Source organism: Ylistrum balloti, unplaced genomic scaffold (genome assembly GCF_031769215.1).
Source record: "Ylistrum balloti isolate Yb309-2 unplaced genomic scaffold, AGI_CSIRO_Ybal_v1 Utg371274, whole genome shotgun sequence".
Taxonomy (NCBI): domain Eukaryota; kingdom Metazoa; phylum Mollusca; class Bivalvia; order Pectinida; family Pectinidae; genus Ylistrum; species Ylistrum balloti.
In genome coordinates, this window is record NW_026782685.1 from 284028 (window position 1) to 410935 (window position 126908).

General features: G+C 34.4%; 3 protein-coding genes across 3 annotated transcripts; 1 reads left to right on the plus strand and 2 right to left on the minus strand.

Annotated features, from left to right (window-relative positions):
* Positions 1-3123: 3123 nt before the first annotated feature.
* LOC132561752 (protein SFI1 homolog) lies at positions 3124-24095 on the minus strand. The gene is made up of 29 exons (XM_060226453.1): positions 23729-24095; positions 22370-22576; positions 21849-21920; positions 21625-21735; positions 20871-20965; positions 20488-20605; positions 19958-20060; positions 18312-18468; positions 17733-17894; positions 17444-17514; positions 16959-17051; positions 15494-15591; positions 14889-14955; positions 13887-14017; positions 12798-12879; positions 12406-12498; positions 11956-12041; positions 11683-11758; positions 11340-11512; positions 10639-10741; positions 10224-10320; positions 8598-8758; positions 8202-8351; positions 6862-7038; positions 6281-6573; positions 5813-5902; positions 4896-5489; positions 4440-4545; positions 3124-4012 (listed from the first exon to the last, which is right to left on the minus strand). The coding sequence occupies exons 1-29, from the start codon at positions 24031-24033 to the stop codon at positions 3899-3901; spliced, it is 4185 nt and encodes a 1394-aa protein (XP_060082436.1). The 5' UTR covers positions 24034-24095; the 3' UTR covers positions 3124-3898.
* Positions 24096-33450: 9355 nt separating this feature from the next.
* On the plus strand, positions 33451-65146 carry LOC132561757 (BCL2/adenovirus E1B 19 kDa protein-interacting protein 3-like). Its single transcript, XM_060226458.1, has 6 exons — positions 33451-33554; positions 44804-44957; positions 51345-51387; positions 54454-54524; positions 57735-57884; positions 59568-65146. The coding sequence occupies exons 1-6, from the start codon at positions 33512-33514 to the stop codon at positions 59629-59631; spliced, it is 525 nt and encodes a 174-aa protein (XP_060082441.1). The 5' UTR covers positions 33451-33511; the 3' UTR covers positions 59632-65146.
* A 4942-nt stretch (positions 65147-70088) lies between these two features.
* LOC132561744 (uncharacterized) lies at positions 70089-105549 on the minus strand. Its single transcript, XM_060226445.1, has 24 exons — positions 105134-105549; positions 103008-103161; positions 100286-100394; positions 98669-98741; positions 96683-96950; positions 96323-96423; positions 95848-96013; positions 93957-94148; positions 92322-92667; positions 91462-91631; positions 89216-89373; positions 87635-87817; positions 85499-85595; positions 84052-84282; positions 83524-83670; positions 82387-82576; positions 81557-81619; positions 79385-79633; positions 78746-78844; positions 78289-78467; positions 74981-75090; positions 74116-74278; positions 73428-73570; positions 70089-72697 (listed from the first exon to the last, which is right to left on the minus strand). The coding sequence occupies exons 1-24, from the start codon at positions 105547-105549 to the stop codon at positions 72460-72462; spliced, it is 4245 nt and encodes a 1414-aa protein (XP_060082428.1). The 3' UTR covers positions 70089-72459.
* Positions 105550-126908: the final 21359 nt, after the last annotated feature.

Sequence of the window (126908 nt, forward strand, 5' to 3'; positions counted from 1 at the left end):
GAGACATTGATGATAGATCTAAAACAAATATAGCCTACCGACTAGGAAGTGTAATTAGGGATTAACTTTCCATTTTCGTGAGGTTATTGGGGGATAACTAATGGCCTTGCCTATACAAAATACAAAGTGAAAGCTAATATTTACAATTTCTTTTCTGCATTGAAACACAGTTATGTTTTTATCGATTCCAAACTTTACAGACAAAAAAAAAAAAAACAATATCAAACGTAATCAGTCTAACATCCTAACGTCAGTCTTTCTGAAACCATAGCAACAAAAAGAACATTTTTTTATATTTCAAATATGATGTATATTCATATATCATTTGCTAAAAACAAGATTTCAACATTTTTCTATTGAGTTTCCGTAAAAGGAAACATAAAAATTTGAAAAAGTTTGGTTAATGGAGCATATTTAAAACAGACTGCATTTCGCGAAGGTCCTTTTAGAACGGACGGAATTCAAGCCCAGAATGTGATACGCTGACCTTACCCGGGAGTTTTTATTCATCATATCGCATTACAGAAACAGAATAGAATTACAAAAGTTATGGACTTTATTACAATGGTTACTGTGAAGATTTTGTTTTAAAAAGCAACACACAGAATTGGTTCACAAGTATATGTCCGTCGTGTCAATTAAAACAAAAAACCAAAACTTTGATACAATGCCCCGTGTATATCTACTACAACAATTACACACGATTATAGTGTCTCATGTCTACATCTACATACAACAAAATACAATACCCAGGGTCTCAGGTTTACATCAAGCAAAATACAATACCCAGTGTCCCAGGTCTACATACTGTAAAATACAATACCCAAGGTCCCAAGTCTATATACAACAAAACATTGATACAATACCCAGGGTCTCAGGTCTACATACAGTAAAATAAAATACCCAGGGTCTCAGGTCTACATACAGTAAAATACAATACCCAGGGTCTCAGGTCTACATACAGTAAAATACAATACCCAGGGTCTCAGGTCTACATACAGTAAAATACAATACCCAGGGTCTCAGGTTTACATACAGTAAAATACAATACCAAGGGTCTCAGGTCTATATACAGTAAAACACAATACCCACGGTCCCAGGTCCACATACAGTAAAATAGTATACCCAGGGTCTCAGTTCTACATACAGTAAAACACAATACCAGGGTCTCAGGTCTACATACAGTAAAATACAATACCCAGGGTCTGAGGTCCGCATACAGTAAAATACAATACCCAGGGTCTCAAGTCTATATACAACAAAACCTTGATACAATACCCAGGGTATCAGGTATATATACAACAAAACCTTGATACAATACCCAGGGTCTCAGGTCTAGATACAGTTAAATACAATACCCATGGTCTCAGGTCCACATACAGTAAAATACAATACCCAGGATCTCAGGTCCACATACAGTAAAATACAATACCCAGGGTCTCAGGTCTATATACAACAAAATACAATGCCCAGGGTCCCAGGTCTGTATAGAGTAAAATACAATACTCAGGGTCTCAGGTCTACATACAGTAAAATACAATACCCAGGGTCTCGGGTCTATATACAACAAAATCTTGATACAATACCCATGGTCTCAGGTCTATATACAACAAAACCTTGTATAGTAACATACAATTCATTAGTTTAATATTTGTTCTGATTTAACAGCAACAGTGTACAGCAACACATAGGACAGTTCACTATGATTCAAAGTAATGAATGAAATATCTTCAAGTGGAGAGTGTTCAAAATATGACTGAATTTCAGGGACTACTGCAAAAACTTATAAAGCTACTGTTACATAAAGGGTGAAACAATTTCCAGGCAGAAGGTACAGGGCTGTTTTATTCTAAATAAAATTTCTAAGTGTCCTCTATCTTCCTGTATCAAACAATTAACTTGTAATTATCATCATTCAGATTTTTTATATATACTTTCAGTTCCCTACTCTTTAGAAATGGCTACATGTCACCTTAAAGCAAGATGTAGCCTTAAATAAGTATCCCCTGGAAATGAATGTACATACCTGATTAATAAAAAACTATCATGTATAATTACCCTGTTGAAATATGGGCTTGATTTTTCTAAATTACATAGAGAACTCATTATTCTAAATCATTAAAAACATATCTATGATAATTATCCTTTGAAAAACTTTCTGGTATAATAAGCTATATGCAGGGTTTTAGTACAATACCAATGAAATGCTGAGATTTTATCATAATATTTCTACTATATAAACAAATAAGCATGAACTTTGCTGAAATAAATAAGTTAGTTCTATCAATATTATTTGTAAATACATATGTTTAAGATCTGTTACTCATGAAATCTTGCATTCCTAAACATATATAAATGGTTTGTATCAGGTTATTAAAACACTTCAGGACACTGAACCAAAGTTGTATTTTCAACCCTAACATACAAGAGATGCAAACAATGGACAAGGAACCAACCATAGTATGATCTTTAGGTTTTTTTTTTTTTTTTAATTTTATTCTCAAAATACAGAAGACATTGTTGAAGACCATCAGGAATCAGTTTGACAGGCTCCAAATAATGCTGAAATAGTCCAAGAGATTCTGAATTCTTTACAGGGAGGTCTGGGGGAGATCAAAAATAACAAACACGATAAGGTTTTCTTCTCAAGTTTATTTTACATATAAAAGTAATAAATATAATTCTATACATAATAAATAGTTTACAATATCAGGGACTTTCTACCTATAACACTAACTACTTGATGTAACTCGTGTACATTTAATGTTTCATAATATTCTTCCTAATAATAATCATTCTGACTTCTTTCAATAACAAACAGGTGTGGCCTGATAATAACATGAGTTTACAATCAAATGAAAATCTCTCTCCTGCCTAGCTCTTCAGCCTACTTTTCTTTTAAAAGAGAACAATGATGGAAATCTCGATAAACAATACAATCTGCATAACTGATGCACATGCACAACAATATCATTTTTCTATTATCCTCCTAGCCTCCTAAATATGTTTCTGTTGTCCACATCATTGATGTCATATCATAGCTATAAAAGTGGAATCCCCTAACCTCATCCCTAAAGTGAGACAAGGAATTATCACACCACTCAGAGTGTTTGATCTATACCATCATATCACTAATTAAATTGATGAAATGTTGTAACACCAAATCTTACTTATTGTAGAATGTCTGTTACCTTTTAACCTTCTTGTCATACATCAAAATCTCCCTTCAATTGATCTTAAGTATTTGATATTCCAAACTTTTCACCTTAAGTCCTTCCAAAACAATTTTTCTTTGTGTCTGTTGTTTTTACAAATTTTTTGCAGTCAGCAGCTTTAACACAAATTTGCACAGCTGCATCTGGTCAATATATGCGTGTTGATAATATTCAATTTCTTAGTTTTAGGTACAAAATGAGACAAATTTCATTCCTCTTTGTTCTTTCCTCAATAAATATGTATATAAATATATATTTATTTTGTTTTATTTTTCAATTTCAAATGCAAAAGTCAGTACACAGTAAACTGATGAAACTTTTACCAAATACCAACTTCATTTCTTGTAAGTTTTTTTTTCTGATCGGTCATGTTCCAATTTTTGAGGGGAAAAAAACATTGATTGTTTTTTAAATGTAAGTAGTGTGATATGCACATTTTGCTGGGATCTCACAAATTTTATGGAATCAAGAGGTTCTGATGAGGATTTTGCATGGAAGGTTTAAAATAGAACTTGTGGAGATAAAAAGGTATATTTCCATAAAAATCTGGATCAGAGATTCTTAGGTGAACATCTTACAATGAATTGTACTAGATAAGTATGAAGGAAAGTTAAAATCAATCAGTAGTACTGTATGTTTCTCAAACATTTATCTCTAACATATTATAACAATGGTTTCATTCTTTAGTCTATGTTATGGAGATCCTGCACAAGACGGGTGACAATTTTGACAAGCTTGGCACAATGTGGTTTCTCTTCTTCTACAGAGTTCCGCAATGTCTGAAGTTCAACTTCCATCTGTAACATATTAAAACATATATGTAAGATCTTAACTGGAAATCAAAATCTATCATGGAAAAGGTGTTTAAGCTGAAAAATTAGATCACAGTGACCTGCATTCAAAGTAATAGTAATCCACAGACAGAAAACTTTGTGTGAAGTTTTCTGCTTTTCTTTGAAACATGGCTATAGCAATGAGGCTAAATGAAAACTAAACCTGTCAGTAAAGCTAGACAAAGAGGTCTAATGATGCCTAATAATGGATCTGCAAACTTGCTTGAAATACAAGATCAATGACAACTTGGTAAGTGCTTGAGAGTAATCCTCTGTATCTGTCAGAAGAGGTGACCTTTGACAAATACATAAAGCAATGTTCTTTAATGTAAAATTTCAGGATTTTTTCATCATTTTATCAACTTTATTATTTACAGAAATGTTACCCTACCTGTTCAACCTCAATCCTGACCTGGTCGACTTCAATATCTGGTTGACTTTTACCCTCTTCAAGCTGCATCCAATCTTTCAAATGCTGATGTTGTTTCTGTAATTTTCTGTAAAATAAAATAAACTAGACAAATGAATGCAATTTAAAAAAAAATTATCTATAATTGATCTGATTATTTCTTGAATGTTTACAATAAAATTAAGTAAACTTGATCTAATTAATGATCATGGAACTTTGTGGAAATTTGAATTTTTGATTCAAGAGTGCTCAAGAAATCAATAGAGAGATCCTCCTCAGATCCTCCTCAGAAAATTAATAATTTTACAGTAGTCTCTTCAGCTCAATGGAAGAATAAACATGTGGTTCATTAAACAAAGTTAAAAAATGAGCTGAAATATGCCAATTAATATAACATGTAAATACAGGATTGCTTTCATGTTTAATGTGAAATTGTACCTGAGTTTTTTCTTCTTTCTCTCAAACTCTTTGAGGTGGTTTCTGATCTCAATAATTTGTTTATCTGCAGATTCATTTGAATATGGCCTTTCTGTGTTACTCCAATCAGAACTGACAGACCGTGGTGTTGTTAAGTGTGAAGCGTTTGTGTCACCATCACAACTTCCCTGAGTCATGAAATCCGCAGGGGTAAGAAGTCGAAGTTCTGACTTCAGAACATGAGGTTCTACTGTTCTGTCTTCATTGCTTTTCTCTAAAACCTCCAGTTTTGGCATATGCTTCAAGACTTTATTTGAAGTTGTTTGATCACTCATAGAGAAAGGCATAAAAACTTGAGTCTCTTCAGTGTTTGGTTGCCTGGATACTAGCTTTGGCGTTTGTAATAATAATTCATTCTTATTCATTGGCATAGAATCTTTATCTAAATCCCCAACAAAATAAACATTAGTCTTCAAAGGTGATATAATATCAGATTCTGGCATATGAGGAGATGGCATGCTTTCACAAAGAAGTTTTTCTGTTTGTGTTGCCTCCTTACTATGCGTGTCTTCAGTCCGTAAAGGAGATGTAGGATAACTAGGAAGTGTGTCACTTCTGAAACAAATCCATGTAAATAATCTATTAATTATTTATCTGTTGAAACAGTGGCCAATACATTTAATAACATGTACTGAATCATGGACAACAGACCAATGTAACATTTAAGATTTCAAAGTTCAACATTTCAAAGTTGGAATTCATCTCTTCAACAATTTCTTGTAATGTAATGAACTCTTGTTTACAACAACAGGTATATACAATTGATCAATTTCCAGCACTTTTCTCTGTAGTTTATCTAATGTTTTTCTAATACTTCTTGTAAGAAATTTCATGTTAAAAAAGCCTAATAGTTATTTCTAATATGTCTGAACTCTTACGTTATATTCTGCTCTTCAACATTCAGTCCTGCTCTTTTTAAAGAGTCCACCAAAAATGCTGGATGACGGGGCTTTCTCCGGGCTTGTAACCTGTCGGGAGGGCAGACAAGAACAAAATATATAATCATTGAAAAAAGAAGTTTTAATCACCATTTTATTTAGGATATTGAATAAGAAGGTGAAATGAACATGAGTGAACAATTGAACATCTACAGGTACTGGCCGATACTTTGACAAATGGATATAATCAAAAGATCTCAGATCTAGAAATGACTCATTTCATAAACCTGTCTGACAAAGTTTAGATTGAGTTGTGTAAACAGCAAAGAAAATCTGATGACTATATTATCACCAATGACATTTACAGAATTATTTTCAGATACAATGGAAATTCCTTCCTTTCCATTAGAAGACCCATAAAGTCATGTATAAGTATATCAATATAGCAGTGTTAACTTGAACACTTACCTCAGGTCTGGTATTGGTAATTCCAGCCCAGATGTAGTACTACTTGTTCCTCCTTTAGAAGGCGATGCAGAAAAAACAGGCTGAGGTATTCTTACCTCTGAAGCTGCTGTTTGCTTCCTGCCCGGAAGATCTGAGACCTTAAGATAGAAAACATTGCTGTGCGAGGACAGAGGAGCTATAGGCTGTTTGACAGAAACTTTACAGTTATCTCCCCTTTGTAACTTCCTCTTTGCTGTCCAGTGTCGCCAGTGCAGTGCACATCTCTGGACAAGCTGATGTTTCACAAAAGCATTCTGCAAGATCAATATCATTCCATCAGGATTTAATGTATATCAAGAGGGTTTCTCAAACACCTGACGTCCTAATTAGAAATTTTTTTTCCTTAAACTAATTGCTTTCACTTCATACATGTATCAATTGAAAAGATTTTTCCAACAATCATCAATTTACCCCAGTCAAAATGAGATTTCCCTTCCACTCTGAAATTACTAGATTGTTAATATATTTACATAATTATTCAAATATTCATGATTAACTGTCTCTAAATACTCCTTTTGTAAAAACAATGTGATAAATCTAACCTTTGCATGTTGTTGTGCAGCAAACTTGGCTCTCATCTCAGTTAGATCAGAAGACATGGTCAGCCACTGAACAACTCCTTGTCGCAGTAAACGATTCCTTCTTCTCTCCAGTGCCTCTAAGAGTCGCTGTTTCTTCCGCTTCTTATTCTGAGTTTCCATATACCAAGTTACCAATGCCTACCAACATGTATACCAAGTTATCAGTGCCTACTAACATGTATACCAAATTAACAGAGTCTACCAACATGTATACCAAGTTATCAGTGTCTACCAACATGTATACCAAGTTATCAGTGTCTACCAACATGTATACCAAGTTATCAGTCCTACCAACATGTATACCAAGTTACCAGTGTCTACTAACATGTATACCAAATTAACAGAGTCTACCAACATGTATACCAAGTTATCAGTGTCTACCAACATGTATACCAAGTTATCAGTCCTACCAACATGTATACCAAGTTACTAGTGCCTACCAACATGTATACCAAGTTACCAGTGTCTACCAACATGTATACCAAGTTACTAGTGCCTACTGACATGTATACCAAGTTATCAGTGTCTACCAACAAGTATACCAAGTTATCAGTCCTACCAACATGTATACCAAGTTACTAGTGCCTACCAACATGTATACAAAGTTACTAGAGCCTACCAACATGTATACCCAGTTACCAGTGTCTACCAACATGTATACCAAGTTATCAGTGTCTACCAACATGTATACCACGTTACCAGTGCCTACCAACATGTATACAAAGTTACTAGTGCCTACCAACATGTATACAAAGTTATCAGTGTCTTCCAACAAGTATACCAAGTTACCAGTGTCTACCAACAAGTATACCAAGTTATCAGTGTCTACCAACATGTATACCAAGTTATCAGTGCCTACCGACATGTATACAAAGTTACTAGTGCCTACCGACATGTATACCCAGTTACCAGTGTCTACCAACATGTATACAAAGTTACTAATGCCTACCGACATGTATACCCAGTTACCAGTGTCTACCAACATGTATACAAAGTTACTAGTGCCTACCAACATGTATACCCAGTTACCAGTGTCTACCAACATGTACACCAAGTTACCAGTTGTAAGTCTCTCAAGAATTCTTTTATCAAGTTTACTCCCTTCAGTAATACAGACCTAGCCATCTACTCTGCTATTATATGTATTATCTATCTACTTGGTGTAACTGAAGTCTAGTGCCACATCTGTTATAGCCCATCAGCCCTGTAATGTTGATGATAAATAAATATGTAGTTGAAGCTTATATTCCTTCTTTGTTTTTTGTTTGTAGAATGTGATTTGGTGATGAATTATTTCCTACCTTTCTCTGTACCACGAGGCTCCAATGCCATAATGCTAATCCAGACTTCCTGTGTTCCTCCTCAGCCAGGTAATACTGGGACTTCCATTTAGCAAAGAAGCAGATCATCAGTCGCTTGTTGTTGAACCATGTACACTGCTTCATCAGCAACTGAAATCAAGTGAGAAATTATAAAAAAAAATGTTAGAATGAGTACCAAGAATAGCCTGATACATCACATGATCCAAAAGACACTGAGTTTGACTCCTCAATATATATCTTTATTTCATACCATATGTTATTATTTGTAATCATTATACTTAAAAGAAAAATCTACTTCTCCAAAAATATTATATTTGGTTCTTTCTTTATAATATCATATATATTATATAAACACCATAGACATTGTTCTTGTACCTTTTTCGAGCGAGACTGCTCTGTGAATGTTTCCCAGGCTTTAAACATCTGCTGTAGTATGTAACGTTTGTGATGTTGTTCAGCTTGGGCCTGTCGTAGCTGGTAAAGAAGTGACCTCTCCCTGGCAAGTCGCCATTGGCCAAAGTATCGCTGAAGTTTATCTGTACAGATATACAAATGAAGTCCTAATCAATTTTTATACATAGTCATTCTTTTCTATACATTTACAAGAGGCCCATGGGCCTTAACGGTCATCTGACAAAAAGCAAGCCAAACCTAGAAAGTGGGTTGAGGTCATTCATTTGAACAAACTTGGTAGCCTCTCCTCCAAGCATCTTACAGGCCCAATATCAGCACTCATGGACTTTTGCTGGTTGAGAAGAAGTCGTTTGTATATTTTAACATATTTGACCCCTGTGACCTTGAAAGTGGGTCGAGGTCATTCATTTGAATAAACTTGGTAGCCTTTCCTCCCAGCATGCTACAGACCCAATATCGGCACTCATAGACTTTTGCTTATTGAGATGAAGTCCTTTGTATATTTTAACATATTTGACCCCTGTGACCTTGAAAGTGGGCCAAGGTCATTCATTTGAACAAACTTTGCAGGGCTCCATGCCAGCATGCTATGGGCCAAGTATTGGCCCCCTAGGCCTTCCAGTATTTGAGAAGAAGTTATTTAAAGATTTTAACATATTTGACCCCTGTGACCTTGAAAGTTGTTCAAGGTCATTCATTTGAACAAACTTGATAGCCTTTCATCCCAGTATGCCACAGGCACAATATCAGCAATCTGAGCCTTTTGGTTATTGAGGAGAAGTCGTTTAAAGATTTTAACATATTTGGCCCCTGTGACCTTGAACGTGGGTCAAGTCGTTCACTTGAACAAACTTAGTAGCACTTCATCCCAGCATGTCACAGGCCCAATATCTACACTCTGAGCCTTTTGGTTAATGAGAAGAAGTTGTTTAAAGATTTTAACATATTTGACCCCTGTGACCTTTAAAATGGGTTGAGGTCATTCATTTGAACAAACTTGGTAGAGCTCCATGCCAGTATCCTCTGTGCCAAGTATTAGCCCCCTAGACCTTCTAGTATTTGAGAAGAAGTTGTTTGAATGAAAAGTTTATGCACGGCGGACGGGCACGGCAGACGACGACGGACGAAGCACGATGGCTATAGGTCATCTGACCCAAAGGGTCAAGATCAGTTAACAATATTTTCCTCTAACAAATGACACATACCATTAGGCAGTTTTCACTGTCCATTGGTTTAACTTTCATTTTATTTTTCAACTGAACTAACTTTAATAAAAAAAATTAATTATTCAAAGCAGGGTTAGAAAGAAATCTTTGGTAATTCAGAACAATTTTGACAAGCAGAATAATGATGAAATTAGATTAGTTAAGTGTAAGTGCTTTCATATCAAATTTCATACAAAGTTGGACGTGTCACAAATTAAATTAGATTTCTGCATATGTACTGGACACTCAGAATTTAAACATTCTGATATATATATGTAATTAACAAATTCATATTGGGATGAAAATTTCAAAAGGCATAAAGGATCTGCTGAATATAAGACAGAATAAGTATACAGTGGATATAATGCGACAGAATACTGACTCCTATTCAGCACCTCCTGTGTTGCCTCCACCCAATGTCTGGTCTCCGACTTCTTGTAAGCATGTATTGCAGCATATCTATGCCAAGTAGTCAGCACCTAACGATAAATATGTCATCATTCAATACTACAAAACAGAATTATCTTTCCTTGATTACACACTTTTTAAGTACACTAACTTAGCCACTTTGTGCAGCAATGTCACTGTCCGAGCTCAAGATTTCTCTGGGTCTTAACAAAAGAAAGGAAAAAGAAATTTCTGCAAAAGCAATGCAGGTGTTATTCAATTTGGGAGTGCTGAAAAATAAATTTACTCACAATTCCCTTTAGTAAATGAAAGAAATATTACTCATTAATGCTAAAATCACTTCTATATTTCTATGGCTGATGAAATAAACAGAACTGGTGTATATTTACCTTTCCCAGAAGTCGTCTGTTGCGGTGTAAATCTGCAGTCTGGTTTATAATCTTATCTAGAATTTGAGTCTCAACATTCTCATGCCAAGTCTTCAGTGCATTTCTGTAAAATAGGCCCAACTGGTTTCATTTAGGAAATCCAAATAGTGAAAACAATTGAAATATTGACTTGTTTTAATGAAACACAACCAACTTATAAAGACATTGATATTGCAGTCTTTGTAATGTATTGGAATGGTCAAAGGCAGATAATGTCCATAACATTAATTGTTATTGCCCTTGTCTGGAAGTGGACAAGACATAAATGTCTGTATCAGCTCCTGAATCTTTTGTCTCCATTTATTGGTATAAGTTTATCTATTCATTCAGAACAGAACTGAGATTTTATATAACATTCAAAGTGTACATTTACATATATCTGAATATTTCATCTTCAAAAATGACAAAATCTCTTTTCTAATTTTGCCAATATATAAAATGAATTAGCAACACATCATATACTATTTGGTGATAATGTACCTGACAGGAAAACAACACAAATCTTTAAATCATCTATAGATTGTCATTGGTTCACAAAAAGCTGACGTTCTCATCTACCTTATTATTCCTTCTTAAGATTCAATAAAAACAACATACATAAAAACATCACAGATTTGAAGTAAGTTCTAAATGTATTTTAACCCCCAATAATGTCACTCTACCTGAGAAGTGATGTAGATTTTTCCTGGTACATTTGATCAGCTTTGTATCTGAATTGTCTCCCCTGAGCGACCATGCCTTTCCATGAAGCCATGACTTTTTGACAAACTTGTTTTTTTCTGAAGTCTTCGGCGAGACATGTTTTCCTATACTTCTCTCTCTGGTATACTGCATACTGAAATAATCAAGTCAGCTTTAATTCAACAGTTTACTGTGACATTTTCTGATAAAGAGTAATTTTACTTATTTTCCATATTTTCTGTAAAACAATTATTAAATATTCTTCATTTTTATGAATTTTTATGAAGTTCCGTGCAAATACCAACAAAAAAAAAATCAACTCACCTTTCTAATGGCTGAAAAAACTTTGGACACAAGTTTGATATAATGGTGTTTGGCAGCATGTATTTCATTGTTCTTGCTGAAACAATAACAAATACCATCATAAATAGGAGTGACTTTATCTGATTCAGATAAACCATGGTGTTGATGATCAATAATTACAAAATATTAAAGGACAAAATTCACACTTACTAAAGAATAATAACATCAAATATTTTGTGCACAATTTGGCTTCAGTCTGATGTAAGTGGACTTAGACAAATATGGCAGTCTTACATGTGTTTGCAGTCGTTGATGTGTGCTCTCCATCCCCTGAAACATTTCTCTCTCAAGTTGGTACTGTAATGATCATAGGCAAATTCCTGAAAAAATCAAATATCTGAGTCAGGACTGGAAATTATTCAGTTTTCTTGTCTATGGTACTGCTTAAATTGAAGGACTTCCTCTGATAGTCACTGTTAAACAAATCCTCCCTTGATTATCATATTGGTACACCTGTTATTTAATTATCATTTTCAAAACTAACCTGAACTAGATAGTACCTTTTTTGTTTCTATAAAATACTCCATCAAAAACAATAAGCACAGGGTGTAAAAACAAGACTTTGATAATAAAACCTTTAACAGGTGTCAAATATTAAAAGCATAAAAAAAATATATAAATATCAAAATCTTTTATTTATACATTTTTTCATCAAAGTGCAGATATCAGAATTTCAGATCTCACCAGTTTTTCATTTTCTTGTTGAGCTTCAACCAGTTTCACTCTCCAACAAGCCAGGAAGCGTTTCTTGACACATTCATCGTAATGCAGAATAGCCTAAAGATATGTCATATTTAGTTATACAGCAAAGTTTAAACTCTGTATTTTATCAAAACTGAAATATTCATACAGTATAGAACAAAACTTTTTTTATGTTATCAAGAAAGACTGAAGACTAGAAGAGGAATCTCAACATACATAAAAACTTAACAGGATGTTAGTTACTTGGGAATTTCTCCAAATGGAGATTTTTCTTTCCTGGTTGATTATTACTTGAGAAATATTTATCTTTTTATTGTTTTAAGATATTAACTATTATAATAAAGTTTGATAACAACTGAGGTATTCATATTTACCATTCTTTGGTTCATTCTGTTGTCAGAACTCTGGAGATACGACTTGTGCCACTGGTAGAAAAATCGCGCCTGAAGATTTTCTCTAACAGAAGTAAAATAGAAAACACATGAAGGTATTGAGATTTAGGATATGTAACAGCAATATCACAGGAGACAGACAACAAAAGGAACTGATAAAACTGATAAACTATATACATACTTATTTTGGTATAATCAAATTTAAGCACATCAACACTTTTTGTGAAGTAGTCAAAATTCTACAATAATTGTAAGATAAAAAACAAACAGAAACTGCAGTTAGTAGAATCTTAATCTAACACAACAATTTTATGACTAAAATATGTACATTTACAACATTAACACAGACAGTTATAGCAGGTTAGTTACTAATTGATATTGTTTATACTCATTATATTTCAACTCATTGGGAACATTATAATTAGCACAAACAATATCAATAACACTAAATTAAGTAACTCTAAGCTAGTAAACTATTGCAGAACATCTTTCCTAGAAATAAAAACAGTTTTCCATCTTGGGTCAGAGGTAACAGTAACCTTGTTTTCATCTGACATTCTAAAATGTACATGCCAAATTTGGTAAGATAATTAAAGTTGAAACAAATATCTGTTTAAGAGAAACTGATGGAGGAAATTAAGGCGATGAAGATAAAAAATAAAGATTTTGACTTTTTCTTTCGGGTCCAATGCCATGTCAAGTAAAAATTTAACAGGACTTCTATAAATAGTTCTTTCCAGTTGTCATTTTGGACAATTTTAAAACAAAATAATGCTTGATAACATAAAGAACAGTTGTTCCATTATCAAAATAATGTGTTTGAAATACAATTATTAAGAATTTTCTTTATTGTTCAAAACTTAAAACAGCCAAAAATGCATATTTTTAACATTCAATATAAAAGCTTTCAACCAAGATGATTATATTTTTATTGAAGATACAGTACTATGCATGATTGAAGAAAGTTAACAGATACAGATGAAACTATAAACACTATGGTAAATTACATACACTGTAGACTATAAAACAAAAATACACTGCACAACACCAACATCCTTCTGCAGACAGTACCTGCGAAATTCTACTGCATATTGTCGGTTCTCTCTCTGGAGTTTCACTATTTTCACAAAGAGCACCATCCTGTTTAAACATTTAGGGATGACTTGACAGTAGAAGTGTGCATCTGCTTGTGCATACTGGGCCTGAAAGGACAAAACATGTCTTAACATAATATTTACAAATGACGGAGTAACACTGCAGAATTGTGCATCTATACTGTCAACAGAGATATGGTTTTGTCACCATTTAACGTCTGGTGTTTTTCTCTTCTATCATGAGTTAATTCATCATCAGATCGATTTTAGATACACGTAGCAGATTCCTGGAATATTCATTACCTCTGTGTATGGCGAGTATTTTCAATAACAAAAAGTTCTCAATTGTGAGAACATATTAATGCTCATTTCATAATAATTGACTTTCCGTCCAATAGACTTAAAGGGTGGTTTTGAACTTGAGAAATTTTAGAAGCAATTACTGTAGAAAAGAATATGTATTGTATTTATTTTGTTTCTCAATTTTCTGTTCCAATCAGTGACTTCTTCATGATTCAGAAAGTAACCAGTAAATCAATACTGAAACCCCAAACTTATCCTTGTTTTATCCTTAACTACCTAAACCCCGAACTTATCCTTGTTTTATCCTTAACTACCTAAACCCCGAACTTATCCTTGTTTTATCCTTAACTACCTAAACCCCGAACTTATCCTTGTTTTATCCTTAACTACCTAAACCCCGAACTTATCCTTGTTTTATCCTTAACTACCTAAACCCCGAACTTATCCTTGCTTTATCCTTAACTACCTAAACCCCGAACTTATCCTTGTTTTATCCTTAACTACCTAAACCCCAAACTTATCCTTGTTTTATCCTCAACTACCTAAACCCCGAACTTATCCTTGTTTTATCCTTAACTACCTAAACCCCGAACTTATCCTTGTTTTACCCTTAAGTACCGACTTCTACATGAGAAGGTGATTATTATTTTTTTACAGTCCTCCTACATAACCATACCTTCCTGTGGAGCCTCCAGTGTACATACATCTCCAGGCCCTGCCAGACTTTAGACAGCAACACTTGTCTAAATAATATACAGGTTAACAAATGTAATTTTACTGAAATATTGTTAGAACACTAATACGTTACTTAAAGAGGTTTATGAGACAGTTTTAAGAAAACTCACTTTGGGCAAGATTGGGAGCATTGAATTAAAGAAAAGATGAGGACTTTGTTTTTTCATTTAAAATGTTCCCAAATCTGATGTTGATTATGTTACATATTACGTTTATCATACTGAAGCCTGAAGCTTAAACCTTCTGGTTTTCACATGGGTCAATTCTAATGAAGAAATCTCAAGTTATTTGATGGAAATCCTAAAATTAATAATCACGTCAAATGGTCAAGGGTCAAGGTCATCAAAATAGTTTCGGTTGACCTTATCACTGAACATTGCAAAGATATCAGTCAAACTTGAGTGCAGACAAATTGACACACATATAAACTGACAGTCAGACCAAAAACAATATGCCAAGATCTTCAATCTCAGGGCAATAAAAAAGTTCAATACACAGCAAAATGTCTTAAGCTTCTGTGTGACACAGATTTACACTAAGACTTACCTGTAGTGGTAGATAGCTTTCCTAGTTAGAGGAATTAGTTCTAGTTCTTCATTGTTCTCACACTGAGTCATCCACCTTTCCCAATGTGTTTTGAGTAGCTGTAAATAGTGAAAGTAGCTTACATCATTTCTATAAACTATCTATTTTACAACAATTGCAAAACAAGCTACTAGTTTATAATATTTATCCCTCTTGTTTGCCCAGACATAAGAGTTGGAAGGGTCTATCTGTGGAAGAAAACTGGAGTATTGAGAGAAAATCTGTGTCATTTACATCATTTCATTAACAATGAGCTTCAACAAGAAGCCCATGGGCCCTAAGGGTCACCTGATGTCTTCAGGTCTTTCAATAGTTTCAGAACCTGTCCAGTAGTCCCAAAATTAGGCAGACAGAACAGAACTGATACATACATACTTTCAAAGTTTTTATTGTTTCTAAGTTTAAGTTTTAAAGGCTTAATTTTCTATTAAACAGAACTGATAGCACTGTCTGTTGTTGTAGTTTAGAATATTTGACCCCTGTGACTTTGTGAATAAAGGTCAATGTCATTCATTTGAACAAACATGATAGCCCTTCATCCCAGCATGCTACTGACCCAATACCATGACCCTGGTCCTTTTGGCTATTGAGAGGAAATCGAAAAATGTAAATTGTTTATGATGGACAATGCATAATGCCAGACAAAAGACAATCGTAATAGGTCACTTAAAACTTCATCTCAGGTGACCTAAAATTCTAAAACAGGACTGAGATATCTTAAACCTTTAATCATAAATGATAAAGAGGTGCTATTCAAAATCAGTTCTGTCAAATCCTTCATAAATTGTTAGTAAACAGTCAGAGAATGCCCTCTACAAAGAAACCAAACAAGCTTTAAGACCACAAATAACAGGTAACATATTTTTCTGATAACCCCTATAGTTTTCCTGGTGTCTTTTAACAGTGACCATGCACAGGTAAACTATCATGGAGTTGTTTTCTCATAAAAATTAAAACACTGAAATTTTTTGTCATATATGTAATGATACCCAATAACAGGAAGAAGAATTTCACTGCTGAATAAACACAATGACTCTAAGGAGCAAATATTACTATTAGAATACTGCTAAAATAACTAAACATTGACTCAATGGGGCAAATACTACTATTAAAATACTGCTAAAATAAATACACATTGACTCAAAGGAGCAAATATTACTACTAGAATAATGCTAAAATAAGTACACATAAGTACACATTGACTCGAAGAAGCAAAAATTATCATTGAATACTGCTAAAATAAATACATAGACAGTAACATAGCCATCCATAGATATATAGTTATGCCAGTTACATTCAGTACATTTTGTATACAGTAATTCTGAGTAAGTTTTTTGTGAACCAGATCACAGATAAAGGGAGATAATAAAATAACAGTGTCCTATTGTAACAACAGATTTTGAATGATGCTTGCGTATAAACAAACCATTTTATCTCGCTGCTGAAGAGCCACTTCATTTCTGGTCCGCTTCACCCTCTGTTGGATAACATTCAGTTTAAGAGAGGAGAGACCAAAATTCTGTGAAACAAAAAAGGCAACATATGATTTTTTTGTCTGATGTTTAAAATATTATGTTAGAAATACACCAATGGTGCCCTAAATGGTTTCTCTGAATCACTGAAGGCACACACATAACATCAATCATTTACTTAATGATACTTAGGTTTCTTTTTGAAATCTTAATTCATTTTGCTAAACATAAATTCTCTATAATTTGCTGTTATTATTACTATGACATGATAAAACCACCATGAAAATCTTTATCATTCTTCATCAAATCACACCACAGACAGGTGTAATATTCTAAACAGGTAAATATACAGGTAATATATATAGTTTTGGTTTTAAATCTCTCCTATATCAAGATAAAACAGAAAAACATAATATGGTCAGACAAGAGGAAAACTTACCAGTAATCTCTGAATATAATGCTGTGCTGCCATCTGGTGAGCATGTCTTTCTCTGTGAATCCCATCAACATCTTTTTATCAAATTAAGGATAAACAAATCATATTCCCATCATATCATGCAGATATCTGCACAACTTTCTATGTTTATGAAGAATTCAAGAATGCTTTTAAAGAAATACACTGTAAAATTGAATGACAGTATTTACCTTCTTGCAATTTTGACAGAAGATTTATGATCCAAAAATATTTCAAATCTGATCTACCTGAATGAATAAGCTTTAAAGGATACATGATTTCCAGCGTACAAATGCCCTGCGGACCTGAAACTGTTGTCCAAGTATAACCATATACTCTTGGTGTGCCTTGATTGACTGGCTCATATTGTAGCGTCGAACCCACATATTGAACATCCAGCGTTTCAGATGTCGCTGGTACAGCAAAACAGCATACCCTTAAAGAAAGTATTACCAAAGTTATTGGTATCTAAATGTATCAGTTTTGTGGCAACATTAGTTTTTTTTGTATTCAAGGTCACATAAAGGCTCTACCTACTATGACGAAACGTCTTTAAAATGTCCTTCTTACTAAACATTTTATATCCCGTACAAAGAAACCATCCACCTTGTCAAATAAGATGTATCTTTGTAACAAAGTCTAAATCAGTTACTATCACAAGTATATGTATTTTGAGCCATTTCTAAAACAAAATGCAGTTATTAAAAATATCACAATGTTCAAATATTTCAAAATATTTCTTTATAAAGAAACTTGCAAGGTACTTGCAAACATTTCACAGAGATCAAACAATGAAAACCTTTATCATGGAAAAACAAAAATTACATTAATAAAATGATAAAATCAAGGTTACCTTTTTCTTTCCCTGTCTCTTTCCTGCTAAGCCAGTACTTCACCCAACCCATGAGTAATTTCTTTTTCAGGGTGTATCTGTGAAATCTCACAGCTAGATTAAATTTTGCCTCTCTTTCCTGTAGTGCTTCTAACTTTCTTCGCCAGATCTGCCAAAACTGCCAAGAGTAAATATTGCCAACAATTAAAAAGTGGTAAATCAGAGAAAGCAGTGACTGAATATAATTCACTACAATACAGCTTGTACCTATAGTCGAGTTCTAAAGTTCACTTAAAATTGAAAATTGGGGGGAAAAAATGAAATTATAATCAAAATCATGATTTCCATCGAGAATGAATTCTATACTTTTTCTCTAACTGAAAGAATTTCAGAAAAATATTAAATAAACTGTGAAATTATGTAATAAAATATTATTTTTTCAAATCTCAATTCCTGGTCAAATCAGAATATATATGCCCAAACACAAGACACATTATGTCTGTGTATAACAAAAAACTCACGACCTTGACCCACAGTGATCATTATAAGTTTGTACTACGTTTTCCTGGTTATAAGCCACGCCAGTATATAAAGAGCTAGTTTTCAGCAACTTGTTCCCAAATTGATCCACATATAAGCTGCACCCTTCTTACCACATGGTGACCACTATTGCTAACGTTTGATAAACCAATAACAGATAACGGAAGGCAGTTTTTTTATGAAATGGCAACCATTACATTGACCAAAGTTCATTGATACAACAGACAAGGGAGGGCATTTTATCCAGATTGTCAGTGAAACATTTAATATAGTTTGCAAATGAATTATACACAGATAATCGTTAACTTTATTGAGGTTTTTCAAAAAATACAAACTAGCAAATATTGCAATCATTTGGCTTTGGTACCTTCACAGATTGTCTAGCACAGATATAGGGCCTGACATTACGTACAGTTAACTAAACAATCTCTTCATCAGTGTCTGTATTGTTAAATATTAACAAAGGCCATTGCATGCTCACCAAATTCTTAATAGTCCTATATTATTTCTTCTTGAAAATAACATGAAGCCATTCATATTGTTAACAAGCATGGTGGTTGTTCTAGAATTTGATCAGGATGCAAAAAGCTATTGTTATTTTTCTCAATGGCTTTGCAATAACCACAAAAGTTCAGATGATATTATTGTGATTTATATTGAAATGTATGATTAATTAAATCCACCAGAATGTTATTTTAATTTCACTCTTCAAATCATCCTGTATGTGATTGCAAACAACAGTTCTAGACAATCTGTTTCAGTTGCAAACATGAGCAGCAGGTACTTGTAAATAAAACCAAGTACTGTCTAGTACTGTTGCACTGGTACGTTTCCTGCTTTTTTTGTGTTTTTTCCAGCCGATTTCTATTTCCATCCACATATAAGCCACAACTGTATATAAGCTGCCCATCCGACTCACTAGGAAAAATGGTGCAGCTTTTAATTCGGAAAATACTTTGTGGGATAGCATGCTGGGAGGGGAGTAAATGCAATTGCCAAGGTGGTTATAAGGCAAATTTCTCGTGTAGAAGCTGGCTGTTCCCTTACTGAACAAGGTACAAGAGGCCCATTTTATGCCATCCAGATGAAGTTTCTTGTCCAAAGATATTAGATATTAGTATAAATACCTGTGCTTGGAGGCGATAAGCCCAGAATTGCAGTGCTGTAGTTTCCATGTCAGCTCTTTCCTGTACAAGTAAGAGCTGATTCTTCCATTGAAGCCAGGCCTGTCTGTTATTGTAAAAGAATCGGGACTGTCACAAAACTAACTCACAAGAACCTATTATTCTGAGCACCATAAAAGCTAAAATACATGAATCTAATAGTAAAAGTATGATACTGGTTTACAGGAAAACAAGAGTTACAATTTGATTTCTTAAGGAATAAAAGACTTTTGGAATAGCATTTTACCAGGCATATTGTCCAACTATTAACAGTAATAATATACATCTATGCATAGTTATGATAGTTATTCCTGCTAAGTTTGGAAGAGATTTTGTTGAAACTTGAGAGGAGCTGGATTCCCATATCTATATGACTCTCCACCAGCTGTGAACTTTTTGTGTAATAATCTGATGCCTGTCTCTGTGAAATTACTGATATATATACAATTAGAGAATATTTATAACAGTTTCTGAACTGTAACCAAAATATTTACCCTAAACAACGAGTGTTGTGATAGTTGACAGCAGTTCTGGTTCTTCTTCTCTCCTCTCTCCGCTGTGCTGTAAACCGTATCCAGGCTAACAGGACTTTATGGCTTAGTTTCTCTGTATCTTAATAGATTAACATAGATTTGGTTATATATATATTACCAGAATTTGAATATTCAATATATAATGACCGCTTAAATCTTTGTATCAATTAAACTGGAACATTTACTACAATCTATCAAATTCTTTCAATTACTGCTGCTTTTAGTTAGGGGAGAATAAACTTTTCCTTGTGTAAACCTGGGTATTTAAACCAATGAGAAAATACATTCACCATAAAACAGTGCACAGACAGTTTGTTAATAGAACAAAAACACTTAACACTTACAGTGTCTGTGAGACATTGCTAGTCGACCTGATTTGACTTTCTGCAAGATGACAAAGCGTTTCCATGCCTGAACAGTTCTTGAGTATAATGTGTATCTGGAAAGAAAAAAAAAATGTTATCTTGTATAACATATTGATACAAGTGTTTTGATAGGCTTCAGTATTTTTCCTCTCATGCTTCAAAAATGTATTCTACTTTTGTTAGGGAAAGATCAAAATCTGTTTTCCCTTATACAAAGACAGCTTCAATATACCACTATATCTTACTGGCCTTTTATGGCGAGGTCAAGAACTTCACAACATTTACGAAATATTGCAACTGGAAAGTATGAAAGAAAATAATAGTATTTTTTCAAATTTAACAAGTGGCAAAGCCCTGTGCTAAACCTATAAAACATTAATTTTGTTTGGTGTTACTCTGTCTTTATTACATGGAGATGAAACATTCCACTGATCTCTGTACCAGGGCTATCAGACTTCTGAGCATGGATACAGGAACACTTATAAAATATAGGTGGAAGATGTTTTGACCATGCCTTAGCTAGAGCAGATAAATCAATACCTTCTACCTAATCAATAGGGTACTGTGAAATGTTTTGGTTTCAAGATTTATTCATACATCAGACTTCATTTTTCAGTTTGTAAATAACCATCATTAGGCATTTCTTTTTTATATTTGTTGTGAAATATGTATGAACATTATATTTTTGCACAGATGGTAAATATCTGTTGCAGTCTCAGACCACATGACTTACCTATAATGGCATTCAGCCCGGACAAGAAGACGCCACTCCTTACGGACAACCCACCACATGTCGTACCAGTCCTTAAAGGCTGCCAGTATCAGCTTTCTATGATAGTGTGCTCTAGAAAGATACAAATCATTTTAACTTATAGTAAGTGATCCTGAATAAAACTTAGAGATTTTTATTTTACAAAATGTGTGTTTAATTTCAAGAATTTTTTTTCTGATACTAACCTTGCAACTGATGGCATGATTCTTCCAAAGGTGTTCTTCTTCCAAATAGATGAAAATTTTCTAGCTAAGCATCTGAAAAAACTCAACAAAATATAATGTGTGATAAAATTAATACCATGTTTACATTTTGTATCTAAAAGATTAACTAATGTAGAAACTGACAGCAATAAATCTTCAACTGTTGAATTTTCTTTGTGTTAAATTTACATTTCAATGTATTGCACTCAAATATAAATAACAAAGTAAACATGTTAGTCTTTACCATATAAATCATGAAAATATTTCCAAAATTCTTCATTTTTATAACAGTTTAAAATGCAAATTACACTTTGTTATTTACATTTGTAACTATCACCCATACATTAAACTGACTCAAAATTATTTAGGGACCAATGGACTGATTACAAGGCATTGAATATCCAAGCAGTTCTAGTAATTCTACTAAACTGTTATAGATATGGGTGGGCTTATTTCTAGACATGGACTTATTGCAAGATAAATAAACAAAATAACAAATTCACCTTATCCTGATTTCTTTTAATCTCCCACCTCTATCCCAGGTGTAGCCTGGTCGATAGGACTTGACCTTTGACCTCACAGCAGCTGCTGGTTTTGCAAAGTTTGACATTTTATCCCGTCTACGTTGTCTAGCACCAGATACAGGTATTTTGGAAGATTGTTTTGGTGGGCTATCCTTTGTTTTATTTTCACTTGGCCAGACATCACCTCTGTTGGAGAAAAACAACACTTAATAAATCAAGATAGCTATACCTCATTTTTCCACAATGTAAATCTTACATACATGTACATACAGAATACATGGTCAGTGTCTTAAAAGTAGCTCACCACATATGGCTTTCTTCACCCTTGCCAAAATATGGATTATAAGACATTGACAATATATTCTATTTATCCTGCAACATTGATTGAAAATCAGAATATTGGAAGTTGACCATTTTGTCATTCAATCTGAGTTAACCTAATGTTGATATTACACTAAATTGTGCCTGATTAGGGATGCCAAAGCAATTGCTCCATACAGAAATACAATTTCAAATTTCATCTGATATAACAGTGATTTTATGAATTTTCATACATCAACATGTTTATGACAACATGTATATGTAATATTCCTTATTTCAACAACTATTTATATTTCTAAATGCAATATTTAAGTAAATTCAGGAAGTAATTCTGTGAAATTACCGCACATGCATCTGTTTTCCTTAACCGCTGAATACAGCAAAAATATATGTGGCTGGTGTATTCTGATAATGATAGTACCACTTGCTGGATAAATATATATTTATGTATAGCCACAAAATGAAATTCAAAAAAGTGTTACTAACTAGAGAAATATAGGAAACCAGATCTAAAGATCACAAATTTCTTGTATGATGATATCACTTTTGGAGTTTTCATCAATCAGAGCACTGAAGTTGTTTTTCACTAAACACCTTTATTATTCACAATTTCAAAAACCTTATTAATCTCAGGTGAGAAATATACAAAAAAATGTCAACAGAGATCTGTGGATGCACTTGCACAATTTTAAATTTCTAGTACAACGTAATCATTAAAAAAAAGCTTAATTAGTAATATGCACATGTGGGTGATGACAATATTTTTTTTTATTTCAACCTAACAACACTTTGATCAAATGTACCTTGTACATCAGCTTGAAAATGCTGTTGACTTGAAATCAAACAGTAATTTATGTCCTTATTACAGAATATCTTAACCAACTATCTCAAGTAATAATCTTAGAAATTAAGAAAGAAGTTATCTACACATGAAATTCTGCAGATTTAATGATGAACTGGTAAGTGCATGCGAAGTACGGGATTTTGTAAAGATAAAAACGTGTTTGGGCACATTACCTTTTATCGTCTGCAGTAATTCCGGTTTTTGGAAGGATAGTTTTCGTGGAGTTTGGGTTAAAACTTTCGGATGCTTGTACTAGCCCCTCTTCTGCTCGAGCAAGAAGTCTCATACGTCCAGCACGTATGGATAACTCTGCATTTAGTTCTTTTAACACTGAATGTTTTGGTGCGGTACCCGGAGTCGGAGACCTGCCAGTTGGTCCGAGTCGGTCGTTTTTTTCAACAATCATTTTCTTATTTGCGGACTGCAACACAAAACTCCCTTTGCACCCTCCGGCTCGGTCTATGTTCTTTTTATCCATTGCCTCTATCCTTGGTATGATTGCTGTATTTGAGCATCATGTTACCGTTTGATAACAACACAACCATGATTTCTAAATACCGCCGCCATATGTAAACAAACTTCCGGTTATTTGTAAAAAATATTTTAAAGGATCCGGAAACGAAGAAATGATCCGGATGGAGTCCGAGGGGCATAAAGCAACGTCAGATTTTCTTTAAATTTTGGTTTGCTTGGTACTACCCGATTGACACTTACATTGTATAGGGTTTATGTTGCCTTTACTCTTGACATACACTGGGCTATAGCAGATATGAATAACCATATTCTTCCAGTTGCAGATAAAACTTGGATTTTATATGACACTGGTATGACGCTTACATCATGTTTGGAAACTTCTTTTCGTTAACAGTAACACGTATAGTACAAATTGTCGAGTGCTTTTCAGTATCGATACATTATGTCTTTAACTAATTTTCCTTTGATACAAAGATTGATTTTTTTCTCCACGTATTTATGATTGACTCAGTGTTATTTTTCGTCCGTCCTACATGTACAACACTGTCCAGGTCTTGTTTAAGTTAAATCTGATTTACAATTTTTAAACAACTTTGAGTGTCTACGAAAAACTTAATAGTACTCCACTAGTGTTTTACATATAGCCTACTTCATACGGATTTCCCTTAAGTATCATCGTTTCATCGGACTTTGCAGAGATTATCAAATGTGACCTTTCAACCTTTAACCCTTTAACCTTTGCTACCTTAATATGAAGAGATATAAAATTTGTATGACAGTCTGGGGATAAATATGAACCAAATGTATTGAAATCTTCACGCTATGATATTGATATCATATGGAAGGCGAAGCGACATAACGGAACGGGACACGGACAGACGGATCGAAAGACGGACGGACATGGGCTACACCATCGCCTTCCCATCCCATCCCAAGATCCCCGGATACATAATGACAAACAACAAGTATTTGATGTAGACAGATTTTCGAACTGATCTAAATAACAAATATGAAAACAATGCGAGAGAGAAAAAAATGTTCCCAATATCCGGGCATTACCACATAAAGTGTGCCTGATGATATCACTCTCAAACCTACGTTATCTCCCCTTGGAAATGTATGTACGCCGAATATATAACAAAAAACTGTGTCTCGATTGGAAGATAGGTTTGATCTACAATAAAAAGTGTGGTCGCTGTAGAGATGATATATTAACGCGATCCATGGGGTATGTCTAGGAACCCAATGTTGTTTTCACCTCATGACTGTCTAAAAACGCATACGCCATTCATCAATCGGATTAAAATTACATAAGCGATGTATTTTCAAGCGAAATTTTTCTGATTGAATAGATCGCTTTTCTAGTGGGGACTAGTAAAAAGCTTTTAAATTCATTCATTATTTTGATAAAATAAATCTAGTTCTGAATATATATATATTGAAAAGTGCTATTCACTTATGCGTCTTTTTTATGTAAGAAGTCTAAGACACGCACTGAATACAGATAGTTGATAGATGTCTATATCTAGAAACATATTGGGGAGAGCACACTATTTTCCTCTTAAAATCGATGACAGAAATTCCTCTCCCAGCACTTGTCATCCCGATCGAGGCGCTTCCTTGCCCAACACCACAGAAAACTCCAGTCCGAGGCTGAACAACATCATGACCTTTGATTTCTCGGAGAAATTAGTCCTTTCCTTCACACGGTTAAATATCCGGATGACTTCCATAAGGATCTTCTTCGAAATACAAAAGTTTCAAAGGCGACACCCATTTCTTCTCTAGCGAGTGCTAAGCTATGTCGTATTTTATGGCTTACGGCCAGTGTTTGCAGGTACATTGAAGGCTTTCGGTATCTGCTCAACGATCAAAGTAGTTCCGCTATATGGCGTAGTGAACTGTTATCTGACAGTGAAACACTTACCATAAGATGTCCAGTCAAATATCCTTCACATAATGGTACGTAAAGTTTAGGTTACAACAGGATACTAGATATAAATATGGAATTGAAAGCGAGACACGCAAATGTGTCTACATATTTATTGGTTGTTAAAATAAAACTTATGCGGCAAATGAATTTATAATCTTTTCATACACAATTTCTTTAGTAAAATAGTCTGTTTCGGACATTTTTTATTTAGGGGTCAAGATTGGAAATGACAGGGATCTTCGCACATATTGCTTAGATTAAAAGTACAGAAGTCCATGAATCTTGGATTAAATTAAGAAAATAACAAGACAGAAAACAATCGTACATGATCAAACTCTCGCGAGATCTTATAGAACCAAATGTCAGCGGAACTAAATACATACTAAGCACACTACCTGTAATTCTACTTACCCATAGTAAATCAGTTCCTGTTGGACATACTTTTGCAATCTCTCTTGCAGTGAAATGATGAAGGCATATCCTCGCTCGGACTCCGGAATACACAATAAATTGTTAACGTCAAACATTTCCAAGCGATTGACAACGTCATTTTCATCAGGACGAGAACGTTATGTGCTTGTCTATTTACTACTATAAGGTCTCGATAAACACCTTGGTACATGACCCTCAACATTATCTATAGTATCACTGAAAACACCTCAATATCCATTGTGTCCATTCCATATCTAGTATATGAGGTAAACATTTGGACAGAGACTGACCATCTCCAACTTCGAAGTTACAAATAGACTAAGATGACTTAATGACGTCATGCATGTTATTGTTTAATTGATAACAAGTAACCCATAAAAAACAATTGCTTTTAATTAATAAATGTTTATTTTTTCTTTTCAGATTTATTTTATTTCCTTGAAGTAGAGTCTGCACACTATAAAATCATAACGTAATACAATATAGTCGTTTGATTTATGAATGCATGGTTTACCTGTCCTTCGGTATATATAATTATATATATATATTTTTCTTGTCTTAATAAGTCTTAATTTAAAAGTTGACTTTCTTTATATTGGTATGTTCATTGATGCATCGAATGTTAGAATGATTAGGACTATTCTTGTTTGGAGTTTGACATTTAATAGAATTCATTGTCACTTTCCTAAATATGCATTAAACACAATTCACCGCCGTTGGTTTCGTCCCATTGAATATTGTCATTGTCTCAATTTAACTAATCATGCAACAAGATGGCAAGATGTTATCTATGGCAGAAAGTCTAATTGAAATGATGTCCATTTCTTTACTTTCTTCCCGCGAAACAGCGTCTTTAGTGAAAAAATTACATAATTACAATGTAAAGAGACATAGTTGAAACAGGAACTGGAGTTTCTTATGTAGTAAATGTTATAACATAAAGATGGAACTTAAGTCGTAAGATACCGGGCTAAATGTCTTAAAATACATATCTTCCTACGCTTCATCGTTCTGTCGTCCAATCAATCATACTTGTGTGTCTAGCGTAGGCTCGTGCCTAATGACTGATTAGTTCGTCATCCTTTTTCTCCCCCATAGAAGCTATAACAGCCTACATGTAACACGAGTTACCTATAAAAGCCTACATGTAACACGAGTTACCTATAACAGCCTGCATGTAACACGAGTTACCTATAACAGCCTACATGTAACACGAGTTACCTATGGCAGCCTACATGTAACATGAGTTACCTATGGCAGCCTACATGTAACATGAGTTACCTATAACAGCCTACATGTAACACGAGTCACCTTTAACAGCCTACATGTAACACGAGTTACCTATAACAGTCTGCATGTAACATGAGTTACCTTTAACAGCCTACATGTAACACGAGTTACCTATAACAGCCTACATGTAACACGAGTTACCTATAACAGCCTACATGTAACACGAGTTACCTATAACAGCCTACATGTAACACGAGTTACCTATGGCAGCCTACATGTAACATGAGTTACCTATGGCAGCCTACATGTAACATGAGTTACCTGTAACAGCCTACATGTAACACGAGTCACCTTTAACAGCCTACATGTAACACGAGTCACCTATAACAGTCTGCATGTAAGACGAGTTACCTATGACAGCCTACATGTAACACGAGTTACCTATGACAGCCTACATGTAACACGAGTTACTTTTAACAGCCTACATGTAACACGAGTTACCTATAACATCCTACATGTAACACGAGTTACCTATGACAGCCTGCATGTAACACGAGTTACCTATGACAGCCTACATGTAGCACGAGTTACCAATAACAGCCTACATGTAACACGAGTTACCTTTAACAGCCTACATGTAACACGAGTTACCTATAACAGCCGACATGTAACACGAGTTACCTATAACAGCCTACATGTAACACGAGTTACCTATAACAGCCTACATGTAACATGAGTTACCTATAACAGCCTACATGTAACACGAGTTACCTATAACAGCCTACATGTAACACGAGTTACCTATGACATCCTACATGTAACACGAGTTACCTATGACAGCCTACATGTAACACGAGTTACCTATAACAGCCTACATGTAACACGAGTTACCTATAACATCCTACATGTAACACGAGTTACCTATGACAGCCTACATGTAACACGAGTTACCTATGACAGCCTACATGTAACATGAGTTACCTATGACAGACTACATGTAACACGAGTTACCTTTAACAGCCTACATGTAACATGAGTTACCTATAACAGCCTGCATGTAACACGAGTTACCTATGACAGCCTACATGTAACACGAGTTACCTATAACATCCTACATGTAACACGAGTTACCTATGACAGCCTACATGTAACATGAGTTATCTATGACAGACTACATGTAACACGAGTTACCTTTAACAGCCTACATGTAACATGAGTTGCCTATAACAGCCTGCATGTAACACGAGTTACCTATGACAGCCTACATGTAACATGAGTTACTTATAACAGCCTACATGTAACATGAGATACCTATAGCAGCCTACATGTAACACGAGTTACCTATGACAGCGTACATGTAACACGAGTTACCAAATTATTGCCTAACGGCGCAGTTGTACTAGTAATGAGACAGACTGTAAACCAGTCTTCAGTTGTTTTTATTTTATTTGTACTTTTTAGCCATTTTCACTTGCATCTATCACACGAAAACAGCAGAACATGTTAAATACATACACTCAATGCTATAGACGACATTTCTCTGAAAAGATGTGCGTTCATATAGTGTGTATTTGTACAAAATTTTGGACAGAAAATCCAAACGTAAGGGTCAGACATTCTAACCGGGATGCACTATTGGGCAGCAGCGGTCATTCAACCGTGTTGAACGTAACCATAAGTAGCGTTCTTCATGACGTTTATTCGGAAAGAAATTCAATTTGTGAAAGAAACGGGATACTAAGGTATGATCTTCGAGAGAAGAGATAAAATAGCATTAGACATTAAAAAACACATCAATAAACATTTAAGATGAATCCGGTGAACTGCCATTAAAATTAAGGCGGACACAGATTATACTTCAATATTGGGCCAGAACACAAACACTAAGATCTGATTTCCCGCCAAATAAAATCGTTTCACAAGTCAAAGACACAAAAAACAGAGACAAACTAAAACAGCATGCTATATCGCCTTAAAACTTTGTAACAAACCAAACTTCTCGTTGAACACAATTTAGACAAAATTAAATTTGAAGATTGTTTTTCCAATTCCAACTCAGGCCTGAAAGTTTGACTCTCCCGATATTTGTACAGAAATATTAGACAAAACCAGCAAAAAGGAAAATCCAACAGAAACTAGGGCAATAACATTATCAATAACTGACGAGAAATATAAATAATCATAGAAAATGTTATACTGACAAGTCAAAAATTCCACAAATAGAATACAGGTATTTATTCCGGGGAAAACCCCATCACATTATCACTCAGACTGACCGATCAGTGCTCCGTTTATACCAGTGAAATCATTGTTATAGAATTAGCACTTAGACTTATTAACGTCAAAAAGTCCACAAAAAGAGCAGTAAATCTTACAGATAGTCTTCCTCACAATTAATACAGACTAGAAAAAGGGTACCATCACTTGTCAATATACCTGGAAATGATCTAGCCAAAAACGTTATTCAGAAAAATACAAAAGTATGTAAGATGAAACTATCCAAGACAGAAATATGTTCTATTATCAATCCCCAATCAGTAATAGATGGTCAGAAACATGGACAAATTCGGAAAGATCAAACGACTTAAGGCAAATTATAGATAAGCCGGATATTAAACAAAAAACTTTAGGACGAAATAAATTAACGGATACAATCATCACAAGACGAAAATTAGGAACCACGAAAATAAAACATAATGTCGGTATATCGGTCAAAGATATCTCAACAGACTGTATGCATTGTAAAACAGAAGAGACAGTAGATCATAATTTTTCTATATTACAATAGATCAGAAAGGAAAAAATCTCACTGCTGACTTCAAAAGAATGAAAATCCAAAACATGTATATGTAATCTTAGCCTATAACACTTTCTACTTCAACGTAACTGTAACACAATGACTAAACACAGTGTTTACTTGGGTTGACCGAAACGTTTATTTCATCGTATAGTGGTTTTCCATAGTTAGTACTTCGCGTTAGTATCCATTACAAAAGATAGTTCCTAATCAACATACAGCATCATGTCGTGGCACCAAAACTAACCACCTGTGTAAGGCAGACAAAAACTAAAAACCTGCCCGTCCATATCAAAGAGTTCCATACAAATGTTCATGGGCCAACTTGGCCAGGACCCGCTCCATCGCGGAGCAGGTCCCCTACGGGACCCTGCCCGTCTCCACGTCCGACTCCCAACTCTCTCTAGCTACTCGATCCCAGACTCGACTACACTTCTGCTGGCTATTATCTTTGTATAAATAATACCCAAATACTTAATTTAAGCCTAGTCCCAATTGGACAATAATAACCCAGCCCCCGGAGCATCTAATTATGAAGGCACGTGCGACTAGGAGTACCCGTTATCAACTTCCTATCTTTGATCTACCTTATACATTGTTTCTTATCTTGTTTACTTACAAATGTGTTCGCCAGCGCGAGGCATACAAGAGAGCATCTATCTGTCCTGATCAATCATACTGGCGATATTCTGCCACGGTGCTTCACCACTTGGGTACACACCCCGCCCGTTATGAGGCGTGCATCACTATCTATCACTCACGGGATTAACTGACTTTTGACCTGATGTACTTTAAACTAAGATGCTGCTCTCTACGATAAACACCATTCCAAAATTACCATTAAACCCATTTTTTACTCATTTTGTTACATAACTTATCTTACTGAAACCCGTCATAACACTTCTAAATCAGCCCATTCTCACAAATCACATACATATTTATAAAAGTCGGTATAGTGAACAGACGTATGCAGAAGGAATGGAGTGGAATCACAGAAAGTAATAGACATTAGTAAAGTGATAAAGTAGCTTGGTCAATAGGATAGGAAAGGTTTGAAGACGGGACAACAACAAAAAAAGAGTCAATTATAATTACACCTACACCGATCTAACCACTATCTACTAACTACATACCGGCGGATGGGACTTAAAACGGTACGTAACGGCAGAAAATAGATGATATTACTGGTCGTCTAAGATTTCCCTTCTGTTTACAAGATCAAAACACGTTTTTTCGACAAGACCGTTGTCGATGATACAAGAACCTAAATGCTTGAAATAAAGTCTGTGATTTTAACACATGGTCTGATCATGGTTCTATTTATTTTGCTGTTCACTGTGAACAAATTTATATACAGGACGGCAGGTCTAGTGGTGAATGTGAAACATACAGTTTACAAGTGGAATTGTGGTCAGTAGATAAAATACGAGATGTTCTAAACTCCAACCAAACTGATCTAAACTTCAGCCAAACTGGTCTAAACCCCAACCAAACTGATCTAAACTCCAAACAAACTGGTCTAAACCCCAACCAAACTGATCTAATCTCCAACCAAACTTATCTAAACTTCAACCAATCTGATCTTAACTCCAACCAAACTGATCTAAACTCCAACCAAACTGATATAAATTGTATTAGCACAAATGCTAAGTGTAAGACATACAGCGATCGATTATCTTTTATGGAAGAAACATTGACATTTTAAACTCTACAATTAATGTGTTTGGAATCAATAACGTGACGGTAGCACAGAGGTAAGATCTCTGTTCCAAAGCTTGTGGGATCGAATGTTCCTGTGGACATGTTTTTTTAAAATTTTTTAATTGAAGGGAAGTCACAAGGTAGGTATTTTTCTTTTTTGTTTCAAACGGGAGCGTTTGAATATTAAATAATTAATTCGATGATTGTTTGCTATGTAAAATGAAATGTTAACATATATCAATTATATTTTACAAAAAAAAAAAAAATAAATAAATAAATAAATAAAAATAAAGTTTAAAAAATTCATTGTATCTCCTTTGAATGTTGAATTTTTTCCCCCGTCGTCTAAAAAAAATGTGAAATTATATATTTGTATAGGAACTCTCCTACTCTCAAATCATTTAAATCAATTATCAGTAAGACAGAAATGATATATAAAGAATGCTTTAAGGTATGAGGTTTACGTAAATGAAGCATACGTCATTTACATAATTCCGTGATGTTTTAACTTTACATTTACCCATATATGGAGATCCGATATTAAGCGAAGATAATAATATGTATTTTTGCAAAAATAATCTAATAGTTATTTAACTCTCTCTCTCTCTCTCTCTCTCTCTCTCTCTCTCTCTCTCTCTCTCTCTCTCTCTCTCTCTCTCTCTCTCACACACACACACACCTACCCCACAGGCATGTTATTTGTATCTGATTCAAATGTCTCTAGGTTTTGGTCCCTTTCTACAAACTTTAAATATTAATTTTGAAACTCTCATGTTTTTGTTTAGTTTTATACCAGACGTTCAATTGCCTTCAGTACTTTGAAATATTGACCACTGTCATATATTTCACTAATTGCAAAATTTAGGTTATCTTTACATCATCTTTGTATAGAAAGGGATAGTTATGAAAGTGACAGCAAGAAATGAAATAATATCTCAAAAAGTATTGAAGACGAATTGCATGTTCAAACTACATAATCTCCTCTCTGTTGAAAATTAGAAAAAAAAATCTATCAAAATTGTTAGTGTTGATTCTAAGTTTAGATCAAATGTCAATGTAACTCTTGTTTTCATCCGCCATAGTGCATCTATATCACTGTGATCACTCACTGTTGTATTATGATATATTTAAAACTGTTTGTGTTGTTTCTCCGAAGGCTAAAAGCCAATAAAACTGTTAAAACAGCCCCAGCTTTTATTCTTAATGGACTGCTGCAGTTCAAACCCGAGTAGTCGCCCTTCTATTAATATTGACATGATGGCGCTACGGCTGAGCATGTGACCAACATTTGATGACGTAGCAGGTAAATAAGCAAAATATCAACAAAGTATCGTGACAGCCGAGAAATAACTGCGCCAAATCTCTTAAGCAGACAGAGAACATTAATTGATGGCTTCAACACATCGAGCTGATGCGTCAGAGGACCTTCACGGTATGAACTTCATTCTTAACTTCACATAAGAATAATTCTCGTTAATTTGTAGGAAGTGCAGGTGCGAGATTAGGAGTAATAATTGCCATCGAAAGTCGGTCATGACTGCTTTCATTGTTTTGACGTTGCTTTCATATATGCTTCATGATGTATAAATCAATATTCCAAGTTCTGCAATGACTCGTATTCACCTCATGATCAAAAGTCGTCTGTTGAAAAGTGACATGTTTTATGAGTAGTCTGATGGTTTAATATTAGCTAAACAGTCTACAGTCGTTACATATTTTCAGCGTCAGATGTTTTCGATGTGTATCATGTATGGAAGACCAACTAAAGGTGTTTACATTATTCAGCCGCCGATGTAGTTCCGTTCCCCAAGAACAACACCAATTCATCAATATTCACCATTTAAAAAAATATAAATATATTTTTTGATTGATTTTAAAAACCAGACTACATGGTAAATGTTGATTTTATTTTTCCTTTTTATATTTTATGTCATCGGTTTTTGTTGTTGTTTTTGTGTGTGTAAAGATGGATTTCAAATGTCTTGTGTGACACTTTGTATTCGGCATCAGCACGAATGACTCATGTGTTTACACCCTATACAGCTCTACATTTGGCTTACATGTATATATATAGCGACTGTAAAGTTGAATTCACATTTACATGTACCTGAATATCAGCACGTGCGCTCAATGTACGTGCCTACCAGTGAGTACTGAAGCAAGTTAATCAAAAGTTGACATTTTCTTATCAGTGTCCTGGAGCAAACTTTGTCTTTTGTCCTGTAAGAACATTCATAGACATTTTTATCTCCACAGGCATGATAAAAGTGTGTGAAAGCAGAAAATAACATATCGCATAAAAATGAAGAAGCCAAGGGAATAAAGCGTAAATGTCAAGGAATAACAACAGCAACACCATCAAATACAAAAATTGTCAACACATGAAAACCACAGTTTTTTTGAGGACTTGCTGGGGTGGAAAATTAGGCCCCCTTAAGTTGTCTTATATTGCTCTGATTATTCCTTTCTAATTGGTAATAAAATATTTTTCCCAAGAATGAAAAAATAAGCGATATCATTCACTAATTGACAAAATTAATTACAAACCTCCCAATAAATATGAATATCTTCATGTTAGACTCCAGTGAATGAAATTGAGACTTAGACTTTTAACATCAGTTAACAATATAAATCACCATGGTTACCTGTTACTACATTATTCTGTGTGGTAATTAAATACAGATTTATTTGTGATGTCTCATTGCAAACATGACATGTCACAATACTATGTCCACTATTTATGGAATAGGGTACTGTATTTCAGGTATTGTAGGTCACAAATAATTTGTATTTGTCATCCTGATGAAGCCCGGAAAGAGCGAAACTAGTAGACAGTACTAAAGAAATTAATGTACCTACTCTGATGCTAATGAAATTTCTGACATGATATTGCCTGGTGCTCAATCACCCTGCACACTCCCAAGTATCCAGCTGAAGAGTAATGGAACTTGCAACCCGCTAATATGTCATTGGCTCTTTCTAATATTAGTGAGTATATTACGATATCACCTGTGCGTAAATGCTGTTAATTGATAGGCAAAAGTAACAATTCAACAAATCTTGTATTATTTTTTCAAGTGAGTCCAGAAAACCATTTCCAAAATTTTGGTGAGTCCCCTCATGAATCCAGGAATCAAATATCTGACCATTAGTGCATATTCATATATATATGGATATTATTATTTGTTTCAAATCATAAAATGGTGTGTGGAAGGCGGCAGGCCCATCCAGGCGATGTTCACTGTGTTGGATAATCAAAACTTTTAAACGGTATATACCACTTATTGTATAAATGATTGTCTATACAAGAGTTGATAATTTTATCAATAAATGTGATATGTTTGGATGACAGTTACCCATTTATTGTGGTACATAAAATGGAATAGAAATGTTTTGGTGTACACATGCTACACACCTTTACACAGCTGTGTATGTTTATATCTTGTTGATGGTGTCTACCAGCATGTAAGCTTAAGTTTTGTAATGTATCACATTTCTATTTGACTGCAAATCACAACAGAATACATGGAATGTATGTATGTAGTGTAGAACTTTCTGTATGTAATTTGTTAGTACCCTAGTTGCTGTTGATGACATTTCATTTTTTTTAATATTTTTTTTGTGTTACCATGGAAACATAGTCAAAACTCACAAAATTAGTGTTTACTTGCCTTTCCAGGCTTCAGCTTCAAAACCATCCCATTCAAATCAACAAATCTTTCTGAATATATTTTGTTAGTGCCCTATTTGTGCCTTTTGCTACTGACGACATTTCATTTTGATATCTTTTCTGTTACCATGGACACATAGTCAAAAATCACAAAATTAGTGTTTACTTTCCTTTCCAGACTACAACTTAAAAATTGTTCCACTCAACTCTTCAAACATTTTTCCATATATTAGTACCCTAGTGGTGTCATTTTCTATTGGCAACATTTCATTGTTAAAATCTTTTGTGTTACCATGGAAACATTGTCAAAAAACACAAAATTGTGTTAACTTTCCTTTCCAGGTTACAACTTCGAAAGCATTCCACTCAACTGTATATATTGGGTTCATGCCCTAGTTGTGCCTTTTTTTTATTGAGGAAATTTTACTATTTATATTTTTCTGCTACTATCAATTTTTTTTTAATTCTTGTGACTTCTTGTAATACTCCTGAGCTTATTGGGTGTTGCATAAACTTGTTCATGGACAATACCAAGCTCTATTCAAATATAAGCACTCAAACACACAGGATCTACATCAGAATATAAACACTTACTGTAAGGTTGGTAAATAAGATAAATATATATACATGTATAAAATGATGCAAAAAAAATGTAATTGATAATTGACAAAAGAAGATGTTACATTTTGTACTGGTCATTTTACTGTGTTAGATCTTCAGGTGATAGTAGCGGTACATGATTGAATGACATCACAAATTGTTATACTAGTATATATATATTTGGGTTTTACACCAACAGCATGGTGCGGGGGATAATGCCACACTTTGTGGCTCCTATATATATATATATATATATATATTTGGGTTTTACACCAACAGCATGGTGCGGGGGATAATGCCACACTTTGTGGCTCCTATATATATACATATATACATTTGGGTTTTATTCCAACAGCATGGTGCGAGGGATAATGCCTTACTTTGTGGCTTCTATATATATATATTTAGGTTTTACACCAACAGCATGTATTTGAATTTTATAAGGAAATTGATGAGTAAGCCTGAATATTTGACATGCAAGCAAAGTGCCAAGTTATAACTAGGTCTCAGGGAATGATTATAAAAACAGTAACTCTTAGTTGATGAATTCCATGTGATCACTGTCATGTTTTATTATGAAACTGAGGTCATGGACCCTGGTTATATATTTGTTTTGGTTACAGTGAAGAATACAATCTTGTCTGGCTCTTTGCCATCATGTGACATACATATGTAGCTATGTGTCTGAAACTTTCCTATTTAAATGACACACAAGCTACCATTAAGCTGTTAAAGTGTTATGGACACTTTGTTACAGTAGTTGAGCTTCACTATAGAGAGAAATGCTGATTAAAACTTTTCATCACTCAGTTTTATTAGGTGATGTAGCCATGATGGTATAGTCACCTCAGTATGAGCATTACCCATAGCACGTTTGATTGTTGGTTGGTTATAGGTTTTCTGTCTCTGTGACTCTTCATATTGCTTAAGGCATTGTTTCATCAATGAACATCAGTGTTCTTCTTGAGACGTCCCTCCTACACGCAAACGTCAAAAATGTATAAGATGTGATCATGACTCAAATAGCATTGTTTTCATAAAAATTATCATAAAACTTTGACAGGTATTGTTTTCATGGTGTTTGATTTCCTTTCAACAGCTGGGGTCACATAAGGGCAGGCTGACGACAGATAACATGCAATACAGTGTGTATTTATTTTCAAATCATCTGACAGTACTAATATAGTGTAAGTATAAAACAGAGCAAAACAGAAATGGGAAATTATACAACAGCACAAGCATAAAATCACAAAACCATATACAAATGTAGATATCAATTACTTATTGGAGGAGAGGGCTAGATAGGAATCAATGCTTTAAGGAAGGGCATGGGAGAGATATCAATAAATAGCAAAACATTGTAACAAACCAATTATAAGTGAAATGTAGAAATGACTGATATACCTGTAATATTTTATTGTCATACCTGTGTGGGATTGAACTTTTGACCTGTGTTTGTGAACAGGATGATTGAGTTTTATAGCTGTACTTTGTATGTAAATGAACTTTTTCTCAGGTAGTCTCAGGTTATCATTTTTTTAGGTTCAGTTCATTATTCACAACAACCATTGTATATGGTGCATCTTGAATCTTGACGAGTATTATTAAGTAGTGTTATTTAATCAGTCTGTAGTTGTAAACCATTATATTTACTGATAATACATCACCTACTAGTCCAAAGAATCAAAAAGCTTTTTACTAGATCAATGTAATAGTATGATATTTATTTGGTGGCTAAACATGAATAGATACCATCTTATTGGGTATATTGTCCATTCTGTTAAAAAAAAAATGAGAATGCAATTTTGTCGTGTGCAGATGGGCTTATTCCCAAAAGTCGTTATAACTCAGAATTTATCAAAACCAAACTTTCTGAAAAGTATAAAAGGATATATAGAACTTCAAGAATTGGCCTTGGAGTCCAGCTCACAAATAATTACAAAACTGCTATATAATTACTGGTCATGCCATAGCCAGAATGTACATCATGTGGATAATTAACATGTTAACACCTTGACAATGTAGCTTTGGCTACAAAGTGCAGTTTAGTTTGTTTGTGATGGGCATGCAAATGAAGATAAAGTCTGTCAATTATATGGCCATAGAATGGCAACTTTATAGTGTTATCACACTGAAAGGTCATAATCTGGAAACACTAGCAGGACGCCTTTAGTATATACCTTGTCATATACCATATTGAAATCAGGCCAACCTGTTGATTTATGTCAAATCCATATAGCAATTCTAATTTCAAGCACTCTTTCAAAGTCATAGGTGTCAAATGTGTGAAAATCTTTAAACAACAATTTCTCAACTAACTCGACAACTATAAACCTGAAATTAAGTCAGCATACACAGCATTCTTGTTTTCAAAAGAATAATCTGGACCACATTCAAGATCACATGGTCAATTGTGTAAACTTTTTCGGAATAAAAACTTCTCAATATAATCACAATTACCTGTTTTACAATATTTTTCATGGAGCATGCTAGGGTGAAGAGCTTTTTAGTTTGTTCAAATGAATGACCTTTTTGACTAAGCACTTTTAATGTCAAGGATCAGACATGTTAAAATCTTTTAATGACTTCAAAATATTTTTCAATATTGTGGTATTTTTTGTTGAACACCAATTCTTAAATTGTAGTTTGAGCGAGTCCCACAGGAAAAGCATAAGCCCTGGACTCAACTATTCCAAAATTCTCTGTTATTATTATTATAACAAAAAGGTTTATAGTTATGATACATGCAATACTCTATATGGCAACATAGCCTAATTGGGTGAATGGTATGCAAATGTTAGTGACATTGATCCATTTTGAAAGTCACAGAGTCGAACGGCCAGATTTATGTTACACCCTGTATCATGCTTAAGACAGATAAAAAGAAGGGAGATAAAAACAATATTTATCTTCTATTACAGCTCAAGACAATTTCCCAGTATTCAAAACTCTGTACAGGCATTAAGCTAGTACTGAAGTAGAAGTTCTCCATTTCAATACTTTGTTTGGGACAATTAAAGATAACAGATAGAAATTGAACTTGTTATAATATTAACATATCTATATATATATATATTTTGTGTCTTTCTTTAGCAGAGCATTGGGGATAATGTCACGCTTTGTATCATCTTGTTTATTTTTAATTCTTGGCGAGCTTCTTTGTGCAGAAACAATGATGATTATATTAAAACTTGCATGAGATGACAATTTTTCCAATTTTTAAGATACATCTAGACTTCATTAGGGTACAGTCGGATTGTATAATTAACACAGATATTTATATAAGATGTGTCTACATTGAGTCAAGGTTAAACTGGCTGTATTACATTTCTTTTCTGTGTGACATTATATTGTTCAAGGATGCAGCTAAATGCTTTGGAATGCAGGTCAAATTACCAACAGGTATAACATATGCTGTTGTGTAAATTTGACAATATAGCAGCTGTTTAAAAATTAGCCATAGCTTTACTGCAAATTATAGATACTGTTATAAATGTCGTGTAAAAGATCTAACAGCTGTAATTAGTAATTAATGTCTTCAATATTTTCATGTGATGAAGATACAATGACAGACTACAATTTAAGTAAAGCTATTTAGGTCATGCATGACAGAGAAGATTAATTATCAGTTACAATACATAAATTACAGTGAATTTAGTTCTTGGTGATCCAGGATCAATCTTCACTGATGTTGAGGCCCAGTATGGTAGATAAAAGTTCTTGTACATTTTATTATTTTCTCTGCTCCAACAAAGGTCCATGATCAATCTTCACTGATGTTGAGGCCCAATTTTCTCTGTTCCAACAAAGGATGTGATGTTTCCACTTTCAGAGTATTATGTAACATGTCTAATGAATTTATGGAAGATGTGATATATATGAAAGCTGTGGTTCTTAGGTCAAATTTAGCTATATGTATTGTATAAACATAAGGTGGACATTATACAAACCATAAATAGGAAATATTCATATAGAAGGCTGGAACATTCCAGGAATGTTTGTTAGCTCTATATATATATACTGGGTCATTGTCTAGTGTGCTTAAGGCTGCACCTTTTTAAGTTCATACGGAGTGCATGATACATGAATGCTAAGAATACTACGTTTAGATTGTACAATGGAAATTAGGAAGACAGATAAAATAGTCTGTTTCAGCTTGATACCATGTATTTATATGTCAATACCAGAACTGACCCTGGAATCCAACCCTACTATATATAACTATATATATATATTTTGATAATTTTGCTGTTCATGGGATATTAATGTTTTGGACTTGTTTATTATACAGTTGAAACTCATTGTCTTAAAATCGCTTGAGTCAAAATTCTGTTTGAGTCAAAATAATTTTCAAGTCCCGATTGTTTTCCTTCTTTATCTTTGTAACGTTAGTTCGGATGACTGAAATTTCATGGAGTCAAAATTTCGGTTGAGTTGCAGCGATTTTTCAGTCCCTTCAATGGTAAAGCAAGGGAAAAGTCATTCGTTGTCTTGAAATTAATTTTTGTGAATCATTGGCTTGCTTAGAGCATTCCTATATAAATACAATTATCTTACCATATGATTAGCCTTAAATTTTATATAAATTCTGCTGACTGACCCCACCCATGGGTTTTTTTTAAACAAATGAGTGGTACTGGCCCTATGGGCCTCTTCTTGCATCACCATTGCCAGTTGATTACCTTGTCTGAGTCACATATAGATACACAGACATGCACTGTATTTTTATAACAGATATAGATTGGAAAGTACATGTTCACTTGTTCCTGTCAAGGCCAACATCCGCATCACATTAAAACTGTCATCATGTATCACACATGTACTGGTTACAGTGCTTGTATATACATAAGTTGTTATATCTCTATTGGTCCACAAAGTAGCAATGTTTATAATGAAACAGAATTCTTTCAAATCTATAAAAGTTCAGTATTTAAACCAGTAAATATAACATAATATCTCTATTGGTCCACAAAACAGAAATGCTTACAATGAAACAGAATTCTTCCAAATCTTAAACCAGTTAATATAACAATTTTTATATTGATACATTAATATGTTATAATCATTCAATTAAGACTTACACACAGGTATATATAACAAACAATAGCATGTACAATGTATGTATTTGTAGCATACTTGCTAAAATCACTTGAGGAGGAGGGAGATTCACAATTTTAGACATTTAATTCTGTTTTTTTCAACAAGTGAATTTTCTGAATAATTCTTGTATTTTAAGACATAATGATTTTGTTTGAATGAACAATCCAAAAGATTACAAGTGTCATTTCTTTACTTGAGGGTACAGACATATTTTATGCTTGCTTTAAGCAAGAACACATAAAATATCTCCCATTATGATTTTAAAATGTTGGCAAGTATGTTGTAACAAAAAGGATGGAAAAGCTACAAATTGTAGCATATGAAATAAAGATACCCAATACTAGAATATAGTTCAACCCCTGTACCTCCAATATACATCAAACTTATATGATATTAATTAATACACACCACCATTTGACTTCAGTTATCTTTAACACCTGCAGTCCTGATCACCTTAAAGCTGTACCATATAGGAATATGTGGGTTTAATCAGTGATAATGGCTTCTTTGCATGATTAGTTGAATATAAAGCCCACAGGTTTACTGCAAATCATTTGCAGTAAAGTTTATATTTTACAATGTATGGAACTAATATGATATTTGAAAATCCCCATGTAGTTACAGCATTGGTGTGTTTCTAGATCTGCTAAAACGCTGTTACAGTAAGGCAGTAATATCAGGCGTTAAGACTGAGAAATAAATTAATAAAGAAAACAGTGTTAAAAAAATACTTAATTATTCATAATCTTTAAACATAGATGATTAATAAATTTTCCAGGTTATAATCTGCACCTGTATATAAACTGCAGAGCTGATTTTCACAGAGTTGTTCGCTATTTCTTATGATATGGTTACCACTGATGTTTGATAGACCTTCTCAAATTTAAGATATAGGTTCCCCTTTGTCCCTTGTTGTGCCCATTTATTTATGGGTCTGTTCATAAAAAGAAAATGGCCGACAGATGGATATCTTAGATTTTAACTTTGGAAGGGTTTTATTGTTATTTCCTGAGAACCACAACATAGAACTTAATCGTATTTCTTGTGTATGCTTTCTTTGATCCCTAATTGTGCCTGTTTGATTTTGATACTGATCAGCAAAACAAAATGTCTCACAAGTGGCCATCTTGGATTTTGACTTTGAAAGATTGTTATTGCTATTTCTTGAGAAGTACATGATGGATCTTTTTTTAAATTTATATGTAGGCTCCCATTGGTCCCTAGTTGTGCCAAAATGATTTTGGAACTGATCAGTAAAACAAAATGGCCACAGGATGGACATCTTGGATTTTGTTATTTCTTAAGAAGTACTGAATGGAGATCTCTCAAATTTCACATGTTCCTGGTTTTTTTGGTCCACTTATAAGTCGCTTCGGTATAAAAGCCACATGCCCAACTGACAGGAAAAAAGAAGTGGCTTATAATCCGGAAAATACAGTTATACATGAAAGCATATTCTTTATCTTCTATATTATACTTTCTCAGAAGCTGGATATTATTTATGATAATTAGCATCAGAAATTCTATAGCTAAAGCCCACTATTACAATTTATACCTGTCAAATATGTTAACCTTTATATAGCTAACACATTGCATATACAGTAGCTGCAATAAATTTAAGTACATGCACACTCAAGTTTGGACTTAGTTGTGCTTGGAATCGAATACATGTATACATTACTTTCAGTTATAATATTTCACTAAAATGTAACTGCTACCAGAGAGAAGCTAAAGGACTCAAAACCATATTGGCTGTCATATTGTCTCCTTTTTACTGTTGTATATTCAAATGATAAGAAATGATATTAGGCAGTACTATGTAAAAAAATATATTGGGCAGTACAATGTAGAAAATTATATTGGGCAGTACAGTGTAGAATATGATATTGGGCGAAATATTGTAGAAAAATATATTGGGCAGTACAGTGTAGAAAATGATAATGGGCGATATAGTGTAGAAAATGATATTGGTCAGTAGAGTGTAGAAAATTATATTGGGCGAAATATTGTAGAAAAATATATTGGGCAGTACAGTGTAGAAAATGATATTTGGCGATATAGTGTAGAAAATGATATTGGTCAGTAGAGTGTAGAAAATTATATTGGGCGAAATATTGTAGAAAAATATATTGGGCAGTACAGTGTAGAAAATGATATTTGGCGATATAGTGTAGAAAATGATATTGGGCGATATAGTGTAGAAAAATATATTGGGCAGTACTGTGTAGAAAAATATATTGGTCGATATATTGTAGAAAAATATATTGGGCAGTACAGTGTAGAAAATTATATTGGGTGATATATTGTAGAAAAATATATTGGGCAGTACAGTGTAGAAAATTATATTGGGCGATATAGTGTAGAAAAATATATTGGGCAGTACAGTGTAGAAAAATATATTGGGCGATATATTGTATAAAAATATATTGGGCAGTACAGTGTAGAAAATTATATTGGGCGATATAGTGTAGAAAATGATATTGGGCGATATAGTGTAGAAAATGATATTGGGCAGTACAGTGTAGAAAATTATATTGAGCGATATAGTGTAGAAAATGATATTGGGCAGTACAGTGTAGAAAATTATATTGAGCGATATAGTGTAGAAAATGATATTGGGCAGTACAGTGTAGAAAAATATTTTGGGCAGTACTGTGTAGAAAAATATATTGGGCGATATATTGTAGAAAAATATATTGGGCAGTACAGTGTAGAAAATTAAATTGGGCGATATATTGTAGAAAATGATATTGTTTAGTACAGTGTAGAAAATTATGTTGGGTGATATAGTGTAGAAAAATATATTGGGAGGTACAGTGTAGAAAATTATATTGGGCGATATAGTGTAGAAAAATATATTGGGCAGTACAGTGTAGAAAATTATATTGGGCGATATAGTGTAGAAAAATATATTGGGCAGTACAGTGTAGAAGACTAAATTTTGCAGTGATTAATATATAAGAAATTAAATTTGGTGGTAAAGTGTTGAAAATTAGAGAAATTAAAATAAAGAAAATTCCAACCAGTGTAGAAGCCCAAAGACAACAGCTTTATGTGTGACTGTTAACATATTTTATGATATATTAAACATTATATAGACACAGGTAAAAAAATGAATGTCATGTATTATATATAATTACTTGGAGATGATGAGCATGGTAAGCCCTTCAGATATAAGGATGTTAAGTATGATTTACACACACCCATATCCTACCAGCAGGGATGATATGATATATCTAAGACTTTATTCAATGTCTTTGTAGAGATAAACATGCATGTATATTTTCATATTGTCTGAATTTCTATTTCAGACTCCTGGGTGGAGCTGAATAACTCAGGCCCACAGGATCCCCTGGTGCCACAGTCTATATATAATGGAAATCTGGAAAAGCTACTTATAGATGCTCAGAAGGAATCACGCACACCCTCACGTGCCAACAGTAAAGAATCCTCTGCCAGGGGGAGGTAACTCACATTCTATTTATCTGTGTACTTCTGTCAGGGGGAGGAAACTTACTTTCTATATATCTCTCTCAGGAGGAGGTTACTTACATTCTATTTATCTCTGTACCTCTGCCAGGTAAAGGTAACTTATATTCTATTTATCTGTGTACCTCTGTCAGGGGGGAGGTAACTTACATTCTTTTTATCTCTGTACCTCTATCAGGGGGAGGTAACTCACATTCTATTTATCTCTGTACCTCTGTCAGGTAAAGGTAACTTATATTCTATTTATCTGTGTACCTCTGTCAGGGGGGAGGTAACTTACATTCTTTTTATCTCTGTACCTCTATCAGGGGGAGGTAACTCACATTCTATTTATCTCTGTACCTCTGTCAGGTAAAGGTAACTTATATTCTATTTATCTGTGTACCTCTGTCAGGGGGGAGGTAACTTACATTCTATTTATCTCTGTACCTCTATCAGGAGGAGGTAACTTACATTCTATTTATCTCTGTACCTCTGCCAGGTAAAGGTAATTTATATTCTATTTATCTCTGTACCACTGTCAGGGGGAGGTAACTTACATTCTATTTATCTCTGTACCTCTGTCAGGGGAAGGTAACTCATATTCCATTTTTGTAATCCAGGAGAAGTTGAGTCACCTGGCATATATACTCTTTTTGATTACCTGTTGTTTAGTATCCTCTGCCTTGGGGCAACTCTTGACCAACTCTTAAGGTTTGTATGCCAGGGAAGGTAACATCATTTACACACATACAGGATAATTAGATAGACCACCAAGGGGAGATAACTCACATTTGGTATACCCTCACATATTACTAATTAAATGTATAAATTCCTCAACTAGGGAATGGAGACCATTATGCAGTACAATCCCTGTACATTCAGTAAATGAGACTCCTGTAGTTTGTAAACTGGTATACTGTTCAAACCCTTACTGATCAGAGAAATTGGCAACTGATCAACTCTCAATGGATTTGTACCTGTCAGAATTTCTATAGTATATTATGTGAGAGAAGAATGGCAACAATTTGTGGAAAACAACACCCAGTAATAGTTTGGAATCAAGTACTTTACATATACACTTAACACATTTGAATGGTAACTGTGAACACCAGCTGTCTTTTAAGAAAACACAATCCAGTATGTTTCCTGACATTGAATGATACTGAAATACTACAGTAAGTAGCTGATGTTACTAGAAAGATAGTGTACAGGACGTAATAGAAATAGTAGGATAATTAAGTAAGTATCTGGTATGAAGATTGGAAATCCAATTGGTCATAGTATGAAAATGTCAATGTTTTAATGTTTTTTCAAATCATTTATTGCTTAAATTACCATTAGCATTGGAAATGTGACAATAAAATGTTATGAAACTGTGTTTTCCATATGCCGTGTTTTTTATGACATCTGATTGGCCATGAAAAATAACCACTAATTTACCTGCCAATGAAACGTAGTGTTTCAAAGTTGAACAGTTTACATTCTGTTGGCTATTTTTGTTGGCAAGGATCAGTTGCAATCTTCAGAACACATTTTATCAGAATTGCAGAGATACACAATTTATATATACCAACTTTGCAATGATACACCATAATGGAGCCTATAGAGTTATGGATGAATAAGTTATACAACAAAACATCAGCTGATGACATGGCAGTGTCGCATTCGAATATGACCATGTGTAAACTGAATATGACATGAAATGTCACGATCGTTCACAATAATTATGATAGCAGTGTAGATATTTGAAAGAATAAACAAACAAAAGTCAAGGAAAATCATGGTTCTTATCAAAAAAGCAAATCAAATTAATTGTCTTCAAAAAATTTCTGATAGAAATAAGTCAGTTTGGCAGATCTGAAAATAAACTTCCTGTTTTAGACATCCGAAAAAATGTGTCAAATGTAAATGTCACATTCCATTTATTATCACAATTTCCCCTGACAAATAGAACCTGATATTAAGGGAGTTTCATTGTAATATTCATTATCCACCTGTTTCTAATACCTCCTGTTATCCCATAGCTGTTTCTGATACCTCCTGTTATCCCATAGCTGTTTCTAATACCTTCTGTTATCCCATAGCTGTTTCTAATACCTCCTGTTATCCCATAGTTGTTTCTAATACCTTCTGTTATCCCATAGCTGTTTCTAATACCTTCTGTTATCCCATAGCTGTTTCTAATACCTTCTGTTATCCCATAGCTGTTTCTAATACCTCCTCTTATCCCATAGCTGTTTCTAATACCTCCTCTTATCCCATAGCTGTTTATGATACCTCCTGTTATCCTATACCTGTAACTAATACCTCCTATTAGAATAGGTATTGAATATTTTTGATATTAGTTTTTCATTAAGAAGTAAATTTAAAGGATTTTGGATCAGTCATGGAAATACTCAAGTTTACAAATTTCAAATTATATTGAATCATTGTACATACAGTAGGTACCTCTCCAGACTAATCTAATTCCTTGACAAAACATCCAGAATTAAGTTTTTGTTAGTCCTATCACCAGACAATGACAGATTGGTAGCTGTTCGACAGTGACATCTGCACTTGGAACAGTCTGTTTCTTTTGCATTCTCACAACCTGATGTTTCTCAGGGCATTTGACGTGATCCTTTGGTTTCTGACTTACCGGTAATTCTCCTCCATCACAAGAAGGTGCTATATATATTGTTAGTCAGCAGTCAATAGAAAACCTGCTTCAGGACATCACATCAGGTTTACTTCCTCAAAGCAAACAATATGTAGTTATTGATAGCACGGGTGTTGATATATTGTGATATTTCGGTCACTGATATTGATGCATTTTGAAATATCGAAAATTTAATTAAAATCATTATTCTACAAATCGTCATTAGTTAAAAGGAATTTATGATTCTGCAATGTTCAAAATTTTTCTTTACGATATAAAGTGTGCAGTTAATGTTGAAATAATTTAGATGGCTCTCCCACCTCACATTTTTAGGTGTGTTGACATATACAGAACTTAGAAAATAAAGTATCATTACACAACATCCATATATTATCCCAAGATTTGCTTGTTCATGTATCCATACATTTTCTGAAAATCAGTAGCATTTCAGACTGTGTATGTATATGATACTATTCCCAGACAGACCTGAGAATATCTCACAGTGTTAATGTGAGTACATGGATTGATGTAGGTGTATTGCGTTCGATTAAATTGGCTAGTATATATGGAATAGACATAGTATATAGGTAAATCTGATGAGTGTCCGGAGGCAAGGGTCAAGCTGAGCTACTGACCAGCTCAAGTATGTCAGTGTTGGTCAAGCTGAGCCACTGACTAGCTCTAGTATGTCAGTGTGATTAGCTTGAACTCTGTATGTGTTACTGTATGTAGGTAGGGCAGATGGTCATTGATCGTATTTGGTCAATATTTAATGCTAGTGGACAAAAGACTGTAGTGGAGACAAAATAATCTTTAAACCATCATAATGACAAGGTTATCTCATCTTGATTGACCACTCATTCATAATGTAAATATACATAGAGCATTTAAGCTTAAGCCTGAAAAAATACTGACTGACCTGATGTGTGTTTTTAGGTCATGTGACCCAAAGGGTCAAGATAATCTAATGCTATCATGCATTGTCCTGCGTCTGCACCATGTTCCATCTGCTGTTTGATGTCTGTAAATTTTTGCTTCAAAACACTATGTCTGCTTAATGCCTAGATGGATTTCAACCAAATTTGGTCTGAAACATCATTGGGGGTGAAGGATCATTTCTTAAATTCAGAAAGTTGAATCAACCCTAGGTAGTTGGGGGCAAGGCCCCAAAATGGGAATTTAGATGGTATTTTGCTTCAAACGCTACTGTTCCATAAGGCTTGAATGGACTTCAACTGAATTTTGTCTAAAACATTATTGAGAGTGGGAAATCATTTCATAAATTCAGAAAGTTGATTCAGCCCCTATGGACTTAGGGGCAGGGCTGCAAAAGAGGATGTTAGGAAATAATTTGCTTCAAATCGCTTCTCCTTCTTAATGGCATGGTAGATTTCAACGCAAATGGCCTGAAACATTATCAGGGAGAGGCAATGACATCAAACATGAATGAAGTGATTGTCAGATGACCATCAAGGGCCATGGCCCTCATATCTTGAAAAGGACTGGATAGATGTTTCTAAAAAATCATATGTTCCCTTTTGTCTCTAGTTGTGTCCATTTGATTTTTGGACTGATAAAAAAAACAAAATGGCTGATAGGCAGTCTTCTTTGATTTTAACAAGAAAATATTGTTACAGACCAAATAATGTAGGGCACCAAGATCCTTCTTGGATCTCTTGATGTTGTCTGGCTGAAAGCTTGATTTTAATTATGTTGGGATATATAATTGTAGATTTTCATTTTTGTTTTAACTTTGGTAGTTGGTTACCATGGTGTTTTTGCAATCTTTTGATATCTGGATCATGACCGAAGGTAAAAGTTTTTACAACATAAAACCAAAGATTGTCCATGTATCATGTACAGTTGTCAGATGTATTCAATTTGTTTCTTTATAAATAAATTACCTGGTTGGTTCTCCATACTTTTTGTATAGTACCCTGAACTGATCAATATAGCCGCTGACCCTTATTTGTATACAGCTCATACCAGGCACAATGTGTGCACTAAACCTAAAGTGTTTAAAATATTTATTACTTACTGAGTTAATGTGAAGAATTCAAGTACACAAGTAACCTGACCCTGATACTACTTGAACATGCAGTGCAAATTCTGCGATAATGAAAGGAATACTTATCAAAGGTGTTGCAATCATATGATGGCACGCAATCTGACTTTATGAGTACGTTAGCTTTTATATTCAGTGCAAACATATAAAACATATGCATGTCTAAATTACAAAATCATAATTTGATAAAGTCATCATGATGATGATATTAAAAGATGTGTTGTATCGTATGTGCGATGGAAGATTGTATGCTGTGTTTATCACTAGAACAACTCATTTTGAGGTGGTCATTTCTTGTATTAGCGGATGGATACCTCAGAACACCATAGGGGAGGCCATTGCATATCATCAAGAATCAATGGAGGTTAAGGTCAATACTTGAAAATAAAAAAAAAGAAAATTACCAAAAGATGATATACAAAAAAGAAGATAAAATATTTGGAGCATTCAAGAAAAAGGAAACATTCAGAAGAGTATATATACAAAAAAATAAGGAAGAAAATATTCAGGAGATTTTCCTTAAGTATAATTAAGTCTACCCCTATAAAGAAAAGTGGTAATTACGTCACATTTCAGTTAGTAGTCAGTAGCACTGTGTATTAGCGTGTTAATGTCTACTGTCTAAAAATCCTGATGACAATAAATAAGAAACTGAAACCAGTTCTCACTTGTCCTTCCAACCGATCTGGCAGAGAACCCTAATCCTTAACTCTATATTATGAAAATATTCAATAGTTTTCACTCTATATTTTTATTTCCTGTATAAATCTGTACTGCAGCAGAAATTCTACAACCTGGACATTCAAGGATGCTATTAATACTGAATTACATATAGTACCTAGTGGTCATTCAAATAGCTTAAAAAGTCAGAAATTCTACAACCTGGACTTTCAAGGATGCTATTAATACTGAATTATATATAGTATATAGTGGTCATTTAAATAACTTAAAAAGTCAGAAATTCTACAACCTGGACTTTCAAGGATGCTATTAATACTGAATTAGATATAGTATATAGTGGTCATTTAAATAACTTAAAAAGTCAGAAATTCTACAACCTGGACTTTCAAGGATGCTATTAATACTGAATTATATATAGTATATAGTGGTCATTTAAATAACTTAAAAAGTCAGAAATTCTACAACCTGGACTTTCAAGAATGCTATTAATACTGAATTACATATAGTATATAGTGGTAATTCTAATAGCTTAAAAAGTCAGAAATTCTACAACCTGGACTTTCAAGGATGCTATTAATACTGAATTAGATATAGTATATAGTGGTCATTTAAGTCCGGATCGATCATCACACCTTTCTCCGGTGATTGATGCTACTATCATATCTATTAATTAGAAAATTTTAATTCATTTCACAGTTTCTAGTGGAGACTTAATTTTATATTGATTTTCTGATGACAACACCTCAACACTCATGTTTATTACATTGTTAAATAATGAATGAACTTTATACAAGTATTCCATCATGTGTGATGGCTTTCTGTTAATTAAATCTGTTAAATGTATATGTGCATGTTGGAATTATGAGTTAAGTTACTCACAAATTTTATTTCTCCAGTTCTTTAATAATATTCACAGATTCCGTTATTGCTCTGTGGAAAATCTGATGGTGAAAGAGAGTTACAATGAATATTTAAGATAAAATTTCATCTTTTTCAGTCCGAAGAGCCCACACAGTCCAAACAATGAACTGGCAACACAGGTAATAATTTTATCTAACATCATCATTTGTTGTATAATTAATATAATTAAATTAAGTTATCTCCCCTTTTGTACTAGCGTAATTAAGGTAACCTTTGTTTGTTCCTGTGTTTATGAGAAGTCAGGGTCATTTTTAGGCAGAGTTCACCTTTTTAGTAGCTGGTAGCTTCTTCAAACAAAATACGGAAGGCCCACTAAAGATCATCCACAGCCATAAGGATGAAGTGTCGTGTCTAGGTATAACCACAGACAGGTCCATTTCTCATCTTTTTAAGAAGTCTTTCAACATGTACATTGTATATAGTGAAATCTTGTTACACCTATATATTTCTATACCACAACCAGTTTCCGATTTAGTTCAGTGTGAACAAGATGGGAGTAGATAAGGCTATGAACACCAGTCTGGTCAAGTGTATGGAAACACAATTGTTGGTCAAGGCGAGACACCCACCAAAATACAATGATATATTTACATTCTGTGTTGCATTCTCTTATATATCATTAATACACCAAATAGGAGTATAAGAGACAACATATTACTACAGTTTACACTGATTTGGAATTAGAAATCTAGATATGTCTCCTAGGTAACTGGCTTCTGGCACAACTATCAACATACCGTAAACTGAGATATATAAAGTTGCTGGACTTAGATGACCTTCACAAGAAATAAGTAACTTTACAAAGCTGTCTAATTACAACCCAACAAAAAATATGTCAAACATTTAATTTTGCTACAAAATTATTATCATCACCATAACATACGATAAGCCTTCATTCAGTTCGAATAAGTGGGTAGTTTGAACATGTGATCTTTTTTAATAAAAACAACTATTTTCTGTCTAGTGATAGTTTGAACCCTTTCTAGTTTGTTTCACTTACATTTCAAATTGTTCAAACATATCACGAGACCACTACTATATATTGTTAGAGGCATTGGTGTTGCATTAATCACTCCATGTCATCACTATTCACATTGGCATTAAACACTGTTGGTAAATGACTATCATTAGCAATTGGTGGCACCAGATTATACACATACATGTTACATAACTAGAATTGATGTGTATTGGGATTTATTCCACATCTTGCCGTAACATCATGCACACACCAGCTGACCCAACTCTGTATTACAAGCTAAGCGATCAGTAAATATTTACGGACCTTGGGATTCCGGCATGTATTTTGTAAAAGGGCAACATTGTTACAATTCACATTCTCATAAGATAATCATATCAAGACTGTCCCAATAATTGTAAGATTCATAAAAATTGTAGCAAGCATTAATCCATAGTCATATTAAGTCTTGATCAACGCCGTGCAACACTCTGATATGTTAATAGTAACTTCTGCCATTACACAGAAAGATTTGTGCTTCTTATGGGATGGTTTCTTGGTTACAGTATCCAAAGTTACAATTATAATTATTATTATTATTACATTCTTAACGGCCTGTCTACACATAAAAAAGGTCATTAGGGCCATCAACTGATAAAACACACTGTGATCCAAAAGGAAATAACATTAAACAAACCAAAAGGTAAAAGGCAAATGTTAAAATCTTAAATGGGTAACAAAAGATTAAAAAAGGTATGTCATAGTCTATTATATAGACCAACATCTTTCAGGTAATGTAGAATTTTACAAATCTCAACAGTTTCAAAGAAGATTTTAGACATGTAATGTTACGATAAAAACATTCTCAAGAAGACAGAAGGTCAACGCAGTCCAATAAAAAATGTTTAACAGTGAATGGCTCATCACATCCTACCAAAGTTACAAAGATCAAAATGAAACTTATGATTTCTTAACTGTACTGCAGTACAGTAATTAATTATAAGTGTTTCAAAAGATAATAAGAATATACATGTGTGATATTAACCAGAAAGTAACATTAACAGAAGTGACATTAAGTGGGTTCCACTGTAATTATTTGACTCCTGATGAATTACAAGACACTTTTGTTTTGTGAAATCTGACTTAGAGCCACATCACTTTTTAATATCATTGCACAATTTTATTTTTAAAAAATGAAAAAATGCATTGTCAAATAATGCATTTATTAAGATATTGCAAGAGCTTATGTTTTTATATCAATAATCAAGTTAAATTTGTGACTTCACTGTTTCATATGATTGTTATTTAAGTGAAGGCAGGTTCCTGGTGTTTTTTTTAGCTCACCTGGGCCAAAGGTTATCTGTAAATGGAAATCAGTTTTGTGGAAAATCTGTCATCTTGTTCTTCAGGAATTGCAGGATATTGTTCAAAATTGGTCTCAAGCATGCTTGTGTAAAGGAAAATCAGTTTTTTTTTAATAGATGTTGGGTCTCGGGGCCCCCGGCTAAAGTGGCAATCCCAAATAACGGCAGGATATTGCCCAAAATTGGTCTGAAGCATCTTGGGTGAAGTTCTGGTCCCATTCCAGGACAGATTACATCTTTGAAGCCAATGGGATTACAATTCCTTAACTTATTAGCATTGCTTGTCCACTGATCTCTGTCCCCACCCCTAGGGAATTTGAAGCTGTATCTGTAGGGTGAGGCTCATCAGGGGAAATGTTTTCCTTTTACAGAAATGTAAAGTTTTGCATTATTGACTTAAATATCCAGATGGGCAATACAGACCCTCTGGGCCTCTTGTGTTTTCGTTTCATGCTTTATAGATATTTGAGAAAGGAAATATTAATAATTAATTGTTACCAGATAGGGTATACAGTTGAAATGAAGCCAATCGGGGTAGATGTTTCATCCAGAATGGCTTCATGTCAAATCTATACTGAATCTGGTAACAGTTTATTGTTTACATATACTACCAGCATTTATCCTGCTTACTTTGTTAAATCTTGTCATTACATCAATACTATCTACCAGATGCACATCCAGTTCCTATTGGTGGTTAGTGACACATTTTATGTCTTCATGGCTCTTCAATGTTATATATTCTATAGACTTTAGTTAGACATATTGTAAGTTTCAGTTTGTTTGTATTTTCATTCCCTGTTGGATTTCGTGTTGGTGTTAGATAGTAATGTTTATGACAGTACTATAATGTTCTTTGTGTGTTTTAGGACTCTGACAGAGACCCAGGGACAGACTGGATCTGGGATTGGTCCAGCAGACCTGAGGCTCACCCTCCCAGGTAAATATGGTACATCTGTGGGTGGGGAGGCTGACCCTCCCAGGTAAATATGGTACATCTGTGAGTGGAGAGGCTCACCCTCCCAGGTAAATATGGTACATCTGTGGGTGGGGAGGCTCACCCTCCCAGGTAAATATGGTACATCTGTGAGTGGGGAGGCTCACCCTCCCAGGTATATATGGTACATCTGTGGGTAGGGAGGCTCACCCTCCCAGGTAAATATGGTGCATCTGTGGGTGGGGAGACTGACCCTCCCAGGTAAATATGGTACATCTGTGGGTGGGGAGGCTCACCCTCCCAGGTAAATATGGTGCATCTGTGGGTGGGGAGGCTCACCCTCCCAGGTAAATATGGTACATCTGTGGGTGGGGAGGCTCACCCTCCCAGGTAAATATGGTACATCTGTGGGTGGGGAGGCTCACCCTCCCAGGTAAATATGGTACATCTGTGGTTGAAAGATAGGAAGGCTCTTCGTCCAATGCTGATATGGTAGATATGTAGGTTAAAGATTGAGAAGCTCATTCTCCGAAGTTGATATGGGACATATGGAGGGTTAAAGATGGGAAGCACTCTTTTCAAAGGTAGAAAATATGGTATATATGAAGAAGAGGAGACTCATCCTCAAAGGTAAGTATGGTGTATCTGTATATGGTACAAAGGTAAGTATGGTGTATCTGTAGTGGAGGCTCACCCTCAAAGGTAAATATGGTACAAGAGGTGTGGAGGCTCATCCTCAAAGGTAAGTATGGTATATCTGTAGGATGAGAGGTGCTCACTCATCCTCAAAGGTAAGTATGGTATATCTGTAGGATGAGAGGTGTGGAGGCTCATCCTCAAAGGTAAGTATGGTATATCTGTAGGATGAGAGGTGTGGAGGGTAAGTATGGGTATCTGTAGGATGAGAGGTGTGGAGGCTCATCCTCAAAGGTAAGTATGGGGTATCTGTAGGATGAGAGGTGTGGAGGCTCATCCTCAAAGGTAAGTATGGTGTATCTGTAGGATGAGAGGTGTGGAGGCTCATCCTCAAAGGTAAGTATGGTATATCTGTAGGATGAGAGGTGTGGAGGCTCATCCTCAAAGGTAAGTATGGTATATCTGTAGGATGAGAGGTGTGGAGGCTCATCCTCAAAGGTAAGTATGGTGTATCTGTAGGATGAGAGGTGTGGAGGCTCATCCTCAAAGGTAAGTATGGTATATCTGTAGGATGAGAGGTGTGGAGGCTCATCCTCAAAGGTAAGTATGGTATATCTGTAGGATGAGAGGTGTGGAGGCTCATCCTCAAAGGTAAGTATGGTGTATCTGTAGGATGAGAGGTGTGGAGGCTCATCCTCAAAGGTAAGTATGGTGTATCTGTAGGATGAGAGGTGTGGAGGCTCATCCTCAAAGGTAAGTATGGTGTATCTGTAGGATGAGAGGTGTGGAGGCTCATCCTCAAAGGTAAGTATGGTATATCTGTAGGATGAGAGGTGTGGAGGCTCATCCTCAAAGGTAAGTATGGTATATCTGTAGGATGAGAGGTGTGGAGGCTCATGGTATATCTGTAGGAAAGGTAAGTATGGTATATCTGTAGGATGAGAGGTGTGGAGGCTCATCCTCAAAGGTAAAGGTAAGTATCAAAGGTAAGTATGGTGTATCTGTAGGATGAGAGGTGTGGAGGCTCATCCTCAAAGGTAAGTATGGTATATCTGTAGGATGAGAGGTGTGGAGGCTCATCCTCAAAGGTAAGTATGGTGTATCTGTAGGATGAGAGGTGTGGAGGCTCATCCTCAAAGGTAAGTATGGTGTATCTGTAGGATGAGAGGTGTGGAGGCTCATCCTCAAAGGTAAGTATGGTATATCTGTAGGATGAGAGGTGTGGAGGCTCATCCTCAAAGGTAAGTATGGTATATCTGTAGGATGAGAGGTGGGGAGGCTCATCCTCAAAGGTAAGTATGGTATATCTGTAGGATGAGAGGTGGGGAGGCTCATCCTCAAAGGTAAGTATGGTATATCTGTAGGATGAGAGGTGGGGAGGCTCATCCTCAAAGGTAAGTATGGTATATCTGTAGGATGAGAGGTGGGTAGGCTCATCCTCAAAGGTAAGTATGGTATATCTGTAGGATGAGAGGTGGGTAGGCTCATCCTCAAAGGTAAGTATGGTATATCTGTAGGATGAGAGGTGGGTAGGCTCATCCTCAAAGGTAAGTATGGTATATCTGTAGGATGAGAGGTGAGAGGTAGGCTCATCCTCAAAGGTAAGTATGGTATATCTGTAGGATGAGAGGTGGGTAGGCTCATCCTCAAAGGTAAGTATGGTATATCTGTAGGATGAGAGGTGGGTAGGCTTATCCTCAAAGGTAAGTATGGTATATCTGTAGGATGAGAGGTGGGTAGGCTCATCCTCAAAGGTAAGTATGGTATATCTGTAGGATGAGAGGTGGGTAGGCTCATCCTCAAAGGTAAGTATGGTATATCTGTAGGATGAGAGGTGGGGAGGTTCATTTTCTGAAGTAAATGTTTATTGTAAGGAAAAGTTAAGAACGGGAGAGACTCATCCTTCAAGGTAAATATGTTATTAGGGAGAGTTAGAGGCAGGGAAGAAACAACCTCCAAGGTATATTTGTTGTAAGGAATGGTTAGAGGTGGGTAGACTCACTTTCTAAGGTAAAAATATTACAAAGTAGGAGTAGGGATGGGGAGAATCACCCTCCAAGGAAAATGTGTTGTTAGGAAGGGTTAGAGGTGGTAAGATTTACCATTCAAGGTTGATATGATAATAAGGCATTTACTATCTAATGCCATGGTAATGATAATAATTTGATGCAGTTGAGGCATGAATTGAGGGAACGTGGTAGAGGTAAGACCATAGTACTCCTTGCATCTGGTTCATGATAAGAATATCCTCTTTTAACTTGATGAGTTTTTGGTGACAGGTAAACAATTGTTTTTACATGGAGATCTGCTTTCCTATTCATAATGGTGTGCAATCTGCCTTGTATTGGAAACCAAGATGGATGTCACAAGCATATTCAAACGCAGAAATCCATAATAGTAGACATGTTATTGTCGGCTTTGTTTTGTAAGGTTAGGCCTACCATCATCAGACCAACTGATAATCAAGTTTGGTTGTGTGAGTGAGCGTTTGAAGATGCTTGTCGTCTGAGGAGCTTTGCTGTATTAATTGATTCCAAATTTATTTGTATCAATAATGATGGCTTATTTTTATTCCAGTGACTGGAATGGAAGATTTAAACATCGCATTTGTCGGGAAAAAATGACTTCAAGGAATAGCCGAGTATCTAAGAGTGGTGTGTTTACCATTGACAATCTGCCACAACTACTGCTTACACATGCCTGTTCATTTTTCCTGGGGGCCGCCGTGTAAGTCATCCATCCTATACACATCCATCTATAAATGCTTATTTGACAGCCAGGGTCATTTTTAAACAGGATCACCTTGTATTAGCTGGTGACTGATCCAATTAACACAGGGTAGACCTCACATGTCACTGTAAGAAATCAGGATAAAGTTTCTCGCCCAAAGACACACACTATGGCACAAAATACAACTTTCAAGTAATGCATGTCTTTGATGTTTATAGAAAAAGATGTTGATTTACATTTTCATACTTACAATTCTCTTATGAGCTGTCATGAATTTTTTGTTTGTATAAATAATCAAAACAATCAATAATCAGAATTAAATACATCTGATAATAGTACATTTAAGTATTATATTAATGATAGAAACTCCTAATTGATTGTTGATGGGATGATAACATTCAGTATATGTGGTATACAAATAAATATACAACTCAGCAGATACATAATGTAACTAATAAGGCCACATAAGAAAAAGGGGGTTGAGAAACCAATTACTTACTCCTGTTCTCTTAATTAAGGATGTTGTTTTTTAGGGGATCTCTTTTAGCTTTTTCCAAGGGTTGAATAAAATCTTGACAGAGATTAAGATAACTTTTTCCAAGGGTTGAATAAAATCTTGACAGAGATTAAGATAGCTTTTTCCAAGGGTTGAATAAAATCTTGACAGAGATTAAGATAGCTTTTTCCAAGGGTTGAATAAAATCTTGACAGAGATTAAGATAGCTTTTTCCAAGGGTTGAATAAAATCTTGACAGAGATTAAGATAGCTTTTTCTAAGGGTTGAATAAAATCTTGACAGAGATTAAGATAGCTTTTTCCAAGGGTTGAATAAAATCTTGACAGAGATTAAGATAGCTTTTTCCAAGGGTTGAATAAAATCTTGACAGAATTTAAGATAGCTTTTTCCAAGGGTTGAATAAAATCTTGACAGAGATTAAGATAGCTTTTTCCAAGGGTTGAATAAAATCTTGACAGAGATTAAGATACCTTCAGAAAATTGCATTTGTTTTGTAATATTTCTTTGAAAAATATATATTGTGTTCCAAGATAGCAGTAAAACCACAAGAAGGTGAAAGCCCCGAAATGATAATTCTTACAATATATAAGCTCATCTACCTTATCTTACAATATATTATCTTGTTTAACAATGTATTATCTTGACTAACAATGAATTATCCAATTTTACGATATGTTATCATGTCTTATACACAATATTATCTCGTCTTACAATGTGTTATCTTGTCTAACAATGAATAATCTTGTCTTACAGACATTATCATCTTGTTTTACACTATGTTATAATGTGTAACAATGAATTATCTAGTCTTACATTGTATTATCTTGTCTTACAGACATTATCATCTTGTATAACAATGAATTATCTTGTCTTACATTGTATTATCTTGTCTTACAGACATTATCATCTTGTATAACAATGAATTATCTTGTCTTACATTGTATTATCTTGTCTTACAGACATTATCATCTTGTATAACAATGAATTATCTTGTCTTACATTGTATTATCTTCTCTTACAATATGTTATCAGGTCTTATAAACAGTATTATCTTGTCTGGTGTTATTGCCAAATGTCAAACGTCAGTGTTTACTTATAAGTAGAGCATTAGGAGATAAGTAGTATTCAGTAATACTTCAATTGAACTTTACACTTGTTCACAGGATGTTTGTATGTCTGAAGAGGTACTGCAGTTGGACCACAGTTGCTTCCCCTGCCATGGATTAAGATATACAAAAATGTATCACGGAATTGCGTTCAAGAAAAACAAACTTGTTTCGACTTCAAAGTTTGGATTTTTATACCTGGATGAACATCCCCAGTCAATAAAGTAGACATCGCCAGGAAGCATTCCCTCTCTTTGTCATCAGAAATCAAAATGTTACCGTCACCCATGATGAACATGTGATAGTAATAGATCATAATTACCTATGTGTTGTGTTAGGTATAGACTATTTTTATTGAATAATATTATACTGTATTGAGCTTATTACATGTATGTGATATACAGTTTTCCTTGTGTTTAGATCAGTCTGGGCTACTCCTTATAATCAACAATGTTTGATTCTGTAATACTGTTTTCCTTGTGTTTAGATCAGTCTGGGCTACTCCTTATAATCAACAATGTTTGATTCTGTAATACTGTTTTCCTTGTGTTTAGATCAGTCTGGGCTACTCCTTATAATCAACAATGTTTGATTCTGTAATACTGTTTTCCTTGTGTTTAGATCAGTCTGGGCTACTCCTTATAATCAACAATGTTTGATTCTGTAATACTGTTTTCCTTGTGTTTAGATCAGTCTGGGCTACTCCTTATAATCAACAATGTTTGATTCTGTAATACTGTTTTCCTTGTGTTTAGATCAGTCTGGGCTACTCCTTATAATCAACAATGTTTGATTCTGTAATACTGTTTTCCTTGTGTTTAGATCAGTCTGGGCTACTCCTTATAATCAACAATGTTTGATTCTGTAATACTGTTTTCCTTGTGTTTAGATCAGTCTGGGCTACTCCTTATAATCAACAATGTTTGATTCTGTAATACTGTTTTCCTTGTGTTTAGATCAGTCTGGGCTACTCCTTATAATCAACAATGTTTGATTCTGTAATACTGTTTTCCTTGTGTTTAGATCAGTCTGGGCTACTCCTTATAATCAACAATGTTTGATTACCTGTAATTCTTTGCTACATACATTTCTATTTATATTTGTCTTTGAAATAGAAAATTCCCCATTTTACAGACGCACAAGATTGTTTACTACATACTGTTCTTCTAAAAAGTGTGAAATTCACATCTTGATGTTGCCCTTTTTCTCCAAAACTGAAGAAAAATTACACATGATTAATTACACCTGCCAGTTCATCATAAGTGGTATAGTATGATTTTGTTGTAAGGTCTTGACATAGCAAGATATGAAATTTCAACAAAAGTATTTAGCTATGGAATGTGGTTTCTTGGTATGAAAACACATATTACAATAATTCATCCTTCAATTTTGCTTTCTGAGAACATAAGTTTTGTTAATATGTTGTTTATTTCTAAGTGTTAACACACAAAGAATCAGCATTATCTAGTTATGTCTTGTTACTTGTTTAATTTTTAGATTGTCAAATTTAAAAAAAAGTAATGTTAAAAGGCGTTGTTTGATATTACACATAAAAAACTGGTGATGGGAAATAATTGTTTATAAATGATTGTTTTCATGTAGGTAGGGATTGATTTCATATGTTTGGAGACATACATTTCTATCAACTAAAAAAAGCTTCATATACATATTTTAAAAAAAATAGAAAATTCAATTCACTGTTAGAAAAAATATATAGAATTGTTTTATTGATGTTATATGTTAAAGAAAATCAAATACACACTATCAATACTAGTCAAATTTCATTAAGTCCTTTCTTTATCTTACCTTTCATTTCATGTTCAAAAAATGGAGACTGCAATGATGTTTGTTATCATATGATCACAATCATAACAATATTGATGTACTTTTAAGCACTTACACTGAAAAAGACAAACTTACGTAACAAATTGTCATTTTTCCATATTCAGGTGATTGCTAGCCATAAATCATTTATTGGACAGTGAAGCAGTTTTATCAACAACTATTTAGACCTAAAGCGGCTTATTTTCAGAATGGTAGAAAAGTACAATGGATTCAAACAAAACTGATTCTAAAGAAAAGATACCAGAACGATTTTTGACATCTTTTGCACTGAAAATAAAACTGATGCTGATTGAACGTTTGTAAGAGGTTTGTTGATATTGATTGATGTACTGATTAATAAGTCAAATAATATATTTTACAACACAATTTTTTAATCCATGTTTCCTAAGTTATGTAATGATGTCATTTCTCAAGCAAAGAATTACAAGAAGTGTTCTTAGTAAAATTGATGGATAATTAACTAGTACATCTCCATGTTGAATGTCAAAGACAGAGTCACTTTGTGTGATAATTTGAATGTATAACAGTACGTTAATTTCCAGGATAAAAATCCATTCCTGCTCACTGGTGTCAAAAATGGGTCATGTACATGTATAACATATGATACTCTATACAGGCGCTACAATTTGCAACATGGCTCTAAGATAATGATCATTATTATAGTTTAACTATAGTTAAAAGATCCTGGCTATATGCATGTATCTATCTGTCAAATTTCAAATTCAAATTGTCTACAAATTCACAAATGAATATAAATACAGTGTACTTCCCTGCATCTTGCCTGAAATCTTGAATGTGACAAATTTTCGTGAAAATTCCAGAAGAAATCTATATTTTTTTCTTAGTTTTGATAATTACTAATTTTGTAAATTAAGTTACAAACTGTACCAGGTTTTATTCCATGATGTAACATTAATTTTACTGAGTTTGTTTTATTTACACGGTCATTTAGCTGTACAGTTACATATTATCAGGAGCCATTGTTACAACGATTAGATAGGCAGTAGTCTGAATGATTGGTTGCTAATTTGACCTTTACATATTGACCTTTAAACTCATCAGTTGGTATGAGTCAATCAAATGTTTGAAATTGAAGTATTTGATAATTCTCATTTTTGAACATTTTGGAAATACATGTATTTTATAAAGAATAACTTTTGAAGCTAGATTTTCAGGTCAAAAGTACATGGTAGAGGTCAATTGCAGAGGTCAAATTTCATAATGTGAGATCATGGAAAATTGTCTGTGTTTATCAAAAGAAAAAGTGTGGTAGCTAGTCTAAGCAGTATTATCTCTGAATTGTCTGAAGAGGGATTGTCTGATTGAGTTGTTAAGTAATATACAGTTGTCATGAAAACAGTTTCTACAGAGGAGTTGTACTTGTCCAGGTGAGGTTGAATTCAAACTTTCGTTATTTTTATCCTGGCTACCACTAATACATGTGAACTATCATTCATGGATATGTATATAAAAGAGAAGGTAATGTTAAAGGGGAAGTGTTTGATAACAGGAATTTATTTGTACATGAAGAATATGATGTTTTGTAAATTTATTTTTTTCTGACCTATTGTCAGAATACATACATCTTATATGGAATAACACTTTTTTGTAACAAGTCCACCTCAAATTGGCAGACAAAGATCACCAGATCAGAGATTTGTATTTGTGTAAAATCTTACTTAGAATTAGAGGTACATGATAAAAAAAGGAGTTTAAAATGTACTGGAAGGTGATATCATTTCAGTGTGATACATGTCATTAAATAATAAGGGAAATAATGTTTAAGGGCAGTAAGAGGTTAAATCAGTCTTGGTTTGGACTTCATGCATACCCTAAGGTAGAGACACATACCCTATGATAGAGACACATACTCTAAGGTAGAGACACATTCCCTAAGGTAGAGACACATACCCTACAGTAGACACATACCCTTAGATAGAGACACATACCCTAAGGTAGAGTCACATACCCTAAAGTAGAGCCACATACCCTAAGGTAGAGAAACATACCCTAAGATAGAGACACATACCCTAAGTTAGAGTCACATACCCTAAGGTAGAGCCACATACCCTAAGGTAGAGACACATACCCTAAGATAGAGACACATACCCTAAGGTAGAGCCACATACCCTAAGATAGAGACACATACCCTAAATTAGAGTCACATACCCTAAGGTAGAGCCACATACCCTAAGGTAGAGCCACATACCCTAAGGTAGAGACACATACCCTAAGTTAGAGTCACATACCCTAAGGTAGAGCCACATACCCTAAGGTAGAGACACATACCCTAAGGTAGAGACACATACCCTAAGATAGAGACACATACCCTAAGGTAGAGCCACATACCCTAAGGTAGAAATCACGTATTCCCCTTTACTTACCAAGAAAGACTCTATCTTTAGTCTTGTCTACTCCTTTGTGCAATGATAGTCAGTTGAATCAAGTGGTGCAGATATGGCTTCTTGTTGTATGACATCTTGAAGTCATGTTCTTCAACAATTCTACAAACTGTAAAATTGATTGGAAATTTTCGCTTCAACATACTTGTTTCATTTCTTATTTTTAAAAAGATTCTGTTTTGCTGATTTGAAAGGTGTAAAAGTCTCAGACTTGCTAACTTGGATTGGTACATGTTTGACTGTATCAGTATTTGTGAATCAGTTCCTTGATGCTCAGTTTTAAAATGACATTTGGAAGATTAGAAAATATGACATATGACTGTTTTGTTATTGTAATGTGCATACACAGCATATTATTGTAAGGAAAGGTTCCTCTGTTACTTCATCTAATGTGACACGAAACATGTAAGTGATTAATTAATCCTGTTTTATAGTAACACTGCATAATTTGGTTTAGACTTATTGAACTAGAAAAAGGATGGTTTTATAATCAACATGTTGATACAAAACACAAGCATTATGCTTGTCCCCACACAGGAGGGATTTCATGCATAACATATTGATTTTATGAAAAATGAGATTAAATACTGTGAAATAAAATTATGAAGCTAGTGAATTCAAAAGATTGAAAGTGAAATGCAGCCAACTTACAGCAATGTGAATTTAATTTCATTACAATTTTAAACACATTTATGCACACATTTTCTTAATTAAATGTAGAGAGGGAAAAGTATAATTCAGAATGCTTTTTTATTGCTAACATTATTTGTGGCATAGCACAATTTTAAGGGTGTTTAAGATTTATTCATTAATATTCATGTTGTCTTGCTGTAAAGGAAAGAAATGTTCAATTTTGTAAGAAAGCTAAAACAGTCAATGATAATTATAGTTTTGAAATGTTGAAATTGAAGTAATAGTTGTATATCTCTTTCCATTATTATTGTAGTGATAGTTTGTGTTGTGGATTACCTCCCCTGACGAGAAGGAATCCTTCACATATTGGTGTAGAATAAATTATATATCTGTGTATATATTAAGTATTTCATCTGTGTAGTAAGCTATTTATAGATATAGTAAAGGTGTATGTTTACTTTTGATAAGCCCATGCTTGTACTTCAACTTGTTTCTCGATTTTAACAGATCTGATGTTGATGGGTTAACGGATGTGATGGTGGGATGTAACAACAATCATCTTTTTTTTTTTTTATACATATGGGCTTATCAGAAAATAACATCATATTTAGTGATTAACCTTAGCTATTAGCATTTAATCTTCAAACACTAAACATTAATTGGCCATCAGCATTGGACAACATAAGAGCTAGTTTTCAACATAAATCTAAATTAGAAATCAGAACACCACCCCCAACCCCCCCCTAAAAAAAAAAAAAAAAAAAAAAAAAAAAAGGAAAATTGCTTATGTGATTCATTCATAAATATGGACCATGTTTTGATTTGCTGGATTGTTTTTGTGATTTTCTTAAGAAAATGTTTCATCTGAAGGAATTATCAAAGAGAATTTATTATCATAATTGCACAATTTAATTTTGATAGAAAGAAAACATTTAGTAATTAATCAGATATACTGTTAGATAGATATAAAAGAGTTGGGTAATGATACAATAGTTTTAAGTAGTCACCAGGAAAATAATATCACAAAGAATCATGTGAGGAACAATCAGTCATTAATTGTTTGTTGTGTTTTGTTCTACATTTATCACGTCCATATCGAGTGTTGATTAAATGAGGCACAGAAAAACACAGAATCTTGGGAGAAATTTCCTATTTCTACGAGATAAAGCTTTGAAAGTTGTCCTGTCAACAAATTTATGCAAAACTAAAATTCATGGTTTTTAACAAGCGTTTTTGTTTCACATTACATGAAATTTATAAAAATGTTATCAAACACATGCTTTCCATAACCTTTTACATCTACAGCACAATGATGTATAATTAGCATGATGTTTAGGATTTTTCACCTTCATTGATTCCATACATGCAATCAAAGGTGATTTTAAAATCAAATATCTAGATTATGATGTTGATTGTTTTTGGTAATTAGTGTTAACATAAGTATTGTAAATATCTTAGCATGTCTTTCTTTATATCTAGTTTTATTTATTGTCTCTAAACATAGTGCTAATGAACTCCCGAGATCACTTACACTAAAGTTCATTTTAATTCGTATTTCACAAATTTTTAGCTAATAGATTTTTTTAAAGATCTAATGTAAAGGTTGAAAATGGTTTCCATTGGTATTAAGTCAAATATTCTTTTGATCAAGTGTATGCATACATGAAAGTTTTTTACAAAATTATTACTAGATGTTCATTTACAAGATATTGTTTTTATTTGTAAATCTGTATTTTGTTTATTTTCTGTTATGAATGATAATACTTATTTCAAATAATTTGTATTTAAGGTCATTTTATAAATGTAGTGAATTAAAAATTTTGTTTTTAGTATTTTGAAAGTGTTAAATCTAGAATATTTATAGCATAAGAAGACTTCTTCCAATCCTTGAGATTGGGTCTTACTTTCATATTTTGAAATTCAAAAATCCTCTAAATACATTGTACACATATGGAAAATGACAAAATCCCTTAAGCATAACTTCCAGAGTCCCTGGTTTAAAATTGTCTCTGGTAAGTTGATGACGTTGTTTCACCTTATCTCTGTGTGATGTTTGTGATTATCATCATATTACTGTTCATATGTACTGACTCATGTATTTGTGTCAAGTATGTGATAAAATGTACTGTAAGGAGCATTCAAAATATAATGAAAATAAAACAAAGAACACTTTTAAAATATTTGTTTTCATTTTGTGGTCTTGCAACTTTGGATGGAATGTTGATTTCTTTTGGACCAAAGTATCAATAAGAGGCCCCAAAGGGCCTTTTTCTCGAAAGGATCAAAGGTACATAATAAGATGTGGGCCTCTGATGTACTCACCTTGCCAGAAGAACACTGTTAGAGTATGAACGCCAATTCTCTCTTTTGATAGATCAAAGGTACATAATCAGATGTCGGTATCTGATGTACTCACCTTGCCAGAAGAACACTGTTAGAGTATGAACGCCAATTCTCTCTTTTGATAGATCAAAGGTACATAATCAGATGTCGGTATCTGATGTACTCACCTTGCCAGAAGAACACTGTTAGAGTATGATGTACATAATGAAGATTCAAAGGTACATAATAAGATCGGTATCTGATGTACTCACCTTGCCAGAAGAACACTGTTAGAGTATGAACGCCAATTCTCTCTTTTGATAGATCAAAGGTACATAATCAGATGTCGGTATCTGATGTACTCACCTTGCCAGAAGAACACTGTTAGAGTATGAACACCATTACGCTTTGATTATGAAAAATCATGTTTATTTCACAGTTCACAATGACAGATTGGATTAAATTTGACCTGAAGCATGGTAAAGCCTTAGGAATTCATGGCCTGAACAGTTGTGGGTATGGAGGGTATGGTCCTCTTTTAGTCGAAAGCAGAGAATTTGAAAATGTGTTTATGAGATGGCAGCCATTGTTAGTATTAAACAAATCTGAAAAAAAATCATCGCTGGTTAGGCCCATCCAAGGATTATTTCATAAATATCTTTTCTTCAGAATTGAGATGACAGCCATGTAATGTTCTGACCAGTAAAACACTAAAAACTTTAACAGGCAAGAGGTGATCAAAACCTACTGGTTGAATTTCATATATATATACATGCCAAAACAAGGCCTACCATATTTATTAAATTTAGTTGTCACTTTCTACTTCTGTCTCTCCCCAAAATTAATACCTCTTTACAGGTGATTATCTCAGGACAGTTCATGAAAAGTTGATTAAATGCTGTTCATTCGTTTTCCAAAAACATTTTTATTTTTCAAACTTCGTAACTGTGACTCGTCATGACATGTCTCAAAGAACATCTTAAAAGGAAAACTCAACCACATTTCCCAACTGTCATTCAAAAGTTTACTTCTCAAAACAAATAGAAACTAACACAAGCAAATCTGTTAAGGTGTGATTGCCATATAAAAATTTGATTCATAATCCTCTCAAACACAAGAGGAATGTGTCTGAAATATCAAAAAGTATTCTTGGAATGCATATGAAGTATATCTTAAATAATAAATGTTTGCAAAAGAAGTGAATCGCATTACATAGTGTGTTTATTCACCAATAAACTCAAATGCAAGCTTTCTATAAAGTGTTTCTTTATAAATTCCTGTGGCGACTTCTATTTACATGACTTTTGTATTCCATCCATTTTCTCAGAAATAAAAATATGTTATTGTGTGTATGTATACATTATTGTTTCTATTCTCTATCTACTACTAACATGTTTCTCTTTTTTTTAAAAGATCGTATGAGCAATTCCGTATTATACAATATATACATAACACAATTTTTTCCATATTTATATCTCTTAATCCTACCAGAAAATTACTTACAATATTTTCAATCCTACCAGAAAATTACTTACATTATTTTTAATTGTACCAGAAGATAACTTACATAATTTTTTATCAAACCAGAAAATTATATACATGTATTATTTTTAATTGTACCTGAACATTACTAACATAATTTTTTATCCTACCAGAAATATTATTTTTAATTGTACCAGAAAATCACTTGCATTATTGTTCAGATACTGTAGTCTTTCCTTCCCTCACCTTTTCCCTCATAACATACAATACACATACATATTTTCAAAGTAATCATATTTTATGATTTATTGTGGTGAAATATGATTTTATTGATTGTAGTTTCTATATATATTTTATTTATAGCAATTGTTGTGAATAAACAAATTCCTTATGATGCTAAATTTACAAAACAGTAAGAGTGAAATAAAATTTGATGAATCAAATTTAGCATTTCTACAGAAAACATATTTGACATGCAATATAAATCAAAGCATAATATTTGGAAAAACAGATATCAATTCAATATGAATAATACATAATCAATTGTTTTTAACACCAAAAATGACAATATTATGTAAAGCATGGCAAGGATTTCGTCAAGATTTCTCACTGTATTTTAACTCATTTAGAAAAACATGATTTCATTTGGATTTTTGCTGTAATCAACCGGCTATTAAACAATGTATAAAGTTTGTACACAAGTAAACAGAAAGACTTAAAGTATTAAGTAATTAGCATAAAAAATCAATTAAACAAATCAAAGCCATATAAGGGTTAACTGAAAATAACAATAGGAAAAATGAGAAACGTTCTTTTTGTTCAAAGAGATTCGACATACTATCCAATGTAATATATATAATGTAATATATAATATGTAATAATATAATATGTAAAGGTTTCTTAACGAGAACATAAAGCACTTTTTTCAAAGCAACCTAGTAGATAGTCATACAAACAGAGATCCCGGAGGGATCTTGGCACCCATCCTTGTTTGGTCTTTATTTGTTCTTTGAAAGTTGCGGTCCTTCTGTGGCAGTCAAATCCAAGATGGCCAGCTGTCAGCCATTTTGATTTTCTATTCAGTTCCCAAAATCAAAGTTGCACAACTAGGGACAGATGGGAACCTACATGTAAAATTTGAGAAAGATCTATTCAGCACTTAAAGAAAACAGCGATAACAAGTATTGTTTACAAATGGTACACAGACCACAGACCATGGACGTAGGGCAATCTGATTAGTCCAACTTCTGATAAAGTTGGGCTAGAATAATAAATTACCCTAATTTCAAAATTGAAAGTAATATAAAATTTCTTAAAAAACATTTATCGTCAATTCTATCAAATGTTTCTGAAAATAAATCTACACGTATATACAATAACATTTCGTATTTGTGTAACAACTGTGAGACCAATTTGTACACATTCCTTAATCAATTTCTCCTGTTAATTATCTTTGTAATCTAAGATGTATTACAAAGCATTTAACATCTACAAATCAATATCACTTTATACCTTGTCGAGTAGTGTAGGATAAATGTCGGAATTTCAAACAAAATTATCTCCATATGAGATTCAAATAAAAACGATATAACTGTAAATTTGAGCAAGCGAGTATGTTACAGCAGTTTCATCTTTTCAGCCATTGTGTTATGGTAACTAAATGAATACTGACTTTCTGCTTACTACAACAATATGTAAATCTCCATTAATTTATCTATATATTTCAGCACTAATTTATCAGAATTAAACAGATTTATCAACAGATAAAGTACATATCAACATTGAGAATTAATTAACCTGTACATTTCAGCACTAATTTATCAGAATTAGACAGATTTATCAACAGATATGATATTTATCAACATTGATAAGAACTAAAGTTTATCAACTGTTTAACACTTAACATTAACATCTTAAAGAATTTCTTTATCAAAACCAAACATTTGTTTAAAAATAAAGTAGTATACACCAAATAAATTCATACACTTACATTTATCAAAATCAACATTTGTGTAAATGCAAATGATGAGATTCTCATAAAGGTCAACCATTCCAGAAATTTATATCATAAAATATTATCAACATTCATGAAGCAACATTGTACAGGTTATAAAGCCTAAATTCACTTTCAGACCATTATCATTATACATGGATTAAAAGTAATTTTTCAATACAGATTTGTAACCCTGGTATATACTAGCCTTAATATACTACCACTTTCTTAAATCAAGTTAAAGAGAATTTAGTTCTCTCTAGCTGATACCATTTACACTATTAGTCACAATCGCTTTCTATTGTGAATATGCCTTAAAAAAATGACAGTTTATCTAATTATGGAACTTTTACATAAAAGCTATCTGACTTGAATAGATACTGGTTATCTGATGTATTTATCCCATCCCAGCACTACAGGTTTTATTTACAAGAATTTAACAGATATTTTGTATACCAAATTATAGAAATAATATATTCTGGAATCCTATGGTTAAGTAGACATTTTACTGGAACAGCACTAAGTCAGGAACTCATAGAAACAAAATCTTTTTATCATATCATGCCTTGTTAGTGAAACCTGGACTTAAAGCATTACACCAAAGGTCTTGGGTTCAAGTTGTCATTTCATAAAACTTAAAGCATTACACCAAAGGTCTTGGGCTCAGAGTTCACTGTGAAAATTAAGTTGTGTATTACCTATAAATAGTAACGCAGTAATTTCAATTTAAAATATAAATTTGTGTGAATCACATGATAACACATAAAATAGAGAATCAGATATTTTACATCAATATCAATAAAAAATAAAGGATAAACTATCTAGATAGAGTTTTAAATATCACATTTCCTTGTGTATCATTACAGAGTAAAGGTATATCACTAAATATATGGAGGATAGCAAGATTTAGCGAGGCAGGAGTGTTTTACTTGCTTTACATTTAGGCTGCTAGCCAGCTAGCAGTAGATTTGAAATTGAAAATTGGGGGAGGGGCAGTGGCAACACACATACTTATGTGGGTATTTAATGCGATTTAATCACATTAATTACTTTTGACTAAAAAGTCAGAGGTGGGCGGCATAAGGATGGGTGGGCTTATTACCTGCCATGGGGTTATTAACAAATAAATAACTATTTTGCCAAAATTTAACTTTCATCAACTAATCAGACTTTAGGTTTGGAAATTATACAAACCCTTGGAGGGTATCCAGCTAGCTATTATAATACCTTGTATCATTTAATATATTGAGACAAAATATGTGTCTCTTTTTGTTAGGTATTATGCAAAACAAAACGGTATCAACATGGGTTAAAGATCTTACAAATCTGTTTAATTTACATCAGCTACTCTGATTAAATACATTAAAAGCTGGCTCTATAACAAAAAATACTTCATAAATACAAAAACATGTCTCTCATATAAACATATGATTCATATACCATATATACATTGATCAAATACGCAAGAAACAGAAATTCTGATCATATAAACATTATTTAAATAAGAGCGTTATTTCTACCCTGATATTGAAGTGTATGACCATCAATGTTGAGTCTGTCCCTAAAAGTATTCATCTCCTCTTTACAAATGTTTATATGTTGGTAAATTCAATAAACAATAAATTAAAAGATTATCAAAAAATTAAGCAAGTCTTTTTCTGTCTGGGAGAACACTGAAGAACAGAACAATTACAGAACTTATTTTTACCATACTTGTACTTTGCTGAACCAAATGCTGTTGACCAGATATAGTTTGTTAGAACAAATTCTGGGCAGAAAAAAAAATCTTATCTGATACTACACATCACTCTGTTTTGACTTTGTTGGATCTTCTTTTTACAATAAATATCTTGTTTCGACTAAACACACCTCTCATGAGAAGACACATTTTTGTTTGGAGAGATACATGATTCATTGGAGATAAATTTTCTGATCAAACATCTTTTAACAAAACACACTTTGGTTTGTATCATTGAATACAAGGAAAATATGGCACTATGAGATACTACACTCATTGTGTTTAAAGCTGATAGCTAGGTATCCACCAAATATTCTTAAGGTGAACTTAAAACTGTTCACAGCTATTTTAAAATACATCATGTTTCAGTGTAAAGGAGGATGCTTCCTCTCTAATTAAGATACAAAGTAATTAAAATGAACAGTGACAACAGTGATGCAATGATGTTAGAAGCTTGTATATTGCAGTTATAAAGTCTTTATAAATAGCTAATGATGTAGCCGTCTAAGTCACACAGAAACTTTGTTCTATTTATCATCTATATCCAAAGTTGATATTGCCGTTCTTAGGTGGCATATTGGCACGTGAGGGAAGCTTGGGTCGGTCATCTGGTATATTTCCATACTCCGGAAGTTCGTCGTTTTGTTGGTTCTGATACAACTTACTAGGAGACTCTGGTGGATTCAGAATATCCATTAAGCGTTCAATTATGCGAACAAAAGCAGGACGTTTGGTGTGATCCGTATCCCAACAAGACAGCATCAGACTGTACCTACAACAAACCAATATATTAACTTCAATTCTTGTAGCCAAGCTTTTTTAGTACAATGTTCTTGTATGGTGATAACAACTTGATGGTCATTTATGAACTGTAGTATCATAGTTTTCTTACAATAAACCTAGGGGTCAACCCATCACTTCTTAAAGTCTGGGGTGGGCTTATCATTGAACATTAAGATAGCACTCAGTCTGGCTATTAACTCTTTTAAAAAGAAATATAAATGGGTGGGCTTATTACCAGACATGGGCTTATTATTGGATAAATATGAAAATCCATTTTTATATATTTAAACAGTTTGTTAATATTTATAAAGTAACAATGGTGTAGTATGAGAAAGTGGAGCCCAAGGTAAAGTTAATCGCAGTGCATTATGGTGTATTTCCTAACATCAATACAATGTATCTAGAGTAGGAATCAACTGATATCATCAATAGTTTTAATGCGTTTTGACTCTGTGAGCTTTAATGTTTTACAGTCCAACCTTATTATCTCGAACTGGGTAAGACCATGAGAAAACTTTAAGATAAAAAACCAAGTATTCAATTCAAGTGAGTACAAATGTTTTGTGTAAAGTAGGCTGGGACTGACGAAATGTTTGGAATGAAATGGCATGTATAAGTTATACAAGTTCAAGATAACATGCTTTAACTGTGTATTGTATCAATTGTTCAATGTTTCCTTTCATACAGTGTAAGTGGACATTGAATGCAGTAATAGTTACATTTCGTCAGGTACAGTCTCTGGTTTTCCGAGACGAAACCCACTAATCACATGGTCTTTGATATCCTCATTCTTTTCTATATCGAAGTAGGGCAGCACAACACCACGTGACATCACTTCCCACATCAACACGCCGTATGACCACTAAAATAGATATAAACTAGATTTTATCAATCATTCATTGTCAAGTAACAAGAAGCCACAAGGGTCTGTATGCTTGTAATTTTATCAATGATCAATTGTCAATAAACAAGAGGCCACAAGGGTCTGTATGCTTGTAATTTTATCAATGATCAATTGTCAATAAACAAGAGGCCACAAGGGTCTGTATGCTTGTAATTTTATCAATGATCAATTGTCAAGTAACAAGAGGCCACAAGGGTCTGTATGCTTGTAATTTTATCAATGATCAATTGTCAATAAACAAGAGGCCACAAGGGTCTGTATGCTTGTAATTTTATCAATGATCAATTGTCAATAAACAAGAGGCCACACATCATGGCGAAAACATATTTTGATAAATGGAATGAACATGTAATTGTTTAAATCATTAACTATGATTTGATTTTATTTCAATTCACATAGTCCATTCACAATGTTCAGTTTGACCACTAATAAATCTGGCAAGACTTCTGAAATATAACAGCACACACTACAAATTCTAATTCAAGAAAAATGGTGAGACTTACCACATCTGTACTGGTACTGTAGAAGCCGTACTGAAGACTGTCCTGGGCCATCCATCGTACAGGAAGCCAGCGTTCACGTTCAGAGTCATACATGTACTCATCTGGGAACAGGCTCCAAGAAAATGAAGCATCTGTGATTTTCACAACATCACCTGGACATACCCTGAATATCACAAAAAATCTAGTTTTAGAAAATAACATATACAACATATATAGTTATCAATTATCTATTTACAGGCTCACCACGAAACGTTGTGACCAAAGTAAAATGTAATTTTATTACAATAAACAAACAATTTTACATCACAAGGTGATAGACTTAACTCACGCACCAACTATCTGTCTGTTGAGTGACTGTGACAGACTTAACTCACTCACCAACTATCTGTCTGTTGAGTGATTGTGACAGACTTAGCTCACTCACCAACTATCTGTCTGTTGCGTGACTGTGACAGACTTAACTCACTCACCAACTATCTGTCTGTTGAGTGATTGTGACAGACTTAGCTCACTCACCAACTATCTGTCTGTTGAGTGATTGTGACAGACTTACCTCACGCACCAACTATCTGTCTGTTGAGTGATTGTGACAGACTTAGCTCACTCACCAACTATCTGTCTGTTGAGTGATTGTGACAGACTAAACTCACGCACCAACTATCTGTCTGTTGAGTGATTGTGACAGACTTAACTCACTCACCAACTATCTGTCTGTTGAGTGATTGTGACAGACTTAACTCACGCACCAACTATCTGTCTGTTGAGTGATTGTGACAGACTTAACTCACTCACCAATTATCTGTCTGTTGAGTGATTATATATTATAATAAACATGCAATTTTACATCACAAGCTGTTTTACTCACACACAGTTACGAGAAGCAATGTCACGATGAACAATATCACTAGAGCTGAGGTAGTCCATTGCTTCAGCAATCTTCTGACAGATCTCTATCAAAGAGAAGAATGTGAACTCCTGTAAAAAAGAAGGTAAAAGTCAAACATTATAATGATCTAGAGCATTCTAAAATATTTCATAGCTGTTAGCTATAAAAAGATTTCCATTTAAATTACTTGTACAATTACAATTAGCAGTTCAGGAGCATAGTTACTGATCATCTTTCACAAGATAATTCAATAAATGAGGTGACAACATTCAGAAGATTATAAAAATAAGGAATATATTGCAAGTTTGTTAATGTTACAACTGCATGTTTTGGATCTTTTTCTCCATGTTTCATTGACTGACAAAGTAGCATTAATTCTGGACATCTACAGACAGCCTGGCAAACATATCCAGTACACTATCTCCTTAAATTTGTTACAGGGGTGCTAAAAGACATTGAAGCACCAGAGGTAGTGATTTATTCAGTCATAGCTCCATATAGGTGGCACAATTTTGTTCCATATAAAAGAACATACTTGGAAGGCAATTTCATTCCAATATGGTGACCAACAACAAATCTGACCAGACAGTTAACTTGGAATATATATATTTTGAAAGATTTCTAGTTTCTGAGACGCTGTTTTCAGACATTGACAACAATACTGAGTTTGTAACAGCATAACTTTGCTAAGAGCAAAAAAATGACACTTAATCTTAAACAGATTTGATTTCAACAAATAATAAACTTAATCATTGATAGAGTATTTATTTATATCTAAAACTCTCATGTAAAGACAATACAAGGGGAGGAAATGTCGCCAAATACCTGTTATAAAATGGATATTGGTATTCAGTGTATATTCTGGCTGAGCTATAAATCATTTTGGAATTGGTTTTATTATATTATTGAATTATTCAAAAAAATAAACAACATACATAGAAAAATGAAAACTGTACAAATAATTTGAGGAATATATTTGTCATTTTATTGTTCAATTATTTGTTAATCAATTGACAACATAAGTCAAGGCATGAATATTTTTATTTGATATTAAAAACTTATGAATATGGTTATTTAGTAGCTTGGTGTACGACAACAGACGAAGCACATTGGCTATAGATCATCTTGACCTTTCAGGACAGATTACATAAAAATGATGCTCCCAATCAATACAAGCCCACATGCAACCTTTGGTACATAAAACTCTATCTGTTGACACCTATGTATTTCACTGAAGCCAAGAAAATGTTATCAAATTTGTTTATTTGTAATACTCACATTTATTGGCAAAGTATCAAAAAACTTTTTTATATTTCAATTTAAGTGACTTAACCCAATTTCTTTCCATGTTATCTATTTTTCTTGCAGCTTATATTCACAGAATACTACATAAGTATTTATATAAACTGTGGTTGATGGAAGACATCATAAAGGAAAACTGAAAAAATCAGTTTCACAATCAAAAGTAATTTTATTACACAGAATAGGATCATTGCAGTATGTATAATTTAAGTAAATACTATAATTTGTAGGTATTTCAATAGTTCCTTTTTCTGTAGTAAATTAATCTTACCCATATATGAAATAAGTTTTTAAAAGTATGCTGTACACAGTTGCGTATCATAATATAAGATCAGGTAAAACCATTTCTCTCAAGTTTTTATTTGTTCACCTCACTTTACTTTCTAAAGAAAAAGGCACATAGGGTCTGTATCGCTTACCAGGATCTGAAAGCCCAGCAATTTTATATATCCCTATAGGTTGGGTATTTCAAATATTTACAAATTAAAGCTCAGTGGCTAAATCTCTTTCTTAAATATCATTACTGTCTTTCCTTTTTGATTTTCAGTAAGAGTTTATATGGTTATCAGGTTGGTATCCTATATAAAAAATAGTACACAGAAATAATGTTCCTTCAGGTGTGCCATACCCAAGAGTCAATTCTTGCATAACAAATGTGTTTATCTTTTGATGCCAAGCAATCCTATATGTATATGGTTATGGGATGGGGATTTCAAACATTTCAAAGTCATCTTCGAGAAATTAAGTCCAGAGGGGTGGCCCACACCCAAAGGTCAGTTTTTACATTGTGAATTTTTACATTTATCTCTTGATGCCCAGCATTGTCATACATGGTTTTGGGGTGGGGATCTCAACTGTTTCAAATATATTACCACGACACTGAGTCCCTAGGAGTGGGGCCAGACCCCAGGGCCAATTCTTACATCATGATTGTGTTCATCTCTCGATGCCCGTCATTGCTATATATGGCTAAAGTTAGAACAAATCTGACCCCAGTGACCTTGAATATATGGCAAGTTAATTTTTTTTTCTAAACTTTATCGAGCTTCATCATAGAAACATACCAACCAAATATCATGACTCTAGGCCTTTTTAGATCATGAGAAGAACTTCTTTAAAGGTTTTAACAAATTCAACTCATATGACCTTGAATATAAGTCAAGGTCATTTATTTTTGCAAACTTTGTCAGGTGTCATCCTAGGAACCTAACAGCCAACTATCATACCTCTTGGCCTTTTAGGTCATGAGAAGAAGCTGTTTAATTTTTTAATAAATTTGACCCCTGTGCCCTTGAACCTTCTTCATTGTTTTTGCTCTCAATTACATGAAATTAAAAAAGTCCTTTCAGAAAAAGCAATCATAATCTTTAACTATTAAATCCAAGATGGTCGTTTGTCAGCCATTTTTGTTTTCCTAATCAGTCATAAGGGACATGTGAAATCTGAGAGAGATCTATCTTTTCTAAAAATATTTTGTATATAGTTGGCTGGAAATATGAAGATAATCAACCATAATTAATGAAATGTGTTTTTTCTTGCTTCATTTTCACAATATGTTGTCATAATATAAATAAACAGCATCAGTTTTGGCAGATTATCTATCAAATAAAACCATGTCGGAATCCACAATTATTTATACTGATGTCAGCCCATCTAGAAAAAAAGGATTACTGCCAAATTCTATTTAGCTCTTACTGCATTAGTTTCTTTTTCAACCGAAATCATCATCTTTGCCTGGACCCCTCAGTCAAGATGTAACATATCACTGAAAATGATCCGCAATGAAAACAAACAACATTGTTGGTTTATTGGTTTGTATGCATAAATAAAAATGCACCAGAAATATCACCATGAACAAGTATTGATGAATTAGTGAACTCTCTTGTTTACGAATGGAGAATTCTTTTCATTAAATTTTATTCACTATTTTGTTAGTGTGTTACACAGGAGTTTCTTTAATTTTCACTACTAACATAAAATCTTACCTGCTTTCTGTCTCGTAAATATTCCTTAAGGATTCTCTGTGTGGCAGGATATAGGACATAAAAACGATTTTCATCTACAGTGATGCCACAACTCCGATGGATATTTTCTTGAAAGCAATCTCGGAAACGTAAGGTCTCAGCTAAACCTGAACCTACCCACCGAGGCAAGATATCTTCACCTGACAGAAATAAAGTTACTACGTAATGCCTTCAAATCATATTAAAATATTTCACCAAGTTCAACTTTTCTTTGATATGATTTTTATGAAATCATTTCTACATGTCAAAAACAACCCAATATTTATTTTATAATGAAAAACATTCAAATAAAATACATTGCCCTATAATGAAATTGATTTTTTTCAGACAATAAAATTGAAATATTGAATAATTTATTTTTGTTAAGTCTAATCAAGTAGTTTATCTTTTGGATTGATTTGCAAACATTTGATCTTACCAAAGTCTTTAAATTCCTGAACAGTGGTTTTGATAGTAGCATCCTGCCCTTGAAAGGGACCTTCCTGAAACTGTCCATCTATCACTCGAATCTCAGCCCCTGAAAAATAGTTTTCAATATACCAATTTCAATTAATGATTCCAAAACAAATACTGGATTTATCAATTCCAATTCTTGATCTAAAGGCTAACAAACATATGTTAATGTTCTATAAATTAAGAAAAGATATTCATATACAAGAAAGTAAAAATACGCTGCAGTATTAAGTTGACTGTATCAACGACACAATAAAAGCCAGAAAGTCTTTGACTTTGTAGTCTTCTAAGTGAAATAACAATATTTTGTGTAAATTACATTGTATTAAAACTATCAGGAGCAGACATGTTCATGTAACCCTGGCAAGACATTTTGGACAGATTTGTCAGGCCTCCCATAAATTGTTCAGCAAAGTAGCTACCAGCTACTACAAAGAGACCCTGCCTCAAAATGACCCTGGCTGGTCACAAGGTGATACACCCAACAAACAGGTGTACAATTCACAATTCTTGAATGGAAAAATTTAAGTTGTGCAATTGACATGGTGTCAATTAAAAAACACAAATACGATGTTAGAGAATTCAGTTTGAGTAATGGTGATACCTTTTTGTGTACAGCGAAGTCCAAGTTTAATTACAGAACGCTTAGATAGACTAGAATTCACCTCATCACGCAGGGTAGCTTCTAGTTTGTGAAGGAATGTTTCCACAATGCTTTCCTCACTCTCAATAGGTGTCAATGGATGACCTGACATGTCTGTGTAGTTGTTACGACGAGGTAGGTTATTGGTAGTTTTTTCGGGAACAATTGGTGTTTCAAGGCTGTCAAACTGACTTGCTCCTGGCATGGAGGCTAAAAATACATAAATGTAATCAAGTTGTAAAAATAAAAATAAGATAAATTCTAAAATAGGCAATAAATACTCTATTACACCCAACTCTTAAAACTCATCAAAATTCCTACAGAAATAATAATACTTAACATAAAGTCATTTGTCGAGGCACCTCTCCTCCAGACAACAATTAATCATTAAAACGAAAAGTGTTTATCATTTGTCAATCAATACATTAATATGTACGGCATCCTATTCATTCAAATCATTCTCCCAAAAGGACTTGACTGTCTATAGTAGAACAAGTGTTGACTTCTTGTCCTCTGTGCATAAATTATGAATCACATATCCAGTTTTATATTTTCATTTTTGCATTATCTTTTAAGGAAAATAATCTGTCAGTACATAGCAATGTTGCATCAAAAGAAATGAAAATTCGGTGACAAAACAAATTTCCAGATTGTTGAAATCCGATAATCAAAAACACGCCACAAATGGAAGCTGAATTAGTCCATAATGAAGTTAAAATGATTGTATTTAATCTTAGTACAATTCTTTTGTCACTGTAACAGCTCTGGTCAACATGTACAGGTAAGTTGCTGGGCAGGCATGTATGTAGGATAGAATCACATCTCAGCAGTTTACACTAAATATTAATTGTGCTACTTGCAGAACATGCTTTGGTTCAGCTTAATGAGACTTCTGATGCAGAAGATAAAGTTTAATGACATTAGAAAAGACAAAATGTTACTTGTGGTATATTTGAAAGTAAACAACCTTATGTGAGCTGAATGTTTAACAAATCAAGTGATCAAATTTCCTGACAATAATCTACATAAGCAAGTGAGCCGGTAAATAGATATTTTTATGCTCCATGCCAATTGCATCCTGTAATAACATTTGAATTTATGAGATCATGCTTATGAAAGATAATTATGTACAGATCTAAGGGAAAGATAACTCTGTACAAATCTAAGGGAAAGATAACTCTGTACGGATCCAAGGGAAAGATAACTATGTACAGCTCTAAGGGAAAGATAACTGTGTACGGATTCGAGGAAAGATAACTTTGTGCAGATCCAAGGGCAGTAAACTATGTACCTATCCAAGGGAAAGATAACTCTGTACAGATCTAAGGGAAAGATAACTTTGTACGAATTCGACGAAAGATAACTTTGTACAGATCCAAGGGAAAGATTACTCTGTTAAGATCCAAGGGAAAGATAACTCTGTACAGATGCAAGGCAAAGGTAACTCTGTACAGATCCTAGGGAATGATAACTGCATACAATGCCAATAGAGAAATAACTCCATACAGATAAAAAGGGTAGTTAACTCTGTACAGATCTAAGGGAATGATAACTTTGTACAGATCAAAGGGTAGTAAACTCTGTACAGATCTAAGGGAAAAATAACTGTGCAGATCCAAGGGAAGGATAACTATGTACAGATCCAAGGAAAAGATAACTGTACAGATCTATGGGCAGTTAACTCTGTACAGATCTAAGGGGAGTTAACTCTGTACAGAGCCAAGGGAAATATAACTCTGTACAGATCCAAGAGAAAGATAACTCTGTATAGATCCAAGGAAAAGACACCACTGTACAGATCCAAGGAGAAAATAACTCTTTACAGATCCACGGGAAAGGTAACTCTGTACAAATCCAAGGGAAAGACAACTCTGTACAGATGCAAGGGAAAGGTAACTCTGTACAGATGCAAGGGAAAGGTAACTCTGTACAGATCCAAGGAAAAGATAACTCTGTACAGATCCAAGGGAAAGATAACTCTGTACAGATGCAAGGGAAAGGTAACTCTGTACAGGTCATAGGGAATGATAACGCCATACAATGCCAATAGAGCGATAACTCCATACAAATACAAAGGGTAGTTAACTCTGTATTGATCCATGCCTCAAGCATATCACAAATTAATTGACTTACACCTGATGTCTGTTTCTATATGTGTGTACGAGAACAAGTCTACACCATCAACCGAACCTTCATCTATAGAGACAGAATCAAAACTGAGTAAAGTACAGAATTATCTGATGATGATGATATAAGTGTTATATAATCAGACATGAATTTGTGGCCTCAGTTCAACTTATCTATTATCATATAACCTTAAACATGCAACATTTTCAAAGTTTAAAACTAACAGAAATATATCATGATTTTCATTCTTAGAGATTCCATGATCAACAAGAAAGTAACATTTTTGTTGTTAACAATACATTTCTCAAATTGTCAAATCGTCACAAAGCAGTTCCATTTCTTATACCACTTACAAGGCAGCACATTTATTGTCACTGTTCATAACCAAAAAAGTACCCAGTCATGAAAAATAGTGGCAGCATCTGCAACTTTGTATGAAAATGTCTTTGAAATATTCTGTATGGATGGTTCTGTCAGTGAATCTGTATCATTGGTTAATAAAATATACTATAGGAATAGTAATGGCCTTGACATTGGAATCCTGAGGTTATACACCATCAAATTTTTGCAAGAAATTATTTAAAATCATGTTTTGACAATAATGGGATAGGACATGACAGGAAAAGTCATGGAAAGGAGATAGGGACAAAGAAGTAGGGTCAATGGTAACACCACTCCTCACTTCCAATAGACACTGAGAAAATGCCAGAGATAGTGACTGGAATAAGAACAAAACCAGATAATTATAGACTGATGAAGGTGGACATTAACACTTATTGATTACTAGTGATTGATATTTATATACAGCAGTATGACAAAGGTCTTACTATTTTTACTGGAATGCTTTCTGTCTTTTCCCATTTTATTTTTCTGACATCGATGACAGCACTTTACTATGATGACAGTTGTGATGATAAGAATGACAGCGCCACCCACACCTGCAGCGATGATAATAAACTGCCAGGTAATCCAGAATGACTTTATCTTCACAACTCCCACAGTCGACTGGAAATTTCCGATGATGACCTAAACAAAATTATCTCTATTAATAAAAATTGTAAGGTTTTTTTTAATAAAAAAAAAAAATGAAAATGAATTTGTTTGACAAAGATATATTTCTGCCATATTGTATTATTAATGTTTTATATACAAGTAAGAAAAGTTGACAGACAAGAGAAGACTGACAACGCATCATATTCTACAAGATCACTTACGCCCTCTCAACTGGGAGAGCTGGTAAGATACGTGTTTTCTCATGCCCAACACCATTTAACAACCAAGTGGACATAGGTTTGGTAGAGTGGGACAGATCTACAGTTGTCAGTGGGTTTTTTCTACTGAAAACTGGTAAACATTTACACTTAAAACATACTCTTTTAACATGTTAATGTTATCCTATCTAAACAGACCTTTCATGAATTCAGTAGAAATGGTCATCCTATTTAAACAGACCTTTCCTGAATTCAGTAGAAATGGTCATCCTATGTAAACAGACCTTTCATGAATTCAGTAGAAATGGTCATCCTATGTAAACAGACCTTTCATGAATTCAGTAGAAACGGTCATCCTATGTAAACAGACCTTTCAGTCTGGAATGGGGAGGTGTTGGGTACCTGTTTAGGGGCTATATCAGTCTGGAATGTGGAGGGGTGAAGTACCTTTTTAGGGGCTATATCAGTCTGGAATGTGGAGGTGTGGAGTACCTTTTTAGGGGCTATATCAGTCTGGAATGGGGAGGTGTTGAGGTCCTTTTTCGGGGCTATATCAGTCTGGAATGTGAAGATGTGGAGTACCTTTTTAGGGGCTATATCAGTCTGGAATGTGGAGATGTGGAGTACCTTTTTAGGGGCTTTATCAGTCTGGAATGTGAAGGTGTTGAGGTCCTTTTTAGGGGCTATATCAGTCTGGAATTGGGAGGTGTGGTACACCTGTTTAGGAGCTATATCAGTCTAGAATGGGGAGGTGTGGAGTACCTTAAGTTCAGATTCCTTAGTCTCCCCAGGAAATCGGATCACTGGAGAACAGGTGATTTGATCACTGGTCAATGATTCTATAGGACAGACATCATCTCCAAGTTTTACCTCAATGTTATCCTCACAGGCCTTGTCAAAGTTTGAGCCCTGGAATTGTTAGAAAAAGTGTCAAAAAATATGATATTATTAATTCAGAAAAATTCTGTATTTCTTGGTCAATATACAGTTATATTGAACAGAATATTACCTTTTTTACATATCTTGATGTCAATACCAGACATGTATTTTGGTGACATCACATAAGTATAAGATTGACTTTTTCAGGTTCTATTATCTTGGTAATAAAGGTAAGTTGTAAACATCTTTGTACATTGAGATTAGCACTCTATTATATCACATTTGACATGATACATTCGCTAAAAATAATTATCTTGTATCATCAAAATTCATTTCTAGGTGTCAATTCTATATAAACAATGGGACTTCATATTTATGAATATAAAACTGAAACAAATGAAAGATTCTGACCTTAATAACTAGATTCTTTGTGAAGACATTGTCAATGGTTAAAGCATTGTTGGGTTCTACTGTTGGATCCTCTATAACCTTGATTGTACCACCAGGAAACATAGCACTCAGATCCTCGTACATTTTCAAACCATCCAGTTGTAGCCCATAGCTGGTTGTTGACAAACCTGTGTAATTTCTGAGATCAGGAGACAGACAGTTGATCAAACTTTCTCCAACAGTTATACAGGGCTAAAAAATAATTCAAATATTTCAAAAGTGAAGTTAGAAAACAATTCTTTGAAAGTTATAAATCAAAAAAAAACAACAACAGGGAGTCTAGTTTCCTTGAAATTCACCTGAGATAAGCAATGTTAAATATAAAGTTTAAACAGTAAGTAGCTTCAGGAATAGGAAAATTTAAAAGGAAATTGTGATATTGATGTAAGCCAGTAACAAAACATGCATACCAATAAAACAGTCATCCTATACTAGTAAACTTACAAACATACTTCCAATTGGAAATAAACAATTTTATGCTCAAACAATGCAATTTTTCTATAAAAAATATAGTAAAGTTAACCTCCACCCCAAGAGAAATGTAAGACACATTTTGGTAAAGCATCTTAAGATACTTCTATCCATGAAGAGCATTTGATTCTACTATACCTGGGTGTTGAGGAGAAGAATTTGGAAATCTGAGTCAAATGGACCCCTATGGCCCCACCTATCAGCCCCTGGGGCTCACCCAAGATCAATATGGGCATATCATCCAGCCATCATCCTTCACTATTAATTCTAACAAAGTTTCAATTATTGCAAAAGGAAATTTAACAAAGGAAGCTCAAAAATCTATCTTTTCAATATAACCTATAGTAAACTTTACCCCTCCTTATGGGGAAATGTCAGACCCTGGGGCTATGAATTCACAATTTTGGAATAGCACTTTAAGGTAATTCAAAAACCATTTGTTTCTACCACATCTAGGTTTTGAAGAGAAGAGTTTTGAAAATAAATCAATTGGACCCTTTTGGCCCCACCCAATAGCCTCTGGTATCAGCCACAATCAATATGGGCATACCATTGACTGTCTTCAATTGCTCACAATTCTACCATATCTGGGTGTTGAAAAGTAGTTTATTGACATTTGAGTCAATCTGACACTTTTCGCCCTGCCCCTCCAGCCCCTGTTGGATGGAGACCGTATAATTCACTCGTTTGGTTCATCTTAGGCCAGGAATGATTTCTGAAAAATTTCATTGAAATTGGTTCTGGGGTTTTTTAGAAGAAGTTGAAAATGTTAAAAGTTTATGGATGCACTTTGCACAATGCACAAAGCTGACACCGGTTCATTTTCAGAAAGTATACTTTGTCCAATATTTTGAGTAAGTAATCCCTAATGTTTCCAAGCAGATGTTTTTGAGAATCATCTGTGAAAGTGGACTTCAGTGAATAAACAACAACTTACCCCTTGCAAGACCTCTGTGTTTCTAACATGAGTGATCAGTCTAGATTTAAACACACTTCCAAAGTTACTTCCCTTGATCTTCACAAAACAACCACCACTAAATAAAGTAAAAAATGAAAAAATTCACAGAAACATTTTGAAATATTTATGTTTTCTTTATCTGAATGACAAATAATAGCCTTTGGCTGCTCAAGACTGATGGCACAAAGGCTGCACAAGACTGATGGCAGTCATCATAGTTTTGAATAAACACACAAATTTCAAAATATTTCATTTTTTCCATAACTATTGTTTGCTGTTTTGTTCATTTTTGTGAGTTGTTGTGTAAGATAACCAATTCATTTATTCATCTTGTCAGATTCACTTGGTTATACATCTATCACAGTAATAGCAATACAACATTTGTTGAGATCGAGTGCACATATTGCAGTATACCATTGTTACTATTTACTAAATCTTATCCATTATAAAACATAATAGAAAACATGTAAACATTTCTGAGGAATTATTTCTCAGGTGTTCAGAGAAAAAACAATATTTAAGATTTGAATCTGCAACTCTGTGAATTCTTGTTCAGTTTCTCATGAGTTGTAATTGATTAGGATTTCACAAATGATCCACAGTTACTTCACAAATATTGGCTTTTAAAACTTAAAATACATAAATATTATAAACGAGATAATGCCACAACAGTCAAATTACATGTGATTTAAATAATTGTTAACTAAAAACCAAGATTTGATGTTTTTTTGTATTGACTGGTGTATCTCTTACAAGAGATCCCACAGGGCTCTTGGTGCCCACCATTGTTTGATCTTTGTAAGAGATCCCACAGGGCTCTTGGTGCCCACCATTGTTTGATCTTTGTAAGAGATCCCACAGGGCTCTTGGTGCCCACCATTGTTTGATCTTTGTAAGAGATCCCACAGGGCTCTTGGTGCCCACCATTGTTTGATCTTTGTAAGAGATCCCACAGGGCTCTTGGTGCCCACCATTGTTTGATCTTTGTAAGAGATCCCACAGGGCTCTTGGTGCCCATCATTGTTTGATCTTTGTAAGAGATCCCACAGGGCTCTTGGTGCCCACCATTGTTTGATCTTTGTAAGAGACCCCACAGGGCTCTTGGTGCCCACCATTGTTTGATCTTTGTAAGAGATCCCACAGGGCTCTTGGTGCCCACCATTGTTTGATCTTTGTAAGAGATCCCACAGGGCTCTTGGTGCCCACCATTGTTTGATCTTTGTAAGAGATCCCACAGGGCTCTTGGTGCCCACCATTGTTTGATCTTTGTAAGAGATCCCACAGGGCTCTTGGTGCCCACCATTGTTTGATCTTTGTAAGAGATCCCACAGGGCTCTTGGTGCCCACCATTGTTTGATCTTTATATTCTCTTTGAAAGTTGGATCTTTTCCGAAAGAGACCAAAGGAAACATACGTATATACTTTGAGAGATATCCATTCAATACTTCTCAAGAAATAGCAATAACAATCTTTATTATGCAAAATCCAAGATGACTGCCTGTCAGCCATTTTGTTTTTTTGATCAGTCCTAAAATCAACCGGGCACCACTAGGGACCAAGGGAAACCTACATATGCAATTTGATAAAGATCCATCCAATACTTCTCAAGAAATAGCCATAACAAAAATTGTTTACGGATGGACGAACAAACAGAGGGATGACGCACTATGGACACAGAGTGATTTGAATAGCCCACCGTCATCAGATGGTGGGTTAACAATGTAATAAAAAGGTCGTTCAGAAGGACAGAGAAAACTACTGCAAAATAAAAAATCTTCATTTGACTCAAATTTTGTGGATTCATCAAAAATAAGCATTTTCATTGGCACTTTTCAATTTCATTGACAAATTATATCTCAACAAAAAACCACTAATACTGATCCCTGTTATTTATAACTTTAACTTATCAAGTTATAGGTATACAAATTTCTGGATAAAGAGTGATCGCGTCTTCAACAAAAATTAAACTTCCATGAAAAGTATGCACACAAACCAAGTGTCTTTTATAGACAGGTTTTTTTTAATACTGGCACAGAAATGGTATTTATGGCTGGGCTGACAGTATTTCACAATTCTACAAACAAAGTGAAAAAATCAGTCAAAGTTTATATTCACCTTTTGAATACTGTAGCGTTCATCGGTTCTGTAACGACAGGATTGGCTTTGAATGTGAACGTGAATTTTTTTCGGAAATCCATCTTTTCCATTCCCACAGATCCTGGCCACTGTACTTCTATGTTAATCAAACCTGTATCACTGCTGCTATTGGTTACAAACACCAGGCGTTTCTCCTCCAATCTTCAATGTTAATAACACAAAGCATATTGTATTATTCTAATAAAGTCAACTGTGTTCCTTTCATAAATTTTATAATTAGATGTGACACTGTATTTAATTGGTTGGTAGAAATAATCTGTGATAATAGGGGTTATACTATTAACAGAGGAGATGTTTCCCTTTTTCCCAAACTTAATTACAAGAAGCAGTTAATCTAACTTCACTTCATCGTTTTCCCTAATTATTTAATATAGCAATCATTGAACAATACCAACCAGTATGATGAATATTACTGCCTGTGTTAGACTATTTGCAGAATTGTCCTCATGACATAACTTAAATTGCATGCATATCTTAAAAACTTCCTAATCGTGATAATCAGTATATCGTTATGATAAGCCATCTGCCAATATCTAATTTACAAAAGCAGCATTCACTATGACTGGGTCCATAAATAATCAATCAAATGTCTTTTTTAGTCCCTGGTCTTAATCAACGGTCAATTTGTTTCAATCAGTTTTACTGCCAGAAAAGTCAAATAAATGTTAGAAAGTACAATGGTTTAAACAGGATTCAATGCAATTTTAACTCTCTTCATATTCCATCAGACTGTGATATGTTTTATTTATCTCTGGCAGAGTTAAAGGTACATTTAAAGACTATCACCAGTTCCATTTGTAGTACCCAAGTGTATCTTTTAGTCTGTGTTACATGCATGACTGACTGTGATATCTAATATTTGTGTTGTATTGTTGTTATCCAGTCTGTAATAAGACCATTGGGTATGTAGAATTGGAAATAAACAGGGCAGATCTGACAGCATTGAACTAGTGACATCACATATGTGGGCTGCCCATCTTAAGACCATCACTGTTGATTCAAAGGTGTGCATGTCAGATAAATCTCAATAACTGGGAAACAGAATTAACTATAACGTCTGCACTTTCCTGCCCCTTTTATTGTACGACATGAAGTATTTATATCTAAATATAGCAAAACACTCAGGGTACACTTCAAGCATTGACAATTATATTATGCCATTAACTTTTATACATCTATATAGATTTTGTGTTGATATACCCATTTAAAATGTTTAGCATTTCTCTTTTACGTTTTAGTTTGTTTGATGTTATTTCGTTTTGGATCGCTGTGTGTTTTACTGGTTGATGGCCCTAATAACCTTTTAGATGTTGACGGGCTGTTAAGAATGTCATAATGATAATAATTGTCTGAACCTAATATTCTAGGGGTAGTGATAACAGAATTAACTATAATGTCTGCACTTTCCTGCCCCTTTTATTGTACGACATGAAGTATTTATATCTAAATATAGCAAAACACTCAGGGTACACTTCAAGCACTGACAATTTTATCACACCATTAACATTTATACAACTATATAGATTTTTTTCCACTTACATTTTAATGGTGAAGAACCCTTTTCTGCTGATGTCCAAGACCTTTACTTCAGTGTTGTCACTATTATGTTTGAAGAAGTTTCCTGTGACTGTAACATCCGTGCCTCCAGCCACTGGACCAAAAGCTGGTACTAAACTATCAGAGTCAAACATTGGATTCTACAAATGCACAAAAAAATACCTTGAGTATAGTATTAACACTTAACTTTTTATAACCCTATCACAAACTTGAGACAAGCATGTCTTTCATGGTCAAGATTGCTTCATACTGAATTCCATGGAAACGTATAGGAAAGGAGGGGGATGTTTTACCTATCATGGATACTTATGGGAAAGGTGGGGGATGTTTTACCTATCATGGACACTTATGGGAAAGGTGGGGGATGTTTTACCTATCATGGACACTTATGGGAAAGGTGGGGGATGTTTTACCTATCATGAACACTTATGGGAAAGGAGGGGGATGTTTTACCTATCATGGACACTTATGGGAAAGGAGGGGGATGTTTGACCTATCATGGATACTTATGGGAAAGGTGGGGGATGTTTTACCTATCATGGACACTTATGGGAAAGGTGGGGGATGTTTTACCTATCATGGATACTTATGGGAAAGGTGGGGGATGTTTTACCTATCATGGACACTTATGGGAAAGGTGGGGGATGTTTTACCTATCATGGATACTTATGGGAAAGGTGGGGGATGTTTTACCTATCATGGACACTTATGAGAAAGGTGGGGGATGTTTTACCTATCATGGACACTTATGGGAAAGGTGGAGGATGTTTTACCTATCATGGACACTTATGGGAAAGGTGGGGGATGTTTTACCTATCATGGACACTTATGGGAAAGGTGGGGGATGTTTTACCTATCATGGACACTTATGGGAAAGGTGGGGGATGTTTTACCTATCATGGACACTTATGGGAAAGGTGGGGGATGTTTTACCTATCATGGACACTTATGGGAAAGGTGGGGGATGTTTTACCTATCATGGATACTTATGGGAAAGGAGGGGTACGTTTTACCTATCATGGATATTTATGGGAAAGGAGGGAAATGTTTTACCTATCATGGATATTTATGGGAAAGGAGGGGGATGTTTTATCTATCATGGATACTTATGAGAAAGGAGGGGTACGTTTTACCTATCATGGATATTTATGGGAAAGGAGGGAAATGTTTTACCTATCATGGATATTTATGGGAAAGGAGGGAAATGTTTTACCTATCATGGATATTTATGGGAAAGGAGGGGGATGTTTTATCTATCATGAACTTTATGAAACATTATTTATATAACTATATACAGATAACTTAACCTCATTTTAACTTTTCTTTATGCATTCATATATGTTGAAAGGTGAAGATAATTTTGGTGCATAGGATGTGATGAGCAATTCACCGTTTATCAATTTTTATTCGACTGCATTGACCTTTGTATACTCTGGAATAATTTTATCGTAACATTACAAGCCTAAAGACCCTTTTTGAAACTGTTGAGATTACTAAAATTCTAGGATACCTGAAAGATGATGGTCTGTATTACAGACTATGACTTACAATTTTAATCTTTTGTGATGATATAACCATTTAAGATTTTAAACATTTGTCTTTTACCTTTTAGTTTGTTTAATGTTATCTCCTTTTGCATCGCTGTGTGTTTTACCGGTTGATGGCCCTAATAACCTTTTAGATGTTGACGGGCTGTTAAGAATGTCATAATGATAATAATTGTCTGAACCAAATATTCTAGGGGTAGTGATAGCTGAGTTGGTCACACAATTATCAATGTAATCTCAAGTGAAAAACCGAGGTGAATGGTTCAATATATCAGTGGACGTTTATTTATCAGGAAACTAAGAGAACCAGGTTAAGTCTGATCAGACAGGTCTGTGTCTTTGGGCAAGACATACTATTGTCCTGGTCAACAAGACCCAATCTGAAAATGACCCTCTTGCTGTTCACAGGATGATAAATCAGCTAATAAACAAATAGCAAATACATCTATTTTCAAATTCAATCAATACTCAGATACCTATTAAGTACAAATGTACTAAATATGCTTCATAGAATTGGTTTCTCACTGACATTCACACTGACTTTGAATGCCAAATGGATATGAAAGCAACTGCATCATTTTAAGTCCTACTAAACAATTTTAACAGCTAAGCCAAGGTATTTGATATTTCACTACAGTTTCCACATACTGAAAACACATTATGAGACTTTGATTTACTTACACATTGTAGGTTGTTGGAGACAGTGTACAGACATAAACACTGCCCAGAGGCCATGTCACATGATGTGATATCCTGAGAACCAACTTTATTACAAAGGCATTTCTCACATCCCATGGAATTTCTAAAATTCAGCTTTTTGAATCCTGGTTTACACATATCACACTGTCTACCTAAAATATAAAATACAGAAAAGGTTCAAGTTGACATCATAACTAAGAATGAATGGTTCATGCAATCCACAGAATGTTTTCTTAATCCTAAAAGATGACTGATGTTTACGGTAAGGTTCAATCTGTCATTACTCCTCAATCTGATTAAAAGTTAAAACAAGAACAGCAACAGAGTATGTAACAAGTACTGGTACCAGACCATATATTTGTAAGAATACCATGAGATACTATAAAACTTTTAGACAGCTTTTCAAATGTTGTATTTATTCTAGGTTATAAGAATGTCTTACCTGTTACAAGTTTCTTACCTGTGATGAGTTCTTACCTGTTACAAGTTTCTTACCTGTGATGAGTTCTTACCTGTTACAAATTTCTTACCTGTGATGAGTTCTTACCTGTTACAAATTTCTTACCTGTGATGAGTTCTTACCTGTTACAAATTTCTTACCTGTGATGAGTTACCTGTTACAAATTTCTTACCTGTGATGAGTTCTTACCTGTTACAAATTTCTTACCTGTGATGAGTTCTTACCTGTTACAAATTTCTTACCTGTGATGAGTTCTTACCTGTTACAAATTTCTTACCTGTGATGAGTTCTTACCTGTTATAAATTTCTTACCTGTGATGAGTTCTTACCTGTTACAAATTTCTTACCTGTGATGAGTTCTTACCTGTTACAAGTTTCTTACCTGTGACGTGAAGTTTGCAGGTGCAGTTGCCTGATACAGTGTCACATACAGTACTCATTGATGTGTCAGTGCCTTCTGTACTACAGGCACAGGGCTGGCAGCCTTCAATACCAGGATCCCGGAGACCGTAATGATTGGGGGCACAACTGTTACATTGCGTTCCAGTCACATGACTTTTACACTGACAAGCTCCGTTATTGTCACAGCTCGCACTGCCGGATTGATCACAGGCTGTGCATGGCATGCATCCATCAACATTGGAGGAAGTGAGGTTAAAGAAGAGATTTTTACAGGTATCACAGTGGTAGCCCTGTACATTTGTCTTACACAAACATCCTCCTGCATCCTACAAATGTGAACCAAAATTTATATTATTGCACAGCAAATTACATATATGAAGATGTTTTCACAGGACTCAATGTGGTATTATTATGATAAGCCTTCTGTATTACATACAGTGACACCGCGTCCATCCTACAACTGATACATACAAATTAAGATCAGTTTCATAGAGTGATAACTTAAAATGTACTAAAAATCACTTTATAAAATTATCATGTATAAACCATCTCTCAAAAGAATTTTGCAAACAAAACTAGAGACGTTCAATCTATAGGCCCAAGGGACATAAAGAGAAGTTTTCCCTAGACAAGTGGTATATTGAGGTTATTGTTAAGTTGGGTTAGAGACATATAAAAAATATTACATGGACAAATTGACTAGATAACACGTCTAATATATGAGAGAATATAGTAGTGAATCATCATAGTTTATGAGGCAACTGTATAATGAGTGGATTAAACTTGATTTCATAAGTCAATTCATTACACAATTAGCTGTGCCCACTGACATAAAATAAGAAGTCTGGAAAATCATGTCTGTTCCTATTTAACAGAATGTAATCATGACATTTCAGTCTGCATCTCAGATTTTGCTTAAACAATTAGGCTAGGAACCAAAGTTAATTAATAGGTGACTTGTTGTAAACAAAAATAATGATCTAATTTTAGTTCAATATCCCTACCCAACATAACTGCATTGAGAACATGAGTGCAAACTGGGAGATCATAAACGCTTTCTGCAGCCAAGGGCCATAACTCTAAAAATATTGGGTTTAACGAGAACCAGAAATAAATCTCACCTGTATCATCTAGTAATAAACTTATGTCAATTTTTAGTACATTATCCCAAATCATGTCTGAGACAATCTGCAGAATACATTTAATTAGAAATACATACATGTATTCCTGTCTAGTTGTTTGATTTTTTGTGGAATGTCTCCTTTTACAATAAATTGCGCATCTGCTGAAAATTCAATTCATTATTGAAACATTTGCTGGAAACTTATTTTTGAGCTATCTTTTGATGATTGAAACATAGCAAAATTATATCCTCCATGAATATTTACAACTAGGCAGAAACTACGAAATTTTCCTGTCGCATACCTGAGCTATCTTTTGATGATTGAAACATAGCAAAATTATATCCGCCATGAATATTTACAACTAGGCAGAAACTACGAAATTTTCCTGTAGCATACCTGAGCTATCTTTTGATGATTAAAACATAGCAAAATTATATCCTCTGTGAATATTTACAACTAGGCAAAAACTACTAAATTTTCCTGTCGCATACCTGATTGCACTGTCCTGTGGTTTCAATTCCTGGTGCACTGCTACAGTTACATGGATAAGGACAGTTAAAATCATCTGGAGACTGGTAATACCCTGTGTGACATGTGCCACAATCCTCTCCAGTTGTACGTGTAATACTTAGACAAGCACAACCGCCTCCTACTTGGAGATGATCAGCGTTTCCAAAACAGTTCTCTCTAATGAATGTAAAAACAATGAAGAAAAATCCCATCACAGAAGAATTGTAAATACGCATAAATTGAAATATCAATGCTGCTCTACATTCACTTTCAGTAAGATTAATGTAAGTGTGAAATACCAGCTAGGGTTTTTTTTCACTGGTTTGGAATGGAGCATTTCTGCCTCAATTTGGGAAAAAATTGATAAATTAGAAAGGCCATTTTTAGGAGTAAAACTGCAACTTTTGGGAACTTGGCTTAAAAACAAAATAATTACAAGTCAGGAAGGGGACATATTTTTGTCCTCAAACAAGTCCTGATAACATAATATTAGTTTGAACAATTAGTACAATTAATCATTCATTACTGGTGTTTGTCTACAAATTTTACTCAGAATACTGAAAAAGTTTAATCAAAACCTTGCACAAAAAAAGGTATTTTTCATGGAAGTTGAGAAACAGATTATAGGTTTCACTTTTTATTCTATTTCCATGGTAACTATTTCGTTGTACTTTTACTTCATTATCAAAATGAAACACCTCAAAACGAAACTAATTAGTAAATGACAGTCACCTGACAAACAATTCAATGAATACAGTCCCCTGCTGAACATATGGTCGAAATATAGATCTTTGTCACTATTTGGCAAATACAGAGTTCCCTGCCAAACCATTTGTCAAATTACAATCCCCTGTCATTCAAATGAGCAAACTACAATCCCTTGCCAAATGATTGGATGAATTCCATTCTTCTGCCAACTATTTGGCAAAACTACAGTCCCCTGCCAATGATTGGGCAAATTCCATTCCTCTGCCAACTATTTGGCAAAACTACAGTCCCCTGCCAATGATTGGGCAAATTTCAGTGCCCTGCCAACTATTTGGCAAAACTACAGTCCCCTGCCAACGATTGGGCAAATTTCAGTGCCCTGCCAACGATTTGGCAAAACTACAGTCCCCTGCCAATGATTGGGCAAATTCCATTCCTCTGCCAACTATTTGGCAAAACTACAGTCCCCTGCCAATGATTGGGCAAATTCCATTGCCCTGCCAACTATTTGGCAAAACTACAGTCCCCTGCCAATGATTGGGTAAAATTCCATTGCCCTGCCAACTATTTGGCAAAACTACAGTCCCCTGCCAACGATTGGGCAAATTTCAGTGCCCTGCCAACGATTTGGCAAAACTACAGTCCCCTGCCAACGATTGGGCAAATCCAATGCCCTGCCAACGATTGGGCAAATTCCAGTGCCCTGCCAACAATTAGGCAAATTACAGTCCTCTGCCAAACTATTCACAGTGATCAACATTTGATACGAGACATACTGCCTCATCTAGAGTTGACAAATGCCCCATGCACATTGGACCTTGTACTATAAAATTTATACCAAATAGCTGGTTATTTTTGCAGGAATTATACTTTTGTTTTCACACAGTACATTAACATGACTAAAAAAAATAATCAGTGAAGTAATGAAATGCCAGTGTATTAGGTGTTCTTTTACATCTAGATCATGATATTTTCATTTGTTAAAATGTAATTTCACCATTTTTATTAAAAAATCGAGAAAATTTTCATCCATGAAATTACCAGCTTTAATATGGTATTCATGACATCTGTTTGGTATTGGACAGGAGTGGATGGGAAATGGATGAACATTGATAATATGATCATCCCCTGGCTGAAATGGGTTGGAGAAGAATAATAAAAGACGAACCTTCTATTGATTTTAATCTCCACAACACGATAATCATCTGCAGAATCGGCATGACCAGATAAGGTGATGTTGATAGTACTCACTAAACGCTTCATCAACTCTGAGCGGGTGTCTATATCAGTAATACTTCCAGACGACCAAGTAGTAGTGTTGGAATCAGGCCTAAAGGAGACAAAAACACTAAGATCATACATACCGTATATATATATATATATATATATATATATACAATATGTACAAATGAAATTCTAAATATTTAGCATTAGATAAAAACCAGAGTACACAAATTTTAATAATACTTGTGTGACGCACATTTTACATTTATACAAATTTTTATAATCCACTGTGTTAACTGGATACATTTAGATCTCATTTTAAAAATATTATTTCAACCTTATTGGTGTGTCGTTTGTTGCCCTTTCAACTTCTTCATAATTATATTGAATTAAATGAGACAGAGTCATAACTTACTGAATGGTCACATCTTGATGATCTGTCCCAAGGTTTGACCCAAACTGAAGGATAACATACAATGGGATTGTATTGTTTACTTCAATTGTGATACCATCAACCTGAAACAATAAAATATCATTCAAGAAAACACTTACGATATTTGAAATAATTTTATTTTGTATCATTAATGAACAAAATATGTAGAACAGCCGTGTAGTTTAATTACAACAATTAACAAAACCATTCCATTTGAAATGGATGATATACATAAGACTTGAATATTAAGATGGATATATTTACATCGGAGGAGTTCTAGTACAAAGCAGAATCAAAACATGGTAATCTTGTCTGAAACACAAATCCAGGAGAGGACATTACCTGATACACTCGATTCATCCTGAGAAATATCCATGCTCGTTCTGTAGGTTTTGTTACCCAACTTGTGTCTGGGTCATTGTCAATAGCAAAAATCGGCAGGTGAGTCTCTGTCCGAAGGCGTGGTACAGTGTTTGATGTACGGTTGCTACACACTAAAAGATTGTCTGAAGATGAATCCCGAAGGATTGGGTGTGTTGGAGGGCAGCGGCAATTTAAGGGAGGTGTGTTCATGTCTGGTGATGAAGATGAAGACAACTGTACAATCTCCCTGTTAATGTAAATAAAACAGTTAAGCATAATCCTTTAATATCAAATCTCAGAAGAATTTCAACATCCATCAATATAAAATACATTTTACTCTGTAAAAAGACATACTTTTGGGGGGCTTAATTTTAGTGTGTTTTTTTTAATCAGTATTTTATGCAGAATTAATTTCCCAAAACATATAGCTCTAGAATGAATGAAATGGTAAGAAGAATCAAGTTGTATGATTTTATAAACAACCTGTCTATAAACAGGTGTCTCACTACTCAGCAACCTCTGTCTATATACAGGTGTCTCACTACCCAGCAACCTCTGTCTATATATAGGTGTCTCACTACTCAGCAACCTCTGTCTATATACAGGTGTCTCACTACCCAGCAACCTCTGTCTATATATAGGTGTCTCACTTCTCAGTCTCACTACCCAGCAGCCTCTGTTTATATAAAGGTGTCTCACTACCCAGCAACCTCTGTTTATATAAAGGTGTCTCACTACCCAGCAACCTCTGCCTATATACAGGTGTCTCACTACCCAGCAACCTGTCTATATACAGGTGTCTCACTACCCAGCAACCTCTGTCTATGTACAGGTGTCTCACTACCCAGCAACCTCTGTCTATATACAGGTGTCTCACTACCAAGCAACCTCTGTCTATATACAGGTGTTTCACTACCCAGCAACCTCTGTCTATATATAGGTGTCTCACTTCTCAGCAACCTCTGTTTATATAAAGGTGTCTCACTACCCAGCAGCCTCTGTTTATATAAAGGTGTCTCACTTCTCAGCAACCTCTGTCTATATATAGGTGTCTCACTTCTCAGCAACCTCTGTTTATATAAAGGTGTCTCACTACCCAGCAGCCTCTGTTTATATAAAGGTGTCTCACTTCTCAGCAACCTCTGTTTATATAAAGGTGTCTCACTACCCAGCAACCTCTGCATATATACAGGTGTCTCACTACCCAGCAACCTGTCTATATATAGGTGTCTCACTACTCAGCAACCTCTGTTTATATAAAGGTGTCTCACTACCCAGCAACCTCTGTCTATGTACAGGTGTCTCATTATTCAGCAGCCTCTGTTTATATATAGGTGTCCCGCTTCTCAGCAGCCTCTGTCTATATATAGGTGTCTCACTACTCAGCAACCTCTGTCTATATATAGATGTCTCATTATTCAGCAGCCTCTGTCTATATACAGGTGTCTCACTACTCAGCAACCTCTGTCTATATATAGATGTCTCATTATTCAGCAGCCTCTGTCTATATATAGGGGTCCCGCTTCTCAGCAGCCTCTGTCTATATATAGATGTCTCACTACTCAGCAATCTCTGTCTATATATAGGTGTCTCACTAGTCAGCAGCCTCTGTCTATATATAGGTGTCTCACTACTCAGCAATCTCTGTCTACATATAGGTGTCTCACTAGTCAGCAACCTCTGTCTATATATAGGTAACTCACTACCAAGCAACCTCTGTCTATATATAGGTGTCTCACTACTCAGCAATCTCTGTCTATATATAGGTGTCTCACTACTCAGCAACCTCTGTCTATATACAGGTGTCTCACTACTCAGCAACCTGTCTATATATAGGTGTCTCACTACTCAGCAACCTCTGTCTTTATACAGGTGTCTCACTACTTAGTAATAACTATGTAAGGAAACGTATGAAGCGAATACTAACATCTTGGAATTTCTTCTCCACTTTGCCGTTTTACTTACCTTTGAGTAATGGCTTCAACGAAGAAACGAAGATCTAACAGCTTAATGGTTGCAGTAGAAGGATTGATAACAGCTGTAAATAAAGAAAATAAACCATTAATTGAACAACATGTATTCACCTTTAATTTATGTTGAATTGCTAACATCAAACAATCTTTAGGGATTCCATCAACCACTTATTCCTATAAAATATATGGTAGACAAAATGTGATTTTTTTCAGGCACTATATTTCATTAGTAAGCACTTTTCATTGCCTAAATTAACACACAATGGACCCATTTGATCTTGAACATTGCCCAGGTCAGAGAGAGACCAGGACAAATTTCATAAAGATGTCTTCCTTTAAAACATTTCTGGCCTAACGACTACATTTGTTACTCTTAGGTTTATTAGAAGAAATGGTTGAACTCATTTAATACCTGACTGACACATGAGATAACTTCCCTTGTCTGACAGTGTAATGTTAATTCACAATCCAAGATACTGGGATTTGAAATGTCCAGCCAAAGTCTTGCTGACAGCTGGACAATTAAATATCCAATCATGAAGATTGAGATTTTCTGCCCCGCTCCCAAAATGGGAACTTGGGACTATTTTTGCAATATTTCAAATACGCTGTCTCTAACAATAACCTTTATCAGTGTATCATATGTCTGTCTCCCATTGTTGTGTATGAATGTGATACATACATATACAGGTGACTTTCTACCACAAAATCAGTACACATATTTATAAAAAGACATCGCTGATGCTGTAGGCACCTGAACGTATGTATGTTACATGGAGTTGCCTCCCTTCCCATATACATGTCACCAATGATAATTAGTGGTTCTTGAAATAGACTTGTTAAAAAAAATCTCTTGAAACATTTTCATAATGAGACCAAGATTCTGGGTGACTAAGATTAGAGTTGTCTTCCTTGAATGAATATACCACCAAAATATAGGCCTAAATATAGGTAGAGATTATACTATGCCTTGCTTAAGTCCATTTCCTCTATTTGGGTAACTGTAAAGTTTTGTTTTTTTAGGCATGGTCTTTTCCATATTAGAAATATAAACAAGATATGATTCACCGATATATAGAACCATTCATAACAAAAAATGTCATTACATCACACTTCACTCAAGCCCTCCTAAACCATTTCAGGTCGCATCTTCAAGCTTTTCTCAACTTTAGTGAGATATGGTTTGATCAAAGTTTGGGCTAAAAACAGTTCAGGAATGCATCTGATCTTTTGGAGGGAAAATTTATTCTCTCCAACATTTTTTACACTTGCACCTATATTTGTGTTTAAAGTCTGTGATGCCAAAATGTTGTGACAAAAAAAAAAACAACCCAAAAAACAGTCGGCTATTTTAGTCAGTTGACAAATACTTAATATATGGATAATGTAAAATGTCTATGTAGTAATATGTCCATTTCTGTTCATAAGCCTGCACTTACATATTGCTGCTCAATGATGATATAAACAATGTTATTTCATTGTCCCGATAAACCCATTCGGTCCCTAATCTGAGTAAAATGCCATGTGTTAAATGTTGCCCTGGACTAGTTGCATTATTGATATTCTTAACAGACAATGCTTAAATCAATTCAAGTCTTTCTAAACTTACAATAATTGTCAAACTTAATGTCCCCTTTTGTAGAGAAGGAAGGAAACCATGTCTTAACAAAAGAATTCCGATAACCTCCATCCAGGTAATAATCACAGGTGGATTCCAACTGTTATAAAATAAACAGTAAATATGTACAAGTTTCTATTATATCAAAAGTGTACATTAATGTCCATAAGTAAGGAAAATACTGATTAACAATGATTAACCAAACTGAGATCTATTTTACTAATGTATAACCAAACTGAGATCTATTTTACTAATCTATAACCAAACTGAGATCTATTTTACTAATGTATAACCAAACTGAGATCTATTTTACTAACCTATAACCAAACTGAGATCTATTTTACTAATGTATAACCAAACTGAGATCTATTTTACTAATGTATCACCAAACTGAGATCAATTTTACTAATCTATAACCAAACTGAGATCTATTTTTTTACTAATGTATAACCAAACTGAGATCTATTTTACTAACCTATAACCAAACTGCGATCTATTTTACTAATGTATAACCAAACTGAGATCTATTTTACTAATGTATCACCAAACTGAGATCAATTTTACTAATCTATAACCAAACTGAGATCAATTTTACTAATCTATAACCAAACTGAGATCTATTTTACTAATGTATAACCAAACTGAGATCTATTTTACTAACCTATAACCAAACTGAGATCTATTTTACTAATGTATAACCAAACTGAGATCTATTTTACTAATGTATAACCAAACTGAGATCTATTTTACTAATGTATAACCAAACTGAGATCTATTTTACTAATCTATAACCAAACTGAGATCTATTTTACTAATGTATAACCAAACTGAGATCTATTTTACTAACCTATAACCAAACTGAGATCTATTTTACTAATGTATAACCAAACTGAGATCTATTTTACTAATCTATAACCAAACTGAGATCTATTTTACTAATGTATAACCAAACTGAGATCTATTTTACTAATCTATAACCAAACTGAGATCTATTTTACTAACATATAACCAAACTGAGATCTATTTTACTAATGTATAACCAAACTGAGATCTATTTTACTAATGTATAACCAAACTGAGATCTATTTTACTAATGTATAACCAAACTGAGATCTATTTTACTAATGTATAACCAAACTGAGATCTATTTTACTAATCTATAACCAAACTGAGATCTATTTTACTAATGTATAACCAAACTGAGATCTATTTTACTAATGTATAACCAAACTGAGATCTATTTTACTAATCTATAACCAAACTGAGATCTATTTTACTAATCTATAACCAAACTGAGATCTATTTTACTAATGTATAACCAAACTGAGATCTATTTTACTAATCTATAACCAAACTGAGATCTATTTTACTAATGTATAACCAAACTGAGATCTATTTTACTAATGTATAACCAAACTGAGATCTATTTTACTAATGTATAACCAAACTGAGATCTATTTTACTAATGTATAACCAAACTGAGATCTATTTTACTAATGTATAACCAAACTGAGATCTATTTTACTAATGTATAACCAAACTGAGATCTATTTTACTAATGTATAACCAAACTGAGATCTATTTTACTAATGTATAACCAAACTGAGATCTATTTTACTAATGTATAACCAAACTGAGATCTATTTTACTAATGTATAACCAAACTGAGATCTATTTTACTAATGTATAACCAAACTGAGATCTATTTTACTAATGTATAACCAAACTGAGATCTATTTTACTAATGTATAACCAAACTGAGATCTATTTTACTAATGTATAACCAAACTGAGATCTATTTTACTAATGTATAACCAAACTGAGATCTATTTTACTAATGTATAACCAAACTGAGATCTATTTTACTAATGTATAACCAAACTGAGATCTATTTTACTAATGTATAACCAAACTGAGATCTATTTTACTAATGTATAACCAAACTGAGATCTATTTTACTAATGTATAACCAAACTGAGATCTATTTTACTAATGTATAACCAATCTATAACCAAACTGAGATCTATTTTACTAATGTATAACCAAACTGAGATCTATTTTACTAATGTATAACCAAACTGAGATCTATTTTACTAATGTATAACCAAACTGAGATCTATTTTACTAATCTATAACCAAACTGAGATCTATTTTACTAATCTATAACCAAACTGAGATCTATTTTACTAATGTATAACCAAACTGAGATCTATTTTACTAATGTATAACCAAACTGAGATCTATTTTACTAATGTAAAACCAAACTGAGATCTATTTTACTAATGTATAACCAAACTGAGATCTATTTTACTAATGTATAACCAAACTGAGATCTATTTTACTAATGTATAACCAAACTGAGATCTATTTTACTAATGTATAACCAAACTGAGATCTATTTTACTAATGTATAACCAAACTGAGATCTATTTTACTAATCTATAACCAAACTGAGACCTATATATATATTTCTCTAAATCATTGATGGCTTGAGATGTATAAAGTGTTCTGTTGTATAAGAACCATTATTCTTTATGTGCTTAATCTTATAACAGAAAAAATTATCTTCCCTGATATGGTAAATGACATACACAATGCTTCTGTAACTAGTTACATTTCTATAAGAAATAATATATACTAACTAGTTAGATATTACTTATTTGTGATTTTAAACACAGCTGAAGAATACAAAATGAATACTTTAAAAACTTACAAATCTCAGCACAATATGTTTCCATTTATCGACATTGTCATCTAGATTGCTTTTGATGGTACTGCCACTAGCTGATGCCAAAACAATATTCCTTCCTCTATTTGTAATCTTTAGATAGAGAGTATTGCTGCCTGAGGTCAATGAGAACAACGGACTGAAAACCAGAAATGGAGACTTAATTTAGAATGCAATTTTATTAAAATGGGTTGAGCAAACTTAATGTAAGACAACTTTACAAAATACAAACATTCAAGAATATGCCTAGTGACCATTTACAGGGTTAAACATTCAGGGATGTGTCTAGTGACTATTTACAAGGTTAAATATTTAGGGATGTGTCTAGTGACCATATGCAGGATTAAATATTCAGGGATATGTCTGGTTTACGGGGTTTAATATTAAGGGATATGTCTAGTGACCATATGCAGGATTAAAAATTCAGGGATGTGTCTAGTGACTATTTACAGGGTCAAATATTTTTATGGATGTGTCTAGTGACCATTTACTGGGTCAAATATTCAGGAATGTGTCTAGTGACCATTTGCAGGGTCAAACATTAAGGGATATGTCTAGTGACCATTTACAGGGTCAAACATTTAGGGATGTGTCTAGTGACCATTTACAGGGTCAAATATTTAGGGATATGTCTGGTGACCATTTACAGGGTCAAACATTTAGGGATGTGTCTATCAAACATTCAGGTATATGTCTAGTGACCATTTACAGGGTTAAACATTTAGGGATGTGTCTAGTGACTATTTACAGGGTCAAACATTCAGGGATGTGTCTAGTGACTATTTACAGGGTTAAATATTCAGGAATGTGTCTAGTGACCATTTACAGGGTCAAACATTCAGCGATATGTCTACTAACCAATTCTATGATCAAATATCTATTGGGATGACTTGATTATATAGTACTTATTTCTGTTTTACCTGTATCAGAGCAGAAAAAAAGATATATCAAATTTCATGCGTTTCTAAACCTCAGAAAACATACCATATCTATAAAGTCACCAAATCTAATCTCTTCATGATGCCAAAATTAAGCCAGGCAAATATGCAGACTATCATATGGCTTCAGTGAATTTTACATGTAAAACATAACTCAGATTTCAATTCATAACTTGTTTTTATCCATGTATTTACTCACTTTACCATATTGTCCTTATGAAGTTAAAAGATTTTTAATATTTGCAGGATGCAATTTTAATGTATATGAATTTACTACAAGCCGTAAATATCACCTGGTATTCACTATCACATGTGTATTCTGATTCATTACAAGCTGTAAACATAACCTGGTATTCACTACAAGCTGTAAACATCACCCGGTATTCACTACAAGCTGTAAACATCACCCGGTATTCACTACAAGCTGTAAACATCACCCGGTATTCACTACAAGCTGTAAACATCACCCGGTATTCACTACAAGCTGTAAACATCACCCGGTATTCACTACAAGCTGTAAACATCATCCGGTATTCACTACAAGCTGTAAACATCACCCGGTATTCACTACAAGCTGTAAACATCACCCGGTATTCACTACAAGCTTGAAACATCACCGTGTATTGACTACAAGCTGTTTATCTAACGATGTATTCACTACAAGCTGTAAACATCACCCGGTATTCACTACAAGCTGTAAACATCACCCGGTATTCACTGCAAGCTGTAAACATCACCCGGTATTCACTGCAAGCTGTAAACATCACCCGGTATTCACTACAAGCTGTAAACATCACCCGGTATTCACTACAAGCTGTAAAAATCACCTGGTATTCACTACAAGCTGTAAACATCACTTGGTATTCGCTACAAGCTGTAAACATCACCTGGTATTCACTACAAGCTGTTAACATCACCCGGTATTCACTACAAGCTGTAAACATCACCCGGTATTCACTACAAGCTGTAAACGTCACCCGATATTCACTACGACGTGTATTACGAGAAAGCTTTGGCCGCTGGCCTCTTCTTCAAAAACTGAGTTTATTCCATTTATCTTTTTATGACATATTCCATTCTTTTGAATTCAAATTCTCAGAAATTCTATTCAAATTCATGAAATTTCAATATGCATTAAAAACACTATAAGTAATTAAGCTCGGCCAATCTTACCAATCATCACAGGCAATTGTACTCTGCCTGATCCAGAAGGATATTGTATACCCTTTGTTTGTGACAGCAGGAATTGACACGGAAAACGTACAATTGGAGCTCTGATTAGCTGAGAGAGCTCCATTGTTCCTTTCTGCTGATCCAGGCATGTCACCCTTTACAGAGTTAGAACATCCAGTAGCATCTTCGTTCAAGTTTTGTAAAACATCCCTTTGTTGAGGCCAGTTGTTACGAGTGGCACAGTAGTTACAGCCGATATATGTGGTGCTTCCAGATGGGCAAATGGAGGAAGCCATAACTTCAGTACCAAATGCCAAAGATTCTGTTGTGTTGGGAGGATAATAAAAAGTTCCTGTGATGTAATGCCACAAAGTGGTAGCCACCACCAATCGAAAAATTCCTGATATGTATCCCATAGCTGTATGTCAGCCTTTAAATATAGATTACAGATCCTGTCTGTACATCACTTTAAAATCAGAGCCTTAAAATCCTTTACCAGAAGGCTCTGCACACTTGGTATTCAGTGTTATGTACTCAATTCACTTCTGATCATTGTCTGTACAGATATCATACATCAATGTGGTGTCCTGAAATTACAAAAACCAAAAAAAAATCAACAAAAAAAATAAAAAAAATCAACAAAAGCATCAACTGTAAAATGATACAAAAAAATAACAATTAACATTAATCATAGTTATAAGGAAGTCATTACAATTGTTCACTTTGTGAGAAACTTTTCAGAAGAGATATAAAAGTCAATTGTCAATACTGGGACACCTTGTCAGTATAAACAGATAAGGCACAGTAACCAACATTTCATTCTAAAAATTCTAATGCTCTGATGATATGGACCTTTATATGATATAGAAGACTTAAAGAATTGATAAAAGATAAAACTCAAAGTCATTATGTGTGTTGTAAACCATAGATTATAATGCCTATCAGTGGTTGAGATCACAGTTATCAGATCTTCAGTGTTAACAGCTGCTGCTCGAGTTGTTTTACATGTACTTAAAACATAAATGTGAATTTGGTACTTTATCATCATCATCAACAGCATAGTGATGATCCCCATTGTAAAGGCTTATTTATATATCTTTTTGTCTAAGTGAGATATATATTTCACACTCACCATCATGGTTTGAAAGTACTTTTGATCATAAAATCAAAATTTAAGAAAATGTCTTTACAAATGTTATACAAGACTCATATTGTCACAGAATTCAGATAAACTTTCTGGTTTAAAATTTTCTTACCTTTACATTACAATGATTTCCAATAATGTATCTATTAGTTCACTGACTTGATTCTGAACTTTAATTGTCTGAAAAAAATACAGGGAAGTATTATACAGGTTTCTGGTAAGGAAGTGACTAATAAATATTTATATGCAAATACTGGTACTGATGTATAACTGGTAACTGCAATAAGCAGATTTGGTCCATAATTTTGTTAAAATGTTTATGATTTTCCATTAAGCTGCCATGGGCTGCTTTCTGGTAGATCTGTACACTGACATATTACTGATAACTGTAACTGGCAGATTTATACATATATAGTACTTAATGGGGAGCCACACAATGCTGTTGTCAAGACTAAATAACATAAAACAACAAAACATCACATCACACATCCTGTCAAAGTACCAGAGAGCCAACACCGTGATATTTAGTAAAAGTGTGTTGCGTTCCTGGTACCCTTCACTTGGATACCTTCACCTATATCCTGTCAAACTTATAATCAGATGAGAATTAAAAAAAAAATGAACCATCAGAATTGCATAAACTGTTTTGCCAAAATAAATACTGACAAAGCTAATGAGAAGTAATATTAAACTTCCCCTCTGAAAAAATATAATAGTATAGGTACCAGATTCTGAAGTTGTACATTAAAACTGTACTAAGGCATATGCTAATTGCATACACCCTTTGTGAAACACTTATGTCTTCATTGTGGTAATGATTATTTTTTTACTTTCAAATGTAGGTCAAAGGTCACAGTCAAGGTCATATGGTCCAAAATGTTGGTACCATGGGAAAGGTCTCATCACAAGGAACACACGTGCCAAATATGAAAGCCCTAACTCTTGTAATGGGCAAGGTTAATATTGACAAAAGACAAACAGACAGCACAAATACAATATGCCCCAGATCTTTCGATCCAGGGGCATAAAATGCCAATCCAAACATAAAATCAAGAAGTGTTCAAAACAGTTTGGGAAATGTGCACTTCTTGATGTTAGATAGGTAAGATCAACATCCATAACACTACTTTAAATAGACTGCTTTATGTTATACTCTGGCTGATTGAGAAGTTTTGAGCCTCATTTTCAAAGGTTTGACATTTAGCAGACTTCTTGCCTTATTTTTCAGTGTTATCCCCCTTCAGTGCTTATACGTTTTAGTCAGTGATGTTTAAGAGCCTCAATGCCACTTTTAAACAAAAAAGGTCCTTTTCTTGATTATTCAAAAAAAACCTTCTTGCAAGTTATGACATCATCATATGACCAAAAAAGGGTGCTGAAATTGGCCTTTCGTAATTTTGGTAATAGATGATAGTCTGATGGAGTGAGATCAGGAGAATAATGTGGATTCTCAACTAGTTTAAAGTCATAATCATTAATGGCAGCCATGACAATGACAGATTTGTGAACAGAGGCATTGTTCTGGTGGAACAGCACACCATTACTGAGTTTTCCGTGATGCTTGAGTTTAAAAATTTTCTCTTGACTGCTTAAGACGTGATGCATAATGTGTGCCATTGATTGTGTGTCCCGTTTGCAGATAATCTATCATCAGAATACCATCATTATCCCAGATAACAGAGGCCATAACCTTTCCATCTGATGGGACAGACTTTGCCTTCTTTGGTGGGGATGAACCATATCATGGTGCGTCCATTGTTGAGACTGTTGTTTGGCTCTGGAGGGAAAAGAAGGACCCACAGTTTATCCAATATGTCAGAAACCTCTGCAGAAAGTAAGCCTCTAAAAGGTTCAGATTAGTATGCCAAAAAGAGCGCATGAGGTGCTTCTGATCAACGGTCAAATGTCTTTCAACTCAACAGGCCGAGAACTTTGTCATTGCAAGATCTTCCATAAGAATGGATTACAATCTTTCCTTTGAAATCCCACCTGTACTGGCTATATATCTCTCTGTAGCTCACCTGTCAGCCATAATAATATCATGGACTTTACTGACAATTACTGGGGTTGCAACAGTTACAGGCCCTCCAGGACGGGCATCATCCCCAAGGCTCTGTCTGCCAGGGTTAAATTCCACCACCAACCTTTTCACTGTAGCATATGAAGGGGCATCATTCCCTAGTGTTGCTACCATATCAGTATGGATATCCTTATACGCTAGAACTTTCTTATGCATATTCTGAATCACTGCTCTTTCAGCGATTTTTTCCATCTACCAAAAGTCACATGCCTCATTTACTTTAGAGCGCTACCTCTTTGACATAAACTGACCAAGTGACACCGGTCTTCGGGTACAGCCTTAAATAGTCAGGGAATAGTAGAGCTGAAGACATTTCTGCTTAACATCTTCCATACAAACCTCAGACCTTATCCATCAGCCTTCGTAAACACAGGAATCATTTAATGGAAAAGTAACTTAACTATTCATGCTTTGCGTCATTTGCATCTGAACAGGAAAATTGGCAAATTTCAATGCAGTGACCAGAAAGCAGACAGCAGTTCTCTGATAGGTCAAAACTATGGAAGTCATATCAGTAAGTGATGAAAGATTTCTTATATAATCAGTGTTGATTTTATCAAAATGATTAATTCCTAAATCTCACAAACAGAAATGTAATGTACAAGTGTATCACTATCATATTCTCTATGCTACAGTTTAGTTTTTTGTATTTCCATTTTAGGTAGTTGGAGTTGGGTCAATTGTTGGGTCTCATTATCATGTATTTTTGGAAAGCTCAGCCTGACTTCTATCTCCCCATTCTTTTTCAATACTTTACTTAAGCCCTTGCTTTTCACCATTAAAATGTACTGATATCTATTAACTTTAAGTTTCTTATAAGTGTAAATCTGTTGAAAAACGATAAAAATAAAATCTAAATGCTTTACTTATCTCTGCAGTAAAACGTTTTTGGGTTTAAATAAAAAAAAAATTAAAATCTGTTATCAGGAGATTTGTAGGAAAAAGTAAATGATATCCTCATATCTTAATTTGTTGCCAGAATTGATCGTCTTTTCAACAAGAAAACAGTCAGTGACATTTATCTGGCAGTCCTATAAGTGTTATCAAACTTGTTCATTTCAAGTGATCATAGTAAACAGACAGGAAAGTGATTTTGTTTTCGTGTCACTGAGTCATAAGTAGTCTTAACATATACAGTCAGTACTTAAACACTCTGACTTTTAATGGGAAAATTATCTCTTTAGTTTCCTCTCAGAACACTCCAGGCCTATATCGCTACACATACATAAGTGTAGGGGTATTCCTATGTCACAGGCAACCAGACCTACAAAATTCTGTGCTCTGAACAACATGCTATGATACCACAGATTTTTTTTGCTCTTTATTATTTTCAAGGTGAAAGAAAGAGCAGCAACTCCAGAGGTCAGGTTTGGAGAATATATTATGCATGTGAAACATGTGGACAGTCACATATTTTTCAAACCTGGCCTCAGAAGTTGGTGCTTTTTCTTTCACTTTGGTTTTAATCTACTTTTTGACAGCACCCTGCATACTCTATGGTATCCTTCTGGGACCTAGTAGATGTTTTTTCAACTATCTGAACTATTAAAATTAATATGTAAGTTAATTAAATAATTCAAAATTGTGTTCAGTTAGACATATGTAAGATTTTTAATCATAATTTTAATGCCAGAATGAGACCAGCTTAATTTATTACTGACATCTATCAACCAGTGAAAAATTACGTATTGACCAGTAGCCAGAGGCATACTGTTGTTAATGAATAAACAACACATGGTCAATGTTATTAATTTATTCCCCGATTATAGAAGTAATTACCCGAGTCTTATCCAGACAGTTTACATGAAGGTCAGTGTATACTTATCTTGTAGAAAACAACCCTATCTACAATCATTCCCATGTCACCTACCCATGTATTACTCAATATTTGTTAGTCTGTTATCTACTGTGTAATATTACTTTACCAACAGTTTCACAACATTTTTAGTACAAGAGATCCCAGAGGGATCTTGGCGCCCACCATTTGAGGATCTGTATTCAGTTCTTGAAGATTTGTTTATTTTTTTTTGTGTTACAGGTTTTGTAAATGTTCATGAACTGGTCTTCATTGAATGTACTCAATGATGGCACAAGATATTTTTATTAAGCACCTATTAGCAAATATCATTTGAAAAAGATCCCAAAGTATTATTAGATAGCAGTCAGTTACAAGTGGATAATGGACATGGTCTTGAATCAATATGATAGAATATCGAAGAAAATATGCTTGTGCTGTATTACTGTCGACATCCAAGATGGCTGCCTGTGGGCCAACTTGATTTCAAATCAGTCCAAAAAAAGTACAATGCACAACTAGGGACCAAGGCAAACCAATACCTATGAAATATCAGAAGTATCCATCCAGTACTTCCTCAGAAATAGCGGTAACAAGATTTTACACTCAAAATCCAAGATGGCTGCCTGTCAGCCATCTTGATTTCAAATCAGTCCAAAAAAAGTACAATGCACAACTAGGGACCAAGGCAAACCAATACCTATGAAATATCAGAAGTATCCATCCAGTACTTCCTCAGACATAGCGGTAACAAGATTTTACACTCAAAATCCACGATGGCTGCCTGTGAGCCAACTTGGTTTCAAATCAGTCCAAAAAAAGTACAATGCACAACTAGGGACCAAGGCAAAACCAATACCTATGAAATATCAGAAGTATCCATCCAGTACTTCCTCAGAAATAGCGGTAACAAGATTTTACACTCAAAATCCAAGATGGCTGCCTGTCGGCCATCTTGATTTCAAATCAGTCCAAAAAAAGTACAATGCACAACTAGGGACCAAGGCAAACCAATACCTATGAAATATCAGAAGTATCCATCCAGTACTTCCTCAGAAATAGCGGTAACAAGATTTTACACTCCAAATCCAAGATGGCTGCCTTTCAGCCATCTTGATTTCAGATCAGTCCAAAAAGGTACAATGCATAACTACAGACCAAGGAGAACCTGCATATGAAATTTGAGAAAGATCCATCCAGTACTTTCAAAGAAAGGTACAATGCACAACTACGGACCAAGGAGAACCTGCATATGAAATTTGAGAAAGATCCATCCAGTACTTTCTAAGAAATAGCGGTAACAAGAATTGTTTACGGACGGACGGATTGGAGATAGGAGAGAGGCTCTACTGGTGGGAAGTCCACTTAGTGGGGCGGATATGTAACATTTTTTTGTTGAGTTTGCACTTCCGGAAAGAAGCATGATAATTTGGCCTATGGGGGGTTTAGGGTATGCTGATTTCAAAAATTGCAGGAACCATGACCTCACTTCAGCCGTTCCCGCCAAAAATTGAGAAATTCAAAATGGCCGCCATAAAACATTATTTCGTCCATGAAATTCCTCTCAGTGCCCCGATTTCAATGATCTTGATGTCTATACCTATGTCTTTGAGGTCGAGGAATCTAATAAAACATATGTCAAGACTTGTACAGTTTTCCTTCAAATGTTTATCAAAACAAATATCATAATTCGAATCGATCAGGTAATAAAATGACTATGTATTCAATAGAAATACATTTAACAATGTATCTTTCTATTTTTCAGAAACAGGAAGCATCCATGAAGTGTCGAATCGATTAGGTGATAATATGACTTCATGTATTCAATAAAAATACATTTAATAATGTATATTTACGTTTTTTAAACACAGGAAAGCGTCAATGAAGTCATGGTCATCTAGTCAATAATCTACCATGTCTAAAAAACTTAAACTCGCTCCGCGGGAATGTGCTTCATTTGTTCAACCGACTATTTGGGACATTTGTGCTCTGTGTCAAGAACATGGTGGAAAACTCATAATCCCATCAGCAAAAGGTTACTCGTCTCTGGCAACTAATTTATCTGCCTTTTATGAATTGAAAATGGTGCCCTTGAATATAAACGTATCCCGACTTGATGATGTTGATGGCATGGAAAAGACTTTGGTAAAGCATAAAGCACGATAGCATAAACATTGTAACGACCTGTGTAATGTTGCAAAAGTCGAGAGAGCCAGGAAGCTGCAAGAAAAAGCTTGTATGGACATGACCGAATCACTGCATAAAAACACCTCCGTAGTTCAATTTCCAAAAGAATTCAGTGGAAATTGCCTGAAAAGTATGGGGAAAGACTATATGTTGTGATGATGGGGTGGTCTTCACATTGAAATGGCTCTGTTGAAAGTCATTGGCGACTGACGGAAGTGGCTGGATTTATGTGATGACTTCAGCCAATGTTACAACCGAGGGTCGTGCCGCTAGTCTGCAGAAAGGTTTATACACTTCCAGAGGTCAGTGGGCTCATCAAATAACAGCAGCTGCTCTGTTCATCCTGCTTCAGAGTTCATATGGTGAATGTCAAAAGAACACACCAGAAGATGAACAACTATGCTATGATGTGTGGTGTAATGAGATGGCATCAATGCATCCGCAGTTTTATTACTGGTTTAAAGTCTGGCAGTTGGAATGCCTACTCCTACAGTTCCTTAGATCACAGCGTCAACCAAATTTTATGTCCTACTTGGATTCTCTTGGAAAAATTATTCCATGGATGTTTACCCTTGCCCTTCCACTATTCACGATGGATGACAATTCATGTCAAAGACCTTCTTGCGCTGGAGATTAACAGTCCAGACACCTATGCAGAGTTCCTTAAAGGCAACTTCGTCACTCAGAAATCTACACTAAAGTTCTCAGCACTAGCCCATGACCAGGTTCATGAACAGCTGAATGCAATGGTGAAAGGAGATGGTGGTGCTATAGGTATCACAGAGAATGAAGCCGCATTGACACGATGGATGATGACGGGCCCAGAAACAGCTAGGCTTTTGATTGGGTACTATGAAAAACACTACATGGAAAAAGACACAGATCGCCACCATGAACGGATTTCAAGTGTACAGAAGGCGTTCATATCATAATGCCTGATATCGTTGTAAATGAAATAAAGTCGGCAGAAAATATTCGCAAAACACAATACCAGAAGTTCGTTGCAGAGCGTATTAATGCTGATTGCACATCATTCAATGACACAATTCACAAAAACAAACTGCCTCTGTTTAATGCTAGTTTGGGAAAGAAGCCTACCAAGTCCGCCACCAAAATCTCCGACTTGTGTGATGATGCTAATCTCTTCTCACGGATGTACATATCATGCCAAGCTCGAGACAGTGATATGGATGCCTTCTTCATGCATGCAAATCATGCCTGGCCTCCATCACTAGCATCAAATTGCATCATGCACCAATCATAGAAGTCTGATTTGATGGAATGTTTGGAATCGTTGGCACCAAAATCAGAATCTACACCACATGTTCATGTTAAAATTGTTGATGGCGCTGCCCTTGTTCACACACTTGATCCAAAGAAGTCAAAGAAAATTGTGAAAACATTCCAGAACTATTCACAGTTGGTGTTCTTGCCCTCTTTAGAACGCATGCTACAGGATGTTGCCCATTTAGATGTTGTTTGGAATATCTATAAGGAAGACAGCCTAAAGTCACAAACACGACAGAATTGTGGAACTGGTAACCAAATTCGAGTGGCCAACAACGCTAAAATTCCTGCTAATTGGAAGAACTTTCTTTAGTGTGATTCAAACAAAGAGAGCTTGTTCCAACTTCTTGCAGATACTGTGCAAGAGTTTCAATCCCCCAAGGAAAACAAATCATCTTAACAAAAGTCCAGAGCACTGTTTCATCTTCCTCTGCTGACCTCTCAGACTTGTCCTGCACTCATGAAGAAGCGGACACCCGGCTCCTGTTTCATGCCTCCCATGCATTCCATCAAGGATTCACCAAAGTGATGATACATGCCACTGATACGGATGTGGTGGTTCTCGTAGTTGCTGTATCAAGCGTCTTAAAAGATTGTGAAATGTGGGTAGCATTCGGTCATGGTTCTAAACTGAGATACATCCCCTGTCACCTAATTTCAGCTGAACTAGGCAATGATACATCATGGGGTCTTCTGTTTATGCACGCGATATCAGGATGTGTTACTGTTTCTGCATTCTTCGGAATTGGAAAGAAAACAGCTTGGGTTGTATGGCGCAGTATGCCTCAGCTCACAGCTACATTTGTGCTCCAACTCAAGTAACACCCAATGACATGGACCAAATAGAAAGATACTGTACCAGCAAACATCGGGACTTAGTTATGTGAATGAAGCCAGGAAATAATTGTTCACTCACAACCATAAGATGGAAAACATTCCTCCAATGTTGAATGCTCTTGAACAGCACGTGAAAAGGGCTGTTTACCAGGCAGGGTATATCTGGGGACAGACACTTACTGGCAAGCCGAATGTTCCTTCACCAGAATTATGGGGGTGGAAGAGAGTGAAAGATGATTCCCCATGGACTCCATGCTGGACAACCCTTCCAGAGGCAGCCAAAGGTTGTCAGGAACTGTTGAAATGTGGATGCAAGAAGGAATGTACTCGGCGATGCAAGTGTGTCAAAGCAAATCTGCCATGTACACAGCTGTGTTTCTGCTCAGGATAGTTTTTTTTTATTAAATGACATTACTATTAATGACAGGAACTCTTGTGTTAAGTGAGATTCTCCCATACTTTGCCAAACAATCTATAACTAAATTATCAGGTTCAGATTGTTCAAACAATGGTACGTCCTAAAGACATTTTGTCACCTAATTGATTCGGATTATGACATTTTTTAAAAAATAAACATATGAAGGAAAACTGTATAAGTCTTGAATTGCGTTTTATTAGATTCTGTGACCTCAAAGACATAGGTATAGACATCAAGATCATTGAAATCGGGGCACTGAGAGGAATTTCATGGACGAAATCATGTTTTGTGGCGGCCATTTTGAATTTCCATATTTTTGGCAGGAACGGCTGGAGTGAGGTCATGGTTCCCGCAATTTTTGAAATTAGCATACCCAAAAACCCCTTAGGACAAATTATCATGCTTCTTTCCAGAATTGCACGCCCATTTCACATATCCGCCATACTAACTTGTTTGGGCTTTTGCTCGAGCACGAACATGTCCACTTCTTAACTTTTATACGGTAAAAGATAGTTATTGTATTTAGTACTTGCATACTGTTCATAAATATAAAGGAGAAGAATAAAACAACAAAATCTTGACTTCTTCATCATCAACTCTACAACTTCTACATCTTAAGTTTAACACATAGCTCTGCTAATGAAAGATGAGCTACAAATAATATGAATCAAGGATGTATATCTTCAATGTTTGACAAGATGTAGGATCTTTATGTTTCATATAAACTGAGCATTAAGCTATAATTAAGCTGAAAAAAAATAAATGTTTTGTTTCTGGGCTACAATTTTTGATAGTGTAATTAACTGTAAACTCACAGATAAACAGTCGGAGAGCCCTTTCTGACCACATTATAAATGTATATACACTGCAAATGTATATACACTGCAGCTGAATGAATGAGTTGATCATAATCTTTGAAGTCCTTTGATTTTTTCCTTTTTGGTCTGTATCAATGTATCAATCTTTGTACATGATTCACCGATATAGTTTATATATGTACCAAAATGATGAATGTAAATGCTAATTATAATCTTTATAAATTCCCCTATTGGGCCTCACAAAAATGAGGGACATTCAGAGGTCAGGAGGTATCAGAGTTTCCTTCCATTTATAATTCATATCTTGTGTCCTTTTGCCTTAACCAAGATAAAAAGTTTTTCAGAAATTTAAAAAGGTGTATAAAATGAGGCCCTAAAATGTTATTGATTCTGTTCTTAAAGCTACTCAAAAAAAAAAGAGAGAAAAACCTATCGAACTCCAGTATCTACATTAAATATTGTACACAAACATTGCATTTACTTAAATCAAACATTCCACAGCTCTATACCTGCTGGCCAGGATTCAAATCATACAGTACCTACTGATATGTTCACTATGTACAGTAATCACTTAGTGCTTATATGAATGTTAGAAAGAGAAACTTTATCTGATCCTAAAAACTATCAAAATAGTTTTATCCAAACCAAAATGTTACATATAAGAAAACCATAAGGTCAGTAAATCTGTTCTAATCACACCTCAGCTCAATTTAGTCTGAATGTCTTAAAATCCAATGTTTCAAATCAAGATGACATATCAAATTAAGGAAATTTCAGACTATTGCAGAGAGTGCATGAACAAAGTATTTCATTCAGTTAATGAGTTGTGATAAAAAAATGTTTCAATTAGATTTCCACTTTTAAGGGAGATAATAAGATAACATTTCTGTAGTTTTTTTTTCACTTTTAGATAATTGATGTCCTATCAACATCTAGGATCCTACAAAGGCTTCCTGTCAGCGTATTGGAGGTGAATGTTTGTTTTACGTGCATAAATGATTTTGGGAGGCTGAGATTATTGTTAGTTCGTGTATAGAAGTTTCATTGTGATAGCGAGGAATAGTGAAATGAAACCAAATTTATAATGTTACCATACAGAAGCATAATGCAACAAGTCCCAAGCTGGACATCTAGTCACATGACACTGACAACAAAACAGTGACTATCATTATTAAAGACTCTGATCTTGACTAGCGGACAGAACACAAAGCATTCATTCTTTACAGGAGTGAAAATTCAACTCAGAAATACCAAAAGTGAGTCATATACAGGAGTGAAAATTCAACTCAGAAATACCAAAAGTGAGTCATATACAGGAGTGAAAACTCAACTCAGAAATATCAAAAGTGAGTCATGTACAGGAGTGAAAACTCAACTCAGAAATACCAAAAGTGAGTCATATACAGGAGTGAAAACTCAACTCAGAAATACCAAAAGTGAGTCATGTACAGGAGTGAAAACTCAACTCAGAAATACCAAAAGTGAGTCATATACAGGAGTGAAAACTCAACTCAGAAATACCAAATGTGAGTCATATACAGGAGTGAAAACTCAACTCAGAAATACCAAAAGTGAGTCATATACAGGAGTGAAAACTCAACTCAGAAATACCAAAAGTGAGTCATATACAGGAGTGAAAACTCAACTCAGAAATACCAAATGTGAGTCATATACAGGAGTGAAAACTCAACTCAGAAATACCAAAAGTGAGCCATATACAGGAGTGAAAACTCAACTCAGAAATACCAAAAGTGAGTCATATACAGGAGTGAAAACTCAACTCAGAAATACCAAAAGTGAGTCATATATTGGAGTGAAAACTCAACTCAGAAATACCAAAAGTGACTCAGAGTCAATGGAGACCTTAGGAAAAAGAAATATCTGAAGAAAAGAAAGAAAATATAAAGATCCAAAGTTCAGTTGTCTATGCCATCATGGAGGCTGCAGGTATGATTCTGTGACCTTTGAACTGCAGGGAATGTTGTTTATAGTGTTAAGATGCATTAGTAACAATGATAACAAACAAAACAAATTGCTTGTGACATCAAGAGACCTGTTTTTGTGAATATTTCAGGAAAACATTACTTAACTTTGTATTTGATTTAAACATTAACTGACAAATTCAAGCCTGTTAAAGGCATTTATGGCAAATCCCACGAATTTTCCAGACATGACTGACTGTAATCATGAATTTGAAGACTTTTCCAGACATGATTGACTGTAACCATGAATTCCAAGGCTTTCCTAGACATGACTGACTGTAACCATGAATTCCAAGGCTTTCCTAGACATGACTGACTGTAACCATGAATTCCAAGGCTTTCCTAGACATGACTGACTGTAACCATGAATTCCAAGGCTTTCCTAGACATGATTGACTGTAACCATGAATTCCAAGGCTTTCCTAGACATGACTGACTGTAACCATGAATTCCAAGGCTTTCCTAGACATGACTGACTGTAACCATGAATTCCAAGGCTTTCCTAGACATGATTGACTGTAACCATGAATTCCAAGGCTTTCCTAGACATGACTGACTGTAACCATGAATTCCAAGGCTTTCCTAGACATGACTGACTGTAACCATGAATTCCAAGGCTTTCCTAGACATGACTGACTGTAACCATGAATTCCAAGGCTTTCCTAGACATGACTGACTGTAACCATGAATTCCAAGGCTTTTCTAGACATGACTGAATTTAATCATGAATTTCAAGACTTTTCCAGACTTGATCATACTAATTAAGAATGCCAAGAATTTTCCCAGGCACAATTGACTTGATAATGAAAGTTAGACTTTTTAGACATGGCAAACACTGATCATGGATTCCAAGACTTTTCCAGGCAGAGGTTGATATTCAAGGTTTAATGAACTTCATTTATTATGTGTGTTTGTGTGATTTACATTAATCTTACATGTATGTGTATTTCACTTTGAAGTGATATCAGACTTACATTGTACATTTCAATATTTAAACAATTTCAGTATCATATATGATAAAGTTGTACACACAATTTGCATTCAAAGAGACAGTATTTTTCCTGAATTTATGTCCAGGTAACAACTGTTTGCACATGTTTTATCAGTTTTAAGCAAACAAAGATATATTACGTTAGATCTCTACAGTAGACAACGGGATTTGGTCACAGTTACTGCTTAAAATACAGTTCACTTCCTCATTCCAAATACATGCGCTAAGTCCTAGTCATGTAATGTAATATTCTTCTCCATTAAACTATTAATTTGGAAAGCCTTTATATAAGATAAAAGTTAATAATAATAAAAATCTGGCTTATAACTAATTGCTATATACAGAGCACTATTACCTATACCAGCTGTTTTCATACATATGGTGTAATGCTTCACTCTACCACGGCCATGGTGAAGTGAACCCCCCTGCCCCACCCTAAATTTCCTCCACTCCAGAATTTTTTTTTTATTATTTATGTGTTTATATGATTGAATCAGGGTGAATTGCAAACAAATTGGTGAAAAGGTTAAATAGAAAGAAAATAGTGTAATGCTACACTTAACCATGTCCATGGTGAAGTGACAACCCCCTTTTTTTTATTATTTTTATGTATTATGGAACATAATTAAGTAAACTGATAAGAAATAAAACAAAAATATATGAAAACAAAATATTTACCATGTATATAAATAGATATTTATTTAATCTGTTGAAAACATTGTTGTATTGTCCAATTATGTAACCAGGAAATATCAACAAAGTATCTGTTCCACTACAGTTTTTGAGCCTGCTGGCTCTCTTGATTTGTTTATTACTGTATTAGGACATCATTTAAAATACATAATGAGAAGGTAGAGAGTGTTTTCAACATTGAATGTATAACAACACTAGTAACTAACTATTTAGTGCTGGTTTGAAACATTATATATATTTTTATATCGGTGTTAATAGGAAGGAGAAATATTAAATGTCCTGTCCTTGCTTGCCTATAATGAAGGGTCTTACACTAGAGACCGACGCCTTACTCTTTGACTAAAGGGAAAAATTTCAAAAGTCAAGCTTACAAAACATGTAGTAATAATACATGTTTCTACATACACAACTCTTCCTCGTTTTGCTGCCAAAGATATCCTTATTCCTATCAAGGTTCTTCAGCTCCAGCTGAGCCTATAAATCTCTTATTAAGCTAATACACATTGAGTGGTGTCAACAAACCATGTTAAATACATACATTACAGGAAAGAGTAATATCTTGGTGCCCACCATTGTTTGATCTTTATTTGTTCTTTAAAAGTTGGTTCTTTTCACTTCTTTTCTCCTCTCTTGTCTGTTTTGCTCTCAATGAGATGAAATTTGAACATTCCTTTGTAGAAATAGCAACAATAATCTCTAACTATCAAAAAAGCACAACTCGGGACCAAGGAAAATTACAAATGAAATTAGAGAGAGATCTATCCAATACTTTCAAGAAAATAACAAACTTAACCAGGCAAAATCCAAGATGGCTGTCTGTCCTCCATTTTGTGTTTGTGATAAGGCAAAATTCAAATGGGAACAACTAGGAACCAGAAGACATTTCCATTTAAAATTTGAGAAGTAAAAATACAAGAAAGCTGCTTGTGAGCCGTTCTCTTTTTTCTGACCAGTACCAAAATCACAGGCAAAACTAGGGATCAAGTACAGCTTACAAAAGAAATGTGAGAAAGATCTATACAGTAGTTCTAGAGAATTTGCGATAACAGACTTGCAAAGTCAAAATCCAAGATGGCCACCTGTTAGCCATTTTCCTTTTTCTGATCAGTCCAAAAATCAGAGTGGCACAACTAAGGACCAACAGTAACCTATATATGAAATATGAGAACAATCTATACAGAAATTCTAAAAAAATAGCCATAACTTGCACCATCAAAATCCATGATGGTCGCCTTTCGGCCATTTTGCTTTCCTGATCAGTTCCAAAATTACATTGGTACAAGAGACCAAGAGAATCAACATATGAAATTTGAGAGAGATCCTTTTTTTCCATTTCAAGAAATAGCAATAAACAAACTTAATTGAAAAAATTCAAGATGCTGACGAATGGATGGAGGACAGACCATGGATGCAAAGTGAATTGAATAGCCAACCATCTGATGATGGTAGGCTTATAATAACATACAATGGTATTACTGTAAGATTATATCTGGTGAGTTTTAGGGCACCATGTGTGAGTCCAGGACTGAAATATTCAAGTTCTAATAACAGGCCTAGCAGCCTTGATGGTCACCTGACATAAGCAATATTAATTACAAATGTTAAAGGTTAAGTAGCTTTCAAATGTCATGGTGACATTGATGATAGGAAGTCAGTATCAATACTTGCAAATACCACCAAAACTGTCATCCTATACTAATAATTCTTACAAAGTTATTTCAAGTGCGAAATAAACAACTATATGCTCAAATATGAAAATTTTCTATATGAATTAGAGCAAAGTTAATTTCTTTCTGGGAAGAAATGTGAGATCAATTTCAGTAATTACAACTCCTTAAGACACTTCCATCCATGCAGAGCATTTGTTTCTACCATATCTGAGTGCTGAAGAAAAGGTTTTAGATATCTAAATCAATTTGACCCCTTTTGGCCCCGTCCATCAACCCCTGGGGTTTAGATAGGATCAATATGTGCATACCATTAAATCATCCATCCATGCAGAATGCTTGATTTTATTATATCTGGGTGTTGAGAAGAAGATTTTTGAAATCTGATTCAATTTGACCACTTTTGGCCCTGTACCTCAGGCCCCTGTGTAGTGGGGACCGTATGATTCACTCTTTTGGTTCATCTTAGGCCAGGGAAGGTTCCTGCAAAATTTCATTGAAATCGGTTAAGGTTAAGGGTGTTTTTGAGAAGAAGTCGAAAATGATAAATTCTTTTTGGAAGCACAGTGCCTGAGGTGATCTAAAAAGGTGACCATGAGACTGTTTCAGGTGAAGTAAAAATCACTGCACTAGGCTAAACCTGGAAATTTCCTGATGTGGCCTTTACATTCTACCATTTCAGCTTTATAACCCTAAAACCTGATAAATCAGCTCTCATTTTTTGTGTCTTTCTGAACTAGAATGTGTATAAACTCACCAGCTAGGGTTTGATTACTTAAGATACAGGAATAACCTGCCTGAAAATTCTACGCAATTTTTCTGTGGGAACTCTACATAGATTCTACTCACATAACCTCTGCATGTTGCAGCATCCTACGCCAACGTGAATGAATAATCAAAATTTCAAAATATCAAAATACTGTTCAATGTATACACATCTTCTTTTAAATTTTCACTTCCTATCCACGTATTTATTGCAAGTCATTGATATCATACAAAATGTGAAATTCCATTATTTCCTTTGGTTCAATCATATTTTACAATAAAGATCACATGGTCAAACAAAATTTTCAAGATTTAATATATGTTATCACCACAGTGTTTATATATAGAGAACCACTTCAGCCTGGTAAAGCCTGCGACGTCACTCCACATGAATCATGTCCTTTATAATATAAACAGTAAGTACGTGATCCTTGTGTCTAAATATGCCAGGCATATACAAAAGGACATCAAAGTGTAACTCTATATTATATGTATGCTGCCTGAAGAGCTCCCCAACATATTAAATGTGTGAAGATGGAGGTGTCCCTCTCTGACATAACAAATAAAACTTTATTCTACATCAATCAAGAGGAAATTTACTCTATTTTGGAACATTTTCTTCAGGTTGATAATGTCAAAAGAACAGAAGTTCTTATAACACAACCAGTAGAAGATTAGAGTATGATGTTACCATGGCTACACAGTCACCTTCATCTTTGACGCCACCAGTAGAAGATTAACGTGTAACGTTTCCATGGCTACACGGTCACCTTCATTTTATAACACAATCAGTAGAACATCAGACAAAACGGTGGTTTATTCTGTACCATCTTGTGCACTACATACATCAGTGGTAGTACGCTCCTTACTGGTCTTTTGTCTGATGAAGGTGACCGTGTAGATCTCGTACACTACGTACATCAGTGCTAGTACGCTCCATACTGGTCATTTGTCTGATGAAGGTGACTGTGTAGATCTCATACACTACGTACATCAGTGCTAGTACGCTCCATACTGGTCATTTGTCTGATGAAGATGACCGTGTGGTCATTGAAACATCACACTCTAATCTTCTACTGGTTGTGTTATAAGATGAAGGTGACCATGTAGTCATTGAAACATCACACTCTAATCTTCTACTGGTTGTGTTATAAGATGAAGGCAACCATGTAGTCATTAAAACACCACACTCCAATCTTCTACTGGTTGTGTAATAGGTACTAATATTTTAAATTATACTCATCATTCCTGTTAGCCTGAATTGAAGTGTGTGAAGGGTCTTACTGTGGGAGAAAGCTGAAGCACCCATATTAGGAAAACCATCTGACATTGGGCTTTCTCATTTCTGTAAACATGTTTTATAAAATGCCAGAGACATCATTTCCTGTGTTCTGGCCTCTGCTTGATTGAAAGCAAAAAAACATTGTCCCTACCAATTATGAAATATTTTTCATTCTGTTTTGGTATGGAAATACTGCTATTAATTTCATAATTGTTTTTAATTTTTAAGTTTGAAGACATTACTCCCCACGGTAAATCCAGATGAAATTCAAATTAAGGCACGTTAATTTATAGAAAGATACAAATCTTGTTAGCTTAAGAATGAAGAAGTCCTCCGTTACATTTTAGGCCCAACATACATAAATTGTGCACTTGTTTTGTAGGCTTTTAAAGAGTTCAGTTCAGTTCCTGCATACTTCATAATTCATTCCCCCAAGTACTGCTATTACACAAATACCACAAATCTTGGCCAATTGGTTATTGAAAAGAAAAGGTTTATATATTTAAACACACCGACTTTTAAAGTAAGTCACGACCATTCACTTAAACACACTTGCTAGCACTTCATCCCAACATATTACAAAGAACCGATATAATGATCCCGTGACATTTGGTTATTGACAAAAAGTTGTTTACAGATTTTAATATATTCAACTCCTCTGCCCTCAAAGGTAAATCAAGGTACCTATAATCCATTTAAACAAATTTTGAACCCCATCATCCCAGAAGATGAAATAGTAGTTCTTATATCCATGCTACAGATCTAACATCAGAACAGCAGTTCATCTGTATGTTGATAAGATGTTGTTGAAATGATAAACTTGACAACAGACAATAGACCGTGCATATGCATAAGCTAGCTTACTTGCCATGCCGACTAGTGAGCCCAAAGCAATTTATCCAAACATTGATTTAATATCATTGGTTGTCTATACAGCAGCTGATAATGTTTTGCTTTACTTGTATTTGACAAATACTCTCTCAACATTAAATGTCCTTTATCTTTCTGGCGGTGTAGCATTACTTAACTAAGACATAAAACTAAATAACATTAACTATATTGTCATTGGTTAGGATGACTAATTCCAGCAGTCAATCAACTGTATATGGATCACGTTCATTAGAATTTCGCTATGTATATTAAACATTTTAATGTATATATTCATTAAAACATGTATAGTATATATACATTGTCAATGTGATGTGTTTATTTAGCCCATAGATTATTTTGCCGCAATATAGATTTATTGTTGCACACCTGAATTGTTTTTTTTCTTTATTTCTGATCAAAAATAGATTTTAATAATGATTTGTTCTTTTTGTGAAGTTGATTAAATTGGAATTCTAAATCTTATAAGGAGTATAAAGTTATTGAGATTCTGGTTTTCTGACCATTCAACATATGGGATGGGAGATCACTCAATCCAGTCACTGATTTTAATTCCCAAATTCTAGTCTTCAAAGAGCTCTGTTACCATATAATACTAGTAGTGACTACTGACTAGCTATAGAACATATATATACATGTAGCAGAACTGGTCAACATATGGTTGGAAAACCTCCCTGGTCTACATCCTGATTGTCAACACATATATATATGTCATAACAATATATATAGGGAAGACAAACTGGACTTACATGAATCTTTTTGCCAGAACGGCAATGATAACGAAAAGATGGAATGAAATATTGATTTCTTTCTTACGTGTACATTATAAAAATATAAAAATATGAAATGCAAAAACATGAAAACAACAGGACATAATTATACGACGTTAACAAATTAAGGTCAAGAACATGTCGCTGTTTATAGATTGAGATCTAGTGAGAAAACATTTGTAATACTTAAGTATACAAGTATACATAACGGATAGAATCTTATACACATATCATTTGGGAAAAACTCTTATGACTAGTATGATTGAAAATTCAGAAAACAGAGGAAAACTCACTGCTTCTAACTTTGCCCTCTCCCTCCATAAGTACCAGCCTCTGTTACACACAGGTAAATATCCAGGGGAGGGGTAAATTAATGGTGGTCCCGTGTATTTCAGATCACGGAAAAAGACTACTGCCCCACAATCTCCTTGTTGGGACATTCACTTCCTGGTTCTGGGGTACTGGTGTTGCGTGGAGTTAATCTGTTTGTTACAGTGCGTGTATAGCTACCGGTGAATACACAATTAAACGCCCCGGTCGCATTACATTATCAGTCAGGTGAAAAGCTTACAGGTGCAATGCTATTACCGATACCCCGATTAAATGTACACATCGGTCAGTCACCTTTTGATCAGTAAATTTATATTTCCCCATCTACTGACCAACCGCTTAAGTGTTGTAAAACCGGACGCCTAGATTTAGCTTCTATTATAGGTCTCTAAATAACAATACGATACAAAGCCTTAACTGAACTGATCTGTCTTCAGACCTTGTCATCGAACAGGGGTATGAAGGCTTGACGAGAAAACAGGAAAAGGGAGGGAGTGGGAGAGTGTTAACAATGTTAACAATATGATACAAGCCTTAACTGGATTGGACTTAAAGACTGTATGATATCAAGACATTTTTCACTGTTGAGGGAGCGAATACCATTTTCAGATGACCCATCACTTTACAATATAGAAACTGGGGAATATGGAGATGATGCAGTAAACCAGGATTGTGCAGGGGGGAGGGGGTAGTTATTGAAGCAATGACTGATCAGATCGTTATTAAATTTCTTCAGAAGATCAAAGCAGCATATTGCTCTAGTTACAAAGAGAATTGAAATGAACCCCCAGCTTCTATTCCAGCGCCTTGGTGTAGCATCAGACCACATGTGTGACAATCCAGTCGAATTGTTCAAATACGAGCTGTGTGGAGTTCTGTCTTCACTATTCAGTCCGTTGGACTTACCGATCGAGTCAAACATAGAAGACAGTCGCAGCTGATGCCATTTGGAATGAGGGATTATGCAGCGTGTGAAATTAAGTATCTTTACTGCGCCAGAGCATCTGTTGAAAATCATCAGATACAGCTGCACGGTCAGTTATGAAAACAAGAGGTCAGAGGCGTAGCAATAATGTATGCTTGTATGCTTAAACATACACTCGAATGCCATTGAGATATATTTGCCCTACTTTTTTAAACCTTACTTCGCCCTTGGATCCTCTCTTGAAAGCATACACTCTTAAAAATGTTTTGCTACGCCACTGGAGGTGCAGTTGTAGAAAATATAGGTTGGACTGTCCATCTGCATGTAAAAAATGTAGAGGAAGCAGCTGTTCAAATTCTGATAATGTTTGTTGATGCCTTGCTTCGGACCAAATGTCGTCGCTACACCTCTCAGGTCGTCCCGGAGGATATCATTATCACAACATTGTAGTATGACACCTCAGCCATGTTCATCACTCAGATATAGTAATTAGACACCGTTGAATGAATGCCAATCAGGCTGGTTTCAGTCATGCCATTTCAAGGCAAAGTTAACTGACAGGCCAAACTAAGTTCTAAAATAACTTCTATTTTTTTTCAGTCTTAAATATCTATGTGACTGCATTCTTATAGTCCCCAAAAATCCGTTTGACGGGATATGAAAAAATAACGGTATGAATCTATGCTGGTCGGCCTCAATAGTGTGAAATTAATCATTAAATGTGCTTGAAGCATCATTTGTTAATACATTATATCATCAAAGATATTTCAACCTGATACTTAGTTCCCTTGTTTACAAATTTACCAGTTTTAAATTTTCGAACAATTGTTTTAAAATGTCTGTGTTTGAATAACATTTGTTGTTACGTCTACTTTTTTGAGGGGTGGGGGAGGGGGCGGTCTCATGTAACGATCTC

What these genes read in the sequence shown, in the direction of transcription:
- LOC132561752 (XM_060226453.1), bottom strand. Translation starts at nt 24,033, where the DNA reads ATGGATAAAAAGAACATAGACCGAGCCGGAGGGTGCAAAGGGAGTTTT. An exon ending in AGAGACAGGGAAAGAAAAAG is followed by an intron (nt 17,895 to 18,311) that starts GTAACCTTGATT and finishes ACTTTCTTTAAG; the next exon opens with GGTATGCTGTTTTGCTGTAC. An exon ending in TTTTTTCAGCCATTAGAAAG is followed by an intron (nt 11,513 to 11,682) that starts GTGAGTTGATTT and finishes TGATTATTTCAG; the next exon opens with TATGCAGTATACCAGAGAGA.
- LOC132561757 (XM_060226458.1), top strand. Translation starts at nt 33,512, where the DNA reads ATGGCTTCAACACATCGAGCTGATGCGTCAGAGGACCTTCACG. An exon ending in GAATCCTCTGCCAGGGGGAG is followed by an intron (nt 44,958 to 51,344) that starts GTAACTCACATT and finishes CATCTTTTTCAG; the next exon opens with TCCGAAGAGCCCACACAGTC. An exon ending in ACAATGAACTGGCAACACAG is followed by an intron (nt 51,388 to 54,453) that starts GTAATAATTTTA and finishes TGTGTGTTTTAG; the next exon opens with GACTCTGACAGAGACCCAGG.
- LOC132561744 (XM_060226445.1), bottom strand. Translation starts at nt 105,549, where the DNA reads ATGGGATACATATCAGGAATTTTTCGATTGGTGGTGGCTACCACTTTG. An exon ending in ACAATTGCCTGTGATGATTG is followed by an intron (nt 103,162 to 105,133) that starts GTAAGATTGGCC and finishes TCTGGTTTTCAG; the next exon opens with TCCGTTGTTCTCATTGACCT. An exon ending in CAAAGAATCTAGTTATTAAG is followed by an intron (nt 83,671 to 84,051) that starts GTCAGAATCTTT and finishes TAACAATTCCAG; the next exon opens with GGCTCAAACTTTGACAAGGC.